The 144,179-nt window shown below is 38.6% G+C and overlaps 1 protein-coding gene across 5 annotated transcripts; it reads right to left on the reverse strand.

The window, feature by feature from the left end:
* Positions 1–54,610: 54,610 nt before the first annotated feature.
* Positions 54,611–119,641, reverse strand: IFT57 (intraflagellar transport 57). 5 transcript variants are annotated; one of them, XM_031662983.1, is made up of 13 exons: positions 119,187–119,301; positions 118,388–118,517; positions 116,466–116,628; positions 115,577–115,695; positions 110,950–111,040; positions 104,050–104,118; positions 88,517–88,639; positions 85,963–86,070; positions 60,862–60,933; positions 59,924–60,055; positions 58,502–58,564; positions 56,426–56,492; positions 54,611–55,409 (listed from the first exon to the last, which is right to left on the reverse strand). In XM_031662983.1, exons 3-13 carry the CDS (start codon positions 116,583–116,585, stop codon positions 55,231–55,233), a joined length of 1,143 nt encoding a protein of 380 aa, XP_031518843.1. In that variant the 5' UTR covers positions 116,586–116,628; positions 118,388–118,517; positions 119,187–119,301; the 3' UTR covers positions 54,611–55,230. The 5 variants fall into 5 exon arrangements, 3 of the variants coding, with proteins under 3 accessions (XP_031518843.1, XP_031518842.1, XP_003893939.1); XR_004182040.1 differs by lacking the exon at positions 118,388–118,517 and adding an exon at positions 55,575–55,710 and having other exon boundaries at positions 55,217–55,409; positions 119,187–119,599; XR_004182041.1 differs by lacking the exon at positions 118,388–118,517 and adding an exon at positions 55,538–55,710 and having other exon boundaries at positions 55,294–55,409; positions 119,187–119,599.
* Between the last annotated feature and the right edge of the window lie 24,538 nt (positions 119,642–144,179).

The raw sequence follows: 144,179 nt of genomic DNA on the forward strand, positions 1-144,179 counted from the left end.
TGCTCTAGGTGTATGATGATGCCATTGACCAGCACAGGGAGCACAGAAGGAGATGCAAGCTTGGGAGACAAAGTTCGGGGGGACTAGCTTTCAGACATGTGAATTTGAGATGCTGTCTTATCAAAAACCAGAAAGATATCTGTTTGAACTTTGATGTTAAGACTTTTATTAAAAGTGTATTGAGTTTCATCATAACAGGCGTCACTCATATAGGTGTGTTCATTTGCCAGGCTTCTGTGGATTTCTGAGAGTGGAGGGGGAGCATGTACAATCACCACAAGCTCCATGGCTGACCAGCACAGACATTAGGGTGAGAAGAAAAGGGGCAGTACTAACTTTTCCGTACGTTAAGTATTCACTTGGAGAATCCGAGGCGAGAGGATCACCTGAGGTCAGGAATTCCAGACTAGTATGGTCAACATGGTGAAACCCCGTGTCTACTAAAAATACAAAAATTAGCTGGGTGTGATGGTGCATGCCTGTAATCCCAGCTACTTGGATGGCTGAGGCAGGAGAATTGCTTGAACCCGGAAGGCACAGGCTGCAGCTAGCCGAGATTGCACCACTGCACTCCAACCTGGGCAACAGAGCGAGACTCTGTCTCAAAAGAAAAAAAGAAAGAAAGAAAGAAAGAAAGAAAGAAAGAAAGAAAGAAAGAAAGAAAGAAAGAAAGAAAGAAAGAAAAAAATATGTAAAGTACCTAATCAGCATGGTGTCAGAAAGTAGGAGACACAGTTGGAATCCTGCTTCCCAGGGTTGGTCTTTCTATCTCTGTCTTTTTGTCTGTCTCACTCACACAACACACACCCCACCTACACTACTGTCTTTACTATACCACTGGTTCACAGATGTTTGCAGGGTGGTGAGTTTGAGGTGGTCCTATAAGACGACAGGCCTGGTGTCCCCATTTCGTGTACTTAACCATGTCAAACTCCACCAAGACCGTGCTGCTAGTCTTCAGTGAGTGCTAGGGGCCAGGTCTTTGTCCATAATCATAAACAGCATAGCTCTAGGAAGAAATTTTATAAATAAGTAAATGGAAGCTTATAGAGACCAGATAATTTGCCTCAGGTCACACAGAGAGAAGAAAAGGTGAATCTAGCCTGATCCCATTTCTTTTCTCACTAAGGCTACAATTCATTTCCTCTAACCTCTCCCAGTCCTACCGAAGTAAAACTGTCTCTCAAACACAGCATGCTGGTTCACATCTCTGCACCTCAGAGTATTTCTGCTTGGAATCCTCCTGTCTGATATTTAACTGTCAAAGTCCTAGCTAGTAATCTGTCAAAATCCTACCCAGTGATCACCACATCTGTGAAGACTCTTCTAAGCCTTCTGATTTGATGCCCAGTGCATATTTCCTGTCTTGCACGTTTCATGCTGCACTGTAACTGTGTGTTTACAAGTCCCTTTCTCTCTCAAGGCTGTGGGCTCCTAAAGGGCAGGGACCGTGTCTTAGTCCTCTTCCATTGTTGTGTCTGTTCCCATAAAGACTTTTGAAGTGAACTAGTGTGCATAGTCATTAGAGGGCTCTCTGTAAATTTCATGGATTATAATAATGCCTGGAAAGTATAAGCCAGTTTCTAAAGAAAGCAGATATTAGCAATGGACAAAAAAAGTGGCTTGGAAAATCATAATATTTTAACACATTATTTACATACACAACTTTCTATAAAAAATCGGTTTCACAATGGACTCTCTTCCTCCTCCCTCCTGTCATCCCTCACCAGTAACATTAGGCTTAATTATTTAAATTAATTTAGTGGGAGTCAATAGTTAATTTAAAGTCTAATTCTTATTAGGATTTTAATAAATAACATTTAATAACTACCAATGACACTTCAGCATACAAGAACGCTTAATTCTTAACATTACTAATTTTTAAATAGACTCTAATGGAAACAATTACTCCACACGGAAGTCTATACCTTGACCCAGTTTGAATTCTAAGTCTTATCCTTGGTTCTCTTTGTGTTGCTCATGTCTGTTGCTTTCTCTCTCTCTTTTCCTATTATTTCTTGAGTGGGTTTTATGTGAAAGAAGATGGACTTCCTTCAGGCCTACAATAAAGTGAAGTGACACTGACTTAAGAAAAACAAAATATCATTTATGTTTATATACAAGAAGATATAAAATGTCTACAAATTAGCGGATTTGGGTTTGAACATTAAACTTCATCATTCGCATGCTGCATTATTCTGTAGCATGTGTTTAATTTTGTCATAAATTATCAAGTACTTTAAAAAACATGTAAAATGCTGTTTTCTGACTTTTGTAATTCAGATAACATTCTGGAATGGGACATACACACACACACACACACACACACACACACTCTTATATCTCCCTAAAACCACTACATTAGTTAGGATCTTAAGGGAACAGTCACCCAGATAACATAAAGTAATATAAGTTTATTGTAAGATCATATGTCTCAAACTGAGGTAGCTATGTCTCAAGGGATTACATGGCATTAGCCAAAAATTATGGGAAGTAACTGAAACAAAAAAATACGTCATGTCTCTCTAAATTATCCATTTTAAATGAATGCAACATTTTTAATAAAAAATAATACCAATCTCTCAAGGAGGAAAATGTAAATGGAATTTTGAAGATGAAAACAACATGAGACGGCAAAGAAATGCTAAGCTGGTGATAAGCCTCTTGGGCTGTGCCCCAGACAGCTAGTAGTACTAGCATCTCCTTTTCTTTTCTTTTCTTTTCTTTTCTTTTGTTTAGTAGAAAAGTCAGAAAAGTGTTGTATAAGATTCACGTAGAAATAAGGACAATAACAAGAGCTGCACAAGAGTTGATACTGGAGACTGGAATACTACTCAAAGAACAGAATTCCCCCAAACATGCAAGACGACCCCTAGCAACTGAATTATCTTGACATCACCTCAGCAGTAGAGTGCTGTTAGGTAACTCTGGCAAAGGTATACATATAATCTGCTTCAACAGTCCTTATTCCCACCAACCAACTACCCTTCCTGCCCTTTGTTTATCTTTTGGTTACAGCTTTCTTATAGCTGTTGCCCACTTCTAATTTCAGTATACCCAATGGCTTTTCACAATATCTACAGCTGACTTTCTCTCTAGGTATCTTCTGCTTCCACTCCATCTTCCAAATGCTCAAACCTATTTGTGCATTAAATGTTAAAAAAAAAAAAAAAAATCACCCAAAGAAGCGTATCATTCCTTCAATTAATCACCATCATCCCCATTTTGACAAAGATTTTGTGCCATGCTGCCCGTAGCGCACCGGCCAGTCTACATGTTGTTTGCCTTTGAGTTCACTTCCCACTTTTGGCAAGGCTGGCTGTTGTTCTGCAGCAAGGTAACACAGGCTAAGAATTGAGATATGTCAACTTAAGGATTCGCCGTGGTCAGGTTTCCTCCGCAGAAGACCATGGAAGTGTGTCATGGGCATTCTGACTCTTGTCCTCTTCAAAATAGCCCCGCTAACAGGTGTCAGAAACTGATTCCTTTGGTAGGATAAACAAATGGTTTCACCAGATAAGGCTTTGAAGGCTTTGCAATGAACCCCAATTTGTAAGTAGTTGCACAGAAATTTAAAGAACGGAATCTCTGTTTGGATAGATGTCCTGTATAATGCAGGTATCCTTGTTTGTTTATTTTCCTTTCCATTTTTTTTAAGTTTTGTATTTCAGCCACAGTGGTTTCAGTTAATCATACTTCTTAGTTCCTATTCCACCATTACTACTGGTTCATCACCTCCTTAGTCCTTTAGTGCTACTGTAACAAAATGTCAGTGGCTAGGTAATTTATAAAGAACATAATTTTATTTCTCTCAGTTCTGGAGGCTGGGAGTACAGGATACAGATGCCAGCAGGTTTGGTGTCTGGTAAGAACCTGGTCTCTGTTTCCAAGATGGTGCCTGTTGCTTTATCCTCTGGAGCGGGGTAATGCAGTGTCCTCACATGGTGGAAGGGATGGGAGGGCAAAAGGGTGCTTCCTCCAACCTTGAGGTCTAAAGGGCCTAATGCTAATACTGTTTTTTAAGATGAAGCCCTCGTGACTTAACTACATCTTAGAGGCCACACTTCTTAATACTGTTGCATTGGGCGGACAAAAACATTGAAGCCCTAGCACCTCTGTTGATTGGTTGATTGATTGGAATCATTTTCACAATCTCTGACAGGGATTTTAACCTACTGCTGGAACTTACTATCTCATAAGGGCGACAGCCTATTTCATATATTGAACTTGCTAATTCTTAGTTAATTCTTTCATACATTAAACCAAAAATAACTTTCCCTTAACTTTGCCCTAATGTCCTCAGTTCTTTCTTGTAGAATCATATAGAAAATGTCTATTTCTTCCCCCAACACAATAGCCTTTCAACTCTACAAGGTTGGCTATTAACATACCTGAGTCTTCACTTTTCTGTGTGAAACATAGTCTGTTGTTTCATCAATTCTTCATATGATGTGGGTTGAAGGCACTTTACTACCTAGTCACTTTTCCCTTGGACACACTCTAACTTGATAATGTCTTTTTAAAATATATATATACATTTAAAAATAGATATGCTCTGCCATTGAAGAACATGGTGGGTACAAACTTGCCCCTCCCGTCTCTAGTTTTGGTTTTTATTAATGCATCCTAAAATTTGTATCAGTTTTTTTGGAAATAATATCACATTTTTGACTCTCATTGAACTTTAAATCTTTTTCAAGTGAACTGCTGTCAATTCAGAGCTTTCCTACCGTATATTTAAGTAGTTGATTCTTTGAACTTAGACGCAGAACTTAACATTTAACCCTATTAAATTGTATATTGTTAATTTCAGTCCATCCTTCTCCTTTTCCAAGGTCTTTTTCAAATTTGATTCTTTAATATTGTCTATCAGCTTTACCTCCAACTTTCAGCCATCTACAAACTTGATAGGCAAAGTTTTTATTGAAATTCACCCAATTCACTGATTAAAATGTTTAGAATTTCAGAATAGAAGACAAAGAATCACTTTTAGTAGTGGTTCTAAAATTTTAGTGTGCAAAATAATTACCCAGGACATTTGCTAAACCTGCAGATCCCCGAGTCCCATTTCCAGAAATTTTGATTTAATAAGTCTGGGATGTGATTCCAGGAATGTGCATTTTTAACTAGCACCACATTTGATTCTGATGCTTTTTGTCCTAGACTATACCTTTAGACATATCTTCAAAATTTTCCTTTTGGTCTAATTTGACATTAACATGTTCATTAATTTTAATAGGGTGCTTTTTTTTTTAGTACAGTGTTGGATACATGATTAATACTGAATGAATGACTGAACAAAAGAAAGAATGAAGGGTGGAAGCAGTGCTCAACTAATAATTCAGCTACATTTCTTCATTTTAGTCACAGAGCCAATATGATCAGCTTTTTCAAATGTTTTGTTGTAATTGAATTATATTATGTCTTTGATGTTTCCCACCGAGGGAAAAAAAGAGATGTATTTTGCATGACCTTTTCTTAATGAACATATGTTTTCTCTTAGTGATCATTGCTTTCCTTTCTAAGTGCTCACAAATCATGTATTTAACTCTTCTGTCTAGAATTTCATTGGAAATTAAAAGTGTGTTATATTTAAACCTGGAAATCTCCCGTTATGAATTCTTGCTTTACTTTTAAGAAATTAGGGCATAGGTGTAGTGTTTTACTTATTTCCTATGTTTTAGGCCATGTTAGTTGTCTTTTATGTCTTAATATGTTTGCAGATAAATAAGAACTCAAGTACTGGACATTTCGGCAAAAAGAAATGTCTTACTTTTTCCTAGAATTCATATTTACAAAAACTTTCAAAATCTGCAGAAAGACTCAAAGAATATTACAATGTTCTTAATCTAGAGCAACAATTGTTAGCATTTTGCTATATTTGTTTTGTTTTTGTTTTTGTTTTTGTTTTTTTTTGTGAGACGGAGTCTCGCTCTGTCGCCCGGGCTGGAGTGCAGTGGCCGGATCTCAGCTCACTGCAAGCTCCGCCTCCCGGGTTCACGCCATTTTCCTGTCTCAGCCTCCTGTGTAGCTGGGACTACAGGCGCCCGCCACCGCGCCCGGCTAGTTTTTTGTATTTTTTAGTAGAGACGGGGTTTCACCGTGTTAGCCAGGATGGTCTTGATCTCCTGACCTCGTGATCCGCCCGTCTCGGCCTCCCAAAGTGCTGGGATTACAGGCTTGAGCCACCGCGCCCGGCTATATTTGTTTTTTTATATCTAGCAAGATATATAGCTAGCTAGATTTTCCCTTCCCCGCCTCCTGAACCATTTGGCTGCCATGTTATTTAATCTCCTTTAGTCTAGAACAATTTCTCTGCACTGCTTTCTGCCTTTCAGAATGGATGCCTGAATTCTCTGATTTTACTTCTTGGTTTTCTCTGTTTAGTTGAGTTTTGGCTTTTGAGCCATGTGAAGTTTTATACGTTCAAAATAAAATTAAAGAGGATTAAAAATAGCAAATTTTAAAATTTTTTCCTAAAGGGGAACTGGGGTGGCACATTACGGTGTTCATCATCAATTTTAGGAAAGCCAGAGAAGGCTGATGCAAAGTACAGAAGAGAGGGAAGGAAAGCTGGGCGGAAGAATACTCGACCGCTGTGAAGGTTCGGGAACGTTCAGCAAGGTCATCGGGGATTTCCCCAGATAAAAATCAGCTATCAGATCAGTCGCCTGCTCCCAGCAAGGGGCCTGCCTCAGTATCCCCGCTGCCTCTGTTATCGGCTGGGAGCATCCAGGGCAAGGCGCGGCCTGCGCGGTGCAATGCAGCCATGGATTTCAGATCTCAGTCCGGAGGGCTGTGGGAGGAAACCTGAGGTGACTCTCAGGGTTGCCAAGTCAAGGCCCAGCCCCTTTCGAGGGGTGGCTGGGTGACTGATTGCAGGGATATCAAGGACCCATCTCTAGCCCCAAGTCAGGGAAGATGTGGTGGTCCCCACTGAGGCTCTGCTCTGCTCAATCCTGTTTCCTTCCCTTCGCTGCCCGTGGGGCTGATTTTACGTGCACCCCCTAATAAACCGCCTGCGTGCCCATCTGCAAGCATTGCTCCAAGCTCTTATTACCCTGTTAACACGTATGTAATCCTCACAACGCTGAGGTGGGTGCTGTTAGCATCTTCATTTTATGCGTGAGGAAACTAAGGAACAGAGACTGGCTAACTGGCTGCCCAGAGGAATGCATGCTCCTAGGAGGTAGCAAAGGCTTGCCTCAAACATAGACATGGTGACTCCCTGTCGCCCCCTTATCTGCCACTCACTGCTCTTCTCTGTGACATAGAGATTGCTGTTAGCATACCCAGTATCGTAGTCCTATTATATTTCCCAGATGCTTTCCTAAGCAGAAATGTAGAAAAACTTCCTGGAGATTTAGCGTAGGAGGAGATGTGTCCTGATTGTGTGAAGGCAGTTCCAACCTCAATCTATTCATCCGCAGGGCTTTAGCTCCAACCTGGAGAACTAGCTTCACCCTGTAAGCTGCATTCCCCAGCACTCAGCTTTCCTCTAGCAACGTGATACACCTGCCACTCCCATTCTGCAAAAGGAAAGACTATGTACAGCACAAATACCGAAGTGGGAGATAAATACTCTCCTCTTCCCTAAGACAAGAGCTAGTTCTTGTTTCCTGACCTATTTGACTGCACATTCAGAGCTTGTATAACGCAGCTAAACTAGCCTACTTCGCATTTATGCAATCTGCTCTGTTTTCCACAAGCTCTTTAAGATGTGACTTTAAAAAATCTTCTAAAAAAATAACGGCAAGGTCACAATAGCCATTTCTATAGGGAGACTGAGGAATGATCAAGACTCCGGTTGCAATTTAGGGTGGGGAAATCTTTCCACTCCGATGAGCTTCTCAGGTGTTGGAAGGGTCATCAGTTGTCCCAGTTTTCCCTGGGGCTGATAGGTTTCCCAGGACATGGGACTTTCCTCTCTGAAACTGAGAGAGTCACAGGTAAACTGCGACAATCATCACCCTACAATGGACACTTTAAGGCCTAGCATTGCTATGTTACAGAAATATCTGCCCCTCTACGGTAACTACTTTGTATTATTTCAAAAAAATACTGATTTTTTTTTTTTATTGGCCTAGGAAATTCCCTGTAGAAACTATGGAGATAAACAAAGAGAAAACCAAAAACCATTCAGTAGCTCATTATGCAGAAGTCAATGTTTAAACCTTTCAACATCTTCTGTGTTTTTCTTTGTGTGTGTGTGTACACATATCTTTTATACATCTAAAATTGTGTAGTAAGAACAATTCTGTACGCTGATTTCCACTTAGTCTAAGCATTTTCCCCTATCAGTAAGTATTTTTTGAAAACACCATTGCTATTGATTGCGTAATTTCCACTGAGGATGTACTACATTTTATTTAATCATTCTCTTATTGTTCAGCATTTAAACTAATTTTTGCTGTTAACGATAATTTTGCTGTGAAGATCTTTGGGTTTCTAATGGTTTCTTTTGGAGTGGTTTCTAGCACTTTACTGGATGAAAAGTTATGGGCTTAGTTAAAGCTACTGAATCCTGTTTCTAAAATGCTTCTGGAAAAGGCGGTAAGTCAGCAGTGTTAATGCCCACTCCACTGAACTCCTGCCAACACTGATAGTTTTTTCAGTCTTCACTCATCTTATACATTTTTTTTTTTTTTTTTTTTTTTGAGACGGAGTCTAGCTCTGTCGCCCAGGCTGGAGTGCAGTGGCCAGATCTCAGCTCACTGCAAGCTCTGCCTCCCGGGTTTACACCATTCTCCTGCCTCAGCCTCCCAAGTAACTGGGACTACAGGCGCCCGCCACCTCGCCCGGCTAGGTTTTTTTTTTGTATTTTTTAGTAGAGACGGGGTTTCACCGTGTTAACCAGGATGGTCTCGATCTCCTGACCTTGTGATCCGCCCGTCTCGGCCTCCCAAAGTGCTGGGATTACAGGCTTGAGCCACCGCGCCCGGCCAGATTTTTTTTTAAAGTTATACTAGACAATCTTCATTTCTTTGTTTACTAATGAAGTCCAAACCTCTTTCATATCTTTCTCATTTGAATTTTCCTGGGAAATTGTTTGTGCATATATTTTTCCAGATAATTTATTGAGTTGTCATGTCTTCTCAATTTATATGAACTCTTTACAGACTAACTACAATAAGTCTTTTTAGGTCATAATTGTTTCAAATACATTTTTGACTCACTGTTTGACAGATGTCTTAAAATACCCTAAAACCGTTTAAATGTTTATGCTCTTTAAGCAGTATTTTAAGCCCTGCACTCATATGCATACGCACTTGGTGGAGGTTTATGCTTTCCTTTAAAAGTCTCTGATTTTTTTCACTTTTAGCCCATCTCTGCTGATTTAAAACTATTTGGTAATATTTGAAAAGAATATGTGTAATGCATATGTAATCATAAAGATAAAAGGTAAAACAAAATTACATGAGTCCACCACCCAACTTAAGGAGTGGAACATACCTAGTTCACACAGTAGAACATATACCCTGTGTTCCTCCCCAGTCTCAGATCCCTAATTTTCCCAAGATGGAATTGTCATCCTGCTTTTGCCTTTGTTATTTGATTGCTTTTAAAAAACTAGTTTTATTATATATATGTTTGTGCCTCTAAGCATATGTTTAGTTTTAATATTTTTGAGCTTTACAAAACTAGATTCTTCTTTTATCTCTTCATCTCAGTCTTGCTTTTTTTCAGTAAGTACTGTGTATGTTTATCCATATTTTATGAGAAGATGTAGTTCATTCATTTTCAGCACTGGATAATATTTCATTTCATTTCTCATCTATATGTATGTAAGTATTCATGGTGCATATGTACAATAATTTCTCCTAGAGAAATATTATATTCTATTCTATTCTTATTACATATACTATGTGGGAGTGGAATTGCTGGGTTGAAGTCGAAGTGCATGTTCAATTTTACAAGCCATTGCTAAATTGTTTTCCTGAATGGCTGTACTAATTACATTCCCAACTGTAGAATATAAGATTCCTGTTGCTTGACTTTCTTGCCAATACTTTGATATTTTCAAGTATTGAAATCTGGTAGCCATTTTTCACCCAGTAGAATTGCCCTCACTTTTAAGGCTTATTGGTACAAGTTCTTAAAGACTGAAAAGGAGTTCTCAGAAACAAATCAAACCTCTTTTATGTGGGCTTCTCGTTTCTCCTTGGGGTCAGACACTTAACAAGCTGTTCATAATATGCCATGCTGGGCCTAATGTTCAGCCCTTAGAAGAAAAGGCCGTATCAGCTGGGACAAGTGAACAGCAGACAGAGTTAGGAATTAGGAAGCTTGGGCTCTAACCTGCTTCTGTCACTGAAGCTTTGCAGGGCCCACGTATGAGTCATGTCCCCGCTCCGCATCCTATCTGCTCACTAGGCATAACAGAACTGACCTTCCTCCCAGCCCCGCCGTGAGGATGAAATCCTGTGTGGAGCACTTTGAAATCTTTGGATGAAAAGCACGACAGAAGTGCCAAGTATGATTGTTACCCGTGCCAGCCACACTAGAAGACAGCATAAAAATAGGAAGCAAAGAAAATTTCATTTTACAAAAGCTTCAGTGAGAAAATTGGCTGGTCAGAATGTCATTCCCTGGTTTTGATTCACATACACGTTGTCTTTTATAAAATTAGAAGAAAAAAATAATTGTACACATTTTTAACTTTGCCGGGAAGAAGCCCTTTGATCACCACCATCCCTGTGACGCCAGGTGAGTCCCTGATGCAGAAGGAAGATCGATACATGAGGAGACCATGTGGAATCAGTTCTTTGTAGTTGCTCACCAATTTCTGTTTTTCATTGCAAGGAATCAAAGCCATAAAGTCTGAGGGGATGTTACAGGTTGAGGATTAGGGAGTGTCTAAACCTTGACGTCGTCACAACATAGGATCCGAGATACCTCCGGCTGAAACGGAGACTGTGCTTTCAGAGCTGGCCCAGCACCCGTTCTCTACTCCAATGCTCTCAGGATCTGGCCCTTAATAGGAGAACATGAGAGTTGCAGATTTAAAAACCCAAGAGGGAACTTTGCGACAACCTTTGTCATTTTAGGAATTCCAAAATAAGGTGAGTCATGCCTGTTAGTGTGCACCTTTGTCCTAAAAATGACTTAGCTGTAGTTTTAATAGCTTATGTCCATCTTGGTACAATGCTGTAAGTGAGTTGTGATAAGCTGTAATCACCTTTGCTTATAAATTGGATAGACTGTGGAAACAGTTGCAAACCACGGAAAAGACATTTCAAACTCTGAGCTTCCTGCCTGATGTGACACGCAGAGAATTTAGGAGTTTTGGATGCTGTTGCCACGTCTTTACTGCCTGTCTTTTACACTGGCGTTTTAAAAAGTCAAAACCCGACAGGGTTGTTTGGTTGCTGCATCCCACTGAGAAGTTGAGAAAGTAAAAGGTAAGGGGGCGTAGCCATGGGCTTGTCAGGGGGACGTGAGTGACACGAGTCCACCCACAGCAACTGTTCCATGAAGGTATGAATCATATTGTACTCGACTTGTAATTTCCACCCAGGAAGGGAAAGCTACTGAGCACTATTGAAATGTTTTGTTCAGAAGTTTCTCAGAAGGAGGGTCTTCATAGTGTTTTATGGAATAATTTGCATTCTAATCGGCATAATTGAATTATTGCCATAGAATTTGCATGGTATGGCTCCAGTAGCAATACTTTCCATTAAGAAATAAATACTCTTTAGAGGGGAAAAAATGTCCATCAACTGTAGTAGCCAATCACACAACAATCTCTATTTATTCCTCTTCATAACCCCATGAGAAGGGTCATCCTCACTGGATTTTCAATTTCTTATCTGAAGAAATTAGTTGAAAAGTGGAAATCCAATCTGCTGATAGTTTCTTTATCTGTCCACACCTCATAATGGGTTTGACTGATTCTTCTATTTAAATTGACAGATTATTTACACCTCTGTGAATTACAGTGTTGCTGTGGTCTTTCTTTCCTTTACATTTGTGTGTGTGCGTGTGTGTAGAACGTCTGTAGTCAGGCTAAAATTCAGATCCCATCTTTATAATTCTTGTTTGTGTAATACGAATTTATCACAACGGCAAGATAGTGGATTATCATACAGCCTTGAAATATCACACTGATTAAGACAGTGGAGAGCCATAGGGAAATGATGGCATGTTAAGTGGAAAAGAATATGAAATTATATCTTTACCATGCTTTCAAGTACTTAAATTGTGCATATAGAAACATGAGCTGAAAAAGAAATATGGAAAAAAGAAACAGATGGTTGGTTGAAATTATGGGATTATGAGAGTTCCCTCTCCACCTTTTTATTCTTTTGTTTTCCATTAACACTCTTACAACATTGCCTGTGTAATAAACATGATATTAAAATTATTCAGCTGGGTGATTAACAATAGCCGAGATATGCAATCTACTTAAGTGTCCATCAACAGATGAATGGATAAAGAACATGTGGTATATATACACAATGGAATATTATTCAGCCATAAAAAAGAATGAAACCTGTCATTTGCAGTAACATGAATGAGCCTGGGGGCCATTCTGTTAAGTGAAATAAACCAGGCACAGAAAGACAAATACCACATTATCTCACTCATATGTGGAATCCAAAAAGTAAAAGGTAAGGAGGTGTAGCCATGGGCTTGTCAGGGGGACTTGAGTGATATGAGTCCACCCACAGCAACTGGAAGTTCCTGGAAGTAGAGTAGACTAGTGGTTACCAGAGGCTGGGAAGAGTGGGGTGGGGAGTGGGGAGAAGTTGGTGAAAGGGTACAAAGTTACAGTAAGGCAGGAGGAAGTTAGATAGGAGTGACATAGCAGTTACAGTCTGGGGGTGGTGGCTCACACCTATAATCCTAGAACTTCAGGTGGCTGAGGTGGGCAGATGGCCTGAGCCCAGGAGTCTGAGACCAGCCTGGGCAACATAGCAAAATCCCATCTCTACAAAAATTAAAAAAAATTAGCCAAGCATGGTGGCACGTGCCTGTGGTCCCAGCTACTTAGGTGACTGAGCTGGGAGGATCACCCGAGCCTGGGAAGGTCCAGGCTGCGGTTAGCCGTGATCACACACTGCGCTCCAGCCTGGATGATAGGCTTAAACATTTTTGAAACCCCATCTCAAAAAAATGAAAATAAAAAATAAGAATAGTTACAGTTAGGTAAGTTCTAGTGTTCCATTGCACAGTAGGGTGACTATAGTTAATAAAAATTTATTGTGTATTTCAAAGCAGCTAGAAGAGAGGAATTTGAATGTTCTCAACACAAAGAAATGATAAATGTTTGAGATGATGGATATGCTAAATATACTTATTTGATCATTAAACATCATATACAGGTATGGAAATATCACATGTACCCCATATATATGTACAATTATTATGTATTGATTAAAAATAAAAGATTAAAATTGTATTTCAAAAAAGTACTTGGTTACAAGAGAAGATCTATCATAAAACGAATAAAGTTTAATAAACAAAGGACCTGAGTTACAGGTCCTTTCCCATGCAGGGCCCTGTGACAGCCTGGGTTGCTAAGAGTGATAGAGTTCCAGGTGGAGAGAGGAAGCCGGGTTACAATCAGGAAACATTTCTATGTCAGCATTTCGGGTAAATTGCTTAAAGCGATCTCAGAAGAAAAGGAACTAATTCTCCAGCACTCCTGTAATTTGTCATGATATAATTTCTCATTCTAAGTAAATATTCGCTTTCATGCCTAATTTTGTATTTGCAATTTTGCATTCTTCTTCTTAAAGAGGGCTCCCATAATTGTATAAGCCTCATGCCTCACAAAACCTGAAGGTGCCTTTGGTGAGGTGGATTATCAGAACACCAGCTGAGCACCTCGAAGTGTGAAATCTAGCATTGGATTCCATCCCTGACTTTTCCTAAGAATCACTGTGAATGCGCTGGACAAACTGCTGCTGCGCCGGGTGCTCCCTGTGTCATCACACTTCCTCATTGTACTTCTGGGTCCTCTGAAGCTGTTCCCAGTGCTTAATCATAAGAAAAGCAGCTCCAAATACTAGTTCAGAAACTCAGGTAGAAAGAGATCTTAAAGGTCATGTCCAGTCACTCTTCTGATGCTTGGGTCTTCTCTTCAGGAGGCATCTGGGCCTGGGCTTGGACCTCTTGCCTCAGTCAACCTATTAGAAAGGTCTTTCCTTGTCTTGAGTCAAAACCAGTCCACTGCTACTGGCATTGCTCTGTACTTCCACGCTCTATAAAAGGTGTCTAACCTTTCAGATGAGAATGGCAGAGGAAAGCGAGAAGAAATTTTAGTTGTTCTTCAACTTCCCAATTAGGCACGCCATTAGGGATTTTTAATACGGTGCTTGATTTAATCTTCTCATTAACTTTCTGATGTAAGTATTATTATTTTATTCTAGGGGTCCCAGATGTAGCAAATAAAAATAGAGGATGTCCAGTTATATCTGAATTTCAGATCAAAACAAATGATTTTTAAAAAACGTACACTCCCAAAAGTGTGAAATTAATTTGTCCTTGGACAAGAGATATGTAAATATCATGTATTTTACCTGGAAATCCTGTTACTATGCCCATTTTTGGAGCTGAGGAAACTAAAGGTTGGAGCCTAGGTAAGTAGTGGAGCTGGAATCTAAGCCCAGGTCCTTGATTTCAAAGCACCACCCCATGGCCCACAATGTCATACACTGATTTAGTATCTGCCTCCTACCTACCCCCAAGAAAAATGTGAAATTAATTTGTCTTTAGATAAGAGCTACCAAAGTTATAAAAACAAAAGAAAACAAATGTATTCACAACTAAGAGAAGACAATCTCCAGGAAACTACTGCTTCATTTATTTGATACTGGGCAGAATTTTTGATGAGAAATCAGCAAGATCGTAGCCTGGAGTGAACACTGGAGGCATGAGATGTCCTAGAGAAAGAGGCTAGAACAGAGGGTGGAACACCTCTTCTATTAAAGCGGCTGTTTTCCAGAGTCTCTGGAAAGCTCCCTCCTTTGTCGTGGCGGTGGTGGGGAAGGGCAGGCTGGGACCCTAATGCATGACTTTCCACCTGGGTGTTACTGGCATCTGATGTCCTAATCATATTTCCCTGTCACCTCTCAGTGCTGATTTACTTTCTCCTCCCATTCTACACGCTGCAGAACTAATTGCCTGCCTAATTGCCAAAACTAATTGCTGTGACATTCGTTGTTCATCTGCTCCTTTCTCCGGCTTGAGCTCGGGCAGGTGGCTCCCATGAAGGCAAGGGTGGAATTATTCCTGCTTTGGGGCCAGGATGCTTCAGAGTGATGGCCCAACACTTATCTTCCTCATGGAGGCGGACCAAGGAATCACCTTCCTCACTGAGCAGGGGACAATAATTCTTGGCAGGGGTTCACCTTCTTCTGGTGTGAGATTGGGTAGCTTTGACAGATTGTGAGTCAATTAAATTGTACTTTTCAGGGAGTTCCTCTCTTCCATGTAGAGATTAGGATTAGATTTGTTCGTGAGGAAATTGACCCAGAGAGGTGAGACAGCTCCTTGCTGGCCACATAGCTCATTCATGGTAAAGTTGAAACTGGGGCTCAGATATCCCAATTCATAGCCCAGAATAATTTCTACTGCACCACACCACAACTGTTGCAGTTGCAATAATTACAGTTTTATATTTCCTAATAAACTTTTATTAAACCACTGTCGAGTAGTATGTCCTCATTGGTAGCAAGAATAATAAATATTTATTGAGTTGTTATGAATATTAAGCCCACTTTTTTTTCATGTAATCCTGAAAAAAGACAACATGACACAGATGCTCTCCATATCCTTATTTTATATCAGGGAAAATGGAGGCAGAGGGAGGATGATAACTTGCCCAGGTCTGACGCCAGATCCCATCCTCTTACCCCCACAAGGCCACGTGCAGACTCCTCCTGACAGCTTTTGGATTCTGATACACGAAAGAACTTGTGAAGATGACTTGAAGGTTGGAACTGGAGCAACATGAAACTAATCAACCAGATTATGCAAATTATTATGTAAACTCCTATTATTGAGCCAGGATTCATGACAGTCCCTCTCTTCCAACACGGCTGAGACAAAAGCAAATGGATTGCAACACTAGCTTGGGATGAATTCAGGGAGCTTGGAAAGAATTCCTGGGATTTTCTGGGCAGTGGAAAAGACAGTGGGTTGGGAGTCAGGAACCTGAAGTTTAGTTCTAGGTCTGGCACTAGGTAGCTGCGTGGCCCTGGGAGGACCTAGTGCCTCAGTTTCTTCAACTGTGAAATGAGATAAGACTCCATGCTCTGGAAGACCCCTGCCATTCTAGGCATCTCGGATGACATGTCCAAGATGGAAGCACACAATGACAGAGGCTTGTAGTGACCTTCAGGACAGCTTTCCAGTAGCTGTAAATAAAAGTCTTATTGTTTGGTTCTTGGTCTTTCCCCCCTGTCAGTGACAGGAAGAATAATAAAAGCAATGGCACTATTGTGTGAAATAAGTGTTTTCTCATCCAAAAGAAAACATGACATATACAATAGCAAACCATTTGCAAGCTGAAAAAGTAATTAATTGTATAAGTCATTGAACATGATAGGAAAAGTGAATTATGATAAGGGAGGACTGAGAGTTAACAAATGAAAATTTTATTTAAAAGTTTAAAAAGATAGTTTTTTTTTTTTAAAAGGGGAGCATTGAAAGGTGATTAACCTACAGAAAGAAAGACCTATTTCAAACACATTTAAAAAGGCACAATTAGAAGAATACTGGAAAAATAAAAAGAAAAATTCAGTTTGATCTGAGGAGGGGGAAAAAAAGCTGTCTTCATGAAAAACAGATTTTGAAGTACTTTTGTCATCAGTTTCCTTTCAATTCTTCTGGTTAATTTCATGAAGGCTGTGCGAACTCTCAACTTCCCAGTGTTTGTAGGAGGGGAGGGTGGTAAGGTGTGAGTGGAAAAAAAATGAATTTTCAAGGTATGGGATTTTATAGTAGAGACTTCCTTAGCAGGATGGACCGTAACAGGGTGTTAGTGATGGAGACCTTGGGAGGAGCAGGCAGAAGATATGGATTTGAGGCCCTGACGTACTCTGCCTGCTGTATGATCTTGGACAAGTTCGACCCCTCTCAGGGCTTCAATATCTTCTTACCTACATGAAGCGATGGGATTGAACACCTCTGTGGCCCTCTCTAGTCTATATGTTTGCATTTCTAACAGTATAGCATGATTAAAAAAAATAGAAAGTCAGTGGTCTTTTGGTTACTAGTCAGGATGAAACTCAAAAAATCTATTTTTAAAATTGTGAGTATTGGGTGTGGTGAAAATATTCATATTTGGGGTCAGAGAGTTTTTCTAATAGAATCAACTCTAGAGTATTCAGACTTGCTCTCACTCCAAAGAGGAAGTGAAGGCAAGCTCTGCTTTCTCCTCTGCTGCTTTCTTTGTTCATGGGAGTGTGCAAATTTTTCTGGCAACACAGAAGACTGAACACAGGAAGCCTGAACCCCGTGAAGCCATAAGGCTTAGCATGGGCGTGGGGGGTGATCAGCCCTTCATCTGTCATTCAGAACTCCATGCTGCAACACAGAGGGGGTAAAAAACCTTCTGCTCTCTGTTTCAACCTCAAGGGCAGAGCACACAGGCCGAGTTGCTGTTCTTGTCTCACAATCTGGAGGCCAGAAGTCTGAAATCAAGGTGTCGGCAGGGTTGGCTCCTTCTGGGAGCTGTGAGGGAAGTATCTGTTCCCGGCCTCTCTCCTTGGCTTACAGATGGCTGTTGATATGGTTTGGCTGTGTCCCCACCCAAATCCCATCTTGAATTGTAGTTCCCATAGTCCCCACGTGTCATGGAAGGGACCTGGGGAGAGGTAATTTAATCATGGGGGCAGTTACCTTCATGCTGTTCTCGTGAAAGTGAGTGAGTTCTCAGGAGATCTGATAAGGGGACTTTCCCCGTTTTACTCACTCAGTTCTCTTCCTGCCACCACTTGAAGAAGGACATGTTTGCTTCCCCTTCTGTAAGTTTCCTGAGGCCTCCCCAGCCATGCTGAACTGTGAGTCAATTACACCTCTTGCCTTTATAAATTACCCAGTCTTGAGTATGTCCCTATAGCAGCATGAGAATGGAAATACAGCCATCTTCTCCGTGTGTCTCTTTGCATTGTCTTCCCTCTATACGTGTCTGTTTCTGTGTCCAAACTTCACCTTGTTATAAGACACTAGTCTTATTGGATTAGAGACTCTAATGACCTCATTTAAATTTGATTACCTTGGTAAACACACTGTCTCCAAATAAGGTCACATTCTGAAACACTCGGGGTTGGGACTCCAGTAATATCTTTTTGGGGGGAGACACACTTTAATGCATAACATACTACAAGAGAAGGGAGCTGCTTATCATTGTCCATTACCTGGAATCGGTTCAGACAACCATCATCTTCCTACATGCAAAGGAGAAAACAGTTCACCTGGTCATTTTTGCTATGGCAGGAGGAAATGTCAATACCAAACCATTGGAGAAGGTTGCTGAGTCATTCAGTTGTGGCAGCAACCACCTTTCTTCCCTGCACCCCCTGGCTAGGCTGCTCCATGTTGGGAGGCAGGGTGTTCAGTACAGCCACCGTGAGCTGAGTGAGGGCTTCAGCTGCAGGCTGGAGTGACCCAGGGAGGAACTGCCGCCTATCAAACGGAAACACCTGCCACGGAAGGTTCACTGAAGCCCAAGAAAATAAAGGTCAACGGCTCTGGGCTGTGCCGCCACCAGTCTCCACCACTATTCTGGGGCAGAATACACCTATTGGCTCACAATGCTGTGAAAGAAAACAAGAAAGTCATGATGGTGAGCACTGCCCTACAGAGATAATGAGCCACTGGAGTAGTTCTGAGGCAGGAGCCAGAGGAGCTGCGATTCAGAGGCAGTCAGGGAGTGGGACTGGGGTCATGGGAGAGACTGGACCCAGTGGTCTAGTGGGTCATCTCATTCCAGATATGTGACCTAAGACCTTCATGTGTGTGCCTGTGCATGTGTGTGGTGTGTGCCTATGTGTATGTGGATGTGTGGATACATATATGTGTGTGCATGTGAGTATGCATGCATGTGCATGTGGGGGGTATGGGTGACTAGATAGGGGGAGCATGGGGAAAGGAAGGGAAAAGAGAGGGTTAAAACCATGACAGGATAATAAGCATCTGAAATACTTAACTACAACAAAATGTTCTGAGGCTTTGTACAGCCATATTTTCCAAACTGCAGGTTGTGGCTCAGCAGTCAGCTGGGAAATCAATTTACCCATGCAGAGGTTCTTAACCTGGGGTCTGTGGACACTGCCCTCTCCCCACAAGAGGCCCAAGGATAGAATTGTATTTCAATATCATTGATTTCCTTTGTAAGCCTACGAGTTTTGCTTTATGCCTTTAAAAACCCTCCAAGAAAGGATCCATAGACCTCATCACATGGGGTAGAAATGGCACACGCACACACACACACACACAAGCGCATAAACACACACAGATACACATACACACACACACACACAAACATATACACACATACACACACACACACACAAGATTAAAAATCTCTAGGTCAAAACCAGCATTTTAAAAAGTTGTTAAGATAAATAGATTATAAAGAAATTAAAAAATTTGAGCTATGCATGTAATGAGGGTATTGTTTTGTGAAACTTTTGTTTTAGATATACAAATACTTGTGTATGTAAAATATACATATGCATATGTGTGTATACATATTTATGCACATACATATTTATTTATTTATTTTGTGATGGAGTCTTGTTCTGTCACCCAGGCTAGAGTGCAGTGGCATGATCTCAGCTCACTGCAACCTCTGTCTCCCAGGTTCAAGCGATTCTCCTGCCTCAGCCTCCTGAGTAGCTGGAACTATAGGCGTGCACCACCATGCCCAATTTTTGTATTTTTGTATTTTTAGTACAATTACTAAAAATAAAAATTTACTAAAAATTACTAAACAATTACTAAAAAAAATTTTTATTAATTTTTGTATGTTTAGTAGAGAGGGGTTTTCACCATGTTGGCCAGGATGGCTTTGATCTCCTGACCTCGTGATCTACCCACCTCAGCCTCCCAAAGTGCTGGGATTACAGGCATGAGCCACCCTGCCTGGCCATTTATTTCTAACTGTAGAGCATGGGGCAAAAATTTGATAGCCACAGTTCAATAGCCTACTGGACATAAGGGTAAAAGATTTAAAAAAAATTTTTTTTAAAATTATGAGTGAGGAATGTAGTGGGCCATTTGTGTTTTGGATTGGAGGGCTCTGCTATTAGGCAGACATTTGACTTTTCACTCAGCATAGCCACATTCCAGCCAATCTCCCAGGGAATGGTGATAAGCTGGTCCTGACCATGCCTGTATGGCTACAGCCCTCTCTGCCTTGTTGAGGCCTGAGTTAATTGGAAGTGTTGCAGAGACATGTGTTGATTCCTGCGGCTACAAGGCTCCTGGAAGTGTCAGAGGCAGGGGTATTGTTTCCTGGGAGGGGTGTCTTCCTGTGTACCGCTGGGGTACCACTAGTGTATGCCTGCCCGGAAGTTTGTTCTTTCACACTCACAAGGCCACCTGAAGAAACAGAGAGAGGGTCTCCCACAGAATGGGGCAGCAAAAGAAGTCAAGCAAAAGTGAAGAAAAGAGAAATAGGGGACAGAGAGGGGAGCTGTAACAAGTGTTCAGGAAAAGGGGGGTCAGATAGGAGAGAGAAGCAAAGAGAAAATCGCAAGTGTATAAAGCAAGTGGCGGGACTCGCTGAGCCGCAGGTGTAGTAAGAAGCTATCGCACCAGCCCGTTAGCTCCCTGCAGGTTTCACAGCATCAAGGATGGTGAAACCGAAAGAAAGAAAAGGCAGTTCAGCAGGAAAGATCAACAAGGACAAATCCTGGGACGAATCCAAACTGCTGTTAGGATTGAACCAAGCAAAGATATGACCACCCATGATAGCGACCTGTTGCTTAGTTTATTTTAAATGAAACTCATATTTACTTGATTAATTTAGAAAATCTGAGATTCACTAGAGCAGGAACTGTGCCTTCCTCAGTTCCTAGATCAGTACCAGTTACATGGTGAAGGCTTAATAAATATCTGTAAAGGAATGTTAACGAATCAGCTGGTAATTGATATGTAAAATTGCTTGAAATTATAAAATAATAGTGATAACTAAAAGTAATACAGTGCATAATAGTATAGAAATCAACTTCATGGTTATCTCATTTAATCCTCACACAGTCCCATCAGGTATCACCATGATCATCCGCACCTTAAGATTAAGACACTAGTTCAAAGCCACTCTATGATTTGTGCCTGGGATTTTAAACAATATTCTCTGATGCAAAAGCCAACATAGACTTTGCCTCTTTGGGCATGTTGTGTATGCCCACTCATGATGAATGCTTTGTATATTTAAGTAGGCATATCCATAGTAGGTATGGGTATCAGTTTGGATTCTCCAGGAAGCAGACACCCCGATGAAATTAGGAGTGTATGAGGAGGAGGGGGTCACACCTGGGAAAGATAAAGGGAGATTGATCAGGGTGGGGCAATGTATTAGTCCATTTTCACACTGCTCTAAAAAAATACCTGAGCCTGGGCAATTTATAAAGGAAAGAGGTGTAATTGATTCACATTTCCACATTGCTGGGGGATATCCGTACTTAGAATCTGTGGCAGCAGACAAAGAGAAACCAAGGACCTTCTTCACATAGTGGCAAGAGAGGGAAGAGCCAGTCAGTGAGGAAGTGCCACACTTTTAAAATTATCAGATCTCATGAGAACTTCCTTACTACCACGAGAACAGTTTGAGGGAAACCTTCCCTGTTATCCAATCACTTCCCACTAGGCTCCTACCTTAACACCTGGGGATTACAACGAAAGATGGGATTTGGGTAGGGACACAAAGCTCAGCCATACCAGACAGGGATGCTGATGTGCCACTTATGAAAGGAGAAGCAGAAGGAAGCAGGATGGAGCTGGGAGTGCCTCAGTCCATGATGTAGATCTGATGAAGTCTTCGCCAATACAATGGAAGTCCCATAGCAAGGACTGCCTGCAAAAGAGCCTCACACTGGATAGAAATGGCCTGGCCTGGCCATAAATCTCCATGCTCAGGCAATGTCTGGGTCTGCCTAGGATGTGCATGACCTTGGCTTGAAAGTTAAGGTGCATTCTACAGGCAGTGTAGCTGGATGCTGTCGGCTAACTGCACATCTTGCAACTGGACAGCAAGTTCTTCCTTGAAGGGAGAAGCAAGTGGTGCACCTCATGACTATATATGTTTACAGTTTTAAAGACATGACATTTTAATACAATTCCCACTTAAATGCTTTAGCTGGCTGTTGTTTTCTTTACTATACCCTGACTTTCTAGTTAGTGAACCATAGCCAACATAGAGACCAAATGTCCCAGTTTGAAAATACTAAATTCCTACCTACAGGGTTAAGAGAAGAGAAGAGATTATGCTAGATTGAGCAATTAAAATTTGATACACTGGATCAAGTCAACTGTTACAAAAATACAGGTGCTGCCACTCCATTTTTCACATCCGTGGCGGACTTGGCCGATTGATCACAGCACTCTTCCTTATGAGTTGTGTTGTCTGCCTCAAAATTATTTTCAACATTGTGATCCAGACAGCCATTCCCAATCTATCACCATTGGCACCTAAGATGAAACCAATTTATCATCCCATCACTAGGTAATGGGGGGAAAACACTGGTCTTGGAGCAGGTGTGTGTGCCCAAATGCTTGTAAGGGTGCTAATGAGAGTGTGAGATTGAGGGAGATGTAATGAAAATAAACACTTGAAGTTGTTTATCAATTAGAAGGTTAGGTTTTAATTTTTTAATTAATAAATCTGTTTGAACCCAGAATACCTTTTTCCCAGAGGCAATATTACAAATAAGGATTATATACAAAAGTCAGCATCTAAATCTCTACCTATGTATATATAACTATTAGTGAATTTGCTTTTGGATCCTAACAATAAACTCAGTGCTCATTGACCTTAACAAATAGGGGTTTATTCTTTCTCCCATAAAACGAAATCTGTAGGTAGGCAACTATCAGCATACATTCAGGCTTTTAGCAACAGATCTTTGTGATTCTGTTGCTACTTTCCTCGTAGTTACAGAATGGCTGTTGTTTCAGGCATTGTCTTCAATATTATTTGGAGGTAGGGTGCCCCTATTCATCAGGAAATTTAAAACTCTGTAAGTAGTCTCCCCCAGAAGAATTCCATGTACATTTCATGTGCCAGACAGGATAACATGACTGTCCGTAGCTTCCAGAACGATGGGCAAACCACATATCTTATTTTCCAGCCTCTGTGCTGGGAGGTAGCAAGGGAGAAGGGGTTAGACATAGCTTTTAGATAGTTTGCCAATAGTGAATGGTACTTAGACCTAAAAATAGCAGTACTAGTTTTCTAGAGTTTAAAATAATACTTGATGTTTTCGGGCATGAGCAGAAATATCCTACGTTCACTCCTCTACTACTCACGTCCACTTTCTAATAAAAAAGAATTTGATAAATGTAATGAGCACGTCTGTATATTTGCTGGATGAGCATGGATTCTACATGTTTGTGCTTTAGCAAAATAATTCCTACTTTGAGTTTCAGTAGACTTATGTCTTAAAATCTAGTCATTGGATAGCTTTAAGCTGAAATGCTGTTGATACATTACTATTCACTGTAGGATTAACCTGACAACCCACCACAATTTAAATGGGAATTTAAAAATTAAATTAACAATGAGTTATAAAGAAAGCTAAGAATGGTAGAAACCGAAATCTCCAGCCCACTCAGGATAACACTCAAAATGTATAGCATATTTACTAAAAATTACAGAAGTTCCAAACTATCTCCACGTCTCTAAGTGAGTCACGTGCCAGAATGAACAGTTCTTTGGTGCTCTGCAATCTTCTTAGCAGAGTACAGAATTAAGTCCTTGGCAAACTGTAATAATGTGTTAATTTTAGATCATTATGCCATAATGTAGTAATCCTTAGTAAATACTTAGTAAGTTACTAGAAAGTAGCTCTTCATCATATGCAAAAAATAAAATTGAAGACATTGCATGTCATTGGCTTCCAAGAATAGGAGAAAGGAGATTTTAGAGTCAGTTTCTGGTTCATCTATAAGACAGTGTGTTGGATCACATTGTAAAGAATTGTGATGCATAGATGAGAGCACTAGTTTGAAATCAACAGCTGGATTTGAATTTCCATTCCACCTATGACTACTCAGGACAAGTCTCTTAAGCCCTGCATAGCCCAGTTTCCTCATTATTAGACTGGCAACTACTAACACAGAAACTATTCTACTTACAGTATGTTTGTAATTGAATCTATTTGTTGGAAATTCCAAAGTGACTAAGCTTGCCGTCACAAATGCACTTCCAGGAACAGGAGCATGAATCAGTTTCCCAAAGCTTTTAATAAAAGCTGGTGTGCTTGTTTATACATGTTCAATGCCATGTCTGCCTAGGTGATAAAATAATGCTTGTACACAGAAGACACTAAAAAATATAGCTTTTGAATGAGTGAAGGACATTTTCCCCCAAATTGTTGTCATTTGTCATTTATCTCTGCTGGAAGTCTGTGGGGGCAGATAACTGTTCTCCTTGGGGATCTCCCAAGTGTCCTGAGGAGGTCCTTAGGAGCCACAGCCTGCATTCTTGTCGCCTCACCCCTTATGTGGATGTGAACCAGACTGGAAGAGGCGTTCCCTTTGCCTTCATGCAACAGTTTCAAGAGCAGAGTCTCTTCTGGCAGCTGTTAAACTTCTCCCACGCTAGCCCTCCCCGGAATGAACAGGAAGCTCCTCTGCCCATCTAGTGTCGAGGTGTCGACTCAAGAAAAGTCATCCTTTGTCTTCGTCTTCCATTCTCTTGCTGATATTGTCCACGAGCACAGGCACAGCACTTCTGTATGTTGCACGATTTGCTCTTTGCCCTTTATAATCATTTCTACTATTGAATAATTCATCTTATATTGGTGTGAAGAGTTCCTGTGTCTCTCATCCCTTCTAGTTTTTAAAAATCTCTTCTGTTTCCATGGTAATTGTATATATCAACAAGGACTTTGAACATTCTCCATTTTCTTGGATTTTTTGAACCTGATGTGGTTAATAATGCTTGGGAAAACTTCTCAAAAAAAGACTCTCACAAACACAGCAAAATGCATTGATGGTGAACAGCACAGTTTTTTAGTTCAAAAGGCAACATATACATTCCATATCATCTGCTGGTACCATGTAGTATGTTCTCACAGGAGAGCTTGGGATTTTACCTGTGGCTATCCACAGGTTGAAAGTTGGCAAGCAGAAGAATATCTGTAACTAACCTATTTTTTCTGCAGTTTTATTGGGATAAAAGTTAAAGTGCTCTAGTGCACTGTAGCCTATAAAATGTTATCCTTTCTGTGACTCGTGCCCCATTTCCACAGTGCCATGTGGGGACACAAGGAACAGATCTTTGTCCTCAGGAAAAGTGGAAACTCAGAGTTGAATTTCCTCCTCACTCCAAACATCAACATGCACGCACGCGCGCGCACACCCACACACACACACACACAGTCATAGGCACACAGACTCCTAAGAGCTGGAGGCAGGGACACAGCAGGAAGGATAGTATAGACAAAATTCCTAGTTGCTGATCACTTGCTAACTCTCTTCATTTTCACAAGAAAACACCTCCTGGCATTTGCTTAATGGAAGGCACCTTTCTAGTCAGTCACTTGACAAGTGTTCTAAATTGGATTTTAAAAGGACAGAGGTTGAGATTAGGGTTAGGGATTTTTATTACATCTCGAAGTGCCTGTATAAATTACACAGTGGGGATTTTCAGTTGAAAGCTTTTCCAGATAATAAACAGGAGACTCATGTATTGGCATTTTTGTAATGCTATAAGAATGAGGAAGTGTAGGTGCTGGCACGTATTCATGTAAACAAAAAGCGAGCGACAAATTTTTACCTTGAGTTTTAGAATCACACTCTTCTAAATAATTTACATGTAAGGAGAGATCATAGAGATAACCTGTAGGAAAACAGAAAGATGAATTTTTTTCCAGCTAAACTTGTCTTGCTGCATAACTATCTTGGGCATATCAGATTTTATAAAGATACTTTTCCTCTTACATTTCACACTTCACTTTCACTATCGAGAAGCCAAGTGGAGGCATTTTCCCTGGTGAGTGGGAGTTGTAAGGACTAGCTCAAGAGTAGAATAGGCTTAGGCAAAACGATAATGTAGGTGAAGTCATTCATGTAACCTGAATCCTCTTTTAGTGTCTTGAGCCTAAGTCCTGTCTTAATCCCCAGAACCCCAAAGTTCTGCAGACAAAAAGTTCCCCATAGAAGTGGCCTGGTGATCTTTAAACAGAGCCCTGGGCTTAATCTTCCTTTTGCTGCCATCTAACATTTAAAAATTCTAGTATTCATTTCCTCAGGGCCTCAGCTTGTGGACAAGCTAATGTGTGCCAACATACCCAGAGTTCTTATGATCTAAAAGTGTTATTCTCCTGGGTAAGTGGTAAGTGGTTTGCATTTCAGCAAGGATAAATAAATGCCTTGGTTCAAAAGAATAACAGGATAGGATTGTTAAAAATATTACTTCCTCCAGGAAGCTTCTGCCTCCCTCTAGCCTCGTGGATTAGAAGTTCCTGGGAAGGCTCCTAAGTAAAGCGTGCTTCTCCTGTCATGGTACTTGGCACTCGTCATTGACAACACTTGTTTAATAAGCTCTGTGGGTTCAGCCCCATGTATATTCATATACATGTACTGTTATATTAATTCCCACCACCCGGCTCCCTGATGGAACACTTGCAGGACATTAATAAATACTGTCAATTGAAGAATGAACAATGCTAAGGGTGTCAGGAACTCTAGAAAGATAATAGAGTGAGGGAGAGAAAAGCAGTATTTGAAGGCCAGATGGCTTTCACTGATTCTTCCTACTTGGTTATTTTATAACTGACAAACCTCTGAAAATAACACTTAAAAGTAATAGTTTTCAGTATCGCTTTAAGTGCTTTAGAATCACACTCAGCATTGGATGTAAATAGTTAAGGAGGGTAGCCTTGATCTGCTACTGCCATAGGTACGTTTAACATACAGAAATTACACTGAAAGTGTCACGGCTTTCTTGTTTCACCCAGTGAGAAAATCCACTGCTCAAATTGAAACCAATGTGGAAATTACTCCTTCCATCAAAAGGAGCAGAGAATGAAAACAAAAACGACAAAATCTCCTCAGCTCCACAGTGATGACATAGAATGTTCAGATAAGAAAGAGAAAGAAGGCTTTGGGAAAACAACAATAAGAAAGTATTTCAATGGCATTCCAAGTAAATAGTGACTAGAGTTTTGGCTCACTGTACTAGCAACACAGTGATAAGGGCTCTCCTCAAAGTAAAGTGAACTTGGAGCAAGTGAACGAGGAAACACTGAAAACAAGGGTGGGCTGAGGAAAACGCATCCTCTCAGAGCATGCAGTGAAGGCTCAGCTGAATTAATACTAGGAATTACCCCAGACTGTAGATCACTCTGTTAACCTTTCTGATGGGAGTCTTCTTTAGTTGTTAGTGAGGGGGAGTTGTAGGTTTATATTAGATCTGCATTGTAACACAACACAGAGTTTAGCAATGCACTGTGGGTAAGGCAACGGTGCAACCAACTGGATGTAGTTCTCAGTGATAGCACACTTGGTCATTTTCAATTCTGCTTTTCTTTCATTTTCCCTTTTTCCTTCTCATTTTCTCTCTTTCTATCATACTTCAAGTTAAAGAATCTCTTTATATGCTGCCATAGACAAATATATATGAACCACGTAGACCAAGAAACTAGGTAGTACACAAAGTGACCAAACCCAGTAAAAGCCTATAACTTCTACATGTTTTACACATACACACACACTGCTCTCATTTAATTCCCTCAACACCTCTACTCTGTAAACATTTTATGCCTCCCCTGCTTTTGGATTAGTAAACAAATTCAGGTAGGCTCAGTCATTTGACCAATGACAAACGACTAGAACATGGAGGATGAATTTGAAGCATCAGAGTCAGTACCCTTTTCTCTGAATATCTTGGGAGATAATTGGTACAAAGTACATACAAATCAATATTGTCATTATTGTGTACTTAGATAACAAAGCAGTGTCTTCATTCATAATGGATTGCGGCTCCCCGCTCAGAAAGAGGACATTTTTAAAACTACAAGATACAACTGAGAGCTTGGAAGCTATCCATGCGTAAGTTTTAAAACCCAGCAGCTTCATGGCTTCCTTCTTCCGTTGGCCTGGCCAGTGGACACAGTGGTCACGTTCCTGGCATGGAGATGTCATTCACGGCAGGTGTTCTTGAATTGGAGCTTAAGGCTCCAGGATTTTTGTGGGTTCCTCCAGAATCCTACACTCCTTATACACTCCCACAGGGTGCCTGCCCAGGTGAGTGGCACGCTTCATGGTATCCTTTCAGATTCTATCACTAATACTTCTCCAACCGTGACTTACAATGTAACCTGAGGCAGGATTAGAATGTTGGTATATTTTAATTTGCTCCTATGCCAAATCACAGTGCTTATATTTGCAACTCTGAGAATTGATGGGGGCAATAAACAGATTTAGAATTCACATGTGTGAGCACCACGAAATACTTTGAACTTCACTAAATGGGGAGAATACAAGACATTACATTTAGAAACTGTTTAGGAGCAGTAAATGGAGAGAAGCAACATTTTTGCTTAAAAGAAACAACAACATCACAACCCCTTCATTATGTGCAGCACACAATTTAACAGGTGTGTGATTTATTCATTTATTCACAGACTCACGGACCAACCATTCCATCACAGCACTATTGTCTGTGAAGCAAAACACCTTTACAACGAACTGTATCAGCTCCTCAGACAGACTGAATTAGCCCATCTAAAAATCCTTTGCTTCCGATTGAAAAAGGGGTTAATAATCATCAAACTGATGAACATAAATAAACTTTACCTCAGTAAAGTTGTTTCCATCTTTGGATTTCCGGGTCATCTCGAATCAGTGCTTGATATGAAAGGGGGAAAAATAAAACTTATGTATTATTTTTAGTGGATAAATGAAATATAATTGTTTCTCCATGTGTATCTAGAATTACGGCCTTCTTGAGAAAAGTACCACAGTCCGTCCCTTCCCTGCTCACTCATCTCTTTTCTTGGGAGAAAGACGGTTTTTCTGATTGGTGAGACTGGAGAAAATTTGATACTCACTCTCCCAAATTTCTTTATCTTACACAGTTAAGTGTTGATGAGTCATTTCTCTTTTTCTCTAGCTCTCTCAGACCCAAGTGTTACCAGTGAAGGGGTGTCCAGGTTCTTGGCACTTTGAACAAAGAACTGGACAAAACTCACAAACAAAGCAAGAAAAGAATGACGCAACAAAAGCAGAGATTTATTGAAAATGAAAACACACTCCACAGGGTGGCAGTGGGCAAGCAAGCAGGTCAAGGGCCCAGTTACAGAAATTTCTGGGGTTTAAATACCCTTTAGAAGTTTCCATTGGTTACTTGGTGTACACCCTATGTATATGAAGTAGTGGCCTGTGATCAGTCTGATAGGTTGGAAGGGATCAATCAGAATGCAAACATCTAATTGGTTGTGGAGAGTGACCAATTAATACTCCTATGCAAATAAAGACTTTTTCCACAACCAAACTGTGAGAGGGGACCGATCAGAGGTACTTTCATTTTTTCACCTGTGATGCAAAAAAAGGGTGGCAGGGGAGAGGTGTTGCAAAGGGAGTAGCCTCTGGTCCTTTTGTTACTTGAGCACTTGGGTGTGGGAAGTTGGGGTTTTCCTTTTGATTTAGTTCTAGGAAGTCAGCATGAATCAGCCTTAGATTCCCTGCCTCCAGACCCTCCTGCCTCACAAGTGCTCCTAGGAGCTGTACATGCCTCTCTTGTGTCCCCATGTGATCAGCTCATTACGGGTGGGTCCTGCCAGGTCTCTCGTTCTTGTCTCTCCACTTCAAGATGGCTAGTAAGTCCTGGTCCAGTGAGTCCCCAGTGCAGACATAGAGCAGAAGGGAAGTAGCTCCGGTTGTATTTCCTGAAGTTTAATAAAGAACCCTGTGCTCTCCGTCCCATTACCTAAAGCTGATATTGTGCTTGGAACGTGCAGTGTTATCCAATCCAGCTTTACCACTGCTAAAGTTGAACCACCCTTTGATCCTCTGCTTGCTCGTTTTGCCAAGTTCTTAACTGCCTGGAATTGGAAGTTGAGGGCTGGATTATTGATTTTTCACCCTGCCCCCAAACTCCAACAGAAACCAAGGGTTCCTGAAGAGGGGCAGGGCAGCAAGAGGGAGACTGAAACTGGGGCACCAGAACGGAATGTCTTTGAAGTGTGTGTTTGCCTAAGGTGTGTGTAGAAAGATAGCCACTTTTCAGATTCTGCCTGCCTTTAATACATTACAATGTCCTAATTAAAAACATTTAAAAAGCTACATTGGAAAATGATCCCTGAGGCTAGAATGCTGTTGGCACAGTGAAAAAGATGCAATCAATAAGTAAACAGACAATGTCAGCCCGAAGACCTTTCAGAACAACATGTGTACTCGAGGGAAAAAAAATTAGAAGTCTCTTTAGCCTATTTAAATATTTTCCAAGATCTTTGTTAAATTTCAGGTAATAGTATTTCTTCTTTTGAACAAGCATTGTATGTTTGCCTTTGACTGAGAATGGCCTAGGCTAGAGACCATTTGGTATTCAACCTGTGACTATTTTAGTGTGGGGCTGGACCCCAAAAATTCATGCTCGATGAAATGATTTTCACTTACTGAGATGAATTTACTTTTTCTTCCTTCAGCAGTTCATAAATCTAATGGAAGAAAGAGTAGCTATCATAATAATGAGAATAGACTTCTAGGAGCATGAGCCAATGTCAATACTTTATTTAATAACGCAAATTCTATTACTATATATTTGGTCTCAATCCAAATTTGCTTTAAATTGAGTTTTCTTGCCATTGCACACTCCTATCTCTCTGAACACACACCACACACACACACACCACACACTTGTTTTATTGTGTTTCATTTTATTGCACTTCTCAGAGAATGTGTTTTTTGCAAATTGAAGATTTGTGGCAACTTTGCATCAAACGAGTCTATTGGCATCATTTTTCCAAGAGCATATGCTCACTTCCTGCCTCTGTGACAGCATTTTTTAGCAATAAAATATTTTTAATGAAGGTATGTACATTGTTTTTTAGACATAATGCTATTGCACACTTGACTAAAATATAGTGTAAGTATAATTTTTATATGCCATGGGAAACTAAAAAAAAGTGACTTAGTTTATTGCAATATTTGCTTTATTACTTTGGTCTGGAACTGAACTCACAATATCTCTAAAAGTATGCCTATATAGCTTTTCATAACACAGATATCACATTTTACCATATCCTATTGTTACTGAACAATGTTGGTGATAACATTGATGATATCAATCACTATTACTGGTATCATTATCAACATATCAATAAACATTTTTAGAACATTTTGAAATTGTCAGCTGGGTTTTGGTTAAAGTAAATACTTCTTGTCTGATATATTATATTCCAAAACAATAACAGTAACTGAAACTACCGAAGAAGATATACTTTTCAAAGTAACATATTGTCATAATGTATAAATATCAAAATTTCATACTGTAGCATGACTGATATAAAGAACACTTTGTTGGTGTTGTTGTTTTGTTTTGTTGTTGTTGTTGTTGTTGTTTTGAGACAGATTCTCGCTCTGTCACCCAGGCTGGAGTGCAGTGGCCAGTGGCACAATCTTCACCATGTTGGCCAGACTGGGCTCGAACTCCTGACCTCAGGCAATCTGCCCACATCGGCCTCCCAAAGTGCTAGGATTACAGGTGTGAGGCACCATGCTCAGCCACAGAACACTTTTAAACCATTGAACTAGATAGAGGGGCTATAAAACTCTCATATTTCATTCTTTTTTTTTTTTTTTGAGACAGAGTCTTGCTCTGTCACCCAGGCTGGAGTACAGTGGTGCAATCTCAGCTCACTGCAACCTCTGTATTCCGGATTCAAGCAATACTTGTGCTACAGCCTCCTGAGTAGCTGGGATTACAGGTGCGTGCCACCAAGCCCAGCTAATTTTTGTACTTTTAGTCAAGACAGGGTTTTGCCATGTTGGCCAGGCCGGTATCGAACTCCCGACCTCAAGTGATCTGCCTGCCTTGGACTCCTGAAGTGCTGGGATTTCAGGCATGACTGACTTCACCTGGTCTATTTCATTCTTTATATGCAGAAAAACTCTAAATCTAGGGTTGGTGGTTCTGAGCAGTAGGCATCTATGTATTTAAGAATATTATGGAATCTTCTGGTTTCTCCAATCCTGTCTACCTACCTTCATTAGGATGTCCTGGGCATCTCATGTGTTATAGTGCCATTGACCCTTGAACAACATGGGTTTCAACTGCCCTGGTCCACTTATACATGGTTTTTCTTTTGCCTCTGCTATTCCTGCAAAAACAACTCCTGCCTCTTCAACATGAAGATGATGAGAATGAAGACCTTGATGATTGATCCACTTCCACTTAATGAATAATAACTATATTTTCTCTTGGTTGTAATTTTCTTAATAACGTTCTCTTTTTCGAGCTTACTTCATTATAATAACTCAATATATAATACATATTATATGCAGAATATGTGCTAACTGACTGTTAATGTTATTGGCAAGGCTTTGGGCCATCAGTGGGGTATTCGTAGTTAAGTTCTTGAGGATCAAAAGTTATACTTGGATTTTCAGCTGCATGAGGGGCTGGTGCCCCTAATCTCCACATTGTTCCAGGGTCAAATGTGATTTCCCAGCCCCTGTGTCTCTGGTTTCTGACCTGCTACTGACCTGTTTCCAACTTGTTCCTGACTTGGATTTATAGTCTCCTACTTTATATCCCCCTTTATTCCTTGAACCAGGCCTTTGACTTTGGGATTCCTTCAAGAATGCTTGGCTCCTTCCCTCTTGGCTACACATACACATTGTTAGGAGAGATAAGCACCCTAGCAGGCTCTAGATGCAGCTGCTGTCCTAGTTTCTCTTGTGGGTGGATTTGGGACAGCAGGGATTCAGACCATAACGTGGTTGTTCCTCATCCTTTTTTACCTATTAAGCATTGGATTTCTTCAAGGCATAGTGCTAGGGAAGCCTACTTACTAACTCTGTATGCTCTCTGAAAGAAGAAAAATCCACATTTATTGAGTAGTTAATTGAGTGGTTACTAAATACTGAGAACTATGCTAAAAGTTTTAAATGCAACAAGCCATTTTAATACTCCCAACAGCGTTATAAGGTAGAGAATAGTATATTCTCTGTTTTAAATATATGGGAAATTTGGGGTATTTGAGTAATTTCTTCATGGTTGCACAGCTAGGAAGTAGCAGAGCTGGGCTGCAAACTGAGGTGGCTTCATTCCAGGACTCCTGCTCTGAACCACTGCCTTATATTGGCATTGGTTTCTATGGAAATCTTTAAGTTATCTCATCCACACTTTTGAGTGCAGTTACCATCAAAGCATTGATGACTCCCAAACTTCAGTTGCCTACTCAATATCTCCATTGGAATGTCTCAAAAACACTTCAAACTAACCACATTGAAAAGGGAACTCAGGTACCCCAACCCCTTCAAACCCGATCTTCTTACGTGTTTCCTTCCTCAGTGAAGGAAATCATCTTACATTAGTAGTATGAGCCAGATACCTCGGTGTCATCACTGGCTCATCACTCTCCTTCAATTCTGCACCCAATCCATTATTAAGTCCAGTGATTAACACCTCTGAAATACATTTCAAAGCAGTCCTCTTCTCTCTGTCTTCACAGCAACCACCTTTGTCCAAGCCACATTATCTTTCATCCAATCTAGTGGATAACGCTGTGCTAGTTAGGGTTTTTCAGAGAAACAGAAACAATAGGCTATATAGACAGTCCTTGACTTTGGGTGGTTCAAGTTAAGATTTTTTGACCTTACAATGGCGAGAACCTGTCTCAGTTTTGACATAATGCAGTACGGTATTCAATAAATGACATGAGATATTCAACACCTTATTATAAAACAAGCTTTCTGTTTGATGTAGTCTACAGCCTCAACTGTAGGCTAATGTAAATGTTCTGAGCATGTTTAAGGTAGCCCGGGCTAAGCTATGATGTTTGAGAGGCTATGTGTATTAAATGCGTTTTCAACTTATAATATTTTCAATTTACAAAGGTTTATCAGAACATGACCTCATCATAAGCTGAGGAGCCTCTCTCTATATAGATGTATAACAAGAGATTTATGAGGGATTGGCTCATGTGATTCTGGAGGCTAAGTCCCACATTCTGAAATCTGCAAGCTGGAGGCCCAAGTCAACCAGTGGCTGAAAGACCTGAGAACCAGGCCAATGGTTTAAGTCCCAGCCTGAATCTGAAGGCCCAATAATTGGGAGCACCAATTTATGAGGGCAGGAAAAGATGGATGTTACAACTCAAGCAGAGACAGTGAATTTGTTTTTTCTAAAGGGGATCTCAAAAAATTAGATGATGCCCACCTATGTTGGTGAGGTGATCTTATTTACTCAGTCTACCCGCTTAAATGATCTTTTCTTTTGGAAATGCCCTCAAAGATACACCAAGAAATAATGTTTTCCCAGCTATCTGGACAGCTTTTCGCTGAGACAAAGTGACACATAAAATTCACCATCGCAATCCCTGGCTGGTCTCCTCCTATACAGCCTTGTTCCTCTTCATTTGCTCTTTACACTTAGTCTAAGTGATCTTTTCAAGATACAAATCTGACTATATCAACTCCTGCTTCAACTCTTCAATGGTTCTCATTGTTCTTAGAGAATCTGCTTAGCATGAGACCTTGCAAAGTTTGGCCTCTGCCTGGAGCTCCAAAACCATCCAAATCTGTTCTCCCTTGCTCTGCGCTCAGGCACAGTTGCCTTCTGTCATTTGGACCGCTTCAAACCACTGCAGAACCTTTGCACATGCTATTGCCCCCACTGTTTGAAAGGCTCTCTAACCCTGAGTCGGGTTAACTTTCACTCATTCTTCAGTTTTTAGATCATCTATCAATTCTTTATGGACATCTTTCCTGGCCCCCTCGCAGACCGGGTTAGGTTGTCCCTTCATATACCCTCACAACACCATGAACCTCACTGTCATAAAACTTAGTACAGTTTATAATTATGCTTTTATTTATGTGATTATACAATGGCTGTCTTCTTCAATGGAATATAAACCCCATATGGGCAGGGACCAGGTCAATGTCAGCTAAGCATTATATACCCTGTAGGCATTGGATAAATATTCATTGAGTGAATTACTTTAAAAACACAACAAAGTTAATTTAATTTGATTTTTTTGAGACAGGGTGTCACTCTATCACCCGCACTCAAGTGCAGTGGCATGATCATAGCTCACTGCAACCTCGAACTCCTGGGCTCAAGCAATCCTTCCACCCCCACCTGCCGAATAGCTGGGACTACAGGCATGCCCTGCCATGCCTGGCTAATTTTTTAAAAATTTGTTTTTTGTAGCTACAGTGTCTCACTATGTTGCTCAGGATGGACTCAAACTCCTGGCCTCAAGCGATCTTCCTGCCTCAACCTCCCAAAGTGGTGGGATTACAGGAGCGGGTCACTGAGCCTGACAGTTAATTTTAAATATAAGAGATTAAAGGGTAAACACTAAATCTATGGTGAATGATAGATCGTATATTAAATTTTAAGTCAGTTAAAGTGTTTCTCCATTCTATTGTGAACTTCTTAACATACTCTGAATATCTCATTGTATAATCCTTTTAATTTTCTCAGTGGCATGTGACAGAAGGACATGATCTGGTCTTTTCCATCCCTGGGTCCTGAGACTTGTCCCCACTCTGATCTGTGGAGGGAGAGCGGGCTGCTCCAGGACACTGGCTGGCTGCCTGCTTTCCATCACACCCAGGACACTTCCCTGCATCTCCTCCTTCTGGTGTTTCCAGCTTCCTGCCTTGATGTCAGAACTGCTTGCTTGGGGCAACTCCTCAAACTCTTCTTTCTGTTTTTTGTTGTTGTTGTTGTTGTTGTTTTGTTTTGTTTTTAAATTTTATGTTCCTATAGGTTCAGCAGAAGTCGGGAATTGGGGGTTGGTGGGGGTAAAGGGATGGTGGTGGTAATACCGATGGCTGGGCTAATTCCTGGGTCCTGGCAGTAGGAGAATTTGTGAAGATCTGACCTGAAATCCAAACTGTCTGGAAGAAGGGACAGGGAGTTTGGGATTGCATGGAAGAATGAGATGCTGGTAGGAACCACAATTTTCAGTGTGTTTTGGGAGAAATGATTAAGTGGCAGGTCTACCAACTCTCATCCTCTGAGACTAGCCCAGAAATCTGCATCTTAATCTGCAGCCCAAGTAATTCTGAGGCATTTGGTCCCTGTATTGCAGTTTGAAAAATTACTGGCATAGAGATACCTTTGGCTGGGCATGGTGGCTCACCCTGATAATCCCAGCATTCTGGGAGGCTGAGGCAGGTGGATCGCTTGAGCCCAGGAGTTTGAGACCAGCCTGGGCAACATGGTGGAACCCTGTCTGTATGAGAAATACAAAAAATTTATCCAGGTATGGTGGTGTGCACCTGTAGTCCCAGCTACTCGCCACAGCACTCCAGCCTGGATGACAGAGTGAGACCTTGTCTCAAAAAAAGAAAAAAAAAAAAAAAGATATCTTTTATTCAAAACAACATTAACCCTTATTCTTAAAACAAAAAAGCCCTACTATATTCCCATTTCTAATGACTTGCTTGGAACAACATACACAGATGCCATCATATGGGCTGATCCACAGGTCCCTTCCATTACAGTATCATTATAGTACAGTAATGGGTATCATTGTATTTTTGTGCTAAGAAGCATGCAGGAGCAATTGCCTGCTTTTCTTTGTGAGTCTCAGGAACACCTGTAGACTAACACCTGGTGTTTTCTGTAACAGGTGTATGCTAGAGCTAGCAATGGTAAAAGAATCATATGATGTTAGCCTACATTATCATCTGCAGCCTGTCTCTCCTGCCAAGTGGGTCAGCTGAGATAGAGACCACAATTTGAGCAGATGTATATTAATAATTAAGAGAAGCATCACAATTTTACAGTATAAGAATATGGAAGAAATGGGAAAGGCAATTTTCAACAGTTCAGGAAATTAATTTTCTTCCTTTCCCTCCATAAGTTTTCATCCCCTGCTCTACTTATCCACAAAGCTTTAGCTCCTCCCAAAGACTTTCTGAAGGAGACGAAAATAAGAAAGTTGTTTGAACAAAGGAAAGCAGTTGCATAAATGATGGAGACACATCAGAGTTGGAAGGACCTCAGATAATCTGGTTCAAGCTCTCCATTATATGATGAGGAAATGAAGGCCCAGGGATATTACGTGACTGAGCCAAGAGATAGGCAACATTATCTTTTATTCTGTTTGGAACTCAAAGCAGGACTGGAGTCCAGTTGTCAGATGTGCTTCATTATTCTTTCCACAGTACCACAACACATTAACTCAAAGAGCACTAGGTAAGGGAAAGTATCAATGATATTCCCTCTACTACGATGGAAGTTGTATAACAACAGATGCCTTGCCTATCTGGTTCACCACTGCATTTAAAATAGTGCTATGCACACTTTTAGTGCTTGGTAAGTGTTAAGAAGGCCTGTGCAGCTTCCACTTTTGTGGTTCTGAGAAACTTGAACTGCTTGTAAGTTCTCTCTCTGATGGAGAGTCCATGTAATGACCACATGGAGAGGTGCACTGAGCTGAATAGTATCCCTCCAAAATTCATGCTCACCCAGAACCTGTGAATGTGACCTTATTTGAAAACAAGGTCTTTACTGATATAATCAAGTTAAAATGAAATCATACCGGTTTAGATAAAACCTAAACCTAGTGGCTGGTGTCCTTATGAGCAGGCTATCTGAAGACGCAGACACACAGAGAGAAGGCCACGTGATGACACAACAGAGATTGGAGTAATATAGCTGCAAGCCAGTGGCGTCAAGGATTGTCAACAACCACCTAAAAAGAGGCAAGTGGGGATTCTTCCCTAGAACCTTCAGAAGTAGCATGACCCTTCTAATACCTTAGCTTTAGACTGCTAGCCCCCAGAACTGTGAGAGAACAAATGTCTGTTGTTTTAAGTCACCCAGTCTGTGGCATTTTGCTATGGCAACCCTAGGAAACTAATCCAAGAGAAGAAGGGATGAAGACTAGCTATCCCAGCATTCTGGTTAACCTTTCAGGTGATTCTAGTGCCAGCTGCTGTCTGACTACAACCATATGTGAGACCTCATAGAGACAAACTGAACTCTCAAGGACTGAGGGAATTCCAGTAGCAGAACTTTTAAGGGGGCCTCAGACACATGAGTGTGCTGGTATGAGACATCTTAGACATTCCAGCCCGTAGAGCCCCCAGATGATTACAGTCACAGCTGTCAACACGTGAAATAGAAGAACCACCCCACTGAGTCCAGCCAACCCACCAATTGTGATGACAAATATTGTGAGAAATAATTAAAAAGTTGTTTTGATCACTATATTTCACAGTTGTTTATCACACAGCAACAGATCACCAAGGCATTTGAGCTCTCCAGAAGCAGGCTCTGAGATAAGGAAGTGATTTGTTAGGACCTGTCCTCAGGGAAAACCAGAAGCATCGTGGAGTATCGGGACAATAAAGTGAAGCAAACCAAGTAAGTGTGTTATCAAGCAAAGTTCTAGGGAGGGTAAGTTTGATTTAATCCTGCAGGGAGTTTTGGAGACAGTGTAAGTCATAACTCAGCACTACCCAATCAGGGTCAAAGGCACTAGAGTACCTAAGCTCCTTTAACTTGTCAGTCATTGGTTAAGGGCTGTGTCCAGGATACAAAAACTTGCAGTCACTTTAGAGAAGTGTATCCCTGGGGAACAGTCCCCATGGCCCACTCACTGGGGGAGTAGACACAGGGGCATTTGGCAGCCTAAGGGAAGTCTTCCAACAAGGAGACACAGGTGTCAGTCTTTGGGAGTGAAGGCACACCCAGAGGCAGTCTGTGTGACAACGGTAAGCTTGGGTGACCAATTTATTCTGGTTTCCCTAGGACTGTACATGTTTAAAACGGAAAGTTCTGCATCCTGGAAATTCCCTCAGTCCTGAGCAAACTGAACAGCTGGCCACTCTAGAAATGGATCCCAGGGGTCACAGGCAGAGCCTGATAATGTCTTCTACAGCCAATGCATGAATATCTCCAAACTAGAGTAAGTGGGGACCACAGGATCCTCTAGAGGCGGGTCTGTAAGAGGCCAAGGATGTGGGAGGTTAACAAGCAGGCAAGAACTCTTTTAATGATAAGAGCCTGTGATCTATGACAGGGATAAGCAGTTTCACACCGTGTCAAACACTGCAGCAGAGCTAAGGATCATCTTATGGGAAAATGTCTTTTAGTTTGGCAATTAGAGGCATGGATGAGAAAAGAGGCACATTGGTGCTACTAGGAGCTGGGCTGGAATAGGAAGCTCAAACAATGGACACATGGACACAGCATCATCCTCAGACGAGGATATAAAGGGAACCAGAGCTAGGCTAAAAACTGGGGCTAGAGGAAGGATGGGGGACAGGAAGAGGTGAGTTTATTGTTAGGATTTTGAAACAATTTTCTGTGCTTCAAAAGTATCATTTTCGGATGTTTTCTGAGAGAAAGGAGTTCATGGATAAAAATGTAAGTAAAAGGTAGTCCTGAGGTAGTGAGGCTGGTGGCTTTGTAGAAGGAAGAAATGGAGGCCTAGTCACCCCAATTACAAACAGAGATGGTTTCATTTGCATTAAGGTTTATGTAACCAACAGGATGGAAATTAAGAATTTGTTAGCAGGAATCAGAACTCTTCTGTGAGAGAAGACAAAGGTAACCGGGAGATTTCATTAAGGTTTACAGGTGTATTAGTCAGGGTTCTCTTAAAGGGACAGAACTAATAGGATATATATATAACATATACTATATATATTTCGTATCCCTGGCACAGCACCTTACATATCTGTATGTAAAGGGGAGTTTATTAAGTATTAACTTACACCTTACACGATCACAAGGTCCTGCAATAGGCTGTCTGAAAGCTGAGGAGCAAGGAGAGCCAGTCTGAGTCCCAAAACTGAAGATGTTCGAGGGCAGGAAGCACCCAGCACAGGAGAAAGATGTGGGCTGAGAGTCTAGGCCAGTCTAACCTCTTCATGTTTTCCTGCCTGCTTTATATTTGCTGGTGGCTGATTAGACGGTGCCCACCCAATTAAGGGTGTATCTGTCTTCCCCAGCCCAGTGACTCAAATGTTAACCTCTTTTGGTCAACATCCTCACAGACACACCTAGGATTAATACTTCGTGTCCCTCAATCCAATCAAATTGACACTCAGTATTAACCATCACAATAGGTTAATAGATGGTTCAAGGACAACAAACACAAATTTGTTCATTTAACCTCAGAATATTAGATGAAAGGGGTGTTTTGAAATTAAGAAAGAAATTTTTACAAGAGAATCAAAAGGAATACCATTTTATTTAAATTCCACAAGTAAATATATGGAAAAGGCTATGCTAACAAGGCCTAACACTTAAGGCCTAACCTGTCTTAAACAGGTTCAAGACAGGTTTGGATAAATTAATGAGTGCAGATCAGTACCAGATTAACAAAGAAAGGTGCTTAATCTTTACCTGTTAATGAGAACACATGGACACAGGGAGGGGAACATCCCACACCGGGGCCTGTGGTGCATGGGGGAGCTAGGGGAGGGATAGCATTAGGAGAAATACCTAATGTAGATGACAGGTTGATGAGTGCAGCAAACCACCATGGCACAGGTATACCTGTGTAACGAACCTGCACGTTCTGCACATGTATCCCAGAACTTAAAATATACTTAAAAAATTAAAAAATTTACCTGTTAATTTTTTATTTGTATTTGATTTAGTTTAAATATTTAAGAAACATAAAAGTCTAGGCAGTGGCAACTTGCTGTCTCGCATTTGTCCCATATCTGCACGGCCCCTGCCTCCCCACATAGAAATTACTCATATGGGTTTCTTGTGTATTGTTTCAAAGATTTTTAAGCATGTATCTAAAAGCAAATAGAATAACCTTTTTGAAGGCAGGACGTTAGGTCTATTTTCTCCACTGTGATATCCCTGGTAGTTAGAATGGTTCCTGAGACACAGAAGATATTCAGTAAATATATGTCAAATGGTTAAAAATATTTAACCCCACAATTTTAAACAATTAGTGTCATCTGATATAGTTTGGATGTGTGTCCCTGCCTGAATCTCATATTCAAATGTAACCCCTAATGTTGGAGGTAGAGAAGGTGGGAGGTGATTGGATCATGGGGGTGGATCTCTAATGAATGGTTTAGCACCATCCTCCTTGGTACTGTCCTCCTGAGAGTGAGATCTAGTCATTTAAAACTGTGTATCACCCCTCTGTCCCTCTGCCCCCTTGCTCCTGCTTTTGTTGTGTGATGCACCTGCTCTCCTTTTGCCTTCTGCCATAATTGGAAGTTTTCTTAGGTCTCCTCAGAAGCAGATGCCGCTATGCTTCCTGTACAGCCTGCAGAACCATGAGCCTCTTTTCTTTATAAATTACCCAGTCTCAGGTATTTCTTTTTTTTTGGTGGGGGGGGACGGCGTCTCGCTCTGTCGCCCAGGCTGGAGTGCAGTGGCGCGATCTCTGCTCATTGCAAGCTCTGCTGCCTCCCGGGTTAACGCCATTCTCCTGCCTCAGCCTCCCTAGAAGCTGGGACTACAGGCGCCCGCCACCACGCCCGGCTAAGTTTTTGTATTTTCAGTAGAGACGGGGTTTCACCGTGTTCGCCAGGATGGTCTCCATCTCCTGACCTCGTGATCCGCCCGCCTCGGCCTCCCAAAGTGCTGGGATTACAGGCGTGAGCCACCAGGCCTGGCCTCAGGTATTTCTTTGTAGCAATGTTAGAATAGACTAGTACAGCATCCTATACACACTTGAGTGTGTGCATCTTTCTTTATTTACTTACCATTATATCCTTGAGATTGTTCTGTATTGATACATAATTTTATTTATTCTTTTTTTTTTTTTAAAGCTGAGTTATAGTCCATTGTATATATACCACAACGTATTCAACCAATCCCTTATTCAGGGCTGCTTAGTCCATTCCCAGGTGTTTTTTTTTTTTTGCTATTACAAATATCACTGCAATGAATTTTCTTGTATGATTTTTGTATCTGTAGGATAAAGTTTTCAGAAGTGCAACACTAGTTTTTAGGAAGCCATGCTATCCCACAAATGTCTCAGATGATGGTGACAGAATTCTTGATCAAATGGACCACAACATAGGCATGACACTGCCTATGTTCTTTCAGTGGTTATTGGGATTGCTAATGCCAGGTGTTTTTGGCCTGCTTTTTAAAAAATGCAGAGAGATTTTGCAGAATGAGAAATAGTGACAAGCGATGGAAGCAGTGAAATTGACACATGTATGCTCACGGTGATGCTGAATGATCAGAGCAGAATCAAATCTAAAATCCCAGTTCTTGTGTGGCCATGGCTCGGATCTCTAAGCTGGCTGTTTTAACTGTGAGGTTTAGGTTTTAATTGCCATAGTATACTAATACATATCTGTGTTTTAGATATTTTTCTAAGAACATTTGAGTACCCAGGCCTATGCATAATGGCTTCTTTGCCCATCTCCCTTTATCATGGCCTTTCATTTTCATCATAGCCTTAGGGCTTTGATCTTATTACTTTTGGTCAGACTCTGATACTGGGGACATCAGGCTGAAATGACAGCACCCCACGTGGTTTATCTCAGCGTTGTTCCTTGTGGGGGAGGGCAAAGCCGAATCAGACATGGGCGATGGTGCTAAAAGCAAACAGTCTCTGATTCCTGAACCCAGACACACAGGGCTCTGCTTCTTCTCACTGCCTATTTCCATCTGAAACGTGAAGATAATGATACATGCCCCACACCCTTTGAGGTTGTGGTGGGGAATATTAATGAGATAAGCTTCAAAATGCAGTTTGAGCCTTCAGGCCTGAGGTCCTTGATAAAAATTGGGTTATAGAATTAGTGATATAAAGGAGCACATTCAAACCATGACCATTTTTCATTAAAGACTACCTTGACAACTGCTTTAAGCCTTTAACTCCAATACAATACCTAGGAACTTTCACTACAGTGCAAATGTATTTGTAATACTCTGCTTTATCTTCTTATGTACTAACTGCCAAAGACAGTGGGTAGTTTATCCATTTAGCAGATATGTTTTAAATGTTCACCTAATTCTGATGGAGTCGTTGGTCTCAGAGAGAGCCTTGGGCTGCCAGCAGGGCAGTCTGCTTTTCTCTGGCTCCACCTCAACCATCTGAATGGCCTTGAGCACTTTAGCTGAGCCTCAGTTTCCTTTTCAGTACATCAGGGTAATCAGAACTTCTGCTCTTTGTGGATGAATGGAAAATTTCAATGAGAATGGATGTACAAGGTTGCTCAGTAGAATAAGGTCCATTAAAAATTAATATTACTATGAACGTCTACACAGGTTACTTTTCAAGTTGAAAAGAAAACTGAGATGTTGGGAAACAGGCCGGTATACTCTAGGTAAAGGCTTCCTATCAACTGAACCACAGACCAGTAACAAATCTAAATTTTCTACTGTGACATAGCAAAATCATGTAGGCCTAATATATATGCATAAAACATGTGTAAAAGATATATGTAAAATATGCACATATGGGTACAAAATATAGGGATAATAGTTCAGTAATAACAGCAACAAAAATCTTTTCAGCCAGTGCACACGGAACTGGCCTCTGTGGGGACTGGCTTTCTGTGCCCTGGAAGAGTTAGGACGTGTCAAAGGGGCCCAGTGTCAAACCCAGGGCCCTGCCGGCATGCATTGCATCCTTAGCGGTAGTCCCATGGCCTTTGGATGGTCTTGGGAGCCTAGTACAGAGTTTTATTATGAGAGCTCTAGGGACTCGATGAGAGGAAAACCACCTGTTGATCTTTTATTTTTCCCACTGAAAGCGGATGGCAACATGGAAGCTGGTGATGCTGGTAGCTATGGTGATGATTAGAGTCCAGCGGGCAATGAGAATTCTCTAGATTCCACTTAAATGCCATCTGGGCAAAGTTGATAATGCAGAAGGGTAAAGCAGGTGAGATAAGGATTCTTATAACCCAGGGTCACTATATTTAGTATTCAGAATTGCTACTGATGGTCTCATTTCAGGAAGACAGTAGGGAGTGGTGAGGACTGAGGTACAATGGAGAACAGTGGTCTGCTTGATCTGATTTTCACAGGTGGGAATGCAGGCTTTGCATTGTGGCATCTTTTGTTTCTTAGGATATCCACAATCTGGATTTTTATGTGAAAGTCTCTTTTATGAATGTTGGTGTGTGTATACACATGCCCATACCTTTACAACCACAGATCATGACATGAGGCAAGCTGGAGTGGTCTCCTCGGGGACCCTTGGGTCCTCTGGTGGTGGAGGGGAGAGGGTGGTACCAGGCCAGGAGTGGAAGATACAATTTTAGCTTAGCACTGCAGCAACATGATCCTGAGTTCCCACTTCCCTTGCTCTCCTGGAGCTCAGCCCAACCTCCAGGGTGGAAGCAGAGAGGCTTCTGGGCCAAGAGGTAAGAATGTGTCACCTTCCTAGGGACTGGCAGCTGAGAAACGCTGCTTTAGAACTGTTTTAGGTTTCCCATTTGGTGTGTCCAATATCACGGGTCCTCTTGGCCGTAGGGAGTTAACATGTGGATAATGGAATTATGCTTTAGATGCCATGTGAGTTTCTAAGATAAACTGTATGAGCTGTATTACAGGAAAGGTGGGTCCATGAAGCGGAACTAATGGTGACTCCAGTAATCATAAACACCAGCTACTTCTAATAAGGGGGAGGGTAACAGGCCAGTGATTCCCACCTTTGCACTTGTAAAATGCACTGCTGGGGTATAATAGCTAAGCAGCAGACATCTTCCACATGATTCTGGGGAACTGGCTTGCTCCAGAATTGGAAGGATAAGCAGCATTAAATGATTCATTATCTTGCTTCTTTCCACTTCCTGGAATGTCCCAAATGGTAAGCAATGGGCAGGAAAGTGTTGGCCAGGGCACAGACTACAACTATGAATTTGGAGATGGCACTTCTCCTCAGTTGATTATTTCAATTTTCTCACCCATAAAAGGGTACAGCCAAAGAGCACCTTTTCAATACACTGTGAAAGCTGATTTGAAAACCAAAGGCTTGATTCTTTTTTTTTCCCTCTCACTGTTAAGCCTGTATGTAGAAATCAATTGCACCCAGTTTAATCAGACTTGTTTCTGTTTTGATGATAAGATCAAAGGACTAATAAATGAAGGCATGTAACCCCCAGGAAGGGGAGAGTGGGCAGTGATGCTGGGGTGGTGAGAATTAATACACATTTGAACACCAAATAGGTGCAGTTACCTACATTATCCCATTGAATTCTCACAACTTCCCCACGAGGGAGGCATCATTACCTTCTTTTTCCAGAGAGGGCAGTTTTCTTTTTGAAGGTTTGTTCCAATTACAAATCAAAACTAAAAATAAATGAGATACACGGGAAATGAGGGAAGAAGAGAGAGGAAATATTGGAAACTACATTCTTCTCCATTGCCTTTAACTTCTCTGATGAATCTTCCTTAGTTTGCTTCCTCTGATCAGTCCTTAAGGGGAAGCATTTCCAAGTCTTGGTCCTTTTCTCAGCCTCTATTGCTGACCCATCTTACCCACTCTGGGATTGAAGCATAGCTTCCAGGTCGATGATTTCCATTTCTAGCTCTGATTCTACCCCAAGCGCCAGAACCATGCCAGCCTGGCCCCCTCCTGGAAGGCTGCCTGAACACATAAATGAGAGGGCTCAACTGCTCATGGCCAACCAGTGTGTGTCAGGCAAGTCCCTCTGGCCTCTCCAGAATCCCAGGAAGTTTAAGACTAAATAGCATCTGCTGAAACCAAAATGTCATGAATATGACTGAAGGGGGCGCCTCTGGATCAGCTCGCCTTTTGGAAAGCTTGTGGGCTGCTGAATGGTTTCTGAGAGCCACATAGAGTTTTCTGATGTCTCAGACTTCTTGGATCCCTTCCAAAAGTAGGGGAATCTCACTCAGTATCCTTACCTACTTGCTAGTTCCCTACCAGCTTCAGGCGCTAGAAAGACCGTATCTTTCTCTCATTCTCTAGGACCTGGCATTACTCAAAGTTTAGTATTTGATATTATACCAATACCAACTCTTCTGCCCTGATCCCTGGCTTGCTTGCCCCAGATTGAAACTCTAGGACTGCCACTTCCTCATTCCTAACTGGACGAAATCATGGCATCCTTGGACAGACTTGGTCTTTGCCCTACTGGCCTTCTCTGAAGGAATGGAAGCTTGGCCTATTGCTTCATATTTCATTATAGTGTCTGGTCCGGTTGCCCCACCATTGCTTATTATAAGATATTCCCCTACCAAATGCTCTCTGATGCTATTTGCAACTGACTCATTGAGCATATCCACATGGACATCTCCAATATGCTTCAAATTCAACAAAATTCAAATCTAGTAGGGTCTCCCTCTTGACCCCGAATCAGAAACTTTTTCTGTTTGCATTATGTAGGAAGGGTCAATGGCAGTAGGCACAGAATAGTGTAGTAGTCACCCATAGCTTCCGAAACTTCTTTGCTCTTTTTCCACTGATACTGCTCTGAAAAGTCATGACTGGAGTCCTCTCTTCCACCCTTCACCAGATCCCTCTGCCCTTTTCATATGGGAGAAATTTCTAGCTTTGCTACTGACTAGGTGACTTTGGTCAATTTTTTTTCTTCAAGCTATTGATTTAATACACATACAAAGTTCCTTGCAAAATAGTAGCTGCTCAATAAAGGGTATTTACAATGTTAAAAATTTTACATAGCCAGCTTGACTTACTATTGTCCTCATGTATCATGTACCATTACATTTCTCAGAGTGAAGGTTTTATGGCATAATGGATTCATATAAAGTCCACTATTATGTGGCCTTGGGCATGTTACTTATCTTCTCTGGATCTCAGTTTTATATCAGTAGAATGGAAATAATACCTCCCTCAACTGCAGAATAAAAGGTGATCATATAGACAGGATGCTCAGCACAGGGCCTGACACACAGAGTGATAATAATGGTCATCGATACTATCTCAGTGCCTTTGCTCATGTTAGTTCTTCCTCCTGCTGCTTCTCCTCTTTTCCATTTTGAAAAATTCTAAAAGACCTGGCTCAACATATTTTCTCAACTGTGCTCCACTGTGCATAGTTTTGTTATCATATTTTATTGTTTTATGCCTATTTGCGTTGCCCACTTTTCCTGCTTGACTCCTTAGCCTAGCATTCAAAACCCTCCACTTTATCCTTCTTTCTCCCAGTGTTCTTCTAATTCTTCCCCTCCACCACCTGATCCCTTGATGCCCTTCCAGACCTCAGGACTTTGTGTCTTTTTCTCTGCCCAGAATGGCCCTTCCCATTTTTCTTTGCTACCAGGATCTTATTCATCCTACAAGGACCAACTCTATTAATTCTTACTTTCCTCCATATTAGAATTCCTTCTTCACCCCCATTTCAATAATAGTGTGTTTATATCTCTATTATTAAACTCACCACTATAACATTTTAATTATGTACACAAACATTTCCCATTAGACTGTGAGTGTGCAGAGGGAGGGATTGTGCCTTGTTCATTTTTGTTTCCCTCAGTACCCATTACTGTGTTCAAAATATAATGGGTAGCCATCAAATGTTTGTTGTATTTGCATGACATAGATGTACTATGTTACATCTGCCTAAACCAAGAGGCCAGAAATGTGATTAAAAGTGATGCTTCTGGGTCCACAGCCCTCTCTGTAATGCTTGTAGGCCACTGAATGTTTTCCAAGTTCCAAATGAAAAGGTCTAAAATGTATCATAATCTGTCTGAAATAAAATATCTAGTCACAGCTGGGTGCAGTGGCACAAACCTATAATCCCAGTACTTTGGGAGACTGAGGCAGGCTGATTACCTGAGGTCAGGAGTTCGAGATCTGCTGGCAACGTGTTGAAAACCCATCTCTATGAAAAATACAAAAAAATTAGCCAGGTGTGGTGGTGTGCGCCTGTAATCCCAGCTACTCGGGAGGCTGAGACAGGAGAATTGCTTGAACCCAGGAGGCGGAGGTTGCAGTGAGCCAAGATCATGCCATTGCACTCCAGCCTGGGCGACAAGAGCAACACTCCGTCTCAAAATAAATAAATAAATAGTCACAAACATAAGTATAGGCTAACACTTAATGACTAATGAAGTTCAGGAAGCATAAGAGAAATTGGGTCATATGTAAGGTAAATAGGTCAGCAAAACAAAGAAAAAACTGTAAACTCTGGCTATGATATCTAGTCCCTGGGTATTATGTAGAATCCTTATTGAAATTTATGGTTGTGGAAAACTGGCCAGTTTCATTTTCAGCATGGTCGGGTCAGGGACATTTCCTCTTATCAATAGGAAGCTGCTATACAATTAAATGGATCAATGATGCAGTGAGCTGAATTAGTTTTTTTATGGTCATATAATGGGACTAGTTGTGCATTCTACATTATTTCAGTTGTACAAACATGATATTTGAATCTATCTTACAGGACGATGCTTGGGCTGCTTTAGCATATTGATTTGAGGAGCAGTAAAAGGAACTGGTGATAGGAAGGCAGTAAAGTAGTATCAATAAAATTGTGCAGGGGATGCACATTTGACACACTGAATAGCTTTATGTAGACTTAATGATTTTTGAGAATAATTTACAAATCTGCTCTAATTCAATTAGTACTATAATAATCTACCTTAAAATATGGTGGGGTATTCTGTTATGTATTTACTGCATTTGGTTCTGGTCTGTGGAACATTATGACACTTGTTATCAGTGGCATGCTGGTAAACTGGCTCTATGTTTTGTTTTGCTTTTTAAAACCCTGATTTCTAGTGTTTTCCTACTTCCATGGTATAAATACAGTACTCTCATAAGGGGCTGGTTTTAAGATACCAACAGTTTAACATCCAGCTTTCGAAGTTTCTGAATATGTGACAGTTTGCTTTTTGGAGATGGTTAAGAGTGGCCTCCAGCACACCACCGAAAGCTATTGTAAATAAGTTAGTCTGCTAACAATTTAAAATCCCAAAAGTTTAGGACTAAAAGCATTCAGAATATTCTAGACCTACCCCTACCTTTGTAGGAAAAAAAGATTAAATTGAAGAATAGTGACATCCTAAAAGTCATGCAGAAAGTTAGCTTGTGATATGAGAAATAGATATTTGGTCTTTGTTCCAAGTTTCTGCTACAAAACTCCTAAAACCCTTGTATTTTCCTGAGTGATAGGGATTAAAGGAGCATCAGTTGTTATTCATAATAAGCCTCTTTCAAGCATACTTGAGTTTAGGCTGATGAGGTAGCTCTTGGAGGATAGTGGGTTGAAGAACCATGTGATTAGACAGTAGGAACTTCTACACCACCCTCTGACCTCTGGGGAGAGGAGAGGGCCTGGAGATTGAGTTCAATCATCAAAGGCCAATAATTTAATCAGTCATCCCTATGTCATGGATCCTCCATAAAAACTAAAGGATTTCAGAGAGCTTTCAGGATGGTGAACGCATGGAGGTGCTGGGACAGTGGCATGGAAACTTCATATTCCTTCTAATACCTTCCCCCATGTCCCTCTCATCTGGCTGTTCATTTGTATCATATAAACTGTCAAACATAGGTAAAGCGTTTTCCTGAGTTCTATCAGCTGTTACAGAAAATGCTCAAACCTGAGGAGGTGGTCATGGGAATCCCCAGCTTACAGCCAGTTGTTCAGAAGTGTAGGAGCCCTTGACTTGTGATTGGCATCTAAAGTGTCTTGCGGGATTGAGCTCTTAATCAGTCGGGTCTGTGCTAACACTGGATGTTTAGTATCAGAAATGAATTGTTGGACGCTCAGTTGGTATTCAAAGAGCTGGAGAATTAGTTGTTGGTGTGAAAAAAAACCTCACACATTTGGCGTCAGAAGTGCTGTGAGTACAAAGAAAAGGTGTCTTTTTTTTTTTTTTCCTGTTTACTAGCAAATTTGGGATTGGAATCAAGGTGTCTGGATTCCCAGTGTATTCTATACACAAATCTTCACATAGGGAGGATAAAAGTCACTGGACATGAATGAAAACATGACTGTATAATCTTGACTTGAAATATGGATGGGACAAGGTGGGTGACAGGAGCTGTGGTCATGAAGTTCTCACAGGGTTGCTCCAAACTACACTGAAAACCATTTAGGAAACCATGCAATTGGTTACCCTGCTCTTTGGTTTTCTGATTTAAGTGATGGTTTTTAATATCAGTATGTCCTAAAGTCCAGTGTGTATTAAGTCATCTAGGGTATTTATTAAAAATCTGCCAAGGCAGGGCTAATGTTAAGGCAATCCACAGGCCACACTGAGAATCCCTAGTTCAGATCCTCTTTAAAGACCCCTTCTGAGCTAAGATGCTTTGTTTACACAGAGCCAGGGAAAAATTCTAGATTGGTGGCTCCCTAAAGTGGTTCTTAAGTAAGCTGCATCAAAGGCACATGAGAAACTTTTTAAAATTTCTGACCCCACCCCCCTCATTTCTACCCAAGCCGATGAAATAAAAATTGAGGGGAAGGGAGCTGAGAAATTGTATATGAGGACTTGAGCATATATGCATTTCAGTATCCTCCGGGGGTCCTGGAACCAATCTTCCAAGGACACTGAGAGGCGACTGTATATATTTGTAAAAAATAATGGGACATTTGCTGATTGCAGATTCACAGCGTAGATAGGAAATTGTGAAGAAAATGAAACAATTCTCAAATTTCCTTGATTACACAAACTTTTGTTTTTGCGTAAAACTCATGGGAAGTGCTGACCTAGATAAATTAGAGGGCAGTAGAAAAATACTTCCTTAGAATTGTCAAAAAATTGTTCTACTTGGCCAGCAAACCAATGACTATAAAATTATTAAAGTTGTGTTCAATGTACCACAGAATTTTATTGCGAGTGAAATCCTATTTCAATAAGTTGATTAGCTATTTGATTCAGGGACAGACTGACTTCCATATAGAGCACATAATCTTTAAGAACTATCATTTTTTAAACTATTATTTTGAAATAATTTCAGATTTATAGAAAAGTTTTTAAAAGTACAGTTCAGTATTTCCTGCTCCCACATTCCCAAAATGTTAGCAATTTCCCACATTTTTTCACTATCCTTCTCTCTGTATATGTATGAATATACAAACACACATACCTTTTTTTTTCCTGAACCATTTGAGAGTAAGTTGGTGACAGGGTGCCTCTTTAGAATCAAATAGATGTGTGTATTGTTAAAAGTATATTCTCCTTTGGGAGGCCGAGACGGGCGGATCACGAGGTCAGGAGATCGAGACCATCGTGGCTAACACGGTGAAACCCCGTCTCTACTAAAAAATACAAAAAACTAGCCGGGCGAGGTGGCGGGCGCCTGTAGTCCCAGCTACTCGGGAGGCTGAGGCAGGAGAATGGCGTAAACCCGGGAGGCGGAGCTTGCAGTGAGCCGAGATCCTGCCACTGCACTCCAGCCTGGGCAACAGAGCGCGACTCCGTCTCAAAAAAAAAAAATATATAAAAAAAAAAGCATATTCTCTTTTGTACAGCATAAATATCAAGAAATTAACATTAATACTATTATCCAATCCACAGGTTGTCTTCAAAATTTTCCTGTTGCACCAGTAATTTCCTTTATACCAGGGGTCCCCAACTCCTGAGGCCATGCACCAGTCCCAGTCCCAGTTCCTGGCCTGTTAGGAACTGGACCTCACAGGAGGTGAGCAGTGGGCCAGCCAGCAATGCCGCCTGAGCTCTTCCTCCTGTCAGATCAGCAGCATTAGATGATTAGATTCTCATAGGACTGGGAACCGTATTGTGAACTGCACACGCGAAGAATCCAGCTTGTGTGCTCCTTATGAGAATCTGACTAATGCCTGACGATCTAAGGTGGAACAGTTTCATCCCGGAATCATCCCCGTCCCCTTGCCCCTGGTCAGTGGAAAAACGGTCTTGCACAAAAGGGGTCCCTGGTGCCAAAAAAGTTGGGGACGACTGCTTTATTATATATGTATAATATATATGTGTGTGCATGCACATATATATGCTATATATTATATATACACATATACACAGACACATTAAAAATATTCATATGTATATATTTTTTCCTTTCCTGGCCCAGGGTCCAATCTGGAATCTCCTCTTGCATCTAGCTGTCTTATCTCTTTAGTCTCCTTTGCTCCGGAACTGTTCCTTAGTATTTGTTTTTCATGACATTTTTTGAGGAATATAGGCTATTTTGTACAAATCCCTCAGTTTGGATTCATCTGATGTTTCATGAGTAGATTCAAGTTATGCATTTTCAGCAGGAACCATGTAAGTGTGTGCTCTTCTCAGCAGGCCTTTGGTCTCTATTTGTCCCATTACTAGTGATGTTAACTATTATCACCTAAAGTGCTATCTACCAGGTTTCTATACTATAAACAACTTTTTCCTTGTAAAGTGTCTTACATAATTCAAGACTATGTAAATATCCTGTTTCTATCAAACTTTCACCTACTAATTTTAGCATCCATTGATGAGTCTTGCCCTAAACAATTACTACCATGGTAGATGCCATGTGGTTATTTTCTAAATCCAGCATTCCTTTTACATGACCAGGAAGACCTTTCTCACCTCTCCATTTATTCATTCATTCATTTATATCTGTGTGGACTCGTGGTTTCTTATTCCATGTGTTACTATTCATTACTATGACGATTGACTTTGATGTTCAAATTGTCCCAGATTGGCCGATGGTAAACCCTCAATCTGCTGTGTCCTTTAGATATTTCCCATCATTATTTGAGTACTTCCTTTCTGGCAGAGAAAGTATTTTAGACTCACCTTGTGCTTTTCCTGTTGCAACCCAGGAATCAGAAATCTAAGACCTCCTTTTTTTTTTTTTTTTAAAGAAGAGAATTTAGATATCAAGATCTGAGTGTCCACAGTTGTAGTTGGGCTGTCACTGCTACTAGGCTCCCTCAGAGGACAGAACTAGGAAATGCGTGTGTGTGTGTGTGTGTGCCTGTATTTCTACATTTTAAATATTTCTATATTTCTATTAATCTATACATACTTTAAAAAACCCATGAATTCATACTGATACTTCTAATTCTAATCCAATACCATAGGAAAAGAACTCATTGTTTTTAATCACTCTCTTGAAACTATACCAAGCATGCAGGCTTAATGTCATTAAACTCTTCATGCTATAGAATAAGAGCTAGAAGGTATCTTGGATCCACATAGTACCAGTCATCTACTCATCCATTTACTAACTTAATACATTTACTAGACACTTTCTATGTGCTGGGCACCTGGCAAGGAATATGGAAATAAAAGATTTTGTACTATCCTAAAGTAGCTCAATTCATTAGGTAGGACAGAAGAAAATAACAATATAGTATAATAAGCTCTTTATTCAAGGTATGCACAGTGTTCTATAGGAAGAGAGGAGGAGCATAGAGGCCAACCTGAGTTAACTGAAACATTTCAGAGAAGGAGGTAAAAATAGGAGGCTTATACTACTCATTGGAAGAATTTTTAGATTTTTACATGTTTGCATAAATAAAGGGTGTACTTTGCTTCTGATAGAAATGCATTTTAAGGAAAGTTCTGATTATCTAAAAGTGTTCTCTGCATTGATTGAATTCATCAAAAAAACTGCTCAGCCATGACAACAGTCATGCAAATAAATTCCCAGGACCAAAAGTTATGTTTCAGTTTTTGTACTAGACTCCTCCCAAAGACCATACAGGAAAAAAGCAACTTCAGATTTTTAAAAATGCTTATTTTCCCATGGTGGGTTTTCTGCCTTCTTTTTTTTTTTTTTCTTAACAAATTAAATACACTGGCTTATTTGTCATTGTATTGATGGTCATCCTCTTGCGTAGTTTATATACACTAACTTTCTCCTATCTAAACTTATCTTAAACTAAAGAGAGGTCTAGTAAGGAAAGGGAAAGATTCATGTATGTGAGCATGTTGCAGGATACATCTAGAAAGTAAAAGCTAAGAAAAAAATAATAATATTCAGTGGAGAAAAGTATTAGGGTAAAAAATAACTTTTTAAAATTATTTTTGTTGTCCTAAAGCATTCTTATCAAATTTTACTACCACTGCTTTTGAAAATTATTTAAAAAAAATAATGCAGGCTGTCTCCTGCTTTGTATTCCCCTGGCCAGTTTTCCCCAGTGCTGTCTGGCACTCTAATGCTGCTTTTTTCACCAATTTAGAAATCCTAGCCTAGAAAGTTGCTCAGGAAGATGCATAAGTAAAGATCATCAGTACTAGAGGCTGATCTTCATGCGACCTGTCGTCGTTCCTTCTTCTACAAAATGGTTCCCTAGTATAGCTGATACCACAGAAAAAGGTAGAAATTGAGACATGCATATGCACCTTCTCTTCATTCTAAGACCAGAATCAAACACGACTGACTTATCATCATTCATTTATCCTTTTATTTAGTGGCCTTAGATCCTAGAAGATAGATTCCCTATAAAATCATTTTAGCCATGAAATATTCATAAGAAATAAACTTCAAATGTTAATGAGGATACTGAAGTTTTTTTAACCTAAAAAAAGTGGCAATTTTAGGTAGCCATAAAGCTGAGGCAAAGGTAGTTTGGGTTCTTGGAAAGAATCCTGCCTACCCATCTTTAGTGGCCTCTGGGCACAAAGCACTTATGATCACTGCAGAGGCGGAGCAATGCAAAGGACTGTGTCACCAGTCCATGTTGTGACAGCAGCAGCATCTACAGAAAACATAGGTCATATACCTTGGCTTACACAAGGAATGCTGAGAAAAATGAGCCACCAGGTGGGAGCTTTAACATAGGAATGATTAGTAAAAGCTCCTTAGAAAGTGAGAATTTGTAATTACTTTATTAAACATTACATTCAGTGTAAAGGCTTTAACCATCATAATCACCATGATATAATATGTGAGTATGTACATGTAAAAAAAAACCTATTGAACATAAAATTATGTTTTGAAATCTATGCAACACGAAACATAGTCTGATATAAAAAACCCAACTAATCAGAAACATGAAAACCAGTACGTTTTAATAAAAGCCTGTTGCTGGTTCTGGAATAACTGTGGCATGCATATTCCTAGTCATGTTGGACTTCTCCTTCAGCTTTGATTGGAGTAGTGTGTGTTCCACAATGCCAATTCTAATGTCCATCTCTACAGTTTCTTGTTTCAGTTTTGTTAAGCTCTGTTTAATCTTCACCAAAGGAGCTGCAGAATGAAAATAACATGAAATGAAAATGTTCATTTGGAGTATCAGTGTATTACAGAATTGTATGACATTTTCCTCACTTTGTCTTAAGCCAAAAATAGGGTTAAAAACATAGCCAAAAACTTACTGACATTCACACAGTTTTGCTGTGGCATTTTAAGCACCTGAGATTTTTTAGGATGAAAAATGATGTAGTATTTGATGTACTGAGACTAAACTTTCTTCCTTTTCTAGGGGAAGAGCTGCTAAACAGGTGTTTAAGGATGTGTTCAAGATGATTTTATGAGCTAGTATATTTGTCTGTAGGAAAAGGAAATACAAAGGGGGAAAAGGGGAAGAGAGAATTATCTTTGAGATGTAGATAATGGGCCCACTTAAAACATATTGCAAAAAAAAAAAAAAAAAAAATTCCTAAACATTCCCTTTTGCAAGATCATTCGGTATATATCAATAGAACTCTAGAAAATTTTTCTAGGGCATAGAAAAGCCTTCAGCAATCACTACTGGCCCATATCAAAGTAACCTGCTCACAATGGAGGATGATTACCAGAGGATGATTAATTCTTCTCTATTTGACCCCTGCCCAGTCAGTTCTATTGGGGAGGAGGGAAAATAAATTAAGGGTTATCACATCACTGCCTTAGTGTCATTTGGGCATATACTTAGTGCCCTTTTGTACATAAAATAGAAAAAGTGAAGCTCATTTGATGAAAACAGAACACAATATTATTTTTTAAATTGGCATAACAAAGTACATATTTAAATACTTCCCACTCTTTGAATCAATAGTTTGAATTTTTAAAACCTCTAAATTATAGTAAAAAAGCCTACCCTTCTCAGCTGATTTGTAAGACAAACAGTATGCTGATTATCAGACATTTTTGCACAATGAATCTCTCTTCAAACAAGCAACAAATAATTTGTTTTATATATTAATACTATTTTGTTAAGTAGGTGTCTTGAAGAGCTATTTTTCTCTTGCTCAGTTTTTTCCCTAAAATGAGCATGTACTTACCACCATCAGTCATGCTGCTGCCCTTTTCTTCCATTTCTTGTTTTACCTTTTCTAATTCTTCCATAACCTTTCATGAAAACAAGTTTTCATAAGCATTACATTTTAATAAATTTTCAAAATTTTTGAATTATGTATTAAGAAAATGTAATTTAGATATTAGCCACACATATAGAAAAATACAGACATTAGGAATATTTTGGACATAATTCAAATAAGATAAAATATGCAGATATACAAAGCTTTTCAGTTTTTCAGAATGCTCCTAATGATAAACTTCACCAAATGGCCGCCACGTCCGTTTTCTCATGTTGCAATATACTAAACACAATCAAAGTTGTTTTAGTCACTAGACACTCAAACCTCGCAATTATCTCATCGCATATACTTTGAAATTCTCTAACAATTGGTTATTAATTAAAATAGTATAAACATCCTAAAGAGATTTTAGATTTCTAAAGGTTTTCTGGTATCTTTCTTAATATTATAGTTCTATAAGACATTATGTCACTTTTTCCTCTATAGGACACTAAAAAATGTTTATATCGGCCGGGTGCAGTGGCTCACGCCTGTAATCCCAGCACTTTGGGAGGCCGAGGCGGGCGGATCACAAGGTCAGGAAATCAAGAACATCCTGACTAACATGGTGAAACCCCGTCTCTACTAAAAATACAAAAAATTAGCCCAGCGCGGAGGCGGGCGCCTGTAGTCCCAGCTACTGGGGAGGCTGAGGCAAGAAAATGGCGGGAACCCGGGAGGCGGAGCTTGCAGTGAGCCAAGATCGCGCCACTGCACTCCAGCCTGGGTGACAGAGCGAGACTCCACCTCAAAAAAAATAAAAAAAAAAAAGTTTATATCATATGGCTATGTATAAGAATATTCTTATTGCTTTATCCAAATCATGAACTCCAAACTCCAGGAGGCATACTTTGCTGTCACACTTGTTCCTATCTGCACTCTATTTGGCGATTACACTACCATAGCCTCTATTATTAGCAAAATTCCAAACCAGCATTAATATAAGTAGAAAATGCCATCTTTAAGAAATTGAAACATTTTACATGATCTACAACTAAGCTATAATTATTGTGACTTAGTAGGCTTTATTTTTATCATACTGGTGAGTAAAACTTTCCCTGGGAATAAAGTGCTCATCCAAGTAAAGCAAATTAATTTTTTCAGGCACCTGAAACGTTACAACTGGGGATAACTATCTACTCCAAAAGAAGTAAATGGTTCCCTGGACTCCCTTCAAGTGTTAATTTACCTAACATAAGTGAATACTTTACTTCTACATACCGTTTTATTTGCTTAGAAGCACCACAGGATTAGAGTCTAAATATTTCTAATGTAATATTTTTAGGGTTTTAAAATAACTTGATTCCTCAAATAATTTCTATAAAAAAGGCTTAATTCTTTCCTGTCAAAACAGTAAAGTTTGTTCCAATTATACTAGATTGTAACCAAAGATCATCTTGGATTTTAGTCCCAAATAAACTACTGACCTTTTTCCAAGGTTTTTTCCTCCTTTGGCTCTTCATTGAAAAATGGGAATATATATCAGGTCCTGCCTCTCTTGCAAGATCATAAAAATAAATGCAACTATTTATTTTTATGCAAATATCCTAAAGGAGGAGGTTATAAGCCACTCCCAATTGTGGACAGAGAAATACACTCAGGATCACACACAAGTTATCAATAACAGTCACTAAAAATAAACCTTATATCTTGCAGACTAATGTTAAAATTTGTTATAGATTCCTTAAGTCAGTGCTTTACCTATTCATCTCCATGTTAATAATAATTATTACGTAAAAATGTTGAGGAAAATTATAAGTGTGCTAATATTGTGAGCAGGTTTTTTGTTGAATTTAATACAGAAACTTCAGGCATCTTGTGGAAACAAGAAATGTATCAATTATTGATTCAGTGATAGGAAAATTAGGGATTATCTCCTAAAGAAAATGATTTAAAGGCACAGAAAGCAACTGAAATTAGCAGTGTTAAACCATCTGTAGGTTCTCAATGGCTGGGGCCCGGCTGACAGGTGAGAAGCAGGGCAAAAGCATTGGTGTGTACCTCAGAGAGGAGTCTGGTTCTTTCCGTTACTCCTCCGTTCCCCTGTTGGTATCGCTCCTTTGCCTGAAAGGAAAAACATTTTGTTTAATGGCAAATACAAAGCAGCAGAAGATTAAATATGACTGACCTCTTTGTGTCTGCAATTTCTGCATGTCATTTTATGACAACCCCCTCCTTGTTTGTGAATACATTTGTGAAAGTGACATTTAACTGTAGCTGTTTTATGTCCCTAATAGGCACCATGTATTTAACTAAAGCACTACAAAATGATGAACTACCTTAACCTTCATAAACTGACTGTGTACTTCGCATGGGCATGGTTCACAATGAAAACTGTCCTTGGTCATTCCTAAACAGTTTAGGAGAGCGGCTCTTGGTCAATCTAATTTGCATGCTATGCAGAGAAAATCAGTTCTAAAACAAAAAATCAATCAAAGTAGAGCACGAAGCTCAGCAATTAATAAGGATTAACATTCAGTAAGACAGTACAATCAATTGGAGTATGTTAGAAACAAACAATTATACAATATTAATATTAGACAAATATATGGTGGCTTCAATCAGAGAGTTTTACATTATTTCGATAGTTAAAATATTCATAAGTAATTGTGTATATGAGGGAATACATTAAACAAATAATATTATCGAAAAGTATAGATTTCTATTTGGTCTTTGAGAATTTCTGAAAGTATAGAGGTATCTCAAATTTATTTCTACTTTTTTCTCTTTCTCAACTTTGTCTGCTAAAGACAAAAAATATGCCTTCAACTGATGTTTACAAGTGTCCTTACTAGTCTTCTTTAACATCAGAAAACAGAGGGCATAAATCCCAAAGGAAAGCTTTTAGATCCCTACTGCTGGGACAAAGAACTGGTGCTTTCAAAGTCTAGTGATTTTATTTTTTGGTTAAAATTCTAAAACTTTGAAAGAATGAAAAATTTGTCTTATTTTATTAATTAAACTGCTTGTCTCTGAATGTGTCTTGCTTTCACATTCCTTATTATGTGGTTGTAAGCCAGAATGGCAAGGACTGTCTTCTTCCTTTGACACATGTAAATGCATACTATTCTTCCTCCTATGCCAATGGTAAATTAACAACAGACTTAGAAACAAAACCAGGTGTCCTGATACTCTGTTCCTAGTTTTCAGTTTTAAGCTATGTTCCCACAACAGCATATGCCTTCATTTACTTAAATCAAATGAAGACGTGCATTTAAAGGCTTCTAGGAGAAAACAACTTCTATTACATGTAAAATGGAAGTAAGTTCACTTGGCTCTCTTGGCTTCCTAAAGTGGGCAGAAAATTGATGTTTTGCTGTTTATGAAAAGCATTTCATGATTCTCAAATGAACAGTATTGTGTCAAGTTTAGGGTTTAGGGTTGTTAACTTGAATAAATCCCTGGAAATAATTCTTAAATTACCTCACTCAGTTGGGCTTGAGCTGCACGATATTCTTGAACCAAATTCTCAAGCTGATTGTTGATGTACTTTTCTCGGCTGCCGATCTTTTCCAAAGTCCTAGTAATTTCATTATGGAGTTTGTCCAAAAATCCCTAGAAATTTCATGGAATTTGCAGACAGAAGAACTCACAAACATATTTTTTCAAAAATAGTTAAAAATGGGTTAAATCTCAATCTATTCTACAAATAATCAACTACATGTGCAAAAGAAGACACCTTGAAATTTTCAATAGCATAAAATGTCTGTGATGAGAAATATTTTAATCACACTTAGAGGAATTTTAGAATAAAAACGCACCTGGACTGGAATTAGTCAATTCATTTGTCATTATACATACTATAAAATTTATGTGACTATAATTAGCATTATATAATGTTCACAATCAAAGTAGGTAAGGGAATAACATGAGTTTCCTATAGCACAATTCAAGGGGGACTGAAATATTCCAGATGGAAATAGATCCCTAAGCCTATAGCTCTAGCCTGGGACACATAACTTCTGTCTAGCTTTGCTTCTTTGTGACATTCTCCAAAGTCCCTATTTCTGGCAGGGCAACAAGCCTGTGGAGGCTGTAAGTTCTAGACATTGCTGGCCTGGTGTTCTCTCCTCCCTTAAGATTCAGAGAGGAAAGAATGATGAAATGTTTCTAATATATGTATTATCTATATATTATACATATATATCTTATATATATACATATATAGCTCTTATTAACATGTAAGTTAGCTTTCTTTAGTTGGCTTAAATGTAAGGTCAGTTCAAATGTAATACGGTACATTCAATTAGTAAGTTTCTTAAAGGCAAAAATTGTGTCTTTTTCTTCTTTCATGTTCTCTTATAACAGGTGTTCCACAGATGAGTAAATGTACATTGATTCACCTAAAGTAATTCATATACCTTGGTCTCCTTTAGAGCAGATTCAATTCCACTTTTGTGCTGGTGCATTTGGTCAACATGGATTCTCCAATCCTACAGGCATAGAGAACACAGAAATAATGTAAAAAATACTACATTTCTTTCTTTCCCCTACTTCTTGTGAAGTTGTAACCTTTAATTACTTTGGTTCCTGCCCTATTTCAGGTGGGACAGTCCTATTTATAGCTTCCAATCAGATTATAAAGAAATATGTGTAGAGCACTTTAGGATAAAATGTTCTAAATAAATGTAAATTATTTTACATGTTCACAGAGTGATGTCTGACAATTTAAATATAAATTATTCCTGCACTGCTGGTGGTTAATATTTATGACTACCCATCAAAATGAAAAAAAAAATTCTAATTACTAGAAAAGAACTACTTGTTTAAGCAGTTACAATTCCGTTTGCCAAAAGCAATTCTGAACTCAAATATCATATATCAAAGATTAGTTTGTCCCTTGGAAATGAAAATGGGGCCCTCATCTTCATGAAGCCTTTTGAGTCTCTTTCTTAATAAAGGAAGTTTATAATAATTACTGGAGTTCATGTATTTTAAAATATCATCTATTACTATTAGACTGATCTGAATTAGTGTGCAAATTCAGATCAACATTTGATTGAAATCTACATCAACATTTTAATTTCCTACAAAATATATTTAAAATATTTCAGTTTACTACAAAGTAATAATTTTTTATTTTATTTTATTCTACTTTAAGTTCTGGGATACATGTGCTGAATGTGCAGGTTTGTTACACAGCTATACATGTGCCATGGTGGTTCGCTGCACCCATCAACCTGTCATCTAGGTTTTAAGCCCTGCATGCATTAGGTATTTGTCCTACTGCTCTCCCTCCCTGTCCCCCATCTCCCAACAGGTCTCGGTGTGTGATGTTCCCCTCCCTGTGTCCATGTGTTCTCAGTGTTCAACTCCCACTTATGAGTGAGAACATGCGGTGTTTGGTTTTCTGTTCCTGTGTTAGTTTGCTGAGAATGATGGCTCCCAGCTTCATCCATGTCCCTGCAAAGGACAGGAACTCATTCTTTTTTATGACTGCATGGTATTCCACGGTGTATATTTTCTTTATCCAGTCTATCACTGATGCAGATTTGGGTTGGTTCCAAGTCTTTGCTATTGTAAATAGTGCTGCAATAAACATATATGTGCATGTGTCTTTATAGTAAAATGACTTATAGTCCTTTGGGTATATACCCAGTAATGGGATTGCTGGGTCAAATGGTATTTCTGGTTCTAGATCCTTGAGGAATTGCCACACTGTCTTCCACAATGGTTGAACAAATTTACACTCCCACCAACAGTGTAAAAGTGTTCCTATTCTCCACATCCTCTCCAGCATGTGTTGTTTCCAGACTTTTTTGATTACCACTCTAACTGGCATGAGATGGTATCTCATTGTGGTTTTGATTTGCATTGCTCTAATGAACAGTGGTGATGAGCTTTTTTTCATGTTTTTTGGCCACATACATGTCTTCTTTAGAGAAGTGTCAGTTCATATCCTTTGCACACTTTTTGATGTTTTTTTTTCCTTGAAATTTGTCTAAGCTCCTTGTAGATTCTGGATACCAGACTTTTGTCAGATGGATAGATTGCCAAAATTTTCTCCCATTCTCTAGGCTGCCTGTTCACTCGGATGACAGTTTCTTTTGGTATGCAGAAGCTCTTCAGTTTAATTAGAGGCTATTTGTCAATTTTGGCTTTTGTTAACATTTCTTTTGGTGTTTTAGTCATGAGGTCTTTGCCCATGCCTATGTCCTGAATGGTATTGCCTAGGTTTTCTTCTTGGGTTTTTGCGGTTTTAGGTTTTACATTTAAGTCTTTAGACCATCTTGAGCTAATTTTTGTATAAGGTGTAAGGAAGGGGTACAGTTTCTGTTTTCTGTATATGGGTAGCCAGTTTTATCCCTGATCAACATCAATGTGAAAATCCTCAATAAAATACTGGCAAACCAAATCCAGCAGCACATCAAAAAGCTTATCCACCACAATCAAGTCGGTTTCAGTCCCAGGATGCAAGACTGGTTCAACATACACAAATCAACAAATGTAATCCATCATATAAATAGAACCAATGACAAAAACCACATGATTATCTCAATAGATGCAGAAAAGGCCTTTGATAAAATTCAACACTCCTTCATGCTAAAAACTCTCAATAAACTCGGTATTGATGGAACATATCTCAAAATAATAAGAGCTACTTATGACAAACCCATTGCCAATATCATACTAAATGGGCAAAAGCTAGAAGCATTCCCTTTGAAAACCGGCAAAAGACAAGGATGCCCTCTCTCCTCACTCCTATTCAACATAGTATTGGAAGTTCTAGCCCAGGCAATCAGGCAACAGAAAGAAATAAAGGGTATTCAAGTAGGAACTGAGGAAGTTAAATTGTCTCTGTTTGCAGATAACATGATTGTATATTTAGAAACCCTTATGTCTCAGTCCCAAAACTCCTTAAGCTAATAAGCAATTTCAGCAAAGCCTCAGGATACAAAATCAATGTGCAAAACTCACAAGCATTCCTATACGCCAATAATATACAAGTAGAGAGCCAAATCATGAGTGAACTTCTATTCACAATTGCTACAAATAAAATAAAATATCTAGGAATACAACTTACAAGGGATGTGGAGGACTTCTTCAAGAAGAACTAAAAACCACTACTCAAGGAAATAAGAAAGGACACAAACAAATGGAAAAACATTCCATGTTCATGGATAGGACCAATCAATATCATGAAAATGGCCATACTGCCCAAAGTAATTTATAGATTCAAAGCTATTCCCATCAAACTACCATTGACTTTCTTCCCAGATTAGAAAAAACTACTTTAAATTTCATATAAAGCCAAAACAAACAAACAAAAAATCCATACAGCCAAAAAAAATCCTAAGCAAAAACAACAAAGCTGGAGGCATCACACTATTTTGACTTCAAACTACACAAGGCTACAGTAATCAAAACAGCGTGGTACTGGTACCAAAACAGATATATAGACCAATGTAACAGAATAGAGACCTCAGAAATAACACCACACATCTACGACCATCTGATCTTCAACAAACCTGACAAAAACAAACAATGGGAAAAGGATTCCCTATTTAATACAAAGTAATAATTTTAAAAGAGAAATTGAGAAATACCCATTGTAAAAGAAAAATATAGTAAGTTAAAGTAAGTGATGCAACCAGGCGATTTCTTCATCGCACATATATGTTTGCATACCCTGATGCTCCACTTTGCTATCTACACTATTTTGTGAGTAAAAGGATATTTTGTGAATAGTCCCATTCTACTACGACTTGACTTTGAAATGGCCTAGTGACTGCAGGGTAAAAAACTACTTGGGTACTTCAAATGTAACAATTATAAAATTATAATATATTAAAGCTGCAAAGAACCTCAAAAAGCATCCAGTCTCAATCTTGTCATTTCACAGATAAGCAAACAGAGGCCTGGTGACAGCAAGGGGAACACCCAAGGCCACATAGCTATTGTTGCACCTGCACAGAAGCCAAATGTAGTCATTTCCACACAACACATACTGGCAGTTTGACATAAAGAAAAGGGGCAACTGGCTACCTGATAGTGAAGGTGCTAGAGTAGAAAACCAATCAGCACTTTCCTTTATCCTTAAACATTTTTCTGTTTCATGAGCAAAAAGTATCTCAGAATTGGAGAGCTGAAAAGAACCTTAGAGATCTATTCATCTACTTAACAATCATCTAGTGTAACGTTTTCATTTTATAGTTGAGGTGACTACTCACCACCCGTGACTATGACTACACAGAGTTGGCAACGGAACAAGGCCCCTCCAAGTCAGCTAATCAACACTGGAATAGAGAGAAGGGACAACTGGCTGGCCTCCTGCACCTGGACCAAAAATGGCTAAGCCTCAAAATGGAAACCTACTGAAGCCCAAGTTAGCATCTTTATGAAAGAAAGTGAACCTAACATGCATCATTATATTATCATTAATCTTTTTGAAAAAGAACTCATTCTGCCTGGTTCCAAAAAGAATTTCAGAGGCCTTAATAAACACCAAGCTCAAGTATTTACATTGTTTCCCTCTTCCTAACAGTCTCTGTTTCTCTTTGCCTGTTTCTCTCCTTATATATGTATTTGGAAAAATGTATACATACATACATAGACAAATATATATTTTTATATATAGCTTTATTATAATGGATATGTTAAAATAGTTTGTGTTCTGCCATTTCTACCCAGCATTATTTATAAATATATTTTTGCATGTATTGACATTTAAAACATTTTGAGAGAAGCAACCATGCCTGACTCATCTAGGTATAACTATGACAGTGTACACTGATGTAAAACTCCATGGAGGGGTTGGTATTTCTGTGAAACCTTGAAGCATGAGTAGCATTTCAACAGGCCGTAAAGATGTGGGGAGGAAGCATGTTCTTGGCTGAGGGAGTAACATGAACAAGGAAAATACATGGAGACTAAGCAGCCTAAGGCTGGCTAGCATGGAAAACACAAAGTTCTTGGGGTGGGCTCGGGAGGATGGATCACAAGAAAATAAAGCTGGAGAGGGAGGTTCAATTAGATCAAGGGCTTTTCTTACAACAACTAAAGAGTACAGATTTTATTATGTAGATAATGGGGACCTATCAGATATTTTTGGTTTCAGTTTTAAAGATAAGTGTGTGTTTTGAGAAAGTAACAGCGTAAAGGACTGATTAGAAAAGGAAGAGACTGAAGGCAGGTAGGAACCCAGTTAGGAGGCTAATAGTTCACATGACATAGATTAGCCAGGTCTGAATTAGAGCAGTGCTTGTGAGAATAGAAAGGAAGGGATGCATTCAAGGGACATTGTAGAAGCAGAAATAGCAAAACTTGGAGACTGACTAAAGGGAAGTATGCACATGGGGTGACTGAAGATGGAGTAGTAGAGAGAACGTGTCTTTAAGGTTTCCAGCCTGAGGAACTGTGGGGATATTAATACTACAGTGTGACAAGAACAGCATAGATTTTAGGGAAGTCAAAAATACTAGCAATTTGTGTTTGCACTTAAGTTTGATAAGCTACTGGGACATTCTTGTATTTATAAAGCCCATTAAAGTGTTGATGGGCCAGCATTGATTTGTAATTACCTGCGAGGCAAATCTGAATATTTGTTTTATTAAAATCTTCTACATGGACACATTCCTGATATAAAGTTAAAAAAAAGTCAAAAAGTGGCCGGGTGCGGTGGCTCAAGCCTGTAATCCTAGTACTTTGGGAGGCCAAGACGGGTGGATCACGAGGTCAGGAGATCGAGACCATCCTGGCTAACACGGTGAAACTCCGTCTCTACTAAAAAATACAAAAAAAACTAGCCAGGCGAGGTGGCAGGCGCCTGTAGTCCCACCTACTGCAGAGGCTGAGGCAGGAGAATCGCCTAAACCTGGGAGGCAGAGCTTACAGTGAGCTGAGATCCGGCCACTGCACTCCAGCCTGGGCGACAGAGCGAGACTCCGTCTCAAAAAAAAAAAAAAAAAGTCAAAAAGTATTCTTACCTTAACTTTTAGAAATTGTTCTCACAGAAATAATTGGAAATACACAAAGATTAATGTATAAGTTCTTGATAAAAGTAAAACAGCAGAAAACTAAATATCTAACAGCAGAGGACAGTTTAAACTAATTTTGTAATATTCATTCCACTACTAAAAATAATGCAGTATGATACTGTTTTTATAAATCTGGAAACCAAGTAAAACTCAGTGATACTCTGTTTGGAGATACAAACATATGCGAACACACACACAAAAAAGACACTGTACACAAACTTGAGGATAGTGATTATTGTGGGTGGGAAGAGGCAGCAGCAGAGGAGCACACAGCTAACTTCAAGTGGTAATGGTCTAGTTCTCAAGTTGGGGGTGGGTTTATTATTGGGCTTCATAATTAAAATTGCTTCTCAACTTAAGATGGGGTACAACCTGATATACCCATCATAAACTAAAAATATCCAGTCAAAACTGCATGTAATACAACTAACTTTCCGAACATCATAGCTTAGTCTAGCTTACCTTCAATGTGCTTGAAAGGCTTACATTAGCCTCAGTTGGGCAAAACCATCTAACACAAACCCTACTTTATAATAAAACAGTGAATATCTCATGTAATTTATTAAATATTGTACAGAAATTGAAAACCAGAATGGAGTTCTGGGTGCTCAAAGTATAATTTCTACTGAATGAATATCACTTTTGCACCAGAAAAATTGTTAAGTTGAACCATGGTAAGTCAGGGACTGTGTGTGTGTGTATGTGTGTGTGTATACACACACACACACACATATATATTATATACAGTAATACTAAACATCAAAATGTTAAATTCATGTTCTCAAAAAATATTTAATGAACAGCAAACATGCATGCTAACAACATACATTAAAGTGGAAAATACAGTCTCAAAAAGGGTATTTTCATTAGGTGTCCAATTTAGTAAAAATTAGTATTTGCGTATATTTGAGTGTGTGTGTGTGTGTGTGTTAAGACAGGGATTTGAATATGGGTACTTTTAAATTTCTTCTTTACTATTCCAGAATTTCCTAAATTTCCTACAAGGAAATTTTATTACTTTTATAATCAGGAAAAAAAAGACAAAAACCTTCTAGACGCCCAAGAAGTTCTTGAAAGGGGTTTAATATAGTTATAGTGGAAATAAATATAAATGATTATAACCGTGGCATTTTAAAAACATCAATATAAAAAGGCAAAATATATATCTTTTGAAAAACTATTAATACAACTAAGATAGTCAAAAGCTTTACAAAGGTTTGTGTCAAAATGAAGAAGAAGAAATGAGTTTTAATGATATGTAAGGACTTGAAATCTATCTGGATCCCTGAAATAAATAACATTAAAAGGAACTGTTAAACGATAAGAGTAATTCTTACATTAGCAGAGAATCCATTAGATTACAATGCACTTTTATATGACTTCCTTTATTTGAGACTCACAAAGGTTTGGAAAGATTAAGTAGATATTGTCATCTCTTCTTATACTTCTACCTTCCCTTTAAGAGAGTTATGAGATTTGCTGGCTGGTTGTGGGACGAGTTCACCTTCTTGCTTCATTGATGCTGATCTTGACTATGTGGTTCTCTTTAGTCCGTGAAATGATGGTGGACATGGTCTATGCCAGGATTGTGCAGAAGCTGTCAGAAGCATCCATTTCCCTGCTCTCTTGCTGTTTCAGACATGATAATAATAAGCATGCCCCACATAGGGACTATCCTTTCAGCCTGGGCCTGAGAGTAAGAAACATAGAACCCAGCTGGCGCAGAGCTGCAGCCGAAGCAGGTATCAGCAGATACGCATTGTACATGAAAATAAATGTGTTATTGTAAGCCACTGTGATTTGGGGGTTGTTATACAGAAAAATTAACTACATATATGTAGCTTATAGTGAGAAAAACTAAGAATCAGATAGGCTAATTGACTTTGGCAAAGTTTTATGTCCGAAAAATGGAGTGCGATCTCAAAACTGTGTTTTCCACATATTACGTAATGCTTTTTTGGGGGATAAAATAAACTACCAAAGAATTTATAAGGTAAACCAAGAATTCTTTTTGCTATTAATCAAGTTCTTGCTGGGGTCTACTGTTCACCTATTCTAAAGTGCTCTAACGTGTTCATTTGGCATCATTTCTCCTCTCGATTGAAGAGGAATATTTCACTCGATTTTGCATATTTTCTCTCTCAATGGAATTGAGAACACTACTACAGTATATCATTTCTTTAGAATTTCTATTTTTCAAAATCCTCTCATATGAAATCACATGTATAATGCTATCACTTATTAGGTAAATAGCAAAGATATCAACGTAACCATAGATCCCCTTCCCACTCCAAATTCTTTAGCACTAAATTATAACATTATCTATCTCCCTTCTTCAGAAACTGAAAAACTGTGATGAAGTATCTGGAGATGGTGATTCATAGTACTCCATAAAATCAAAAAGTATGAGATCTAGTTGCAGCTGTTAAGGTGACTCGCAAGACTATAAGGATCTCTGGGTTTTACTTCAACACAATGACACCTGAAAGATTTCCTTTGCATATGCAGAGACATTTTCTTTGTCTAGATTTCCAACTCAATGCTTAAAGCTTCTCTCTGAAACTGCAGGAGAAAGAGAAACTAAATCATGAGCTACAGCTAGAGATGGTAAATGGAACTTACATCTGTGTATAGGTTTCATTAATTTACAACTTGTAAAATACCAAATCCTCTTTTTTTCCAAAAAAAGTTGACTTTATGAGTGGAGAGGCATAGTGCTAAAGAATTATTGATAGAAAAAAGCCAAAGAAGTCACCTTCCTGTGTGCTGGGATGCTTTTTCTATGCTCAGAAAAAACCCACGCCAGACCACAACTGACCATAGCAGCTCATGGAGGTCTATTCGCACTTTTTGCTTCTCCCTGCAAAAAAGCAAGAGTAGAGCTCCAAGGCTCTGATGTGTGTTGAATCATTTCCCATCACAAAAACGTTACTTATATTCTGACATTGACTCTACCCTTACCTATTTTCACTGCCCACAATTATAAAGGTAATTACGATTCCATTATAATTCCCGGTGAAACCTTAATTCAATGTTCTGTTTTGCACTTTTAGTGAATATAAAACTATTTACAAGGGGGATTATAGGCTCCATTTAAGACATCCAACTGCATTTTTCTCAGGCCATTGTTTCAACACAGAATTCACTTTCTCTAGAGATTTTCAAGATCACTCTAATGTATGGGAAAGAAATCCTATACCTCCATTTCACAGATCGGGTAACAAATTGAGGTTGTGTGATGTTTTAACACCACCAATCACAAAATGAACAAGAAACCAAGTATCCTTTCTCTCTCTTATAGGTTTTCTATTATTTCAAGCAGCCTCCTTCATTTTCTTTCTTTGTTACCCAATTTCAATAAGAAGCACAAGAAGTTCTTATAACTCTCAATTCAAAGTCTGCACATTAAATGAATGTTTATTATCCTGGTTGTTTTGCTAAAGCATGAACACTAGGGATGCTTGCTGCTTCTAATCTTCTGCAGACAGACAATCCAGATAAAATAACCTTGCTAGAATCATCACTAAAACAAGGATAAATAAGTCCCAAAGAAGGATTTATAGGACTCTCCTGCAAACAAAATGCGTAAAGCTTCAGTACAGTTTCTTTTGTGGTATCTACTTTAGTTACTTAGAAATTTTTAATCTCTCCTTCCTTGGGTATGGAGTAGTACCTCAACAGTCACATCCCTCCAGGGATCTTTTTAAATCTAATAATGATAATTATAATGTTAACATTCATGGAATGCTTAGTATGTGTCAGGCACTATGCTAAGCACTACTGGTACATCAACACATATAATTCTCTTAAAAAGTCTACTAAGATGAGGAAATTGAGACTTAGCTATTTTTAAGTAGACTGTAAACTCACACAGGTCAATCCATTGGTAGAGCCCAAAGTTGCAATGACCACTATATAATAACATCATTTTCCTTGATAAAATGCAGTAAAGTATACCTAAAAATTTTAAGTGGATAATGGTTAGGGGAGACTTCAGTTTGCTTGTAATATCTGAGTTCTTACAAGAAGGTTATTCATATATTAATAGTGTAATAAAAATGAATTGAAAACATTCTTAGGATAAACATATGTAATTATCGGTGTTATCAGAAAAAATATCCAGCCCCCAGATGGCTTCATTATCTTCCCAAACATTTAAGAAATAATTAACAACCTTATACAAACTCTACCATACAACAGAAAAACACGGAGAGCAATTGCCAACTTGTTTTATGAGACCTGCATAACATTATACCCAAACCTGACAAAGATCCCTAAAAACAAACAAAAATTACAGATCAATACCTTTTGTAATTACAGACATAAAAGTCTTAAAATATTAGCAAATCAAGCCCAGTGATATGTAAGGAGGATAATATATCATAATCAAGTTGCATTTATTCCAAAATGCAAGGTTAGTTTAACACCAAAAAAAATCAATCGATATAATTCAACACAAAGCGGGGGGCGGGGGTGGAGAGGAGACAGGAAATTGTATAAATCATTTCAATCGATGAAGAAAAAAGTTATTTGAAACAAAATTTAATGTCCTTTCATGACAAAACCTCTTGCAAACAAGGAACAAAAGAGAACTTCCCTAATTTACTACAGGATATTTCTAAAAGACATAAAGATAATATCATGCTTCATGGTGAAACTGAAATACTGAAAGCATTCTCCCTGATAACACTGCTTACAGCCAAAATAAGACTACAGTTCTTAACCAGTATAGCAGGCAAGATACAGTAAAAAGACAAAAGGCTCACAAAGAAAGGCGACTGATGTTATTTGCAAATGACATAATTATAAATCAGAAAAGGCAAAATAATTTACAGGCCTACTGTTAAGTTAATTTAGCAAGTCACACACACACACACACACACAAACACACACACACACACACAGCTAGATACAGATATACATACAAAATTGTATTTCTATATACCAGCAACAAATAAACATAAAATATACTTAAAAGATACCATTTTCAATAGTATCAAATAACAACAAATAGACTAAAGTGATAAGATACAGAGTCCAGATACAGACCCGCACATACACGCTCACTTGATTTATGACAAAGCAATGTACTGGTGAAAGAATAACCTTTTCAGTAAACTGTCTGGGTCAGTTGCATATACATATGAAAACCAAGTAAGTCTTGAGTTCCACCTCACAACCATACACAAGAATCAAACTTAGATGGACTGCAAATCTTCTGAAGGGCAAAACAATAAAGCTTAAAAAAGAAAACAGTATGAGAATATCTTCATAATATTGGGGTTAGCAAAGACTTCTTAAAACATAAGTATTAGTCATACTTACTCCCTCCAAAAAAATCATTTTGAGTATATTAACATTAAGTCAATGTTTATCATAATACACAAAGGAAAAGGAGAGCTAGAGTAGATATTTGCAGTACACGTATCTGACAAGGGATTCATATCCTGAACATATAAAGAACTTCTATAAATCAAAAGGAAAAGGAGATGGCCCGATGGCTAAACATAAAAGAAGATATCCAAAAGCTAAATAAGCATATGAAAAAGTAGCTCAACCTCGTAAGTCAACCAGGAAATGCAAATTAAAATGACAATGAGATATCATAACATACCTACCACGATGATTAAACTAAAAAAGACTAAAACACTACTGAATGTTGACAAAGATGTGAAGTAACTGGAAGTTCATACAGTGCTGGCAGGAATATAATTTTTTTAACCACTTTCAAAATTTATTTGGCAGAGTCTACTACAGCTGATCACATACCTACACCATGACCTAGCAATTCCACTCCTAGCAGAAATTCCAGTAGAAATGTACATAATGCTATGAAAATTCTTCTATATGTTAAAACACATATAGAACAATTTTCATAGCAGCATTATGTATAATAGTCCCAAACTGGAAATAACTCACATATACTCAGATGCAGGAAGGACGAGACCTTGAGTTACGCAAATCTGCCACTGAAAGAGTGGAGAGCTAGAGACTGTCTGCTGACCATACTTTCTGTGGCTGGGCAACAAGGCCCTGGGGATCTGGATAACAAATCCCTATTTCAACCACAGGGAGAGACTCAGTTATTAAATTTTTAAATTTTAGTTGCAGTGGTAGAAAGGTAGGGCCAAGTGGGAGTTATATTCCAAAAGTGACAAGTCTTGAGATTTCCTATGACGTGTCTAAAAACTCATCTAGGGTCAACAATTCTTTGCAAATCTGAATGGCAGAAAATCTGATTAAGTAAAAGGGGCAAGGAAAATACTGTGATAGAAGGAGGTGCACGTATCTAAGTTTACTCTAGGAAATACTTCTCAGACAAAAATCTATAAATTATCATGGTTTCTGCAAGGATGTGAGCAGCATATTTCTTTCATCCACAGAAAATCCTCCCTTCCCTAATAAAAGAACATTATCTGTATTCTCTTTTTGCCACTTGGCACAAGCAGATTTGCAATCTCCTCTTGTTCTCATTCTCAGAGTTATCCATTTCATTACTGCACCCATTTGTGTATTTATTTGCGTATGTGTGAGAGAAAGAGAAAAAAAGAGAGTGAGACTGTCTATTCAATTAAATAACTTTTAAAAAATGAGACTGAATAACTTTTCTAATGAAAAATGCCCATTAGGTTACAGGATAATTATAAAATGTGGTTTTCCTGAATTTTTAAATCTGACATTTTCTTCCATTGTCAGCAGCTTAAAGTTTTCTATGGTACACTCTTGTGGTGTAAAAGCATAATTTTTATTTTTATGTGTTAAAGAACTACACATATGACTTAAAAAGAGTTAAGTAGCTATGTGTGGTATATATTGTGCTAATAAGGGAGGAGACCACCCCTCATATTGTCTTATGCCCAATTTCTGCCTCCAAGGGAAGAAGTAAAAACTAAAAGGCAGAAATGAAATCCACAGGCAGACAGCCCGGCTCCGCATCCTGGGCCTGGTAGTTAAAGATCGACCCCTGACCTAACTGGTTCTGTTATCTATAGATTACAGACATTGTATAGGAATACACTGTGAAAATCCCTATCTTGTTTTGTTCTGATCCAATTACTGGTGCATGCAGCCCCCAGTCACATACCCCCTGCTTGCTCAATCACGACCCTCTCACACGCACCCCCTTAGAGTTGTGAGCCCTTAAAAGGGACAGGAATTGCTCACTGGGGAGCTTGGCTCTTGAGACTGAAGTCTTGCTGATGCCCCCGGCCGAATAAACCCCTTCCTTCTGTAACTTGGTGTCTGAGGAGTTTTGTCTGCCGCTTGTACTGCTACATTTCCTGGTTCCCTGACCGGGAAGCGAGGTGAATGGTGGATGGAGGAGGCATCTCCTTAGGCGGCTTAAGCCTGCCCTGTGGAACATCCCTGCGGGGGACTCCGACCAGCCCGATCGACGCGCATCCTGAGAGCGCTCCCGGGTAGGCGTTTGCCCTGGTGGGGCGCCTCGCCAGAGCAGTGTGTGGCAGGCCCCCGTGGAGGATCAACGCAGTGGCTGAACACCAGGAAGGAACAGGCACTTGGAGTCTGGACATCTAAAACTTGGTAAGACTAGTCTTCGAAACTTGCCCACTCTGTTTGAGTGAAAGCATGGCCTGATCACCCACAGTGTGCCTTTATTGGCACTTTGGTTTTGGTTTTGATTTGGTTTGAATTGCTTGACAGGACCGGTCTTGGGAACTTGCCCACTCCATTTGAGTGGAAGCGTGTCTTGATCACCCACAATGTGGCCTGATCACCCACGGCGTGCCTGTATCGGCCCTTTGGTTTTGATTTTGACTTGGTTTGAATTGCTTGACAGGACTGGTCTTGGGAACTTGCCTACTCCATTTGAGTGGAAGCGTGGCCTGATCACCCACGGTGTGCCTGTACCGGCACTTTGGTTTTTGTTTTTGACTTGACTTGGATTGCCTGATACTTTGGTTTTGGTTTTGACCTGGCTTGGATTTCGGATACTCTGATTTTGGTTTTGATTTTGGTTTGGTGTAAACTACAAAAGTGTATGTGTGCCCTTTTTACTCATTGTTTTGTGGTGTGTGTGTGGTGTGAACGTGGTGTTTTGTCTAGAGGAAACATGGGTGAGGCACAAAGTAAGCCCACCCCACTAGGAACTATGTTCAAAATTTTCCAAGAAAAAAAAAGGGGGTGCGGAATTGATATAAAAAGAGTGTTATATGGTAAATTCTTGTCCTGAAATAAATTAACTGGTTGTTTAAAGAAAGAAATGTTTGTAAAAGCCAGAAAGTTAAGGCATGTCAAAAAAAATTGCCTGTAAAAGTCGTGAAAGAAAAAAAGGTTATAAAAACAGTGTTTAAAAAAAAAAGAATTTATGCAAAAAATGTTGTATAATTTAAAAGTAACTAGGCCTCCTGAATGTAAAACTATAGAAAAAACAAAAAAACAAAAAACAGTTTATGTGCAAGGTGTATGAGAAAAGCAAAATACACCTTTGGTAAAAGGATTATAAGAAGGCATAAGAATGTACATTTTTACCTACATTAAAAAGTTAAAAATTACTGTTTTGAAGGTTTAAGCAAGGTTTAAAATGTTAATTGTAAAGAACATTCTGTGTGTAAGCATATTAGCTAAAGTTAAAGAAGTATCATCCAGTTTTTCTGTGAACTGGACATTAAAGTAAAAGCCTAACAGGTTTCTCTTAAAGCACCAACCTGCTCTTTAGCAAAAATTGTAAAAGATTAAAAAGAGTCTATAAAATCTTACCTTATGATCAAACATTAAAAATTAAATAAATATGTCCACAAGGTTTTATTAAAATTAGGTTTAACATTAATAACACACTAATATAAAGATAAAATTTAGCTTATCTGGTATAAAAATCATATGAGAAACATTGTTAAATGTGAAACGGTATTTGGCTTTCTTTGGTTTAAAAACTAATAAAAATAGCTGCTAAAGGAAATTTCTCAGTAAAAAGGCACTAAGGACTATAAAGTCCACTGCCAAGGTCCCCACATTTAAAACAAAAGGTCAATTTCTTAAAAATTATATACTTGGTTTATCTTCCACTTTCCTTTCCCGCAAAAGAAGAAGAAAAAAAAAAAACACGAAGTCTTTTAGCACATGTACCACCCCTAGAATTTCCAGTAAGCCAACACCAGCCTGAAGATCACATTCTCATCAAAAGGTAGAAAAAAGAAAAACTCGAGCCAGCCTGGGAAGGACCCTACCTTGTGCTGCTAACCACCAAGACTGCTGTTCGTACAGCAAGAAAAAAAGAAAAAAAAGATGGACTCATCACACCCAAGTCAAGAAAGCGCCAACCCCTCCAGAGTCATGGGCCATAGTCCCAGGGGAAAACTGTCATGCGCGTCCGTGTGAAGAGACCACCAAACAGGCTTTGTGTGAGCAATAAGCTGTTTATTTCACCCGGGTGTAGGCGGGCTGAGTCCGAAAAGAGAGTCAGGGAAGGGAGATAGGGGTGGGGCCGTTTTATAGGATTTGGGTAGGTAAAAGGAAATTGCAGTCAAAGGGAGGTTGTTCTCTGGCGGGCAGGAGTGGGAGTCACAAGGTGCTCAGTGGGGTAGCTTTTTGAGTCAGGATGCGCCAGGAGAAGGAATTTCACAAGATAATGTCATCACTTAAGACAGGGACCGGCCATTTTCACTTCTTTTGTGATTCTTCAGTTACTTCAGGCCATCTGGGCGTATACCTGCAAGTCACAGGGGAGCACTGGGGATGCGATGGCTTGGCTTGGACTCAGAGGCCTGACAAAAACTCTACTAAAGTAAAGCTAAGAAAAATTTAACTCTTTTAATCTATTCTATTACTCTTTCTTCTTTCCTCATTCTACTGCAGACCATCTAGTTATTAATATAACCAAGTCAATTTCACCTCAAACTATTGCATTTGATGCTTGCTTTATTACACCCTGTGAGGACTTGCCAAGTCAAAGACAGCTTTCTACTTCAGAAAAGTACTTCTGTCCCTCCTGACTCTCCTCAGACTAGACATTAGTAAACTAGGACCATTTAATCGGGGGAGATTTCGATAAAGACCCCAGTGCCAACCAGGAGTGTTGCCCCCCGATGTACAGCTTTCATGCCATAGTTGGTCCAACGTTCTGTGGACCACTAAAGAGCAAGGATGGACTGCCCCAATTGGTTTCTGTAATTTCCCTAAAACCATACATTCATTTTACTAGAGGATCATAGAAGTTAAAGACTTAAAACAAACTTTAGCAATTAAGACAGGATACCAAGATGCAAATGCTTGGTTAAAATGGATCAAATATTCCATCTGCACATTAAACAAAAGCAATTGTTATGCTTGTGCACATGACAGGCCAGAGGCCCAGACTGTCCCCCTTCCACTAAGGTGGTCCTCCAGTCCACCAGGCATAGGCTGCATGATAGTTCTTTTCCAGGATTCTACAGCCTGGAGTAATAAGTCATGCCAGGCTCTCTCTGCTATATCCCAAAGTCCCTGCGGGTCAGCCCCCGAGGGCCATCCAGCTTCTGTCTCCCAACACTAAGTTCACTTCGTGTCTCTCACGGCACGGAGGAAATTTAGCATTCCTTGGAGACTTGAAAGGATGAAGTGAGCTTAAGAATTTTCAAGAGCTTATCAATCAGTCAGCCCTTGTTCATCCCTGAGTGGATGTGTGGTGGTATTGTGGTGGACCTTTACTAGGCACTCTGCCGAATAACTGGAGTGGCACTTGTACTTTAGTCCAATTGGCTATCCCTTTCACCCTGGCATTTCATCAACCAGAAGGAAAAATAATAATAATAATAAGACATCATAAAGCGAGAGAAGCCCCTTAGGGGTCTTTCGACTCTCATGTCTATTTAGACACAATTAGAGTCCCTCGAGGAATACCAGATCAATTTAAAGCTTGAAATCAAATAGTTGCAGGATTTGAGTCAATATTTTAGTAGGTGACAGTTAATAAAAATGTGGATTAAACTACATCTATTACAACCAATAGCAACAAGCTTTTCATGAGTTAAAAGAAAAACTCATGTCGGCCCCAGCCCTGAGGCTACCTGACCTGACAAAACTCTTTACACTCTATGTGTCAGAAAGAGAAAAAAAAATGGCAGTTGGAGTTTTAACCCAGACTGTGGGGCCTGGCCAAGGCCAGTGGCCTGTCTCTCAAAACAACTAGACAGAGTTTCCAAAGGCTGGCCCCCAGGTCTAAGGGCCCTAGCAGCAAAGGCCCTGTTAGCACAAGAAGCAGATAAACTAACCCTTAGGCAAACCTGAATATAAAGCCTCCCCATGCTGTGGTAACTTTAATAAATACCAAAGGATATCATTGGTTAACAAATGCTAGATTAACCAAGTACCAAAGCTTGCTATGTGAAAATCCCCACATAACCACTGAAGTTTGAAACACCCTAAACCCCACCACCTTGTTCCCGGTATCAGAGAGCACAGTTGAACATAACTGTGTAGAGGGTGTTGGACTCAGTTTATTCTAGCAGGCCCAACCTCCAAGACCATCCTTAAACATCAGTAGACTGTAAGTGGTACGTGGATGGGAGCAGCTTCACCAACCCCTGAAAAGTGACTCTGAAGACGACGATAAGCCCTGCTCCAGTCACACCCGGAAGCTGACTGGTCCACGCACGGCTGAAGCATGAGGAAACTCATCGCGGGACTCATTTTCCTTAAAATTTGGACTTGTACAGTAAGGACTTCAACTGACCTTCCTCAGACTGAGGGTGAAAGGAGCTGGGCACATTCCTCAGCCCCGGGCTCAAAACTCCCTGAGCCCAGTACAAACACCACCTGGAAAGTCTCCGATAAGGGGACAGCCGTTCAAGGTTACTGAAAGCGCGGGAGCCAAAAGAATTTTTTTGTTCCCCTGCAACTTTCGGGCTATAAAAAGCAAACGCTCGCATTGTTCGGGGCCCTCTTGTATACTGTGGAATGGAGGGACCAGGTTCGAACTTGTAGTAAAGATCCTTGCCGCTTGGCTTTGACTCTGGACTCTGGTGGTTTTCTTTGGGGAACAAACGGTCTGGGCATAACAAGGGCTGTTCCCAGTGTATACATTAAGTCACTGAGGTAGGACAAAAGGTTGCTACGGTCCTATTATTTTATGGTTATTATAAGCGTACTGGAACTCTAAAAAAAAAACTTGTTTGTATAATATTATTCTATACAAGGTATGTAGCCCAGGAAATGACCAACCTGATGTGCGTTATGACCCATCTGAGCCTCCCATGACCACAGTTCTTAAAATAAGATTAAGGACGAAGGACTGGTGGGAGCTCATAAATGATATGGGTAAAGTGTTAGCCAAAACAAAACAAAACAAAAAGGTTGCCCAAACAAGTCACCTTAAAATTTGATGCCTGTGCTGTCATTAATAGTAATAAGTTAGGAATAAAGTGTGGTTCTCTTAGTTAGAAAAGAGGCTAAATGGCAGAAAATAAGTACATCTATCATAAATTAGGACTGTGTGAAAATAAATGTAAATACTGGTCTTGTGTCATTTAGGCCACTTGAATAAAAGAAAAAAAAATGATGAAGAGGATCCAGTCCACCTTCAGAAAGGAAAAAATTGCCCTTCCTGTACTAAGGGACAATGTAACCCCTTAGAGTTAGTAATAACCAATCCCCTTGATCCTCGCTGGAAACAAAAGGGGAATGTGTAACCCTAAAAATTGATGGAGCTAGACTGGATCTTCAAGTAAATATCATGGTTTGAAAAGAAGTTTATAAATGCTGTCCTGAGCCAGTATCAAATCTTCTATAATAAACTAAATGTGCCAGTACCAGAAATTCTAGGAAAAACAAGAAATTTGTTTTTGCAATTAGCCGAGCATGTAGCACAGTCTCTCAATGTCACTTCATGTTATGTATGTGGAGGAACTGTAATAAGAGATCAATGGCCATCGGAAGCCCGAGAATTAGTACCTACAGACCCAGTTCCTGATGAATTCTCGGCTCAAAAGAATCACCCTGATAATTTCTGGGTCCTAAAAGCCTCAATTATTGGACAATATTGCATAGCTAGAAAAGGAAAAGAATTCACTCAGCCCGTAGGATGACTTAGTTGTCTGAGACAGAAACTGTGTAATAGTACCACAAAAACAGTCACTTGGTGGAGTTCAAATCATACAGAGAAAAATCCATTTAGCAAATTCCCAAAGTTGCAAACTGTGTGAACCCACCCGGAGTTCCACCAGGACTGGACAGCCCCCGCTAGACTGTATTGGATACGTGGGCATAGAGCTTACACCAAATTACCTGACCAGTGGGCAGGTAGTTGTGTTATTGGCACTATTAAACCACCTTTCTTCCTACTGCCCATAAAAACAGGTGAACTCCTGGGCTTCCCTGTCTATGCTTCCCACAAAAAGAGAAGAACAGCTATAAGAAATTGAAAAAATGATAAATGGCCCTCTGAGAGAATCATACAATATTATAGACCTGCTACTTGGGCACAAGACGGCTCATGGGGATACTGGACCCCCATTTACATGATCAACTGAATCACACGGTTACAAGCTGTCTTAAAAACAATCACTATAAAACCGGCAGAGCCTTGACTATTCTGGCCCGGCAAGAAACTCAGATGAGAAATGCTATCTATCAAAATAGACTGGCTCTCGACTACTTATTAGCAGCTGAAGGAGAGGTCTGTAGGAAATTTAACCTTACTAGTTGCTGCCTACACATAGATAATCAAGGGCAAGTAGTTGAAAACATGGTTAGAGATATGACAAAACTGGCATATGTGCCCGTGCAAGTATGGCATAGATTTGATCCTGGTATGACTCCCAGCGCTAGGAGGATTTAAAACCCTTATAATAAGAGTTATAATAGTAATAGGAACCTACTTACCGCTCCCTTGTTTGCTACCTGTACTTCTTCGAATGATAGCTTCATTGCTACCTTAGTTCACCAAAATGCCTCAGCACAAATGTACTATATAAATCACTATCGATCTGTCTTGCAAGAAGACATGGATAGTGAAAATGAAAGTGAGAACTCCCACTAATAAAATGAGTGACAGTCTCAAAGGGGGGAATAAGGGAGGAGACCACCCCTCATACTGTCTTATGCCCAATTTCTGCCTCCAAGGGAAGAAGAAGTAAAAACTAAAAGGCAGAAATGAAATCCACAAGCAGACAGCCCAGTGCCACACCCTGGGCCTGGTAGTTAAAGATCAACCCCTGACCTAACTGGTTCTGTTATCTATAGATTACAGACATTGTATAGGAATACACTGTGAAAATCCCTATCTTGTTTTGTTCCGATCCAATTACCGGTGCATGCAGCCCCCAGTCATGTACCCCCTGCTTGCTCAATCATGACCCTCTCACACGCACCCCCTTAGAGTTGTGAGCCCTTAAAAGGGACAGGAATTGCTCACTCGGGGAGCTCGGCTCTTGAGACTGAAGTCTTGCCAAAGCCCCTGGCCGAATAAACCCCTTCCTTCTGTAACTTGGTGTCTGAGGAGTTTTGTCTGCTGCCCGTCCTGCTACACTGTATTTGTTGCAGGCAATGTGGGAATAATCATGATCACTGGAAATATGTGTTTCCTCAGGGATGTTCCTGCTTTCTAGAAATTCCTCTCGTTGTAGAGAAAAATAAAACATTGTACATCATCGGTAAGGAAGGCGATGATAATCACTGGTATTCTCACACCTACCTATCACATAATTGAAACTGGAGATCTATAATCTCTAAATATGATACCTTTTAGTGAAAAAATTATATTTCTAACATGCTCAAAGACTATCTTTACTGAAACTAAAGAGTTTTCATATGTTGACTCAGACCTATTATTCATGCTTACTCTATTAACACCCCTTTTCATATGGCCACATTGATCTTCTGAGTGAGAATATCCAGGCTTTAGAAGGAGTTACAAGCAAAGAGAAGAGATTTGGCAAGTCAGACAGGGAGTGAATCAGGCCTCTGTGAGAATGTGGGAACACCCAGAGGCCAAATGAGAATTTAATTATTTTATAAGATGCTGAGTAACTACAGTGGAACACCAGAACAGGTGACCCCAATAGTACTCCCAACTTCAGGAATGTACAAACCAAAACTTGGATCTCATACTGATAAAACTCCCCACTTCCTCCCAGCTCAAAAAACCCTAAAAACAATAGAGGTTTCTCCTGCATATTTGAGAAACCAAGAAACATAAATTGTTACTTGGTAGAAGGAAACAAAATCAAATTAATGGGATAAAAACCATAGAGGTAAAATTTGTTAGAATATTAAGAAATTTTTAATAAAACTCAGTGATAGAACCACTTTAATATAATTGATTAGAAAAATGAGTCAAGCCAACAAAAAGTACATTTTGTAGGAAGGTCCATATGACAAAGGCTTTATACTTCAATTCATAGTTCATATTAAGTAATTTTTAAAAATCATTCTTTGCAATAATAAAATATTTAGGTAGTCTAGAAATTTTAATTATAATCGATGTGTATTAATTCACTGCTTTCAATCACAAATGTCTAGTTGAGGTATATCAGCAGTGAGGCACCAGCAACTTCCCTCTGCAGTATTTATATAACATGGAGTCTATTGGTTATTTCCTTAAAACTGCTACCACTGTTGATGCTCTTTAGTTACAACTGATGGTAATCTCTAAAGCAAAAACAGTCATTCTCTTATTTCAACTTGTGATAAATGGAAACTTTCTCTGATCCAGTTGAAACATTTATCACACTCAGGGTAAACAGGAAGGAAGGAATCATCAACTATCTTTAAACACAGAATATCCTGGATGTTCAGCAAGACTATGACAGAAGCAACTACAAATCTTTTTTAGTTGCTTAAGAATAGCTGGATTTTTCTCCAACCCTTTACTGTATTTTTACATGTATAATTTTAAGCACAATATTCCCACAACTTTGACCTCTGTCCAGGATCCACATGGAACAAACAAACAGCTGACCTTGCAATACAACTTTAAGTCCACAAAATAACACTTGTTTACAAATACAACAGCCCAAAACAACATTCTGTTTTGTGTAGTCTCTTAAAGAAAGCTTGTCTGTGAAAGTCCATCAGTGAATAGTTCCCCTCATTCTCTGGGACATCATGGCAGTTAAGTAATCATACAAGCTGCTCTAAAAATGAATGTGTGCCTAGTTAATTTAGGCTGTTTATTTTGATAGCATTCACCTCTTTCTGATTATAGCAGGTGTTTTAAGAATACATTCGCTGAAAATTGTATTTTGTTTAAACAACAGCAGCATATACATTTATGGCCTTACTACATTAAAAAGCATTTATTGTCTGGCAGCAATAGATACGATTACAAACATTTGTGACAGTAATTGGAGCTATTATTCCTGCATCGAGCCACATGGAGACCGACTTATTGCCACCTGTATTTACATTTGTTACTGGTAATTGTAAAAGCTATTTTTTTTTTGTTTGGCACCTTGTTTTTCTTTAAATTACATGGATATTTCTCAACAGAAGGTCTACCAGAAAATCTGTAAGAATTATAACTGTAGTTTCTCCATTATTCAAATAACAGGCAGAGTCCCATTTTAATAACGATTATATACATAAAATGTATTCCCATATTCTAGGCCACAGATTATATATAATATATATATTATTATATATTGTATATATAGATTATATATATATATTTGCTCATGGATGCAAGAAACCTACCAACATATCCTAACTAACAACCAGAGTATAAGTCTTAACAAAGACTCTTTATTCCTAAATCATAACAATTTATAAATCCCTGCAGGTCAAAAATATTTAGAGAAGCTAAATTTTATTAATACCCACTTATACTGCATCCATGGCAGAAGGTCAAATCAAGTTACCCTCTCCACTGCTTTGGAATGAGAGGGAAAAATCCTCTATTGTTTCTAGAGGATACAGATTTGTCTATAATATGAGAAAGTCTACCATTGTAACTTTCTGCAGGATTTGGCTTCCAATTCTAAGAGACTTAGATCTAATATAGCAATTCTGTGGTCCCTCCAGGTTCATTCAAATGGAATTCTACCTGCTGATTAAAGGAGGCCTCTCTTCTCTCTCTCAGGTTTTGGCTCTCACTGTGACTAGAGAGGCCCAGGGGCTCAATACTATTGCAATGATTCCATCCTTAGCACAATGACTCTTCCAGAAATGTTTCCTGCTGTGAATCACTCAAGGCAACGCTTATACAGTTTATTTATGTTAAAACACAATCCAATGGCTTGGAGTTGAAATTTAAAGTTTAAGGTTCTTTTCACAACTGCACTCTAAGTCAGACACTAAATGAATAGGTAAGTATTAAAAAGCAGTGCAGTAAATCAAAGGTTTGAGATAATTAGAAACACATGCTGTAATACTTCCAAGGCCTTTTAAAAATAATCTCTTTATCTAAATTCCTTGTAATGAATCTGAAGATTTACATAATTATTAATACTAGAGACATTTTGGTGGAATGAAGGGGATACCTACCCAACTATCTTTTAAAACAACAAAGTAGGAAACATTTAATTATAATTTGGAAAAAATTTACTTAAGTCATTAATCAAAATTCTAATTACAATATCCACAGGGCATTAAAGCATGTTAGAACATTTTTTCATTGCATTAAATACCTAATATTAAATCACTATAATGCACAATCGTTTAGTAATAAGTACTGCATAATTGAAGAAAAGGGCCTAAGTAGGGTTTAGTTGAAAACTGATTTCACACTTTCTGCTCTTCCTTATTTCTAGAGAACAGGAATAAATATTATTAATGATTATTTGGTTTCCATTGTGATTAAAAAAAACTTGCCTTGAAAAAAAATCATGCTCTTGATAAAGACTAATAGGATTGATGATTGTAGAAGCCACTTTCCTTTGGGTCAATACATGAAGTTGAGACACTAATTGTACAAGTAAACAACAGACAACAGCCAGCTCATATACAAATATATAACTGTGACCCACCATCTGCAGCAGCCAGACCAGGAAGCAAAACCACAGCCTCTGTATCAACCAGCCCCAAACAGGGTTTAATCAATGACTGCTGGCTTTTCCACTTTTGCGTGCCACCCACTTCCAGTGTAGGACCAACCAGACAAAGCCAAATATCCTCCCCTCCCTTAACCAGCCAGTCACATATTATATCCTGCTTCTAGTTTAGCCTACCTGAAGATTACCAGCCATATCTGAACATATAGTAAATCTTCCCTTTTTTCCACTAAAAATCATTTAAATTTCCCTACCTGCTTTTGAGTCTTTGCCAAACAGAGATGACGGTGGCTGACTCCCTTGCTATACAGTAAGCTCTGAATAAATAGCCTTTGCTTGGTCTCACTTGGGTGGTCTCCATTTATTTTAACAAAGTCAAAGGTTTGCTTTGTCTAGTAAAAAGAAAACTCAAAAAGATAGAATATTCTTCCTCAAGAAACAGTATTAAATATTTCTTTAGCAATTTAAAATTAATCAAAATTACAGAAAGTGAAAATTTATATGAATATGCATTGACCTTTTCTATTTCTCCAGAAATATGGAACATGGAGAATTCATTGGCAGCTCAGCTTCAACTTTTGTTATATTCAACTCAGCAACTTTCAATTGATTCATTTAAAAATTTAAAAAGTTTGCATGTTACTATAAGGAATTTAAAAATTTTCAATTATGTAGGAAAATATTATCCTTCAATAATTGTCCTAAAGCACTACTCTAGTTTAGGTATCCTCAGACAGTCAGTTTCTAAGAAATTGACTCCTGAGCTGTACTCATTAGGTCATAACTGAGGCATTACTAAAGTGGCATGAGCTAGGATTTGGCTGATTTTTACTCTCTTAGCAGAACTTCTGGCTGCATCTTTAGCCACATTATTCCAACTTGGGGCAGATCTGAATTGTTCTCTGGATATATAACCACCCTAGAAGTGCAGTTGTCCCTTGAACAACACTAGTTTGAACTCCATAGGTCCACTTATATGAAGATTTTTTTCAATAAATACATACAAAAAATTTCTAGAGATTTGCAACAATTTGAAAAAAGTTGCAGATGAACCACATAGGCTAAAATATCGAAAAAATAAAGAAAAAGCTAGATATGTTATAAACACATAAAATATACATAGATACTAGTCTATGTTATTTACTACCATAAATATACAAAAAAACTATCACGAAAAGTTAAAGTTTACCAAAATTTATGCACACAAACACAGACTGTACATGGTGGCACCATTTGCAGTTGACAGAAATGTAAATGAAGGTAGACATGCAGTATTAAATCATAAGTGTATAAAATTAACTGTAGTATAATCTGTACTACTATAATAATTTTGTAGCCACCTTTTGTTATTGTGATGAGCTCAAGTGTTGCAAATATTGCTTAAAATGTGTGAGGTTAATCACGTCCAAGTGAGCAGTTAGTCTCTATAATAAATCGTGTATCACAGTAAAAAGTTATTTCTTGAGGTTTTCATGTACTTTTCATGTTTAGTGCAATATCTTCAAGTATTTTTCATGTTTAGCGTAAACCCTGAATAACACCATGGGACCCATACAAATGTCACCTGCAATGCTGGAAGTGCTCCCAAGAAGCAGAGAAAAGTCCTGACATTACAATAAAGAGATGAATTCCTTGATATGTACTGTAGATTGAGGTCTGCAGCTGAGGATGCCTGTCATTTCAAGATAAATGAATCCAGCATAAGAACCATTGTAAAAAAAGAAAATTTATGAAGCCATCACTGCAGCTACGACAGCAGGCACAAAAACCTTTCACTTTTTGCAAAATACTTTTTCTCTTTTACTGAAAATGCAGCTTTTATGTGGGCGTAAGAAAGACATACTTACAGCCTCCATTATGATTCAAGAAAAAATGAAGTTATTATTATATGACAATTTAAAGCAAAAGGAGGGTGAAGGATCTAAAGCTGGAGAATTTCATGCCAGCAAAGGATGGTTTGATAATGTTTGAAAGAGGTTTGGCTTTAAGAAGTGTCAAAGTAACAGGAGACTCAGCTTCTGACGACTAAATGGCAGAAGATGAGTTCCTAGGTGCCATTAAGAATATCACTGTGGAGAAAAGATATCTGCCTAAACAGGTTTTTAATGCAGACTAAAGTGCCCTGTTATGAAAAAAATAAGTGCCACAAAGACATTTATTAGTAAGAAAGAGATGTGAGCACTAGGATTTTTTTTTTTTTGAGACGGAGTTTCGCTCTTGTTGCCCAGGCTGGAGTGCAATGGCGCAATCTCAGCGCAACCTCCCCCTCCCGGGTTCAAGCGATTCTCCTGCCAGCACTAAGATTTAAAGCAGGAAGGGATAAACTAATTCTACTGTTTTATGCAAATATAGTTGGGTTTATGATTAGGGCTACCCATGTATAAGTTTTGACTCCTTAAAAATTTAACTACTAACAGCTTACTTTTGACTAGAAATGATACTGATAATATAAACAACACGTATTCCTTATGTTATATGTATTATATACTGCATTCTCACAACAAAGTAAACTAGAGAAAAGAAAGTGTTATTAAGAAAATCATAAGAAAGAAGATACATATTTACTATTCATTAAGTGGAAGTGGATCACTAAAAAGATCTTTATCCTCATTGTCTTCATGTGGAGTAAGAGGAGTGGTTGGTCTTGCTGTCTCAGAGGTGGCAGAGGCAGAAGGGGAAGAGGAGGTGGAAGAGGATGCAGAATAGCAGGCATACTGGGTATAACGTTTATTGGGAAGTCTGCCTATAAGTGGACCTGTGCAGTTCAAATCCTGATTTTACAGGCTACTAGGCAGAAGGGACTTGCCTTGTCTCAGATTAACCTTGTCTTTGGACTTGGACTTTTGGGGTTAATGCTGGAATGAGTTAAGACTTTGGGGGACTGTCGGGAAGGCATGATTGTGTTTTGAAATGTTAAGGACATGAGCCAGGGGCAGAATCATATGGTTTAGCTTTGTGTCCTCACCCAAATCTCATCTTGAATTGTAATCCCCAAGTGTTAAGGGAGGAACCTGGTGGGAAGTGATTGGATTATGGGTATGGTTTCCCCACAGGGTTCTTGTGAAAGCGAGTGAGTTATCACGAGATCTGATGGTTTTATAACTGTCTGGCATTTCCCCTGCTCACTTCTTCTCCTTCTTACGGCCTTGTAAAGAAGATGCCTTGCTTCCCCTTGGCCGTCTGCCATGATTGTAAGTTTCCTAAGGCCTCCACAGCCATGCTGAACTATGAGTCAGTTATACCTCTCCTTTATAAATTACCCAGTCTTGGGCAGTTCTTTATAGCAGTATGAAAACGAACTAATACAACAATATTTATCAAATTGTAACTAGAAAGGAAGTAGAAACTTGATACAATGGGTGAATTAATCTGGTCTAATCCCTAAATCTTATTAAATATGACTTCTTGATTATTTTAACATTTTATTTATTTATTTAGAGATGGAGTTTCGCTGTGTCATCCAGGCTGGAGTGCAGTGGTGCAATCTTGGCTCACTGCAATCTCTGCCTCCCAGGTTCAAGCGATTCTCCTGCCTCAGCCTCCTGAGTAGCTGGGATTACAAGCGTGTGCTACCATGCCCAGCTAATTTTTGAACTTTTAGTAGAGATGGGGTTTCGCTGTGTTGGCCAGGCTGGTCTTGAACTCCTGACCTCATGATTTGCCCACCTCGGCCTCCCAAAGTGTTGGGGCCAGCATTTTATTTTTAATCACGTGTATTGAATAGATTATCTAAGAGCACTTCCAGACTGCTTTCTGTTTTGCCATGCAGCAGAGCTCTGACCTATCTTATAACTCTAATCCGTTGGTATGGTCACGGAATTCCTATTCATCTAAACATAATATGACTTCCCAGAAAATCTTCTGAGAAAATACCCCTCAACACCAGGCAAATATGATGTCTTCCAAATCACTCTTTTAAAGATCTTTGCTTCGCTTTTTGGACCAGATTACATTATTCAGTTATTCAACAACAATTTGTTAAATCCTTATTAAGACAAAAATGCTGAAAACTGAATCCTACTGCCCTTCTTTAATAATTTTTATAATTGGGAGTACCCCTAACCCTGAAGTTTCCTTATAACATTTTTTTTTAAGATAATGTGTTCCCTCTTTGATACCTTATTGTCAGTCCTAATCGTGACTTTCAGTTGCGGTAGTACACGTTCCACTTCTAGGCTCCATTCCGCAGCATCTGTTGTGGATTCCAAAATATCTTCTTGTTTGGCAGTCTCGTTCATATCCTAAGAAAGGAAAGATATCACAAGATTGAGAGTTTATAAAAAGAAATGGTAAAAATTTGAGGCATTTTAGCAGTACTGCACAATTTAAATCAAGAATTGGTAGTGTTAAAATTATAGTGGAAGAAGAAATTCTTTTCTGTCTTCCTACAATGTTGAAAGAAAATAATGCACCAACCTGGTAGAATAGCAAAATACATATTAAAAAAGAAGCAAATATATGATTCAACTATTTTTACAAGGAAAAATGTTTCTGAGACATCAGATTGAACTCAACAGGAATACCATCAAATGGACCAACAAGCCATTTAGGTATGTTAATTGGTAACAGTAGAAAAGATGTTTGGTAAGAAAACTCACTCATGTTGGTAAGAAGGCATGGTGGCGGGTGCCTGTAGTCCCAGCTACTTGGGAGGCTGAGGCAGGAGAATGGCGTAAACCTGGGAGGCGGAGCTTGCAGTGAGCCAAAATTATGCCACTGCACTACTCCAACCTGGGTGACAGAGCAAGACTCTGTCTCGAAAAAAAAAAAAAAAAAAAAGGAAGAAACACTTAAATTTATTATACTGAAATACAAACCCCAAATCTGAAAGACAAAATATAAAAAAATTCCAGAAGGAAAGAATTGCTCTTTACAAAATTTGTATTCATAATTGAAGTGAAAATTTATTAGGTCAAATTATAATATAGCTTAAAGTGTAATTTAATATAGACATACTTGAACTCAAATAGGGAGGGGGCCAAATTTCTGCATTTGGTTTCTGCATTGGAATAACAAAAATCCATCATAATTGTTTTTGAATTACAACAAAAAAAGGCCCACTCTTTTCTTTTTTCCCACCCCTTCACATTTCAGCATTATGTATGGATCTGAAAATATAAATAATGTAGATTAATGATTTAAAGATAAAATCTAAGGCAGTAATTTTGGTACCAATTCTTCCCTTTAACTCTCTTAATAAATTATAAATCTAAAGAAAAGATTAAAATATCAATGTTTATATAGAGAAAAAGAGACTAAAGAGATATAAACAGACATAAAATGTATGAATCTTATATGAATTCTAATTTTAATAATCTATAAAAAGATATTTTTGAGACAATCAGTGAAGTTTTAATATGGGAGAATACTGGATGTAATTAAGAAATTACTAATTTTATAGGTATGACATGACATGGTTTTGTTTAAAAAGACCTTATAAGTTAGAAATAAATGCTAAAATATTTACTGATGAATTGACAAGATGTCTGAATTTTACTTTGAAATACTATGAGGCAAAGAAAAAAAGGGAGGCAGCTTTAAATAAAACATGATTGACAAAATGTTAACAACTGCTGAAACTGGATAATGTGGCATGTTCATTATCTTATTCTAATTTTGTATACATTTGAAACATTCCATAATACAAAATTTAAAAATAAAAACTAGGTGAACAACCTCATGATGAAATTACATTCCCAATATATATTTATGTCACTAAAATCACATTTCTTAAATGAAAGCTCATTGGATTAGTCTTTCCAATCAGATGTAACACTAACCAGAAGATTAATCTTACATTAGGGTTTGTATTTCTGTGGGAGCCTGAGGTCTTTAGAGGCTTTGAACTCACTCCCAACTAAGACTCTGGAACAGTGCTAACATAAGAAAGCCTCTCCTACCTCCTAGCTCATAACAGCAAGTCCTGTTTAGACTCAGAGCCTTAAAGCCTATACTGCTTTTTGTTCAGATTCAAGGGACTATATATTTTTAACTTCACCATTTGAGAATGGATAACTAATACACGTTTTTACACTTTATAATACATGGTCTGAATGTATTCCATTTAGAAAACCAGAAGTATAAAAAACCAAAACATTAAGTAAAATGTGAAAAAAAAAAAAAGCTCAAGATTCTACTTCAAATATCTAAATATGGAAACATTGTATTATTTAGAGTACTTAATGCTGTATACTTCTATATAAATTGGATCTAGGGTAGCACAAGAGTATCATAGCTGGCGAAGGAGGTGCTTCATTCACAAAGTAGATACGTGTGAAGTTACATGAGACTGTGTATGACGGCAGGAAAAGAGATAATGGGTCTCTGTGTCAAAACCTAAAGCAATAGGGAAGGTTCTCTGCCATGTAAATTCACACTGGCATCAATAAGATGCATATGTTTGGAAGAACTAGGCATATGCACATTCACTGGCACATCTGAGTACCTGTCTTAGACTCCACGAGACCCAATTTCTCATTTTATATACCACACAGGATAAACTAGTGGGGGCTGGGGTAGGGAGGACATATGCCTTGCTAGTGGTATATGAGCCCTGACCTCAGGGCATGTGTGTGGGTATACACACAGGGTTACACCTGCCAAGGTTATGGGCCCCCACATCCCAACCCTGCAAAATCAGGCTGCAACAAGACAGCATGCCTTCTCAGCAGCAGTTTTGAGTGATTCTTAATAGAATGTAGATACTGCATCAAATGATAAATTCAGTAACGTTACAGGGAACAAAATCAATATATAAAAATCGGTATCATTTATATATGCCAACAGTAAACAATTTGAAGTAGAAACCAAGAAAGTAATCCCATTCACGACAGCTAAAATAAAATACCTAGGAATAAACTTAATCAAAGGAGTGAAAAAATCTTTAGAATGAAACTACAAAAACACTGATGAAAGAATTGAAGAGGACACAGAAAAGGGAAAGATATTCCAAGTTCATGCACTGGAAAAATAAATATTATTAAACTGTCCATACTACCCAAAGCAATCTACAGATGCAATCCCTATAAAAATACTAACGACATTCTTCACAGAAATAAAAAAAAAAAATTCTAAAATTTATAAGGAACTACAAAAGACCCAGAATAGTCAAAGTAATCCTGAGCAAAAAGAACAAAGCTGGAATCATTGCATTACCTGACTTCAAATTATACTACAAAGCTACCATAACTAAAACAGCATGGTTCTGGCATAAAAACAGACACAAAGACCAATGGAAAAGAACAGAGAATCCAGATTTAAATCCATGCATTTACAGCCAACTCATTTCTGATAAAAACACCAAGAGTATACATTGTGGAAAGGACAGTCTCTTCAATACATGGTGCTGGAAAAACTGGATATTCATATGTAGAAGAATGAAACTAGATGCCTATCTCTTACCATACACAAAAATCAAATCAATATGGATTAAACACTTAAATCTATGACATGAAACTATAAAACTACTAAAAGAAAACACTGGGGAAATGCTCCAGAACATTGGTCTGGGCAAAGATTTCTTAAGTAAGACCTCAAAAGCACAGGTAAACAAAGCAAAAATGGACAAATGGGATCACGTCAAGGTAAAAAGCTTCTGCACAGAAAAGGAAGCCATCAACATAATGAAGAGACAACCCACAGAATGGGAGAAAATATCTGCAAACTACCCATCTGAAAGGGGATTAACAATCAGAATATATAAGGAGCTCAAACAACTCAGTAGGAAAAAAACCCAAATGATCTAATTAAAAAATGGGCAAAAGATCAAAAGAGACATTTCTCAAAACAAGTCATACAAATGGCCAACAATTATATGAAAAAATGATCTCTAATCATTACTAATCACCAGAGAAATGAGAACCAAAACCACAAGATACCATCTTACCTCATTAAAATGGTTTTTATCACAAAGACAGGCAATAACAAATGCTGGCAAAGATATGGAGAAAGGGGAACACTTGTATACTGTTGGTGGGAAAGTAAATTAATATAGCCACTATGGAGAACACTTTGGAGGTTCCTCAAAAAATCTAAAAATCTATCATATAATCTAGCAATGCTGCTGTGGAGCATATACCCAAAAGAAAGGAAATCAGTATGTTGAAGAGAAATCTGCATTCCCATGTTTACTGCAGCACTATTCACAATACCCCAGATAGGGAATCAACCTAAGTGTTGATCAAGGGATGAATGGATAAAGAAAATATGGTATATATACACAATGGGATATTATTTAGCCATAAAAAGAATGAAATCCTGTCATTTGTAGCAACATGGATGGAACTGGAGGTCATTATGTTAAATGAAATATGCCAGGAACAGTAAGACAAATATCACATGTTCTCACTCATATGTGGAAGCTAAAAAAAATGTAGATTTCATGGAGGTAGAGAGTAGAATGATGGTTACCAGAGATTGAGAATGGTAGCAGGGAGGAGGGATAAAAAGGGAATGGTTAGTGGATATGAAAATATAGTTATTTAAAACTGCATTAGTTATATAGAAAAAATAAGACCTAGTGTTTGGTAGCACAATAGGGCAACTATAATTAACAATAATGTATCATATATTTCAAAATACCTAAAAATGTGGAATGGGAATGTTCTTACCACAAAGAAATGATAAATGCTTGAGGTGATTGATATCCCAACTACCCTGATCTGATCATTACGTATTGTATGCCTTGTATCAAAATATCACATACAACCCATAAATATGTACTATGTATTCATAATAACTAAAGATAAAAAAATTAAAAAATAAATAAAAATAAGTTTGATTTATGGAGTACCATTGGGGTGAACTGAAGCTAGATGCTGTTGATTAAATCCCAAAGCCAGGGCTCTCCAACCCTCATTTCCACCCTCATTTCCAACCCTCATTTCTACCCCCTCTTTCTTTCTCTGCTTACAAGATTGAAGTTCAGAATCACCAAACAAGACAAGGGGTCACACCCATCCATACTCCCACTTTCTTCAGGCCTGGATGCGGGATTGTTCAAGTTGTGAATAACATACTCAAAATGTTTTACTGAAGGAAGGGCATTTTTCATAAAGACAGATGGGTTTGCAGTGGCCGTTTGAACTAGACCTAGAATCTGAGGCAGTAGGGTACATAAAGATCAAATGCTGCATTAAGGTATGCCAGTGCATAAGCTATTTGTTTTTATGTTGGACCCTTTAGTAAGTTGCATTTACCCTTACTAGCTTATTATTTGGTTCCTGTAAGCAACAATTTGCTAACTCCCACTCCCAATGTCCTAAAATGATTTAACGTAGGAGCTCAAAAATTTTCACTCACTCGTAGGCCATAATTAATATATGAGGGGAAATGGCCCAGTTACTAAATGAATAAAGGGCAAAAAGAGAACATTAGATTTGGCAGAGCAGCATTAACTTATTCAAACTATACAGTTTCTTTCTACATCCATGTTTGCATATCTATTTCATAACCTCACTCCTCACTCAACATTTCTTAATGCCTAATAACTGGATACATTAACTGAGCAAGCCCTATATATAAAGTATAAATCATTTTAAAACTATACTGTGCCTTGGTTATAATACTTTGAGAAAACTTTTCTTCCCAATTGTTTTTCCATTTAACAAATGGTACTTTATGTGGGTTACTTGAAAAAGAGAAATAAACTGCTGTTTCTTTTAATCAAAATTTTATATCATCATGACAAAGTCCCTCTCTAACATGTTAACTAAGATAAAACATTGCTTTTGGGAAGTTTCATTTTCCAGTTACTGCTGCAGAAGAAACAATTAGAAGCTCATAAGGCACAAGTTATCTAGAAGTCTCATTTATAATTAATTAATTAAATAATAATCCATTTGTTAAACTCCTACAACATTCAAGGTAAGAATTCAGGCACTGTGCTTGGTGTAGAAAGCTAAAAGGATTTAATTGCTGCCTGCAAAATTTGCAGACTACTAGGAAGAGCCTGAGGCCAGTTAATGGGAGTAATAATTGGTCCTAGGTAAAAGGAGAAACTGATGAGATGGGAGCTGATCCTGACTGCCAAAGGAAGAATTGAAAATAACAGTCTACACTATCCCATAAAGTAACCTTGGGCTCAAACAGTGGGGCACACCATCGAAGTCAGTTCAAGAATCAAACATACAGTGTTAAAAACCTACTCAGAATCCTGTTCCAGTAATTCTCTGGTCAAGCATCAAAGAAAGGCTATGTTCTGTAAAAATAAACATGAGATGGCAACCTCATGGATATACTAGTGTCCAGATTCATTTGAAGAACTCAAATCATATACCTACTGAGAGGGTGTTAAAAGTCAAATTAACTCTCAAGATTATTAATTTGTTAAAAGTCAAATTAACTCTCAAGTTATACCTGATATAAATGACGAGTTGATGGGTGCTGACGAGTTGATGGGTGCAGCACAGCAACATGGCACAAGTATACATATGTAACAAACCTGCACTTTATGCACATGTACCCTAGAACTTAAAGTACAATAATAATAATAATAATAAAACGTAAAATAAATAAATAAATAAATACTCCCAAGACTCAAGGAAAAGGGAACTAAGTTGTCTTAAGAGTCACAACAGCATGGTGTAAATGTTAAGAGGGATGGGTCTGGAATCACATCTGCTCAAATCCCACCTCCATGACTTACTAGCTGTTGGTCAAGTTACGTGACCTCTCTAAATCTCAGAGTACCCATCTGTAAAATGAGAGTAACAGCACCTTCCTCATTGGAAGGGGTGCTGTGAGCATTAAATGAGACAATGTATTTAAAAGGCTTGCACAGTGTATAATACATATTAACCCCTGGTATATTTTAGCAGTTATTATCATTATTATTACATGTCAAACATGGTATTAGATGCTTTTACATATGGGTTAAATGCCCAACAATAACACCATGAAACACGGAGTCTTATTACCATCTTTTAAAGTGAGGAAACTGAGGCACAGAATAGGTAGGTGACTTTTTCAATGTCACATCCAGTGATTGGTAGGTCAGGCAGCGTTACTCTAGAGCACAAGCTCTAAAACACCTTACCATATGTCTATCAACCCTTTGTCACCTAGGCTATAATTATTTTTCTCCAGTTTGTCACTTGTATTTTAACTTTATGGTGTTCCCCACTCTGCTTTCCCATAATATAAAGTTTTAATTTTTATACATTCAGATTTGTATTTTATGTTTTGGATTTTCTTGTCATGCTTAATTATGCCTACTTCAAACTGTAACACTTGTCACTCCTCATGTTTGGTGTGTGAGTGTGTGTGTTTTGTTTTGTTTTGTCGAGACAGGATCTCGCTCTGTCACCCAGGTTGGAGTGCAGTGGCATGATCTCGGCTCACTGCAGCCTCTGCCTCCAGGGTTTAAGTGATTCTCCTGCCTCAACCTCCCAAGTAGCTAGGACTACAGGAATGCACCACCATGCTAGGCTGATTTTTGTATTTTTAGTAGAGATGGGGTTTCACCATGTTGGCCAAGGTAGTCTTGAAATTCTGGCCTCAAGTGATCCACCTACCATGGCCCTCAAAGTGCTGGGACTAGAGGCATGAGTCACTGCACTTGGCCTCATGTTTTTGTTTTATTTTTGTGCCTTATTATTTGTTATTGTGATCCGTGTGGAGTTAATTTGGGTGTAATGTATGAGGGAGAAATCCAGCTTTTTCTATAAATGGATTAGCCTATTATCTCTTCACCATTTAATTGAATAGTTCAGTTTTCCTCACTGATTTGCATTGCTTCATATACTAACATGACCACATATTTGTATTATTTTATAGATTCTATACTACTTTGTTAAATTCTGTGTATATTTTCAGACTTATAAAAAATTGTATCAATATTACACAAAAAATTTCCATATACCCTTCATTCAGATACCACTTCCAAATGTTCTCATCTTACATAACTTTGGGCTAATTACAAATAAAAGGGTACAATGTTTCTATCTGGATGCTGGGATTTGGGAAACTTTTCACATTTTTCTTTACACTCTTTTGTTCTTTCATTTTTTAGAAAACACAAGGAACATATTTTACTCTAAAAAAGAATAAAGTTTTTTCAATAAGCAGGTAAAAATAAAATTTGATTAACTTCCAAAAACCAGCAGGTACAGGTGGTATGCTGTAGGAGTCTGAATGAGAAAGACAAGTATGTTTTAATGCAATAGTGAGTTTTAAGTTTAGCCTTGCAAGAATGTATGGGATATAGACAGGCAGAAAAGAGACAAGCCAAGTGTTTTCAGTGAGGAAAACGGCATAAGCCAAAAAACTGAAATAGGAATGAATATAACTTGTGAGGATCAAAATGAGAAAAGAGTCTAGGGGCTTAAAAAGGTGAATACTGGCTGGGTGCAGTGGCTCATGCCTGTAATCCCAACACTTTGGGAGGCCGAGGTGGGCGGATCACAAGGTCAGGAGATCGAGACCATCCTGGCTAACACGGTGAAACCCCGTCTCTACTTAAAAAATACAAAAAATTAGCCGGCGTGGTGGCGGCCGCCTGTAAGTCCCAGCTACTCGGGAGGCTGAGGCAGAAGAATGGCATGAAACCAGGAGGTGGAGCTGGCAGTGAGCCGAGATCGCGCCACTGTACTCCAGCCTGGGGGGACAGAGAGAGACTCCGTCTCAAAAAAAAAAAAAAAAAAAAGTGAATACTGGAGAGGAAAAGAGAGTTAAGTACATTGTGAAAGACCTTGAAATCTAGGGTAAGGAATATGAATTTTGTCCTCCAGCCAGAAAAGAAGCCAAGAAGTTATAGGCAAGGTACAATTACTGTATTTATTAATACTTAGCCAACAACTATTTATTTAGTGCCCACTATGTTCCACATACTGCTATAGTCCAGGAATAGTGACTACAACAACCATCCTCACGAATAAAACATGTTAGCTATGTTTTATAAAGATGTATGGGTTTTTGTAGATTTTGGGGTTGGCTATGGGACTAAATGGGGCAAAGTGATAAGGGAAGTGTCATTGAGGAGATAGAAGAGATAGCATTTCAGCTGAACCTTGAACATTTGAGTCAGGTAGAGAGACAGTGGGAAGGTATTTTAGAAAAGAGATAATAGGAAACAGAAGCATTGGATGGGAGCAGATATGCTCACAAGGTATTTGAAAGCCTATGAGGGCACCCATTTAACCGGAATAAAGGGTTTGTAGAAGAAAATGAGGTTAGCTGTGTAGACAATAATCAAATTGCTAAGGGCCTTGAAAGTCAGATCAAAATTTTATTCCTCTATACTCTATATAAATGGACCTGTAGGCAATGAAAGCCATCAAACGTTATTGAATTCAAAATGACCTGTAATAGTCATGTTTCAGTAAGTCAGACAGAGAAGCAGGGTGAAAAATATTTTGACAAAGGGTGGGGGTGGGATTGAAAGAGGAAGACCAAAGACTATTTAGAGCATTACTGTTATATAGTCCAGACAGGCAATGAAAAGAACATGGCCTTGTAAGACAGCTGAAGGGATGGATATAGGAAATGTTTCAAAGGCAGCATCCACGGGTCTTAATGACTACATAGATAGCCTGGGTAAAGATGAATCAGACATATATTCAAAGCACTAACATTGCCAGGGGTAAGTGGTAAGTGGCGATCAGGATTTGAGAGATGGGTGGGTTTAAAAAATACAAACTTGTAGAAGACTGAAAAAAACGTATATAGTCTGGTACCCATTTAATATATTGAATTACATAATAAATATCTGCTACTAGTGTTGATGGAAGGAACTATAACCTACCTGTTTATAGAATGACAGCTCTCAAATAATATCTTAAAAAATCATTATTTTATTACTTTTCATCAGATTTCCCTGAGTCATTTCTGTAGGAGAGATCTTGTGTGACAGCAAATTTAGTCTAGTGGGCCTTCAATAATAATCCATGTGACAGATTATGAAAACGAAGCCATGACATCACCAGGGCTTCCCAATTTACATAGAAATGCAAGCTTCTTGATAACTTATATCCTATGTAAGTATCTTACTCAAAAATACTCATGGCAATCTAGGGACTCATTTGTATTGAGGGATTGGGGCTTTTTCTAGTCTTCTATGGCACATAAGAATGTTGAGAACTAATTCCAGTTTCTAGGAAAGGTAAAAAATTATAAAAAATAAGAAATGCATGAAGCGCATACTCTATGCCCGCACAATGTCAGGTACTGCCCACAGGTTAGGTTTTAATAATCTCAAAACAAGACTGGTTAGAATTATTTGTGTCCCATTGCCAGATAAGAAAGCAGAGTCACAGAAGTTAGTTAACTTGCTATGGTCATGTGGCGAGTGACACACAGTCAGGAATTCATCTAAGGCTGCTATTTCTGCCATAGAATCTACCTTGAAGGTATGGACTCAGATCTGGAAGGGACCTTGAAAAGTCCTTGCTTCCTACTTTTTCTAGGCCTACAATGAAAGCAAGAAGAAAACAAGGATCTCTCTTACTTCAAAAGTGGGTGGAAAAGCTACATTGTAGATCAAGCAAAATTCGAACTGGGTGTCTTTTACACCCAGCAGGAACTGCCATTTGAGCCTCCACTGAGCAGTGAGAAGCAGAACTTTTTTCTCTAGCCCACATTTCCTATTCACCTCCAGATGTAAAACTGATGGGGGTGGTAAGGGTTAGTTACCAGAGAAATAAAAGCATTTACTCAGTCATAATGTGTCCCATCACACTGAAACATGTGGCATTTTAATTTCTCCTGTGAAATATCAACCATAGACTTCTCTCATAACACAGATAGGAGGTCTAACACTCAACTGTTTTAGGAAAGCAGAAGAAAAAACATTCTCCTTAAGCAGGAATCAAAAATTAATGGCAACTGATAGGGCAAGCTGTACATAGAACAGTTTTTTCTCCTAGATTACTTAGTAAGGATATTTTGTCTAAAATAAAAACATAAAACATATGTAAAATTTAAAAAATTAAAGTATTTAAGATATTAACCAAAAAAGATCCATCTTCTTCCTCTCTTTGATTACAATACTGCAGTTTTGCCTAGATGAAACTCTAAACCTGAAATGACATTTTTACTCTAAGCTCATATTTTTACTTCCTTTCACCTTTTGTGTTTCAAGCTAAAAAGTCTCTCATTCTTACTTGGTATCATGAATTTCTTGCTAAGTAATTAAAAACCAATTGTGTTTAAACCTTTTGAGATACTTGGTTTTACACTGTGTAACTCAGGATTTGGTTTCCAAAACCTCAAATTTAGCATCTCAAGAAAGAATAGTATCTATGGCATGTTTAAAAAAATGTTTTGAAATGAGGTGATGGGCATTTAAAAATAGAGAGTGCGTGGCTCCCTCTCCTCTTTTTTTCACTGGGGGAGGAGAATGACACATCTGCATTATGCTGCCAGAAGTCTGTTGCCATGATTCTGTTGAGTTTCACAAGGGTGAATGGAGATACAAAGACTACTCATAATTACAGCATAGCCACTGTGAACACGCAAGCAGTGCCCAATTGACATATGCAAATTAGAAATGGAAATGACTAGCACACCTTGGTACCACCTCATCACTAGAGTCTTCCTTTCCTGCTCCCACTCCCTAAAGCTCTGAATAGTCTACTATACTCTAAACATCACAGGCCCAGTCCAACTGTCAGAACTTTAATTCAGCACCAGTGTCCTTTCTCATGGCCACTCTTAGGGTAACTTTGGCTAAATTTCAGACTTCAAGAACACTCAGGAATCAGAGGGACATAAAGAACATGGAATTCTGTGGACTAGCCTTGAAGCCTAATATCTGTTCGTAATGCTTTCCTTCTAAGAAAAGTTATCTCAAAATTCAAGTAATTAAACTACAAATGAAATTGTGGAAGATGAAGCAATGCGTCACTAATTACAGTTGTCGGCAAAATCATAATTGGGGTAAGGGAATTAGAAAGGAAAATCACACAGAATGACTTTAAATGTATTTTTTAAACCTTAAATAAATGTTCTCAAAAGCAACTGCTTCCAAAACAAACCAATGTCATTGTTATAAGCATTCATCATCAGTAGGAGGAATATATCTTTTTCAGTGTTCATGAAACTACTGCTGTGTCATGATCGACTTAGGCAGATGTTTAAAGTTTAGTCAATGGGCAGATGGTATCTCTTTACAAATTCTTCAAGTTAGCAGTTACAGGCTTCAACTATGCTGTGGTAGTTAGGAAGATGGGTCACCAGGACCTCTTTCAAGGAAGATCTTGCTGCTGAGCTTCAGAGAATGTGGCTAGCAGACAGCCTCCTGCTGTCAGCTCCTGCAGAGAGCCATTTCACCTGGGAGTATGCCCTTCCCAGGGCAACTGGCCTTCAGCAGGTGAGCTAAGCAGGCAACACTTGGCTCTACCAGGTTGGCCAATCTTTGTCAGGCCTGTATCGCAGCATGACTTCTCCCTCTGCCCAATCCTACTTTCCTCTCCCCTCCTTTCACATGTGTCTATTTCTAATAAACATCTTGCACTCCAAACTGTCTGTATTTGCATCCAGAGAACACAACCTGCTTATGACATGTCTTTTTCATTTGCATTCTCACTTCATTTTACTGCAAATCTCAGGAATATGCTTGTGTAGGTCCAACTCTTGGAATGATCATGATACTTAAAGAGCATGCTTTTCAGCGTCTAGACTTCACTTTATTTAATGAAAGAAAAGAATATAGGTAGATTTCTCCCTGCATTATCCCGCATGGTACACAGAAGAGGATATAATTATTGTCAATAAGTTCTTTTCTCTATGAAAATTGCCTATAAAACCATAAATGCAAAAATAGCACACATTCAGGCATGTATTCCTACAGTATTATTGATTATTGAGCAACTTCTACACACAAGGCACAGGTGAAAAAAGCAGTGAAAAAGCTCCTGCTCTACAGGAGTCTGCATTCTAGTGGTTGCGACAGAAAAAATAAATCAGTAATTAATAAATGTAACGCAATACCAGGGTCTGTGAGGAAAAATAAAGTAGGGTAGGTGAGAGGATAGAAAATGATTGAAGAAGCATCTTATTGTCTTAAAACTATAGACAGCGAGAAATGCTGCAATCCACACATGGCTGGGCTTGCACAGTCACATATACATTTAGAAAGTCACTTTCCTTGACAGTATGTATCGTTTTTGTTCCAGTGAAGAATTCATCATGCTCAATTTTCCTAAAATAATATTTCCTCTGCATTGTGAGTCCACCTGCTGCATGAGACATAAAATCTTAAATCTATGATACTAACCTATATAGCAATGTTGTCTTGGGGAAAGAGCAGCCCGAACCATCATAAGCTGTAGTCAGACACAGCTGTCTCAGGCAGATGGCTTTAGTGGGCAATATCATGAGCTTGCCAGGTTTTTTAAAATATGAAAGGGTTTTCTGCCTCATTAGTACTCCATGGTTGACCATCCACAAACACCTGGCGTTCACGCTTCTTCCTCTTGTGGAAATATCACTATACATAGTCTTAGCTCTAAAGGATTTATGTTATATAATTTTTGCCCAAAGAATCTAATACTTAGATAATCTACAAAAACACCATTTGGAAAAACCCTTCCTCATGTAGTTTGAGATGAAAAATTGAAATCAGGACCAATAAGGAAACGGTGTAGTGGAAGAAGCACACTAAATTACTTTGCTCCTTCTCAGTACTCAAACTACTTTGTCCAGAAGGAATCCCAGGTGGCCTTCACAGTTCTCTGTTTACACCATCAATATAAGAATGAATAACACAAACAACAGTTTCTTTCCAAGAATAACTGTGTGCATCTCTACTTTTTTCTTCTCACACTCGACAAGCACTTTGTCATCATCATCTTCAACACATACATTAGGTAAACACCAACATTACTAATTACAACTTGCTAAAGGCAAGAATCATAACATATCTACACCTTGTTCAACTCTTGTTATGAGGTAAAGCGGAAAAAGCAATAGACTTGGAGTTTGGAGAAGCAGTTTAAATTCAGGTACTGTGATTTATTAGCTTCTTAAAAGATTAAACTGTCCCAAGGTTATAAATTTCAGTGTTTATATTTGTAAAATGGAGATAACATCCACCCAAATACTTTACAAGGTCAGTAAAGAAATGTGTTTTAAAGTACTTGAAAACTACAAAACGATCTGCAAATGTAAGGTATTGATATCACTGGAGTTTAGATTTAAATTTTAACATATTATTCTGATATAATTTTCAATTGATCAATAAAAAATACCTTCATTTAAGAGGTCTTTATTCACTACCTTCTGTGTTACACTATGGGGAATATTAAAAAGGATAGCTATCTATGTTATCAAGGAGCTTACAAATCAGATTTCAGAAGGGGAAATATGGAGGAAAGATGTGGTTTTGGTTTTTGCCAGTACTGAGTACTTTCTATGTGACAGATATTATTACAGTGTTTTATATGTAGTAACTCTTTTAATTTTCAGAAACCTACGACAAAGGTAAAGGTAATATTTTTATCTCATTTACAGTTTAAGAAGATGAGGCACAAGAAGTTTGGAAACTTGCCCAAGTCTGGAATCCTAGTAACTATTAGAGTTAAGTCACACACTCAGGCAAGTTGACCACAATGTTACATTACATCTCAAGTTCGGCAGAAAACACACACACATATATGCATCATTAATAATAACTAATGAGGATTAATAATACTAAGGCATCAATGAGGATTAATAATACTAAGGCAGTATTGATGCATCAATACTATATCAATACTGCCTTAGTATTATTGATCCTCATTAGTATGATAAATACAAAGATCACCCTGGGGAGGGGTAGTCAAGGAAATCTTCATGATATGAAACCAAAACTAGATCCAAACTTGTTTTGAGGATTCAGGTAAGAAAAATTAAATAAAGGACTAATAGAGTATCACTTTCCATATGTACTTTTTGAGGGTACAATAGGTATATATCCTTGATTAATATATAACATATTATATAATATATAAATTATATAACATTACATAATAAATAAAATATACTATAACATATAAATTATATTTATATATTATTTAATTAATTTAATATATATTTATATATTATATATTTATGTTATATATTAATATATTATTTATAATACATAACATATGTTACATAATTCTATATTTATATATTATGAATATATTAAAATTATTTATAATATATAATATATATTAATATATTATATATGGAGAATGTAAAAATACAATATATATCTGAAATATCTCATTGGATATGTACTTTTATAGACTAGAGTTATTTCATAATTAAAACAGACTTAAAGCAATGTCTGATTACTTATCCATATACCTACCAGTCTTAATCCATTTTATTTAAAGAGCTACAATTTAAATATTTTCCTATAATCAAGATCATTAAATCTTGGCCTATTAAAATGGAAAATAACTTGAAATAGAATACTTGATGTCTTTTCATAATAAAAAATGCCACCAGGCAAATTATTTTCAGTCTGCATGAGTAGCACTGTGTCAATTTTCCATGATACAGACAGGAGGCTGCCTCACTCACTCCTCTGGGTTTTTATATTTGCTGTAATTATAACATTTTATATATAGGAAAGCAATTTTGAGAGCTACTTTTCAAGCGGCATACAAAACAATGGCCTCATTGAAATTTCCAGCAGAACATGTACATTGATTGCTTGTTGGTCCTGCATGTAGCTGATGAAACTTACCAAGTGATATGTCTGGGCCTTTAAAACGTTGAGATCAATAAAGTTTTCTTCATTATCTGTCTCTTCTTCCTTAGAAAATAAACAAATTTTTAAAAAATTATTAAAAACTATAATTAAAAAATATATTTCCAGTTTTCACCTATATGCTATACTAGGCTATATTAAACTTGATATAAAGACTAGTGTAGGAAAGGGTATTTAAAAGCCTAGTGAACGTGTGCATAAAGCAGGGCACAATATTATTAACAGTTCATCTGTTTTCTGAGGTTTTGATGGTATTACTACTTAAATAGCACCATTTTTGCAGTCAATAAAGAAAGGAAAAAACGGGGGGAGGGAAAGGAAGGGAGCCATTGCTATAGAACTACAGATAAATATAAAAACAGGGCAAGAAACAAACCCAAGTGGCTGGCAAATTTGATATAAATAGAAGGAGTTAATGGATATTTTTGAGCAATAAGACTGAAATGGACAAAAATGAGAGGCTGACAGAGAATATTCTCATTTGCTCCGACCAATCACACTGATACATATTTTTGACATCTCATCTCTGGTATGTTCAAGCTTGATAAAATAATGGTTACCAGTACTGGTTGGTCCATGGTACTTAAATCTATTACAAAGGATAGTTTAGGTGGGTGCCAAGCTAATCCTAATCTGTAGACCAACTGGATGTAGAGGGCAGGGGTAGAAAGTGACCCTTTGAGAACCAACTCCCTCCCCAGTATGCAGTAAATATGGAGTCTGAGCAGGTTCTATGAGCATGTAAGACAAAACATGAGCTCCTCTTTTTTCATATGTCTTTGTGGTGACAAGTGACATAGTAAGTAACAAAAATTTAACAAGGATATTTCAACCTCAAGGACACAATAAAGACAATGGAACTGGGCCCTCAAGTCATGATTTTATAAAGAAAAAAGAGAATGTCAGTTGGTGAACACTTCCATATGTAGAACTGTACAAAGCTGTAGTAGATTTCAAAGATAATCCTTATCTTCAACCATTTATAAATATATAAGATACTGGTTCTCCAAGTGTGGTTCTGAGAGCAGCAGTAACAGCATCACTTAGGTATTCCTTAGAATGCAAATTCTAAGTCTCTATCCCATATCTCCTCAGAAACTATGGGGGTTGGAACAACGAAGGTAAGGTATGAGAACTATGCTAAACCTTGGAGAACCAGAAACATTTTAGTAAAATAAGAAACAACATAAATGTAGATTCTATACACTCCAGTGACACTTACTTTTTTTAGAGTGGGGCAGTAGAACAGAAATGCAGACAAAAGTGATCACTTTATATCTTAAAACTGAAGCAGAGGTATACACTTTTGACAAATGGCTTATTCTAGTCTGTGTTTGCACTAATAAGAGTCTACTTAACAACCAGAGTAAATGAGTGAAATGTCAATGACTTAATGCCCATGGGAGAAGAGACAAGTTTATAATGCTTTTACAATAACCTGATCAGTACTGTTTACATAGGCAATCAATAGATACTTGTTGAACTATACTGGACTGAACACTAATAGGTAAAAAGCTTTAATAGTAGGTACTAGAATGAATCAGCAACCAATATATGGTGCTGTTTCTCCCACAGCCAGGAATTTACAGGTCCAGGAATCAAGGGGTGGAAATGGAGTGGAATCACTTGCTATTACCCCTAGTAGCCCACTGGCAAAATTCTTGCTTCCTGTTCCCATGATCTTATGCTTTGCTGGCTTAGAGGTCTTAGTTCCAAAAGGAGGAATTCTTCAACCAGAAGATACAACAACGATTTGATTGAACAGAAATTAAGACTGCCACCTGGCCACTTTGGGTTCCTCATACCTCTGAATCGACATGGCAAAGAAGGCAATTACTGTATTGGCTGGCATGACTGATCCTATTAACAGGACACTGGACTACTCCAAAATCGAAGGAAGAGTATTCTAAAATACAGGAGATCTTTTAAGGCATGGTATTATCATGCCCTGTGATTAAAAATCAACAGAAAACTACAACAACCAAATCCAGGCAGGTCTACTTACTGGCTCAGACACTTCAGTAATAAAGATCTGAGTCACCCCACCAGGTAAAGAACTATAACCAGCTGAGGTGCTTACTGAAGGCAAGGGGAATACAGAATAGGTAGTGAAAAATGGTAGTTATAAACACAACTACAAGCATGTGACCAGTTACAGAAATGAGAATTGTGATTGTCATGAATATTTCCTAGTTGCTATGAATATATCTGTATGTGTTTTTGTTTTCTTTACTCTTATTCCCTTATCATGTAACACAGATGTACTGACTTTATATCATAGTATTTAAGTATTGTTACTTTTGTAATATTTAAGTGATATCAGGGAGAAGAGTAGGTATCACTTATGGACTTTATCTCCTCTTCTGGAGAAGGAATTAGAGCAATATCTATTGTATGCAGAGCAGTTACATTCTATTAGATCAAATTATAACCATGCTATGTATGGTCTTTATTTGAAGATTATGGTTTAAGAAGATGTATATGGGTGGTAAGGTGACAAGGGGTCGACTTTTGATGGTTAATTTTATGTGTCAATTTGACTGAGCCACAAGGTGCCTTGGTGTTGGTTAAACATTATTCAGAGTGTGTCTGTGAGGGTGTTTCTGAATGCAATAAATAATTGAATCAGTAGACTGAGTAAAGCAGATTGTCATCACCAATGCGCATGGGCTTTATTCAATCCACTGAAGGGCTGAATAGAACAAAAAAGCTGAGAAAGAGAATTTATCATCTTTGCCTCATTGTCACTGAAGACATTAGTCTTCTCTTGCCTTCTGACTCAGACTGAAACAAACTATCAGCTCAGCTCTCCTGGTCTTCAGGCCTTCAGACTCAAACTGGAACTACCATCAGCTCTTCTGGGTCTCCAGCTTGATAACTGTGGATCTTGGGGCCTTCTCAGCCTCCATAACCATGTGAGCCAATTCCTTAAGTCTTTTTCTATACGTGTGTGTGTGTGTGTACATCCTATTGGTTCTATTCCTCTGAAAAATCCAAACTAATTCATAGAAAAAGGATTAAGTTACTAAGTATTATTAAGAGAGCATTTAAGAGGAATTCAAATGTAAACAGGCTTAGAAAATTGTTTTGTAAGCTATTAGAATACATGAGGATTCTAATTTCAGTAAGTCAGAAGGCAGTCAAAAAATTTCCTATTAGTCTAATATGCCTTCTTAATTCTGACTGCCAATTACTATGGATATGATTATGTACAATAGGTGGGAATATTTTGTGTTATTGACCCCAACATATTTATAAAAATAATTATTAATGTGTCCTAGCTTGATATGGGCAATCCAAAATTAAAGGTTTCTAGTTTCTAGATGATTATAGGAGAACTTTGACTGTGAGAAATAATCTTTTTTTTTTTTTTGAGACAAGAGTCTTACTCTGTTGCCCAGGCCAGAGTACAGTGGTGCAATCTTGGTTAACTGCAACCTCCAACTCCCGGTTCAAGCCATTCTCTTGCCTCAGCCTCCCAAGTAGCTGGGACTACAGGCACATACCACCACACCTGGCTAATTTTTGTATTTTTGTAGAGATGGGGTTTCGCCATGTTAGCCAGGCTAATCTCAAACTCCTACCCTCAAGTGATCTGCCCACCCCAGCCTCCCAAAGTACTGGAATTACAGATGTGAGCCACCGCACCTGGCCAACCTTTACCATCCTTGAGCAACGCCACAAACTCAGACAACAGAATCATGTAATATCCCATCATCAAAAGGCTTCCTGGTGGTGACCCAGTCCTCCTTAAAGAGAAGAGTAGAAGTAACAGAGGGCTCCTTAGAATAATATGATGACAATAAAGAAGAAAAGAAATTAAAGAGACATGATGCAAGGGAATGAAGAGCCTCAGGGCCAACCCCTTTGAGGAAGGCCTTCAGTTTGCTCTTATGATAGTAGAAGGTCTTCACCTCATGGCTGGGAAGAAATGTGTGAAGAGACTGCTTTCCAGTATATTTCTCTAAATTCACACCCCCAATAATGGTGCCTTGAACTTTAAAGGGTTCCCAATTTAAAATGTGCTATAGTTTCTAAATGTTACACAACGATGTGCTGACAGTTTGATTTTATGGTCAAATATTTAATGAGTATGTATTATGCACCAGGCCCTGCACAATAAGCTGGACACACAACAATAAAAAAAATTACACATAGTTTCTGCCCTTGCAGATATTTTTCTTCTGACTAGTGGGTTTTTCTTTATTCCCCAGACTAGCAGTTTTTAGCTATATGCCTTTGAAGTTAAATATTAATGTACTAGAACCAGGTATCTGTTCATAAATTATTCATAACTATCAAATAGTTATTAAGAAGATAAGGGAATAAATAAGGTGAACAACTGGGGATATATGAGTACTTAATTTCTGAGCTTGAATGGAAAGATCTGTTACACAAAGAATAAAGTCTAAACTACTTTTCATGCCCAAAACAATCTGAACTCGGTCTATCTTCCAAGTTAATCTTATGCTACCCACCCCCTCACGTAGGAACTCTGGCCATAGTAGTTTTCTCTTAGTTCCTTGATGATGCTAAGCTTCCTCCTGCCTTCAAAGCTCTGGCACATGCTACACAGCCAGGGCCTTGCCCACTGCCTGCTACATAACAAGTGCTCAATAAGTATATGCAGAATGAATGAATATATCTTTGTCTTGACTTTCAAAATTCATCACATTAAAAAGTATCTTTCATATTGACAAGTTTTACAATGGTCTTTTTCCTTCTGTAAATAACAGTCATCTTTTTTTACATATATTGTTTAAATAAGGTTTATTTACATTGCTATTAAAAATACATGTTAAAACGTTAAAAATGCAAAGCATAGAAAACAATCATTCATAATTCTCCCACCCATATATAATGAACGCTAATATATTTATTTTTACCATATTTTACGTAATGTTATAACATAAAATTTGGAATCCTCTCAGTTAATTTTATAGCATATAGTATAAGTTACATTCCCATGTCAATAACTTTGTATTTTTCTTTGTAAACTTTGTAAACTTTTTTTTTGTAGAGACAGGGTCTTGCTCTGTCACTCAGGCTGTAGTGGAGTGGCATGATCATGGCTTACTGCACTTTCAAACTCCCGGGCTCAAGCGATCTTCCCACCTCAGCCTCCTGAGTAGTTAGGACTACAGGCATGCATCACCATGCCTAGCATTTTTTTCTTTTTTCTTTTTGGTAGAGATGAGGACTCACTACATTGCCCAGGTTGGTCTCAAACTCCTGGCCTGAAGCAATCCTCCCACTGCTTCCTGAAGTGCTAGGATTACAGGTATGAGCCAGCATGCCCCCCAACAATTTTTAATGGTGATATAGTTTGGATATATATGTCTCCTCCTTTGTCTCTGGTCCTTCTCTCCTCCTCTGCTCCTTCTCTGGCCATGTGAGATGCCTGCTCCCACTTTGTCTTACCATGGTTGTAAGCTTCCTGAGGCCCTCACCAGAAGCAGATGCTGGTGCTACACTTCTGGTATGCTCTGCAAAACTGTGAGCCAAAATAAACTTCTTTTCTTTATAACTTACCCAGCGTCTCAAGTATTCCTTCATAGCAACACAAAATGGACTAATACAAATGGCTTTATAATATTCTATTCAGATAGCATCTAATCTATTTAATGGTTATTTTTCAGCATTTGCTATTAAAATTTTGCAGTGATTAAAACCTCCATAGCATATACTAACTTAAATACTATACTAACCTCAATGCCAAATTTCAATTACTTATGTTAAACTAATTATCTATTGATTTTAAAAATTACCCCAAAATTTTAATTGATTTATGACAGCAAAATATAGTTGACCCTTGAACACCATGGGTTTGAACTGCATGGGTACACTTAAACACAAATTTTCTTTCATTTCTGCCACCCCTGAGACAGCAAGACCAACCCTTCCTCTTGCTCTTCTTCCTTAGGCTACTCAATATGAAGACAGAGAAGATACTTTTATGATTATCCACTTCCACTTAATAGTATATATGTTTTCTCTCCCTTATAACTTACTTAGTAACATTTTCTTTTCTCTAGCTTACTTTTAGTGTAAGAATACAATATATAATACACATACAAAATATGTGTTAACTGTTTATGTTATTGGTAAGGCTTCAAGTCAACAGTAGGCTATTAGTAAAGTTTTTGGGAGTCCAAAGTTATATGTGGATTTTCAGCTGTGTGGGGGCTGATGCCCATAACCCCCACATTGCTCAAGGGTCAGCTGTATACTATAAAGTTGTTTTTTTCCCCACCATTTCTGCTTGAAATCACATGTATACTCCCTAAAGTACCAGCATCAATCTAATTCAAGTTCTGAGAATTATCTTGAGAAAAAGTTCTTTTGTCTCTGTCATCTTTAGCTGCACACTATGGATGGCATGTAAAACATGTAAAAAGGCGCAGATTCTGCCAAACAACTTAAATAATGTTGATTATTTAAAAGCACTAAAAAAAATTCCTATTCATCCTAATTGTAGATGAATAAAGGAATTCCTTAGAAATGAATGGTATGCATATAAAGCAAAATTTATTAATCCCAAATTCTTTTGTTCTGTTTTAAATTATTTATTAGTCACAGTCTATCTAACATCATGAAGGGTTGTTATGAAAGTATTTACTCATATAACTAGTGGTATATATTTCCCTGAACAGTTTAAGAATCTCTGCTAAAATTCAGACCTCAATCATTAGCAAATACAAACATTAACTTAATCAAAAGTCTAAATGATGATACTCGGCACTGTATTTAAAAGCTTTTCTTCTTTAGAAACAATGAAATAAAATATATTCCAGATAATGGAAGTCTGGGGGAAATTAAGAGAATGGAAAGTGGCCGAAAGGTGAAAATGAACAGAAAGTTCAGCTACACACATACCACAAATTCTTCATCCACTTTATTTAATGTTAATTCTGCATCATCTTCTGCAACAGTTTCTTCTTCTAATTCTTCTACTGGGTATATTGGCCTAAAATAATAAGGTTAAACATGAGATGGTAAGTTTAATATTTAGTAAGACAAAAAATCATAATGCAAATATTATCTCTTCTATGCCAGGTTTTGTCCTTTTTCACTCCACTTCCATAATCACTGTTAAATGTTTCATGTATTTTTCCTAAAACTTTCTATGTAAAAAGCAAAAGTGGTTATCTTCAAATTTATAAAAAAATGAGATGATACTACGAATGGTGTTACCCAACTTAATGCTTCTCACCAATACACCATATTTAAATACATATGTATTTCTCATTATTTTTTACATACCTGTACTGTATTTCATTGAACAATCAATACCATAATTAATGTAACTGGTAGCCTATGACTGAACGTGGAGGCTTCTAATTATTTTGCTAGACAATATTGCAAAGATCATCTTTGTACATTTATCATTACACATACCGCTCAGAATAAATTTGTTCAAGTGAAATAGCTGGATAAACAACTTTGTACATGTTATTGTTTTGCTATATACTGCCAAAATAGGCTTCCAAAATGTTGCCCTAATTTAGACTCCAAACAATACTGAAGGAGAGTGACTCTATTTCCATATATTCACCAATATGATAAATAATACAAACTTTAATTTTAGCACATCAACCACGTGAAAAAAATCTCATTCTTGTTTTAACTGCATTTCTTTGGCATGAAAGTGATTGAACATCTTTTCATATTTTCATTGGTTATTTGCACTTCTTTTATGGTGAAATGTCTATTTATACTCTTTACTTTTTGGCTTTTTGTATATTAAGAAAATTATTGTTTTGCCTAACCTCTCAAAAATTATTCCCCTAGTATATTACTTATAATCTGGGCTATTCAAGATTGTTACAGTTCTTATTAGATAGAGTTGGTAACCTTTTCTTGCACAGACCCTAGCTTTAACATCATATATTTGAGGCTTTCTGTCATACTACAACCCCTACACTCCTCTGGTCTTTTAATACTTCTATAGTTTTGCTTTTCACATTCACACCTTTGATCAATCTGAAGTTTATTTTAACATAGGTAATAAGAAGGATTCCAGCTTTCTTCTTATTTCCAAAACGTAAAATTAGTGGTCCTAACATTAAACTTTGTAAAATCATGTATTCATCAAGATTAATGACACATATCCTATATTAAAAGTACTCAAATGTATTTGGGTTTATTTATGAAAATTTATTTTTTTTTCCTTTTTTTATCCAGTAACAAAGCTAGAGAGAAAACTTGTATTAAAAACTTCTACCTGGCTGGGTGTGATGGCTCACATCTATAATCTCAGCACTTTGGGAGGCCAAGGCAGGTGGACTGCCTGAGACCAGGAGTTTGAGACCAGCCTGGGCAACATGGCGAAACCCCGTCTTGACAAAAAAAATTAAAAATTAGCTGGGAGTGGTGGTGTGCACCTGTAGTTCCAGCTATGTGGGAGGCTGAGGTGGGAGGATCGCTTGAGCCCAGCAGGCAGAGGTTCACCCCAGCCTGGGCGACAGAGTGAAACCCTGTCGTAAAACACGAAAACCCACGCCTCAATCATGTTAACAGAATACAAAAATCAACATTTACTATTATGCAAAATACTGTGAACTAAATCAATCATCTTAAATAATAAATTTCCTAATTTTTCATTAATTAGAAAATATCTCAAAGGCCATGTTCTTCCAGGATTCATTTTGACATTTAGAGATATAAAAAATTCATCTATATGTAATGTCTATCTCATTTACATGTTACATAGCTGATATATTCTCTAATGTTGACTACTTTTCAGCTTCCTCCTTTTATTCCTCATTTAAACATAGTCCTTATAAATTATCCAAGTCACAGTCTCTTCAATAAATGGTGCTAAAAAACAAAAAAAAGAAAAATAAATAGTAATGGGAAAACTGGATATCTACACGCAAAAGAATGAAACTAGACCCCTACCTCTAACCACTTATAAAAACCAACTCAAAATGGATTAAAGACTTAAATATACAATCTGAAACTGAAACTAATAGGAAATGTGGGAGAAAACACTTCATGACTTTGGTCTGGGCAAGAATTTTTTGAATAAGACCTCAAAACCACAGGCAATAAAAGCAAAAATAGACAAACACGATTACATCAAACTTAAGGAAACAATCAAAAGAGTGAAGAGACAGCCCACAGAATGGGAGAAAATATTTGCAAACCACCCATCTGAGAAGAAGTTAACATCCAGTATGTATAAGAAACTCAAGCAACTCAATAGCAAAGCAACAACAAAAACTAGTCCAATTTTTTAAATGGGCAAAAGATCTTAATAGACATTTCTCAAAAAGTACTATAGAAATAGCCAACAGATACATGCAAAAATGCTCGACATCACTAATCATCAGGGAAATGCAAATCAAAACCACAATGAGATATCATCTCAACCCAGTTAGAATGGGGATTACCCAATCCCTCACCCCTCAAAATAACAAAGCCTGATGAGGATATGGAGAAGGGGGTACCCTTGAACACTATTAGTGGGTATGTAAATTATTAGTACAGACACTATGGCAAACACTATGGAGGTGCCTCAAAAAAACTAAAAATAGCACTACTCAATTATCCAACAATCCCACTACTGATTATATATCTAAAATAAATGTAATCGGTATGTTAGAGATATCTGCACTCCCATGTTTATTGCAGCACTATTCACAATACTCAAGATATGGAATCCAACCTAAGTATCCATAAAAGGTTGAATAGAAAAAGAAAATGTGGCATATTTTCACAGTGTAATACTATTCAATCATAAAAGAGAATGAAATTCTGTCATTTGTAGCAATCTGTATAAGCATGGAGGACATTATGTCAAGTGAAATAAGTCAGGCACAGAAAGATAAATATAGAAGTAGAGAGTATAATAGTGGTTACCATAGGATGGGAAGGGTAGGGGGAAGGGAGGATGGGGAGAAGTTGGTCAAAGTGGGTGAGTACAAAGTTACAGTTAGAAGGAATAAGTTCTAGTGCTCCAATGCACAGTAGGGTGACTACAGTTAACAATATTATATATTAATTAATAATATATATTTGAAAATAGCTCAAAGAGATTTGGAATGTTCTCACCACAATAAAATGATAAACATTTGAAATGATGAATATGTTAATTTCACTAACTTGATCACTGTATATTGTACACATGTGTCAAAACATCACATTGTACTCCAAAATTTGCACAGTTATGTATCAATTAAAAACAAAACTAAAAAATAAATTATCCAAATTACAATACATAGGCCAGGAATAAGATGTGCTGAGAAACAAAGGAAGTGCAAAATAGAATAGTGTTTGAGATATTACACCACAGCTTCTGGTGAATTTAGAATATATTAGGCTATGAATTTAGTAGTTTTTAAAAATGCTAAATACAGCAGCACATCTCATAACTTATTTTCTCTTGAAATTTAATAAAGTATTATGCACCATGTAGTCATTCTTTATATTGTACTAAATAATAATGTTTGGATTGAAGCATATGAAATTGCCATTTTTTTAGTTTAAAAATAGATGAATACAAGTAATTTCATATGGCTCATCCCAATGATAACCTAATTCAAGGAAGCTATTAAACTTAATAGGGAGATTATACCTAAAAGAATATAATTGAATATACATTAAAATGTTAACAGGGAATTTTATACATATGTGTATATATATACACACACATCTTTCTACAGAAGTTAGTTCTAATAACAAAAAAAAAAACACTGCTTACTCATATTTTACCTGAATAGTGCCTTCTACATTCTAACCTATTAAAAATCCCAAACTGCAAAGCATAAAATTTATGTTTTCTAATTATAATCTCTATAAATTGAGTTTCCAAATGTTCTATTTCATCTATATGCTCAATATCTATTAAAACATCTAAGATAGACCAAGCATTATGCTAACAGAGTACTTGTGAAGACTTCATGATTTCTAGCAAGAACATCAGAAGAGTAAAGAACAATTTTATACCATAGGATAAATATAATAATAAATATAATAATAGAAATAAACAAAGCACTGTCAGGTTGGACACAAAAGCAATGAACAACGTCTAGGAGAGTGTCAGGTAGTTTCTTCAGTATTATTCTTGCCCAGTAACTACTAGCAAAGGAGAAAATCCCACTTAAAGTACTATATTAATTTCAATTTTTTCCTTAAATCTGTAGCTATCAGTTCCCTCTGTGTATGTATTACGCTTATGTGTGTAAACACATGTACAAGAGACTTTTAAAAAAAGTCCAGAATTTACAAAGATACATAGTCACAGTTAAACCTTCAATAATTACATATTTGAACAGAGAAGGGGCACAATAATATGTAACACATTACTTCAGAATTAGTTTTGAAGACATCAGACATTCTAATTTTGTCTATACTGGCTTTTCTTAATTATCTGTAGCATTTTCAATTTAGAATAGTCAAAAGGAAATAATTCTTTTATGTTCAATTAAACAGCTCTGCACCCTCAGAGGAAAATGCTATGCACATAAAATTACTATTATCAGGTTGGGTAATATTTTACCTTTTCCAGGTGAAACCAATATATTTCAATGCTTCTTCAGCTAAGCAATCAAGAACATAGCATACATGTTCTCCATAACCTGACTTTAATTTTGAAGGAGGAAAATCTGCAGTTCTCCCCTGAAAAACAAAAGAAAAAACAGGGTATTATTTGTCAGTTATACTCCAAATGTCAAAATTTAAGCAAAGAACTGCTGAATGGATGTATCACTTTTCTTTCAAATGATTTACAATAACTGTAATTACATTGCTTCATAGAAATCCATTTCAAGTCTTTGTAACCTATTGATACATAAAAATACTGAAAATAAAGATTTTTATTGTTAAATGTATCAAATTAAAAGGCAGTAACATTATAGCAAAACAAATTATTGATCTTATTAGAGTGAGAAGAAACCAGTAAAACTATTTAAATAACTATGTTAAGGACAGAATGATTCACTTGTCAAAAATTAATAACATTTGTACCAAAAAATATCTTACTGCCTGCCCAGGAAAAGTCAGAAATGAAAAAGCACAACTGCTATCATGGTCTTAAGTACAAGTTCCCTTTCAGAATATAAAGTGTTTTGACTTTGTAGGGTATATTTTTTAATTATCATTTTTTACATCAAGAATTAACCATTCCAAAATTTACCTCTCAAATATATCAAGACTTTATATATATATGTGTATATATTACTTTGGGCTAATAAAGAGTATATACTGAACATTTTCAGAAGTGACATTAATGTTATAATACAAACTATTTTAAGGAGGTTTTACCTGAAAATAAATTCATAATAATATATACAGAGGAGTCATCTAAATGGCTAGCATTTGTTATTAAATTATCAGTGTTAAAATTCATAACTTGAGAACATGGAGAAAGAAGGGTTGTTTACACTTACAAACGACCGAAGCTCAGATAGTATGTTAGATATCGTGGCATTAGGGTCATCATATTCTTGAGGCTGCTCAAAGGGACGTCCTGCTTTATTAATCAACCAAGCAGCAAGAGTACAAAACATGTAGAACTGTTCACCAGGGTTGGTAGGCAGTGCAAAATAGTGTCTGTTTCAAAACAAGGAGGAATGGGGGTGTATGTGAAATAATGCAAATAAGTCTATAATGACTAATAGGGCCGAATTCACAACTGTCCAACAATCTTTCTTCCCCCCAATGGCCATCAAATCAAAAGGCCTCGATAATTCACCCTTTCAAGTTTCCAGTAATCCACAGCACTCACATTAAATTTTTAAATCATCAGGATTAGCGCAATTACTACTGTACCCAAAATATGAGATCAAAGACCTTACACCCGGGAAATGTAGTGCCTGTTAGAGCACAGAGCATGTAGAGTTTTTGCCAAAATGATTTAAGTGTCAGTAATAATATGCTAGTACCTTATTAACGAAAATGGTAATCTGGAAGAACCTCAGAGTTTAAAAGAGATCTCAAAAGATTACTCATTATGCATTTTTACTCTTTCTAACCTATCACCTATGGTAAACATTTGTTTTTATCTTGGCTGCATATTCAATCACCTGAGGAGCTAATAAAAATACTGGTACTTGGCCAAACATTGCTTCTTCCCTCATGAATGAATTAAATCAGAACTTCAGTGAGTGTAGGCCCAGTATGGGGTATATTTCAAAAGCTTTCTACATGTTTATAAGGTGTAGTCAGGATTAAGAAACTGTGAATGTCACATCACCAATCTAAAAAACATCTGTGGGCTCTTGCTTAATCCCCTGGTCTGCTAAACACAGTTCTATGAGGATCAGTATGATTTATACCTAAACATTATAGGAATAAAACTCACTAGCAACAACATTCAAGTCAGTTTAATCAAAGATCTTATTTTTCTTGTTCATGTGTAGCTATCATTATTATGTTTGCAATGTATTTACAACTATTATAATCATTGTCATAAAAATCAGTCGTGTACTCCTTCATGTTTCCCAAACTTTATCCTGCAGGATAAGTGTAAACGTTCTGGAAGATAACAGAAAGCTGGGAAGAAAAAAGGCCATGAAGTCCTTCCAGGTATATGCTCACTATCCTTTCAAAGCATCCACCCAACAAAAAGTCATCTTTTCCTTATTGGCAGATAACTCCTCTAGGGCACAGGAATGAACACCAATAGATACTGTAAACTTAGGACAGTGGTTCTCAAATATTAGTGTCCATCAGAATCCTCTGGAAGACTTACTGAAACAGACCACTAGTCCCCATCCTTATAATTACTGAAAAGGTAGATAGACCTGGGAAAGGGCCTGAGGCATTTCAGTTCTAGTAAGTGCCCAGGTGATGCTGATGCTGTTGGTCTGGTGATCACACTTTGAGAACCATTAGACTAGGATATTCCCACACAAATCCATGATTCAAAGTGTCCTGCTGAACCCCTGAAGACACAGAGATGACATCAACAGAACCTTAAGGTCATTTTCTTTTCATTTGAAAAATACACTTGGAAAAAAATGCATTTTTATTAATACAGGAAATGTTGGTTGTCTATACTATCCCGATCGATTCACTTTAATAATCCCAGGACTACCTTTTCTAACATGGATCAAGCAGCACTACTTTTTTCCTTTATCTTTTCTCCGACTATGGACTAATTTAATATGAACAGTTTACATAAAGCCTACATATCTTTCAATTCAATTTATTGGAAGAGAGCAGTGGAATGAGATTAAAACTATCAAGGGAAATTATTTGAGCCTGGCTGTAGACATTAAGTACTATAGATTCTTAATATTGATTGCCTTTTATGGAATAAAATAAACGTAAGTATTAAAGTGAAAGAAAAGCTATAAAACTGATTTACCTGGCTACTGCTAAGCTACAGTGATTTGAGGAGAAGGTCCTAGCCGACCACTACCTTCAGCAAGTAATGGCACTGCGTTCAGGATATGTTGGACTTCTCCCCCACCGGAACAAGGGTAGAACTTTAGGTTCTATGATAGGAGACAATTCAATAGTTGTCATTCGTCTTTTCCACTTTTCAGTTTCTGAGAGTATGGTTATTGCAAAGGCAGAAGTCTTTTAAACCATAGCAAGTAGTTAACAAATTTACTAGCCGCATTTAAGGCGCTCCTTCACAGGGTCGTAAGTACCCACGGTCCCCAGTTGTATAAACAGGGTCTTAAACAACAACAACAAAAAAACCCCAAACTAGAAAAAAAGCCTTAAGTGATAATGGCATTCCTCTCTGGAGACGAGATTTTGGGCGGTTTTATAATTTTTCTAGACATGTTCTTGTGTTTTTCTGAGTTTTCTACAATGAGTATTTGTGTTATCTTTACAATCATAAAATACAGTTTGTGTTTTGTGGTAATGCGTGTGTGTTAAAAAACAACAACAACAACAAAAAACAGGCAAGCTGTCTTCCAATCCTTTCTGCCGTTCCAAAACTTATTTATTCTCTCTACAAAAACACCAAGTCAGGGCTGCGTGAGCTCCACGGACCTCCCCGGAGTTTGGAGTGAAGTGCCCTTCCCTGGCTAGGCAGACGGAGGCAAGGAATTGCTAACCCGCTCTCACGGAATTGGTTCCCAGCAGGACCAAGGAGGGCATCTCCCTGGAGGCTAGCAGGCACCCAGGCGCTTGGGGACACCGGCACCCACCTGGACGGGGCCTTCAGGTTGCTCTTCCGGAGGAACTCCTCCTCGTAGCGGAGCAGCTTCAGCTTCTCCACCAAGTCCTCCATCACCACGAACATGTGGTAGGCCGCGCCGGGCCCCCGCTCCACGACCACTTCCCCGGTCCCTTCGCCACGGGACCTAGGCACGCCATCTTCCAAACCCGACGTCGTGACGACGGCCAGGGCAGCAGTCATCGCAGGACGGACAGAGTGCAGCGTGGGCTCAGGCCCACAGACCTCTGCGGCCTAAGCCGCCAGCCCTGCAGCCGCCAGTACAGCCACGACCGGTTACCAGGCGACCACCGGACAACCCGTCACCAGGGAAACTAGACTCCGCCTCCTTCCCTCCAATCAGGGCGGCTTTCCTGAATGACGTCACCCGTGGCCCGCCTCTTGCCCTGCCTCCGCGGAAATGGTGGTCGGGAAGCAGCACCGCCCCTCATGGAGGCGTGGCGTTCGCGCCCCACCCCCCGCTGCCTCTCCTCCCTCGGCTTCTGGAAGACTGAGGAGAGGCGGCTAGTGACTCTGAGCTGGCTTGAGGTGTGTTGGACCTGGTGGTTGCTAAAGGCAACTAAGCGGGCATCTGGGTCAGCTAGTAGCTGTTAAAAAGATTAAAGGGAGGTGAAGACGTGCAGTATTGAAGGCTGCACTGGCCCACTGATACCTTTATTTTCTCAGAATTGAGAAGCTGTTCATAGTTGTAAAGATAGTCAATACCATAGGTTTCACTTTTACTGCAGGAACTTTCCAACAAGAGGTTTCTCTCGTTCTTTCTTTTTTTAATTTTATCTTTCTCTCACTAGGCAATGCTGCACATAACAGTATACTGTAAAGCTTGAAGTACTGTATTGCATTGCCTGGCTATTACTCCAGTGCTAGGAAAGTGGTTGGAAGGATGAGGAAGAAGACAACGAACAAAAGGAGGCATTTGGGAGGCTTTGTTTTACTTCAAAAACAAGAATACTAAGCTTCCAGCCTGCTGCTTAATCTGTTTCAAACCCATTACATGTAGTATAAAGTTTTTGGGTACTTCGTTAAATCCAGCAGAATAGAGATGGTCTTAAAAGGAATTTCCCTGCCCTAAAGCTCTAAGGGTGGCTAAAGATAGGGTGTTACTACTGTATTCTGCAGTTATTGACCTAGAAAATTCAAGAAAAGGTACATAACCACAGAAATGGCCCAGCTTTACAGTTTTCAAAAGGATTGTGTATCGGGCAATTTTCTTAACAGTTGCAAAAAATGAGGTAAGTGGTGGATGCCTGGCAGTTTTTTGGAAGAAAACTTAATACAAGAGATTGAACATATATGTTCGTGTTTATAACGTGACTTTCAAGGGCTCACTGATCTCTTTCTTGTGTCTGCCACTACAAAGTATAGAAGGGCCACATTTTTGGATAACTGAAATTTGAAATGTATCTACAATATCCTGTTTTTGTTAGAAAAATGAGAACACACTTTTCATTTTAATCCGTCTACAGTTAACTTGTTTCTGATACTAATAAGGTTATCAAAGTGAAAAGTCAGTAGGGCAAATACCATTTGCCCTATTCATTAAAGAAAGGAAGTACTTAAAATTACATTCATTAAAGTATTCATTAAAGAAAGGAAGTACCTAAAATTACATTCATTAAAGTATTCATGAAAGAAAGGAAGTACTTAAAATTACAGACTTGTGTAGAGAATAACCTGAAGCGGAGCCCACTGAGAATTGCTTTTTAAATAAATAACATTGCTTGCCTAGCACAAGTCATGAGCCAGCTGCTTTTAATAAAGTTGAGTGAGAAAATTGGGTTTGATGTTACCCCACTACCAAATTGATCTTTCCGGGTCTTTGCCTTTTTGGAACAGTGATTCTCCCCATACATCCATACCCTAACCACCAGCACGTGTGCAGCCTGGGGGTGTTACATGTTTGTATAACAGTCACAGTAGTGTAAGATAGATGTATGGCTTTATAAGACTGAAGAATGAAAGCTTACATATATGTGTTGGGGTCCTAAGTTAACTAACAAGCAAACTGTGGCTTTTTACATGACTCTGAAAAAGCTCTCAGACTTGGGAAGTAAATTTATTACACTCAGGGAGGGAGATGTTCTTGCCAGGCATGCTGCCTACTTAAGATATTCTGACATTTTCAGGAAGTTACGTAACACTGTATGAAATAGTCAAACGTTGCTTTTTAGCTGATAAATCCTCCAACAACATATGTATTTTAACTTGGGGGAAATAAAATGACTCCCAGAGTCTTAGCCATTTCCTTCCCAGGTACAATACTAACTCAGCCTGGCTTGAAAGTAGTATCAAAGAATAATTTCCCCCGCTTAACTGTGAAGAAGAAAAAAACCCGAAAATATAAAGTATTTCCAGTAATCGTGGCACAAAGAGAACAAAAAAGCTAACTGTTCAACACTGCATGTTTCCCCAATAAATTTTTGAAAGAACACTGAAATTTCACTGTTTATTTCAGGGATTTTTGCTGATTCCTTGTTTACCTGTAATAGTTTGTAACACATCAAAAGGTCTTTTCCTTGATAGTTTTCTTCAAGTGTGTGAAAATGCACTCAAATCCTCTTGTAGCTGTTTCAGCCACTTGGAAGCTTTGGGGAATACATTTATATTAGGTTTTTGTTGTTTTGTTTTTGCAGGACTAGCTTATTTGTTGACTAAGGAGTTAGAGCTTGAAGAGAATGAACCATGTTCATTCTTCCTGTAAAATATCAATTTCATCCCTGATTTTATTTTATTGACCACTATTAATAACTGGTCTTCTGACTTTGACTTTTATTTCTTACAAACTGTCTGTGAGGTAAATGAAGGAATTTTTTTTTTTCTTTTTTTTTTTTTTGAGACGGAGTCTTGCCCTGTCACCAGGCTGGAGTGCAGTGGCGCAATCTTGGCTCACTGCAACTTCCGCCTCCTGGGTTCAAGCAATTCCCCGGCCTCAGCTTTTTAAAACTCTTGGATCTTTCTGTGAAACTCTGAAAACTAAATAGCATTCCAGGCCGGGCACAGTGGCTCATGCCTGTAATCCCAGAACTTTGGGAGGCCGAGGCAGGCGGATCATTTGAGGTCAGGAGTTTGAAACCATCCTGGCCACCATGGTGAAACTCCCGTCTCTGCTAAAAATACAAAAATTAGCCAGGCATGGTAGTGGGCGCCTGTAATCCCAGTTACTCAGGAGACTGAGGCAGGAGAATTGCTTGAACCGAGGCGGCAGAGGTTATAGTGAGCAGAGATGGTGCCACTGCTCTCCAGCCTGGGTGATAGAACAAGACTCTGTCTTAAAGAAAAAAAAAAAAGCATCCCAGTCAAAGCCAATTTAAGCTCAGTGGATTTCCCTGAAAGGTGCTTAACAAGGCTGGAGGTGAAAAGGAGGCAGATTGTAGACTGGAGGAAGGCTTTCCAGCCGCATCTTCAAATAGAAGAGCAAGTCCTTCAGGCAAACTTTAGGCTTAAAGAACAAAGCTGCGCTGTGTTATAAATGGCTTAGTACCACCCATTTGGGTTGTTAAAAACTTAGAAAATCACTAACTGAATAAATCTTCCTTGAAACTATAGAAAAGGAAAAACTTTTTCTGCCCTCTTTGGAAGTAGCTGTGCCTGTGAGTTAAATGAACATGAGACAAGTAAACAGGAAGAAAGCACACAAATTTTATTTAAGGTTTTTACATGCACATGGGAGCAAAGGAAAAATGAAGTTGATAGGGCCAACAGTTTACATGCCTTTTTTTTTTTTTTTTTTAAGAAAACAAAGAATGATATGCTTGTAGGGAAGTGACAAGACAAAGGAAAAGGGATTTAAGCTTGACAAACTGTAGAAAAGTGACTAGGAAAAATATGGGTAAAATTAGCAGAAGATAAGGAATATTTTAACAGGTTTGTTTCTGCAGACCCATTTTAGCATTAATTTCCAGTCTCCCATCATAAAAATGTTATTCTTTTCCTGGTACAGGGATGGCTTCTTTCTCATGGGAAATTTTATGACTTGCTTTTAAGTAGAAAGGGGAAGGTCAGAGAGCCCTTCATATATCTGCTGTATCGCAGGTGCCTTCAGATCACAATAATCAATATGCAACAGCAGCATATTTTGGGGTGGCATGTTCTAAGCCCCATTCAACCTCATCAAAAGTATCTGCCAAAAATCTAGAAGGAAAAAAATCATATTTATATGTAAATCTTTAAAAGCGATGCCTTGTAAAGCAATGTGAAGACATTACCTCTTCAAAACTGTCCTGTAGATCAGAACCAGTGCACTCAGACAACAAAATAGGAGTAACTATTGCAGTTGCTGTGATTAATTAAAATATCCAAGAGAATCTACAGACAAGTTTTAAGACAGCTCAGCAAGTTTGCCATATATGAGATCCAAACTAAAAAGAGTTATTGGATGCATAGTATTCTATTGACTATTTGGAATTAAAAGCACTTTAAACCCCAAAAAGTTACTGGAGATGATAGATAGAAAAAGAAACCTCACAATAAGCAACACATAGCACCCAGGAACAAACCTATCATTATCTTTATAGAGAAATTGTTAAACTTTACCGAAAGTTTTGGAAAAATTCAAATAGGAATACAATGTTTATAATGAGAAAAATCAGCATATTTGCCCAATCTATAAATTTAGCATAATTTCAACTACAATTCTAGGAGGGCTATTCTGAAATTCATATGTAAGCATAAATTTTATAGAAGTATGAGGAAAGAATTACAATATATCAGCAAGATTCCTAGTACAAGTATAAATTAATGATATTATCAGAATATATACAAAATAGCCTGAAAGCAGATGAGCATTCATATGGAAACTTAGTGTGCAGCAGAATCAGTGTTACCTCCTAGTGGAAAAAAATCAGCTATTCACAAAATGCTATTAAAACCATGGGCTATCCATATGGAAATAAAATTATATCTATGACTTCCATCACATAAATTTCAGATGGATTGAAGACAAATGTAAAACATTTGTAATGTGTAGAAGAAAGCAGTATCTTTAATCTTGATGTAGGGAAGGAGTTCGTAAAAGAAAAGATTTAAAAAGAGAAACTTATAAAAATTTAAGAACCCAGATACAAAATAGGCCTCTATAAACAGTGAATAAAGAAGATACTTGTGAGCCATATAATATCAATGGATTAATTTCCAGGATACACAAATAGATCACTGCAAAGGCTCTGCCATTCTAGAGGATTGTAGGTGTGTTAGTCTAGGTTGGGGTTTCTCATTCTAAGCTCTATTGTGATTTCAGGCTGGATCATTGTTGGAGGACTGCTGTGTGCATTGCAGGATGATTAACAACATCCTTGGCCTCTACCTACTAGTTGCCAGTATCACCACCCCTAATGTCTAAAATGTCTAACTAAAAGTGTCTCTGGACATTGCCAAATGGCCCCTGGTCGGGGGTGGGGGTGGGTGGCGTGGGGTGGGGGTGGGAGGGCAAATCACCCTGATTGAGAACCACTGCTCTAAATTCATGAGTGGAAATTGCAAATACCTTTATAAGGAAGAGGCATGTAAAGGTAAATGAGTGACATGTGTGAGAGACCTATGGGGACCCTGAAAATTCCTGCACCATCTCGAGAAGGGGACATTTTTGTTAGGCAAGAATGCAGCCCAACTTTGCCATGTGTTCTGATTTTGCAAGGATCTGAAGCTAGATTTGTATGTCAGTGTGAGATCCTAATGCTCTTTAGGGTGACCTTTTTGCACAGAAAATATTTCACAGGCCGCTTTAGTTAAAGATATTTATTAATGCATTAAATTTCAAAATTTAGAAGCCTTGTTCTGAACTTTTTAGTTTGACATTCAAATCTTATTCAATTTATAAATGTAGTAAATTTGTTACAGCTATTTAAGGGGGGGTTACAATTTAAATTCCTGTAGAGGTTTTACTTGTTTATAAATTCATTATATTCTCTTTAATGGCTGACAAACCATTCCAGATACTGATAAATTCCCTAAATCTAAAAGTAAAAGAAAAAGAGGTGGTGGGGCAGGGCCGGGGGAGGGTGGGGGGGATGGCGGCGGGGGGGCGGGCAGTGCAGTGCAGCTCTAGTAAATATTCCAATACTGTTTGTAAACATAGCTTTCAATGTAAAACCAAAAGTCAAAGTTATTCAATTACATGTTATAAACTGGAGTCACAAGTCAGTCTGTTTCTTTAATAGGCCAAAATTTCAACCTTTAGATACTTAAATATCAAATATGCACAAATTGTTCTTCAACAGAATTATCACTGCTATGGGTTTACTTTCATCATTGCTGTACTTCATGTCAAAACATTCCAGGGTTAACATATATTCAGCCTAGGAAAGAATTATCCCAATCTAAGACTAAGAAGTGTCCCCATACAATGAATACTGCAAGCCAAGCATAGAAGGAATTCTTGTCTAAACTGCAACTACTTTTGCACTGACCTAATAGTTAACTGCTTCAGCTGACTTTTGCTCTCAAGGTAGAGAAATGCCATCCAATTATATTGTACATATTACAAGGCTTTGTTTCGCTTCATGGTGTCATTTTTTTCAGGGAGAAACAAAATGTATGTGTGAAGTGACTTCAGTTTACTATCCCTGGGTAGGTGATGAGGATGATTATTGAAGGATTTTAAGTAGGTATATGCTAGTGGGGGCTGGGGTAGATGACATTCAAATTTGCATCTTAGAGTTCTGGCAATAATGTAGAGAAGGGACTATAGAAAGGTGAAAATTGATTCAGAAGGTGATTTGAGTAGTTCGATGAGAGATTGTCCTAAACTGGGATGAGTGGCAATTAGAATAGTGAAAATATGATAGTTAACAGACTTTAGGAAGCAGATTCAACAGAACTTAGTAACCAACACCATGAGATATTCTCTAAGGCATGAAAGGCACTATGAAGTTGGCCCACTTTGGGGCAAGAAAGGTAGCCTTTATACCCTTGTATCACTGGAAACTCTGAGCTTCCCCAGACGTCTGTGGTTGGGGTGGCTCTTATTGGCTAAGGGTAATTTTCTGGAAAAAGATGCAGCTGTGAATGCTGAACAGCCAACACTCGTAGCAGCTGGAGAGTGAGTACATCAGCCTGATGAAAGAGGAATCTGGGCAGACACCAGCAGCTTTTGCTACAGTAGTTGACATTAAAATACAGTTCTTCTGAATTTCTTTATGTGGAATATGTACTGAAGTAGTGAAACTTAGATTAAAAAAAGAAAAGTTGCTAAAGGTACAAACCATACAAACTGTCAGATAGGAAAAATAACATATAAGTAACTGCAAATACTGAAACATTCAGCCTAGTTTCCTGATAAGAGTTCTATTGCATCATGTATATTAGTAACACTTTGATTTGATACATTTTGGGTACTAACAAGAAGGATTGATCTGATCTGTCAGAGTTTTGAAGGTTAAATAGAAATTGGTTTATTCTTCAAGGGCTAGATTTAAAAGATTCAATTTATTTTACAGTCTGGGACAACATTCTTCCCTTAAGGAAAAATTAGATTGAAGACAGAGAGTAGTGTTAAAAATAAATGTCACAGGAGAAAGGTCTCTTAATAGGGCTCCCTAGAGCCTAACAAAAGCAGAATCGGCTAGATGCTACCTCCTGTGGAATTATCATACTTTCATGGTACAACTCTGAATTTCAATGCACAGTATGCCAGACTTTCTGATGGCCTGTTTCACAAATAGTTATTGGCACCTTATCTTGAGGTTTTGGAAACGGTTGCCCAAACCATTACACGGTAATAAAATGTTAAGTCCAAATGCCTTATTTTTATTCGTAGCTCCTTCTTATTTGTGGAGATGAATTCCTACTCCACACCTGTACATTTTGCTTCTAAAGAGAAAAAGTAATCCATTTTGCATTTGCATCTAGTAAGATTTTAATGAGAGATTCTTTTCTTTCTGAAGGTGAGAGTGTGAAAAACCAGACTAATAGATCCAGGGATCAGATTTTGGCTTTTTGGCAACCACAGAGAGAGGGAGAAAGTATTTTCTAAGATTTATGTATTTATTTATTTATTTTGGTACAACCAACACTTTAGCACACATAATATGTTAGGCACTGGGTTTTGGATGGTAATGCAAAGACTCATGGGCCTGGTGTCTATGCCCAAATAGCTCGTGCTTTAATGCAAAGACACATGTACTTGGCAACTGAAAGGTAGTATGATAGAGAAGTAGAGAGTGTTTGGGATGAAAGCTTTCCAGACATTTATTTAACCGCTACTAAAAACAGAATTGATTTCTTCCCCTTTGTACCCCCATAGCCTATGGTACTTCCTCTCTCTGGAGTCTCATTTTTCTCCTCTGCATGGAAGGATCAGGAAGAATTAGGCAAGATAAATTAGTAGAAGAAGCAATATATTTGAAGTAAGTATCCTGCCTTGAGAGGCAAACTTCAGAGCAAAGGTGATGGTTCCTTTCTTTGTGTCTAATGTGGAGGCTGGTGCTGCTTACCATTTTGCCTAGGTATACAGGGGTATAAGTTGACTCTCTTTGGCTAAGAACTTCAGTAAGGGATCTGCCAGATATAGTCATATATTTCCAGGATCTAGAAGCACATGTCTATCCACTAAGAATTCTAATTGGAACGTGTTTAATTTCATTCCAAAGAACTCACCCCAAAAAAGTCCTAAATCAAAGGCATAAACTAAAATATTTTTAATGACTTTCTAACAACTTATAATTTTCACTAGATATGTGCCCAGTGTATACTTTTTCTTTTAATTGTAACTATGGACTTCAGAGGAATACTATAAGCTCTGTAAAAGACTTTTCTCCCTTCTACCCAGTACCACAAGGCAGTGCATGGATTTATAATAGCAACTTTCTGAGGAAGAGTAGACAATTGAATGTAGGATTTATGGTTGTCTAAGCCCCAAGAAAGAAGGGGAGATCCTCCCCATAGTTTACCCATAAAGTAGAAGTCAATAATGATTTTCCTTTTACCTCATAGAGTTGTGCAAAAATGGCTGACCATCTACCAGCTCATTTTTTCTCTATTAATGTGAAATGTTTACGCGTATGCTATGGTGTTAATATTTGTCCCCTCCAAAAGTCATTTTGAAATTTAATTGCCATTGTAATGATATTAAGAGGTAAGACCTTTAAGAGGTGATTAGGCTGCGAGGCTTCATCTTCATGGGTGGGATTGGTGTTGCTATAAAAGGATGAGTTCAGCCCCCTCTTGCTCTCTCTCTCCATCTCATTTTTTACTATGTGAGGACACAGCAAGAAGGTCCTTGTCAGATGCCAGCACCTTGATATTGGATTTCCTAACCTCCAGAACTCTGAGCTAATAAATTTCTGTTTATTATAAATTACTCAGTCTCAAGTATTCTTTTAGAGCAGCACAAAATGAACTAAGACAGCTTACATGGTCCATTTCTAGACTTCAAACTTCAAACTGACTTCAGTAGATATTTTTGCTTATTTTTATGCCTGCTAAAACTGTTTTTGTGGCTTTAGAGTAAGATTTGCTGTTTGGTAGAACAACCCACCTTTTCCTTTCAGTCTTCTTGATTACTATACATTTATCTTTTTAAGATCAACTATAAATGTATTTAATGTTGAAATATATACTCTAAATATACTTTTAAAAAATAGTATTGAGCATATCATCCAGGGATACAGTGTGTACTATTTGAGTCTCTTATTGGGCTAAAAAGGTCACAGAAGAACTCTCATTTTTCTTATTATTGCACTGACATTTTATTTTAAAACGAATACTTGCTATTTTCCTTATGCTAGTAAGTTAGCACTGTTGAGTATGAAAATTTCATATTTTACTTTCTGAAGGCAAGAACAAACTATTACACTGTGAAAGATTTTAATCTCCTCGGCTTCTTGGTGGAAGAATAATACTTCTGAAATGGGAAGAGGGAGCTTTTAAAAGTAAAATTAGAAATGCCTCAGAGGATCTTGCTCTTTCAAAGGAAACACCGACTCTTTTTATAAAATAAAAAGCAAAAGATTTTTATTCTTGCTTGGAATACAATGACGGCTTCCTTATAGTTTTCCCCCCAGATCTAACCCTCTTTCAGTCTTTTGTCTACATTGTTCCCAAAGTAATCTTCCTAAAATGCAAATATGGACATGCCTCTGTACTACCCGACATTCTCACATGGTTCCCCTATTCAGGACAATATTCAGTTTTCTTAGCTTGCTGTGTAAACGCCAGGGACAGAGTCTGGCTTTGTGGGGCTTGAAGCTTATACAGTTGGTGGGGGTGGGGGTGGGGGTGGGGGAGGCAATATTTTTAATAAGAAGAAATACAAAATTTTGAATTTGAAATCAGCTACTGTACTTTGGAAGGGAGCATGCAAGTAAAGCTCCCTGGAACATAAACTGCACTACTCTCTTGGTACATCTGCCTCTACTGGGGAATTGTTTACCATCTGAAATTAGGTGAGGTTACCAGATCAATAAATAATGACCAGGATAGGCTAGGCATGGTACCTCACACCTGTAATTCAATTTTGGGAGGCTGAGGCAGGAGGATTTCTTGAGCTAAGGAGTTCAAGACCAGCCTGGGTAACAACCAGTTAAGACCAACCAACTCTGTCTTAAATAAATACATAATAACCAAGATAAAGTAACTATCCAACAAGCTGACATTGATTATAGCCCAGAGATCTCTAACTAGAATTCAAGAGTTAAGGTGGCTGCGTATAGCCAGGATGGTGCTTCCTATCAAGAAACAGACTTGCTGACCCTTTATTGTAGTCACCATTAAAAGGAGAATATTATGCTCATAGTTTTAAGACTAAATTGTTTTCATATAGGTTCAAGTTTGGCCCTTAAATCACCTAATTAAATAAAATTAGTTAAATTACTTTCATGTGATTTGAGATTGCAACCCTCTACCCAGGCAGCAACTAACTTCCTGTATTAATCCTTTATTATCTGGTTGAAACATTTATTTAACAATCTTCCTGTCTGGCTGAGTCACAATTCTTAACGATATTTTAATGGTGGCTGATTGGATTCTGTATCTTTTACACCTTTGTCTGGCTCTGCAGTCAATACCACTAAAATCATGCTAATGGCACTATGATTAACTCCTCATGCCAGACAAGGGGTCTTCCCCAGTTGAAACTGGAGAAGATTTAATGATAGGAATGCTACACATATTCTGTTGTCATTTTGGCCTACCCTATATAATCATCCTCTCTTCATATTGTAAATTTTAGTCCTCCCTTTTTTTTCTTCTATAGCCTCTTTTTGGGATTCTTTTTCTTTTATCTTTTGTGACCTTTCTCAAAGTATTTATGTTAGCTTGGGTCCTCCAAGAAGCAGAGGCCAAAATGGGATTAGATATGTAAAAATTGTATTAGGCTGTTTGCCTGGAATAGAACATGGGAAGGGACCACAGTCAGATCTTGATATGAGACTGTTCACAAGTGAAGAGTAAAGGGAAGCAAGGTTGGGTGAAAGTGCTCGCTCTGTGCTGCCATGCAGTCTAAGGGCCGCCTATATATGGGCTAGATCAATATTCTTAGGTTTGGAATCTGTTACCTCCAGAAACCAAAAAGGCTTTCAAAATGCTGTGCTTCCTTCCTTGTGTAGGAGATGCAAGATACAAGTTTGTCTTTTATTTTGGAGAGGTTGTCTCAGCAGGCCCCCAATCGCTGAATCCCCAAAACTTAACTGAAGTGACTGCACCTGACTCTTTGTTGGGTTAATTTCTCATCCTCTAGAGTGCATGCATCTTACCAAGACCTCCAGCATACTAATCACCTCTTGCTCCCACTCAATCAGCATCATGTCACAGATATAAGGGGCCAGTGTCATGTTCTATGGAGTGTCCTGGAGGTCCAAATCTCTTTGAACTCTGTTATGACAGAGGACAGGACAGGTAACATAGCTCTGAGGAAAACTTCAAATAGATATTGTTGTCTGTTCCTGTGAATGCAAACTGTTTCTGATCCTTTTTCCTGATTGGGCTTAAATAGAATGCATTCACTAGATCAGCGCCTGCATAATGTGTATCTGAGGACATATTTGTTCTATCAAGGATACCATGCTGGGCACAATAGCTACAAACTAGGATACTTCGTGGTTGACTCTGTGATAGTCTACAGTCATTCTCCGGGAGCCATCTGGTTTTTGAAGGAGCCAAAGTAGCAAATTGAATAGAGATATGATAGGAACCACAATTCCTGCATCCTTCAGATCTTTAATGCTGTCACACATATTTGCCTTGCCTCTCCAGGTGATACTATATTGTTATTAGTTTACTGCTTTGGGATGGCAGTTTCAGACGTTTCCATTTGGCTGTTCTCACTGTAATAGCTCTTACTCCACAGGCTAGAAACCTAGTGTGGGGATTACTTTACTTGCCAAATGTATGGGTTTTATTCATGCATTCAAGGACTCTGTTGTCATGAAACATAGTTGCTGTGATGAGGGAGAGTTCTCCTAAGGCCCCAACCCCTTCTTTAGCCTATAGGTTATAGATGTGAACGTTTGTTGTGGTCTGGGAACTGACCAAGCAAGCAATTGTGACATTGTTGGGCAGCCACCCAGCATCCTGCTCCTCCATTCTTGTCTTTATTTCATTGTAGTGTTAAGCAGCACCCTTGTAAACTGCCCATCTGTTTTGCCCCTAGAACTACGATGCTCTATTAACCATCTCCACAATTCCTTGTGGGTCAAGCAGCCTTGGCTGCCCCCTGTTCTTGCCAGTCATTGTGGTAATTACAGCCTCCTGCCTTCTGATGATAAGTGCTGCCATCTGGCCTCTATTACGTCAAGGTCCCATCATCTTAATGATATTAATCAGACCAGCTATGTGACTGCCTCTAGTATCATCATCCCTTGCCTCCAGAGGGAAACATCACAGAGTTCCTTAGTGGTGTTGGTGTTCCTATCACCAATATATTCCTGATGGCCTTGGGGAATGGTGTGTTCTCTAGGCCCTTCTGAGGAACATAATCTTCTGGTGGGTTTTCTGGCCTTATGGCGTATATCCATTCCACATGTCTGCTTTCCTCAGCCTCAACTCCTTCATCTACCTACTTCTAGGGCACCTTGAACATTCCCACTTTATTGAGAATTGGCTAGGCTTCGAGGAGCCACACCAGCTGTGAGTTTACCCATCCCTTGAGGTCCTTGCTAGGGTGTTAAATCCTGGGTCTTCAGAAAGTGCTCCCAAGTCAATGAATTCTTTTTATGCAGTTGTACTTTCTGGCCTCTTTGATCAAGCACTTCCAAAATCCACTTTCAAGAGGAATTCACTGATTCCTGCTCATATATGCCAGCTCATTCACACAATTCTTCAGGTATAAAGTCTCGTTCCTTCTTTATAAGGCACAGCACAGCCCCAGGTAGGTAACACTGGGATTTAGCCCTAGTTATTGGCCTGGAGCTAAGGAGAGGTAGTAGAGGTAGCCTTCCAGGGCATCATCTGTTGCCTTGTATGGGCAAGACTCCAGCTGCACTGGGAGATGCTCCAGAAGTACTAGTTCTTACTAAGGAAGGGTGGGCTACCTCTGCACGCTTACAGGATCTGGAGGGTTGCAGAGTCAACCTCTTCAGAACATTCAGTCTCTTTTCTCAGAGTTCCAGGTTTTCTTCATCAGGGAACTGATGCTTACAAAATTGACTTGCCTTAGCTGAGTATTAAAATATCTCTGCCTGCTTCAGGGTAGTGAGACTTCTTAGGGCTTCAGGTTTAAGCATTACAGTGAGAAAGGAACATCATTTATGATAGCTTCTACTATGTTGTATTGCTCATAAGCCTACTCAGCCTCAGGAGGAGGGAACAAAAATACCTTTTTTAAAAAACGTGAAGGTTTGTTACTTAGGTAAACACACGTCATGGGGTTTGTTGTACATTTTATTTTATCACCCAAGTATTATTGTGATAACGCAATAGTTATCATTTATGCTTCTCTCCCTCCTCCCACCATCCACCCTCAAGTAGACCCCAGTGCCTGTTGTTTCCTTCTTTGTGTTCATAAGTTCTTATAATTTAGCTCCCACTTATAAGTGAGAGCATGCAGTGTTTGGTTTTCTGTTCCTGTGTTAGTTTGCTGAAGATGATGGCCTCCAGCTCCATCCATATTCCCGCAAAAGACATGATCTTGTTCTTTTTTATGGCTGCATAGTTTTTCATGGTGTATATGTACCACATTTTCTCATCTAATTTGTCCTTGAAGGAGGACATTTAGGTTGATCCCATGTCTTCGCTATTGTGAATAGTGCTGCAATGAATATTTGTGTGCATGTATTTTTATGTAGATGTGTTCCCTTTGCTCTACTAACTCACGAGCATCTGTTACTTTTTGAGTTTTTAATAATAGCCATTCTGACTGGTGTGAGATGGTATCTCATTGCGGTTTTGATTTGCATTTCTGCTTCAGCCCCCTGTCACCTTAGACACTTCAAAGCCTGAAGGCTGGAATGGCTAAGTTGTCCAAACAGCAAAGATGGTGGCCTGCTCCTCCCTCTGGGAGCTCTATCCCAGGGAGGTTACAAATCTCTTTCAGCCGGAGAACACCAACAGGGGTGGCTAGAGGCCCTGGTTGGGAGGTCCCACACAGTGAGGAGGAATGGGATTAGGGACTCACTTAAAGAAGCAGTCTGGCCATGTTTTGGTACAGCAGCTGTGCTGTGCGGGGGGATCCCTTCGGCCCCTGGTCTGCTCAGACGCTGCAATGCCCAAAAGCGGAAACAGTTAAGTCTCCCAAACAGCAAAGACAGCAGCCCACCCTTCCCTTTGGGAGCACTGTCCCAAGGAGAATTCAACATTCTGTTGGCTGGAGAACACCAGTGGGGGTGGCTGGATTTCCCAGTTGGGAGGTCCCACCCTGTGAGGAGGAACAGGATCAGACACCCACTTAAAGCAGTCATTTGGTCACATTTTGGTGGAGCAGCTGTGCTTTGCTGGGGGATCCCTTCCACCCCCAGTCGGTTCAGACTCTTCAAAGCCTGAAGGCTGGAATGGCTAAGGCACCCAAACAGCAATGATGGAGGCCCACTTCTCCCCGCAGGAGCTCCTTCTCAGGGAGGTGCAATACAGTTACTGGTGGGTGGCTGAAATTCCAAGACAGTGGGTCTGATTTTCTGAGGCGTGATGGAAGTACAGCCTGCAGGCTGTTACTGCTCAGCCCTCTGGATTCAGCCTTTCCCCCTGTATGTACAGGGGTCTACCCTCCCATTTTGCCAGAGCTGCAGCTACTTTTGCCAGAAAGTCTGAGTATTTAAGGCTCCAGGATCTCCACACATGCCTGAGCAACTGCTCCAAGATTCCACATAGCTTTGTGTGTCAGACTGAAGGCCCTGGTGAGGTGGGCTCACAAAGAGATCTCCTAATCCAAGGGTTGCAAGGATCCATGGGAGAAGTGTGGTTTCCCGGGGTTGCACATTTACTCAACACCTCCCTGGGCAGAGGCGGTTCCCCTGGCTCCATGTTGCTCCCAGGTCCTGTCTTGCTTTTCTTTATTTTCCATAGGTCAGATTGTTTTCTTGATTAGTCCCAATGCAAGTACCTGAATGTTTCAGTTGAAGGTGTTGTATTTTCTTGCCCCTTCCATTTCTCTCCGTGAGAGGCACACACATTAGCTGCTTCTAGCTGACCATCTTGGCCACTCCCTACTCCCCTTTTGATGGAAGGAATACCAAATAATTTTGTGGCCGTTTTTTTCCTAAGCTAGCACAACCAGCCAACAGGCTTCCTGTAAGGAAGGTTTAGAAAACCTGCAGCTTGATTGGTTGCTTCTCAGCTCTCGTTCCATTGCTAGCTTCCTGGATTTATACTCATCATAACCATCTTCAACTTGTATTGAAGATACAATATTATTGTATTGTATTGCCTATTTACTTCTGTTTCAGTCTTCCTTCTTTCCCTGCGCCTGGTACACAGGTGCTTAATAAGCACTCAATTGACTGTTCTTCTCTTAAATCTACTTTGGACACAAAATTAACATATATAATAGTGTATAAGGTAGAAAAATAATATCTAAAGTTCATGTGGCCCAAATCATATCAACAGAGCTAGGTTTTCTTGGATCTCTCATCTATTATAAATTAAATCCAGGTTAATGAAATCCAGGAATTATCGAAATAACAAATTATAGGGAGCTGTTTCAGGATTCTTTCTTTTTCTGAAGTGGTTGATAAACATTTTAACAACAATCTGACATATAATTCCAAAATAACAAAACCTAAACTTGCCTCCAGAAATAGCCTTTCTGAACTGGGAATTAGGGAACTGAATTCTCACCCAAAAGCAATTAAATAGCCTTGAATAGGTAAGTTATGACTTCGTAAGGGTGTTCTCAGTGCAATCAAGAGCCATGTGTTTAGCACGGTAAGAGAACTGTAGGAGAGTTGGGCAGAATGACAACACTTTGTCCTGAAGGATGTTCAGAAAAATTATTTCGCCTTTTACTAGTCATATCTCTCTCTAAAAATCTTACCAAAATGTAAATGAATATTGAATTATAAAATAGATTATTTAATTTCTGTCTGCACAATGGTTAAAATGCAAAGTAACAAAAGAAGCAAAGGGAAATGAATGAAACGAAAGCAAAATACATCTTATGGCTGTGTATCAAATTACCCTTGAGTTTGTTTAATCTCCATATGATTTATACATGAAGAGCTAGCTAATTTGTGATATTGTTTGGAGAACTCAGAGGTATCAGAATGAAACCAGTTTTTCCAAACTAAAATGAGTTGGGAAGATAAGAAAATCCACCATTTAAAATAAATTGGCTCAGGGACTAGCTAAAACTCAGGACAAAGCTATATCACAATGAAATCCTTATTGGAGACTTAGCTTTGACCTATCAGTAAATACAAAATTCTCATTTTAGTCCTTTGCAGCAATAGATATCATTTATTTATCAAGTTGATTTTGCTGTGACAGTTTGCATAATTCAATAATTTCAGAAATTTACACAATTTTAAAGACAAAACAAGGATGTATTAAAATTAGAAAAACAGATTTTCTACCAATCCATGCTTTTCATAATTGATTTAATAAAGCAATAGGTTGGCCTTCAATTGCGCAGAATCTAATTATTGGATTTAGTCCTGTAATTCTTGAAGATTGGTGGGATTACACCTTTATCTTCCTTGTGTTCCCCTTGTTTTTGTAGTCAGACTAGAACAGAGCCAAGTGGCTTGCTATCTCTATTATCTTCCTATCTCACTTCTGGCAGGCCTAATCAAAGAGAGAATATATATGTGGAGATGGGAGATAATAGCTCTTTTACGTTGCTTTAGCATAAATTCTAGTGGGTTGAAAGCTTAAAATAATATTGAAAAGTATTATGACTCCAGAAAGCATCTGGTTGGGTAGCTATATACCAACTAGGGGTCAATTCTAAGAATTATGGAGAGGGGGAAGCAGGGCAACTATGTCTGACATCAATTAAGGCTGCAAAAATAAAGAGTTTCTTTTTGTTGTTTGAGAAACTTACTGAATTTGCCCGTCTTAGAGAACACAATCATTCAATGTATATTCACAAATACATGTATTTTGTGATACCTATTTATCCTTGGTAGTTTCTAGCTGTGAAGCCCATGCCATTAATTGAGAATTAACCCTTTTAGGGACCAAATTTAACATTTGATGGGAGTCTTCTCAAACACGTGGTGTAAGTGATCCTGGTCCATTGAAAACCGGTTCATCAAACAGCAGTTGTGCTGCTACACAGATGCCCATCCTCCACCAACAACGGCTTTCTGACTTAGGTGTTTGGATGGAGGCTGTACGTCTGTATGTTTTAAATTTCCTCCATTGACTCTGAAATGCAGCTAGGAGTTATCCTCTAAGGAAAGTCACTGCTCGTAGCTTGTATCTTGTTGCTATGGATAAGAATTCAGAACCACCTTATTTCTATTTCACAAGCTACTGCTTGTCAGATTAACTACACTTCCCTGTGACATTTTGCAATGTGAATTTTGCTCCCATAGTTTTCACTTCATTCCATTCATCCTGGGCTTCGACTTCCTATTCATACCGTTCTACCTTACGGTAAAGATTTTTCTCATTTATGAAGAGAAAATAAAATCAAAATTAAGCAGTTCTACCTTCTTTCACTTGATGACTTTTTAAAAATATTTTTCAAGTAGTAAAGTCTATTCTGTCTTTATTGCTGTCTTTTTCTGCAAAGCTAGTTTCAACTTCCTGAGGCAAATCTTTATTGTTTTTTGTTATATCCTGCTCCCTGAAACTATAATCTGAATAGTTGAATTTGTTTACATGTTTCTCTTTTTTCTTTCCTCTGTTACCTGCTAAGTGATTCAGGTGCCAGAGTTTAGTTTGAGCCTCCCATCAGGACAGAACTGTCTTTCACAATAATAGACTATCTGGCATTTCAGTGTTCTGAATGTTTTGAAATAAACCTTTCTTATACCTGGCACATTTTTCATAATGTGCTTGACATTCTTTTCTTTGGTTATAATAGATTGTGAGGTGTTTTCACTTTCTCCCAAAGTTTCTATTACTTCTACTTCAAAAAGCATTAATTTATGTTGGTCAGAGTGGAATTAATTCAAGGGGAACAAATGCTTTCTCCCAAAAAAGCAGCTTCTTAAAAATCTTGCTTCGTCCTTTTCTAAAGGATTTGCCAGGCAAATCAAGAATTTTAGAGTATATTCTCATTTTTCGATAGACCCTCTATACAAACATTTCTATATCAATAGTCAACTCAGACAAGGTTTTATGTAAATAGAATTTTTAATTAGTTTTTATAATAGAAAAAAAATTGGAATCATCTAATGTGTCCAGTGGTCCATAGTCAATATTTAACAGTATATATGGGTGCTAATTTAGGCAACATTGAAAAAGGTGTTTTGAGATATGACATGGAAAAATACTGATGTAACACAAAAGTAGATCTGAAAATTGTGTAAACAACATGTTCTAAAAATACATGCATACAAAAATCAAACTTTTTAAAAGTTATTTTATTATGATTATTGCATTATGTTTTTCTTCTTTAATTTTCTGAAGTTTCTATTGTCATATACTATTGTAAAAATAAGGAAAATTTATTAGATCATTTTTATCACATACACATTCTGTCAATGAATATCTACCTGTAGTTGCACCAGACCAATCTGCTTCAACTTTTATGTAACAAAGTTGTCAATTGTTTTTCGGTTGCCATGAACTCTTAGGTCACATAACCTTAGGTTGTATGCCCAGATGAACCAAGTGTGCAACCACAGGGGAAACCTAAGTGCCTAAAGAGTGGGAACTGAATTAAGAAGCTGACATTGCATAACAAGATCTAGGATCCAATCAGATAGAGCTCTGGCATCATTCCATGGCAGGATCCAGTCAGATAATGACTCCTGGCATCACCTCATTGCAAGACCCAATCAGGTCACAGCTCATTATCCTATGCTTATAAAACTAGACCCAGCCCCCAGCTTGGGGGAACATTGCTTTGAAAATTATCACCAGTGTTCTCCTTACTTATTACAAGTCATAAAATCCCCTTGCTAAATCTTCCATCATTGTGGTCATTGGGTTGATACCTGCTAAGTGTCCAAACCCACCCACTATGTAGTTAACAAAATTCTGGTGACCCATATGGAACTGGGACTCAGGTCCTGACCCCAAATTCCTCAAAGGCTCCTTACGAATGAAACAGTAGGCAGAGGCAGCTTGCCTGGACTAACCGACTTATGCTGCCTGAGAGGGGTTGGGTGCCATTCTCATGGGCCTCCAGCTTGGTGTCCTGCCCACTGGATTGTCACTAGAACCTACCCTGATGGATCGCTGGGACATTTTGTTTGACATTCCTTTGGGGAAGTAAGTGAACTTCGCCCTGTGGGCTGACTAGAAGGGTAATTCTCTGCATGTAGCAGCGAGATCTCTGGACCAAGCACAGCACACCTCTGATTGTGTTTCTGTCCCTGGCTGCTTTGTAATCTGGGGGATTGAGAGACATCCCTGTCCTGAGAAGGGCAATCTGGAGCTAGATAGCTGACTGTGGGACTAGTTTTAGGAATTAGTTTTGTTGAGAGACAGGTTTTCATAGGAGGTGGAAGGGCTTGGTCTCCCTGAGCCCCCTGTTTGCCATAACCTGGATCATCTACCAGAAGCTGGAGCTTTGGCATTTGATGCAAAAAAGAAAAAAAAAAGAAAGGCCAGGTGTGGTGACTCATGCCTGTAATCCTAGCACTTTGGGAGGCTGAGTTGGATGGATCACCTGAGGTCAGGAGTTCAAGACCAGCCTGGCCAACATGGCGAAACCCCGTCTCTACTTAAAATACAAAAGTTCGCTGGGCGTGGTAGTGGGTGCCTGTAATCTCAGCTACTAGGGAGGCTGAGGCAGGAGAATTGCTTAAACCCGGGAGGTGGAGGTTACAGTGAGCCAAGATGGTGCCATTGCACTCCAGCCTAGGTGACAGAGCAAGACTCTGTTTCAAAAAAAAAAAAAAAAAAGTTGAACCCAGAGTGGACCAAGAGTTGTGGGATCTCTGTCACCACCAATCCTGCCTCTAAGCCTCTGGTGGCTTGCACTAGACCCTGAATAGGGATCCTAGGAAATGGGGAACATTGTAGCAGAACTCTAGCAGCACAAGTCATACAAGTAAACTACAAAAAGTAGAAGGGTGATTGGGAATGCTGATATCTCAATTGGTCAAGATTGCTTTTAAGGCATTTAACAGCTGTGACCAAGTCCAAGAAGGGCAAAAACAACTTGAGATGAGACAACAAGCTATGCTACTTACCACAGTTCTTAATTGCATCCAGCCAGCACACAAGACAAAGAGCCATGTGTAAGAACCCCTAAGGTCCTTACTGCCTAGCCAAAAGGGCTACCCACCCTTGAGGCCACAACAATGTGCATATTGTAAACTAGAGGGCAATTAGAAACAGGAGTGTTCTAACGGTCTCTGGGGGATAGAAGAAGGAGAAATAATGAGACCCTAAGGGTAGGGGGCTCCTCTACAATCTAGGAACCCTGGGTAACAATTGCTATGGGAAAGAGACTCATGGGCTTTCTGACACTAGAGCTAAACTTCTTCCATTAGCCTCCCCTTCCTGCTGCTCTGCCTCTTTGCTACCCTGTTCTCTCTAAAATTTGATGAAGGGCTTCAGCCATGTGGGATAGATGAATTTCAGCTAAAATTGCTAGTCTGACAGAGGCACAGTTTGAATCTAACTGTCCTTTTAAGTAGTGAGTTGTACCTAACCCATGGTTAAAGTTTTAAAAAATTAATGCTACAAGATCTTTATTTACATCTGGTGGTACATACAGGTCTAACTGTATTTGTCTATGGTACCAAATTGGCATATAAAAAAATAAGTACTTCTAAACTAAGCAAATAAAAGTCAATGCTTTTCAAGTTCACGTGCCTGAGTAATCATTTAGAGAATAAAACCAGTCTTAAGTCTTAATAAAACTGTTGGTTTGATGGGGATGTTTGTCTTTTGAAATTTAACTTTAAGGTTCTTACTTTCATGACACTTAACCTGATATGCAGTTATATAAGGTAATTAACAGATAATTTGCAATGATGACTAGCTTTGTCTAATGTGTCAGTTCTCATAAGTAATCTAGGTAAACTGCTAAAAACAAGTTAGGTAAAGGTAAATGGGATAAATATCTATAAATAAATTTTTTATGTAATTGGAAATCCTAAATTAAATAATGGATACTCACTGAATCTGTGGCTCAGTTCCAAATTAGACAAAAACTGGAAAAAATTGCTGATTGGCTTCTTATATTTGATAGAAAGACTGATGTGATTTGACTGTGTCCCCACCCAAATCTTATCTTTAGTAGTTCCAATAATCCCCACATGTCACGGAAGGACCCAGTGTGAGGTGATTGAATCATGGGGGCAGTTACCCTCATATTGTTCTTGTGTTAGTGAGTGAGTTCTTATGAGATCTGATGGTTTTATAAGGGGCTTTCCCTGCTTTTGCTTGGCACTTCTCCTTGCTGCTGCCGTGTGAAGAAGGATGTGTTTTCTTCCCATTCTGCCATGATTGTAAGTTTCCTGAGGCCTCCCTAGCCATGCTGAACTGTAAGTCAATTAAATCTCTTTCCTTTATAAATTATCCAGTCTCAGGTATGTCTTTATTAGCAGCATGAAAATAGACTAATACAGTAAATTGGTACTGGTAGAGTAGGGTGCTGCTGTAAAGATACCCGAAAATGTGGAAGTGATTTTGGAACTGGATAATAGGCAGAGATTAAAACAGTTTGGAGGGCTCAGAAGAATATAGGAAAATGTGGGAAAGTTTGAAACTTCCTATAGACTTGAAGAGCTCAAAAGACAGGAAGATGTATAGAAGCTTGGAACTTCCTAGAGACTTGTTGAATAGCTTTGACCAAACAATGAAATCCAGCCTGAGGTGGTCTTAGATGGAGATGAGGAACTTGTTGGGAACTGGAATAAAGGTGACTCTTGCTATGTTTTAGCAAAGAGACTGGCGGCATTTTACCCCTGCCCTAGAGATTTTTGGAACTTTGAACTTGAGAGAGATGATTTAGAGTACCTGGTGGAAGAAATTTCTAAGCAGCAAAGCATTCAAGAGGAAGCAGAGCATAGAAGTTTGGAAAATTTGCAGCCTGATGATGCAATAGAAAAGAAAACCCCATTTTCAGGGGAGAAATTCAAGCCTGCTGTGGAAATTTGCATAACTAACAAGGAGCTGAATGTTAATCACCAAGGCAATGGGGAAAATGTCTCTAGGACATATCAGAGGCCTTTGATGCAGTCCCTCCCACCACAGGCCCAGAAGCCTAGTAGGAAAAAATGGTTTCCTAGGCCAGACCCAGGGCCCCCTGCTGCATGCAGCCCAGAGACTTGGTGCCCTGCATCCCAGCTGCTCCACCCATGGCTATAAGGAGCCAAGGTAGAGTTCAGGCTGTAGCTTCAAAGGGTGCAAGCCCCAAGCCTTGGCAGCTTCCATGTGGTGTTGAGCCTGCAAGTGCATAGAAGTCAAAAATTGAAGTTTGGGAACCTCTGCCTAGATTTCAGAGGATGTATGGAAATGCCTGGATGTCCTGGCAGAAGTTTGCTGCAGGGGCAGGGCCCTCACACAGACCCTTTTCTAGGGCAGTGCAGAAGGGAAAAGTGGGGTTGGAGCCCCCATACAGAGTCCTCAATGGGGTACTGCCTAGTGGAGTTATGAGAAGAGGGTGACTGTCCTCCAGACCCCGGAATGGTAGATCCACCGACAGCTTGCACTGTATGCCTGGAAAAGCTGCAGACACTCAACACCAGCCTGTGAAAGCAGCTGGGAGTGGGGGCTACCCCATGCAAAGCTACAGGGTGGAACTGCCCAAGGCTGTGGGAGCCCACCTCTTGTATCAGTGTACCCTGGATGTAATGCTATCAAAGGAGATCATTTTGGAACTTTAAGGTTTAATGACTGCCCAGCTGGATTGTGGACTTGCCTAGAGCCTGTAGCCTCTTTGTTTCAGCCAATTTCTCCCATTGGAATGGGTTGTATTTACCCAATGCCTGTACCCCCATTGTATCTAGGAGGTAACTAACTTGCTTTTGATTTTACAGGCTCATAGGCAGAAGGGACTTGTGTTGTCTCAGATGAGACTTTGGACTTAGACTCTTGGGTTAATGGTAAAATGAATTAAGACTTTGGGGTACTGTTGGAAGGGCATGATCATGAGATTTGGGAGGGGGCAGGGGCAGAATGATATGGTTTGGCTGTGTCCTCACCCAAATCTCATATTGAATTGTAGTTCCCATAATCCTCATGTGTTGTGGGAGGGACCTGGTGGGAGGCAATTGAACCATGGGGTTGGTTACCTTCATGCTATTCTCTTAATAGTGAGTGAGTTCTCATGAGATCTGATGGTTTTATAAGAGGCTTCCCCAACTTTTGTGCAGCATTTCTCCTGCTGCCACCATATGAATAGGATGCATTTGCTTCCCCTTCTGCCATGCTTGTAAGTTTCCTCAGGCCTTTCCAGACATGCTGAACTTGAGTCAATTAAACCTCTTTCCTTTATAAATTACCCAGTCTCAAGTATGTCTTTATTAGCAGAATGAGAACAAACTAATACAAAGACTAAATATGTTTGGGTCTATAAATATGCATAAAAATTACATTAAAGGAAAACATGTTTTTCTAAAAATCATAAAATGTTTTTTGTGTGTGAAATACTAATATCTTAGAGACAATTGAAGTTTTTGTGCTTACTGTGTTTTTTTTTTTTTTTTTTTCAGATGGAGTCTCGCTCTGTCGCCTAGGCTGGAGTGCAGTGGCCGGATCTCGGCTCACTGCAAGCTCCGCCTCCCGGGTTCACGCCATTCTCCTGCCTCAGCCTCCCGAGTAGCTGGGACTACAGGCGCCCGCCACCTCGCCCGGCTAGTTTTTTGTATTTTTTTAGTAGAGACGGGGTTTCACCGTGTCAGCCAGGATGGTCTCGATTTAGGAGTACTGAGAGTTTAAAAAAATTCTAATTTATGATTCTATATATGAGGTATGCCAAAAGTAAGATGTGTTATTAATAAGAAAAAATTATGAGAAAGACATAAAATGTGTTCTTTATTGAGAAAAAGAGTAATTTTGTCTTATTTGGAAGTTATTTAAAGGGAGGTCTAAAATATGGATTTAGGAAGAAATTAGAAACAAGATAGAAGGGAGCCAGCAAATAGGAGAGAGAGGGAGATGTGAAGAAAGTTATAAATGTGAAGATGTATGGTTTGTATGAGGAAGAATCATGTGTAGTAAATCTTTGTCCTAGTGTGAAATGACTCATTATTGAAGAAAGATAAAGTATAAGGCAAGGCAGAAAGTCCAAGCATGTTGTTGACCACGTGAGTAAGTAGTGATAAGGTTTATAAAAAGGAAGTTTCTGAAAGAAATTTGAGGTTTGATTAAATTGACTGTAAGTAAAACAATTATTTATAACATTCTTTCTAAAGAATGAACTTTGATGTTAAAACACACTGATACATAATTTAAAATTTTGGTCCCCCTATATTAAAACAGGAGTTTCTTAAAATATTAGTTTGGGAGAGGTTTTGATTTTTAATTC

The sequence above is a fragment of the Papio anubis genome, chromosome 2 (assembly GCF_008728515.1).
Source record: "Papio anubis isolate 15944 chromosome 2, Panubis1.0, whole genome shotgun sequence".
In the NCBI taxonomy this organism is placed as follows: domain Eukaryota; kingdom Metazoa; phylum Chordata; class Mammalia; order Primates; family Cercopithecidae; genus Papio; species Papio anubis.

Coding starts and splice junctions, on each gene's coding strand:
- IFT57 (XM_031662982.1), bottom strand. CDS start 119,398: ATGACTGCTGCCCTGGCCGTCGTCACGACGTCGGGTTTGGAAGATGGC. Junction 111,041..115,576: donor ATTGGTTTCACCTGGAAAAG/GTAAAATATTAC, acceptor TTATTATTTTAG/GCCAATATACCCAGTAGAAG. Junction 58,565..59,923: donor CTCAAGCCCAACTGAGTGAG/GTAATTTAAGAA, acceptor TTTTCCTTTCAG/GCAAAGGAGCGATACCAACA.